This window comes from Saimiri boliviensis, chromosome 9, assembly GCF_048565385.1.
Source record: "Saimiri boliviensis isolate mSaiBol1 chromosome 9, mSaiBol1.pri, whole genome shotgun sequence".
NCBI classification, from domain to species: Eukaryota; Metazoa; Chordata; class Mammalia; order Primates; family Cebidae; genus Saimiri; species Saimiri boliviensis.
The window spans coordinates 13,220,426-13,332,369 of NC_133457.1; the positions used below are offsets into that span (position 1 = coordinate 13,220,426).

At 38.9% G+C, this 111,944-nt stretch overlaps 2 protein-coding genes across 7 annotated transcripts; one reads left to right on the top strand and one right to left on the bottom strand.

Annotated features, from left to right (window-relative positions):
• Positions 1–15,730: 15,730 nt before the first annotated feature.
• Positions 15,731–58,364, top strand: HPS3 (HPS3 biogenesis of lysosomal organelles complex 2 subunit 1). 6 transcript variants are annotated; one of them, XR_005582486.2, is made up of 17 exons: positions 15,731–16,073; positions 26,896–27,387; positions 27,913–28,081; positions 28,474–28,559; positions 31,591–31,783; positions 35,942–36,023; positions 38,397–38,551; positions 40,294–40,402; positions 42,483–42,664; positions 43,618–43,798; positions 45,014–45,247; positions 47,419–47,604; positions 47,956–48,144; positions 49,398–49,505; positions 52,711–52,917; positions 53,568–53,662; positions 57,505–57,592. XR_005582486.2 is itself a non-coding variant. In XM_039480170.2 (17 exons), exons 1-17 carry the CDS (start codon positions 15,857–15,859, stop codon positions 57,630–57,632), a joined length of 3,009 nt encoding a protein of 1,002 aa, XP_039336104.1. In that variant the 5' UTR covers positions 15,732–15,856; the 3' UTR covers positions 57,633–58,364. The 6 variants fall into 6 exon arrangements, 4 of the variants coding, with proteins under 4 accessions (XP_074261581.1, XP_039336104.1, XP_074261579.1 ...); XM_039480170.2 differs by having other exon boundaries at positions 15,732–16,073; positions 53,572–53,662; positions 57,505–58,364; XM_074405479.1 differs by lacking the exon at positions 15,731–16,073 and adding an exon at positions 16,102–16,268 and having other exon boundaries at positions 53,572–53,662; positions 57,505–58,364.
• Positions 57,911–106,593, bottom strand: CP (ceruloplasmin). Its single transcript, XM_039480169.2, has 19 exons — positions 106,398–106,593; positions 95,550–95,797; positions 93,580–93,792; positions 92,627–92,800; positions 90,243–90,497; positions 89,070–89,241; positions 85,390–85,529; positions 83,461–83,613; positions 81,470–81,681; positions 75,335–75,485; positions 73,698–73,910; positions 71,741–71,948; positions 69,831–69,970; positions 68,315–68,443; positions 65,564–65,670; positions 64,432–64,648; positions 63,861–64,000; positions 61,634–61,796; positions 57,911–59,127 (listed from the first exon to the last, which is right to left on the bottom strand). Exons 1-19 carry the CDS (start codon positions 106,541–106,543, stop codon positions 59,108–59,110), a joined length of 3,201 nt encoding a protein of 1,066 aa, XP_039336103.2. The 5' UTR covers positions 106,544–106,593; the 3' UTR covers positions 57,911–59,107.
• Positions 106,594–111,944: the final 5,351 nt, after the last annotated feature.

The following is a 111,944-nucleotide window of genomic DNA, read 5'->3' on the forward strand; positions in this document are numbered from 1 at the left end:
GAATATATGCCTAAATATTTATAGTAAATACCTCTATCTGATTACATTAGGGCATTTTCATTTTCTTCTTTTTACTTATATGTATATAAAATATTTGCTATATTAAATGTGTATTTCTTTTTTCCCATAGTATAATGAGTAATTTATAAAATAAAGAAATGATGAACTATTCAACTTTATTTTTATTTAATTGTAGATGTATAGAAAATTACAAATTTAGTACAAATTGTTGCCTCATCTCCTTTATGCCACTCATTTTAATACCATCCATATAGTACAATGACCAAAATGAGGAAATGAGCATTGATACAATACTATTTCTGAATCACTTTTTAAAATAACCAAAGACAATGCAGTGAAAATGATAGAAAATAAAATATTTTGTGACTTATTAAATTTTCTTATAGTTAATAAGATTTCTCTAGATTTTGGGCAAAATCCAGAGTAAAACCATAGCTGACAGGGCCAAAGTGATACAAAATTAATGCCAAGTAAAAATCATCTTAATTAAATAATATAATGAATATGAATAATGAATGCTCTTATTGTTATAATAGAGTTACTGTCTAATGAGTCCTCTAGCACTCAAGAAATATGGTTGATTAAGGCCTATTTCCTGACTGAGGCTCAATCAGCAGCATTGTTCCTAAATATAAGAATAACATTGCTTCCAGAAGCCAGTCATTTTTCCAGGTGCATGTCCTTGAAGTAGACTGAATTGTTTCATCAAGCACCAGGAGACACTCTAATCTCAACTCCCGCTCTGAGAAATCTATGGTGTTCCAGATTATTCAGCCCTTTCCCAGGAGATAATTGTTCCCTCCTCCTTTAGGCCTTGACTCACTAAATGCTCTTATGTGGCCCAAGCCCAAGGTTGCTAAGGCACCAGGCCGACTGGGGATCTGCCCCCTCCTTTGCTTCCTGCCCAGGGTCCTTTCCCCAGCTTCAGGGAAGTACCACTCTAGGCCCTGGAATGATTTAGGGTTTCTGTCATGCCATGCCAAAGTAATCTTTTTATTTTAATGAATATTGCAAGGATTAGTAAACATTTTTTCTGCCTCCCTTTTTTTTTCTTTTAAGACAGGGTCTTGTTCTGATGCCCAGGCTGGAGTGCAGTGGCACAAACAAGCTCACTGCAGCCTCAACCTTCCGGACTCAATGGATCCTCCTACCTCAGTCTCCCAAGTACCTGGGACTACAGGCACACTTCACCAAGCCCAGCTAATTTTTTTTTTTTTTTTTTTTTTTTTTTTAGAGACAGGGTCTCCCTATGTTGTCCAGGCTGGTCTTGAACTCCTGGGCTCACGTGATCCTTCTACCTTGGCTTCCCAATGTGCTGGGATTACAGGTATAAGCCACATGCCCAGCCTTTCTGCCTCCTTTATGGCTAGAAAATTAAAACCTCAACTCTAAATGAACTTTTGATATAATAAAGAAATACTGTTTTTTTTGACAGTCTTGCTCTGTTGCCCAGACTGAAGTACAGTGGCGTGTGTGGCTCACTACAACCTATGCCACCTAGGTTTAAGCAATTCTCATGCCCTAGCCTCCCTGGTAACTGCGACCATAGGCACACACCGCCACTGGCTAATTTTTATATTTTTTGTAGAGATGAGTTTTTGTCATGTTGCCCAGGCTGGTCTCAAACTCGTGTGCTCAAGCGATCTGCCCACCTCAGCCTCCCAAAGTGCTGGGGTTACAGGCGTGAGCTGCTGACCAGCCTAGAAAGTGAGCAATTATCTTGTAGTAGTAATTTACTGGCTTTCTTTTTTCTTAGAAAGTGGGTTTCACTGTGTTGCCTAAACTAGACTCAACTCAGGCTGTCCTTCCACCTCAGCCTCCCAAGTAGCTGGGACTATAGACATGGGCCATCTCACCTGGCCGTAAATAACTTTTTAAAAATATTATCATCAGTCACCAAACTATTGCATCCTATAGCAATACTTACGCTAACCCTAAAATTAAGGTTTAACTTGTTAACTTGCTATTTCGAACAGCCTTTTAGAAAGTTAAGAAAAAACTGCCAAAAAAAAAAGCAGGGTGCTGTGGCTCAAACTTATAATCCAAGCATTTTGGGAGGCCAAGGTAGGAGGATCACTTGAGCCCAGGAGTTTCAGACCAGCCTGGGTAACACTGCAAGACCTCCATCTCTACCAAAAAAAAAAAACAAACAAACAAAAAACACACACACACACAAATTAGCCAGGCATTGGTGGCACACACCTGTAGTCCCAGCCACTTGGGAGTCTGAGGAGAAAGGATGGCCTGAGCTCAGGAGGTAGAGGCTGCAGTGAACTGTGTTTGTGCCACTGCACTTGGCCTGGATGACACAGCAAGACCCTGTCTCAAAAAAGAAAAAATAAATAAAGCATTCCAATAGATCTTTAGAGGAACTTCATCTGATCCCATAGAATCAGAAATTATAAGCAACTCAAGTTAATGAACTGACAAAGTTTTAGGGTTATGATATCCTGTGGGGGGATTGGGGAGGGCTAACATTAAGGAGAAATACCTAATGGAGATGATGGGGGTATGGATACAGCAAACCACCATGGCACGTGTATACCTATGTAACAAACATGCATGTTTTGCACATGTACCCTAGAACAGAAAGTATAAGAAAATAGATATCCTATTTCTATAATTAATATATATTAACTTAGCAAATACATATTAATTATCTCAACTAATATTGAATTGGTAACTTTGTAACATTTACAAGTAAAATTTCTAGCCGGATGTGATGGCTCATGCCTGTAATCCTAGCACTTTGGGAAACTAAGGTGGGAGGATTGCTTGAGGCCAGGAGTTGAAGGCTGCAGTGGGCTATGACCACTCCACTCCAGCCTTGGCAATGGAGAGACTCTATCACCAATAAATGAATAAATAAACAAATAAATAAATAAAATTTCCATTTATCAAACATTTTTAGGTAAGGCATTGGGTTAAAGAGGAATAAGGTGACATGTCCCCCAAGAGAAACACTGAAGCATCATGACCTAAGTTAATGTATTAAAGTCTGTACAGCTGGTCATAAATATTCAGAAAATTCAGCTTATCAGGAAACATCAATAGTTGGCTAAATTAGAAATCTATGAAAAAAAAGGATAATCAATAGAAGAACAAGACATATTTTTACTCGTAAAATTAGTCAGATTGTCTTTAAGTTCCATAGTGAGAAGAGAGAAAAGAGTAGAACAAGGAGTTCAATCTGTAACTAACTGTGACCAATCAATTGAAATAACTCACTAACTTCAGACCAGCCAACTTTAGATTTTTTTTTTTTTTTTTTTTTTTTTTTGAGACAGTATCTCTCTGTCACCAGGCTGGAGTGCAATGGCGTGATTTCAGCTCACTGCAACCTCCACCTCCCAAGGTTCAAGTGATTCTCCTGCCTCAGCCTCTTGAGTAGCCGGGACTACAGGTGCACGCCACCATGCCCACCTAATTTTTATATTTTTAGTAGAGATGGGCTTTCATCATGTTGGCCAGGGTGGTCTCACCCTCTTGACCTTGTGATCTGCCTGCCTTGGTCTCCCAAAGTGCTGGGATTACAGGCCTGAGCCACCACGCCCAGCCTAGATATTTTAAAAGAATGAGAAACACAGCTAGCCTGTAGTTTAGAAGACTTCTTCAAGATATCTCTGGCAGAAGATAAATGAGTATGCACTTGTTTAAAATTTGCTATTTACTTGAACAAAAATTTGGATTTAGAAAAGAAAGGCAAAATTGGGATGCAATCCAGGTGTGATGGCTCATGCCTGAAATCCTAGCCCTTTGGGCGGTGAGACAGGAAGATCACTTGAGTTCAGGAGCTTGAGACCAGCCTTGGCAACATGGCCCTATATCTACAAAAAATAGAAAAATTAGCCGGGTGTGGTAGCGTGCGCCTGTAGTGTAGCCCCAGCAACTCTCGCACCACTGAGATGGAAAGATAGCTTGAACCTGGCAGGTCCAGGCTGCAGTGACCTATGATCATGCCATTGTACTACAACCTGGGCAACAGAGCAAGATCCTGTCTAAAAAAAAAACCAGAAGCTGGTGCATATTTTTTTTAAAACTAGGTACCAAATAGAATGGTTCCCAATCCTTTCACCAAGTACCCCTTTATTGTAGAAAGATCAACTAAAACTTGATCAGTTTGTCTGGTTTTTAATCAAGACATTTTAAGAGCCAATCAAAGCTTCTAACTAGCACTAGTAAACTTGAAATGATATAATTTTAGTAAAAACAATTTCAAACGCTTTAACCAATATATTCTAATTAATAAGATATATTTAATCATATTTAACATCAAAAATAGGTAATGAATATTTTGTCAGGGGTTCCTGGTCCTAGGCTGGGATTTACAGATGACACTATATACATACACAAACAAAAATACATGGCCATTAAGTATAAAAGGTAAGCAATGAGGCCTGGCATGGTGGCTTACACCTGTAAATACCAGCACTTTTCGAGGCTGAGGTGGGCAGATCACTTGAGGTCCAGAGATCAAAACCAGCCTGGCCAACATGGTGAAACCCCATCTCTATTAAAAATACAAAAATTAGCCGGGTATGGTCGCACACATCTGTAATTCCAGTTATTCAGGAGACTGAGGCAGAAAAATCACTTGAACTCAGGAGGCGGAGGTTGCAGTGAGCCAAACTTGTGCCACTGCACTCCAGCCTGGGCGACAGAGTGAGACTATGTCTCTGAATGAATGAATGAATCAATCAATCAATGAAGCAATGGATGAATAAATGGTAAGAAATGAATCGTCCCTAAATACGCAAAAGGAAATAATGTTTGTCTTTCATGAGCTTATAAAATAGGGGCACAAAAAGAGACAAGAAAAAAATCACTAAACTATAAGAAAGTAACAAAGTGCAGTATAAAGATAAAAAGTATTATGCTCTGGGAACAAGGCAAAGGGTATTTTGAGCTTCAAGGACTAGGTGACAGCTAAGAGAAACCAGGAATGATGAGTGGATTTCAATGCCTGTGTTGCAAATGGGTCTTCAAAGCTAAGTCACAGAGCCCATTGAAAAAATGATGGATGGATGGAGTGTTTATTTTGAGTAGAAGGACATCTAATGAAAGACTATATAAAACAGTGAAATGAAAACTCCAACTAAAGCCAGAAACAGAGCAGTTTTAAATTTCTCAGTATCAATTCAGAATAGGATCTGTGGTGGCTAATGAAAATAAAAAGAGTAAATATTTTCCTAATCAGTAAGGCTTTTTCTTGTGGTTGGTTTGCTGCGTGGCTGTCCTGATGGCTACTACCTACTCCAACAATCAGTATTGCTCATTAGCAAACATCTTGCTTAGAAAATTTATTTCAGCAACAAAATAAACAAAAACAAAACAAAACAGAGAGACTATCACAGCAAGCTTTAACTCCTTATAATTGGCCTATGTCCCCAACATAGTTCTGTTCCTACCATCCCCCAAATCATTAAACATCACCCAAAGAAAAAAATAAAGGTCCACATAAATCTAAGGATCCTACTGTAATACTACTACATAACTAGGATCTTGTTATAACTAGGATCCTTCTACCTATTTACAAAATATCCTCATTCAGAGAGCTAAGGAATCATTACAAATATTGCTGCTTTAGATTTCTATCCTTGAGATAGGTCAAAGCCCTGGAATAAAAACAGTAAAATGACATATTTTTCTATTCTACCACTGAAGAGTAAAGGCTGACCACCAAAATCCTCATTTCCTTACACCCAGGCCAGTAGAATGTTCTTCCTCCAGTCATGCAATTTAATCTAACAACTGAATATGTACATGGAGATTAAAAGTCACACAAAAATCACAAGTTAAATAAAAAGCAAAAGATATTCCACTAAAAAAAATCTGCAAGTGGCACCATACTAACAGATTAAACAAAAGATCCAAAATTTACCTTTTTTTTAAAGCCAAAGCTTCAAAAAGCTTTTTTAAGCCAGATCCAGCCAAAATTTGCAAGTTCTGCTACAGTATATCAGCCAAAAGATGCTAAGCAGCTAAGCAGCTTGCACAAGAACTCACCATGAAGAGGAACAGATCCTGAGATGCATAAACGGAAGAGTGAGGGGGCAAGGACCTAGTTTATGTGTCATTCCAGGTCTAACACAATTTCTGCATTTATGTCTATCAGTGCATTGCATCTTATGTGTGTTCACATGCATATGCTGTGCAAATGGCTGGAAATGTCCTTCAGTTTATTTATTTGAATGAGATAGTTTCTAAATAAGGGTATCCTGTGTAAGAAGAATGGGCAACACGTGTGTGAATTTCTCTATCCAGTGAATAGCACCCACTCTACCCCCAAGGAAGCCCAAAGTAATCTACCATCCCTACCCCAGTCAATGACATTTTTTCTCCCCAGCCTATCGCCTAAATATATCTCATTGCCATAACATCATCTCCTCTCCATCTCCACTGCTCCTAATCTAGCCCAGATCACTATCATTTCTTCACATGAATTCCTGGCCCCAATGTCAGTCATTCCAATCTACCATCCACAATGGAACCGGATTGTTTTAAAATCCAATTTCGAGTAGACAAAACCTTGCCTAGAGCTCTAATGTCTCCATACTGTCCAGGCACACAGTCCAAGTTGCTCAATCTGACTTTGGGTGGTCCTTCTCCCTACTCCCACCTCTCTCTCCATTACCCCTTTACTCTCCCCACCAAAGGTTTAAGTTCTATTAACTCCTCTCTGGTCCCTGGGCCTGTTGATACCTCTCCCAGGCCTGCCTGTACGCCTTGCCAGCTTCCGGCTGACAGGCGCCCCAGATTTCTGCTCAAACTTCAGTTCCTTTGGGAAACTTTCCAACCCACGCGCTTCTGCCCAAGGTAACAATTTTAACACACGATGTTCTGTCGGTTTCCTTATTAGCCCTTTCCAGAATGTGAACTCTGGGTACACTAAGTCCCATGCCACAGTAAAGTCTTAGAGGCAAACAGAAGGGTAACAGTCGCACCCACCGACCTCTGGTGGCACCACGCGGCGCCTCGGCAGATGGCCCCAAGTGCCCACCAAGCGCAAGATCAGGCCTGCCTCCAGCGCAGCGCAGAAGCAGAGCATCCGGAGCGCAGAAAGGTCCTATTCCCAGGGTGCTTCCGAAATCCACCCTCTTCATTCAGCACTACGCCTCCCAGCGCTGGATTAGAAGGCTCTTCTTTCATCCACACTACAGAGGACAGCATTAACCCTTGTCTTTCCCTTTTCTGTGGGAACCAGGGTAGCCTCCGGCTTTCTCCTGGCGAAGGTGTCTGTGAAGCCTCTCTTAGATTGGACAGTTTGGGGCAGCAGCTCATGGTGTCAATAAAAGTTCCAAGAAATTAGACTTTGGAGGGAGTGAAAAGGCTAGGACTCTCCACTGCAGCCGCTGGATTCTCCTGTGTCAAGCAGAGGCAGGTGACTAGAAAGGAATGGAGGACCCTATCTATCCTCCAGATCTTTTTTTGCTCACACTGGCTTGAAAGGTCTCTTGTTCTTCAGGGGTTCCATGCTTAGGCGTCTGCTGCACAAAATGAGGTAGGAGCAGTGCAGCTCTGGCTATTCTCGGTCTGTCTCTAGAAAGGACACCTATATGGGGCGCCAGGCTTCCCTTTTCTCTTGCTCCTGGATCTTCAGTCCTCAAATTCCACTCAGTTCCTGCTTCAGGAACTCATTCCTCCAGTCTAGATTCAATGATCCCTCCCTTCCACCCTAAATCTTTAGCCTCTGCCCTCCCAACTCTGATATCCCAGCTTCTTTCAGACTACTTTTCCTTTGGACTCTGGCAGCATCCGTTATTACTGCATATTGAGAATGCCACACCTCTGGTGCTACAGGTCAGCCAGGGGCTTTCAGAAGCCTACCTGGAAAACACAGTTCTGTATTTGGGGCTTAGTTTTCCCACCTGAGATGAGGCCCCTGGATTCAGGACAGAGATAAGGAATGTGTGGAGATAAGTGGTCTTGACAAATACGTTCATTGGGCCTTAGTCCTCTAATTTGTTAAATGGGAACTGTTATCCTTAACCAGAAAAATCAGCCTATATCTTGCCCCCATCCATCAGATTTTCCTACCTAACAGTGCAACTTTTTCATTCTACCCCAGGGGGAAAATCAAAACCCTAGGGTACAGAGGAGAGGGACCGCCATTACTCTCCAGACACTCTGGCTGAGGTCAGTCACATGGCTGTGTTTGGCAGTTGCAGGTATCAACCAGGGTCATACTTGGGAGGTAGAAAAAGAACATGGAAGCTATTAGTCAATGCTGGTTTTACTCATAATGGGAAGATTAGAGAAGATGAGGCCACTCTCAGGGAGAATGCCCTTGAGAGGAAGGAGAGGTAGGTGGACCAGTCAGGCTCCAGTTCCACAACTATCGATTACTCTCTGTGTCTCTGTTTCCCTTCCGTATAATATCTGCATGTAGGGGAGGGCTGTGTTGGGGGAGGGGATAATTGGCAGCTTTTTCCTGTGTTAGGAGTGGTCCGACACCAAAAAATTATTAGTTTATTTTCTCTTCAGACCGCCAGAGGTCGCTACTGACCAACAGTATTCATCTGAAGCATAATCTAGTTTGACTTGAGGACATACTTTCATGGTTTTATACACATTAGTTAGAAAAATGAAACACCACCTCAGAGTAAGGGCTTCTTTTTATTCAGTGCTCTAAGTACAAGAAAAAAAGGTGTCTATAAACTCAGTGTTTCCTAAACTTTGTTGCATATTAGAATCTATAAAAAAATACTGACTTCTGTGTCCAGGCATTCTGAGAGGGGTTCTGTGTCTAGGATGCAATGAAAGATAGTGGTAGGATATGCGGTTGGGGAGAGACACAGGCCAGATACTGCAGGGCCTCACAGGTCAACCTAAGACATTTTTCTTTTAATCTCAGTATCATGGGAAGCCATTGGAATGTTCTGAGTAGACAAGTGGCACTATCTCTTTTTCCCTCTCTCTCGCATATTAAATTCTTGAACAAATATTTAGTATCTCCTATGTAGTTGAAGTACATATAGTGAGCTTTACCTTTAAGTATCAGTATAATTTGGAATAATTTTCTTAGTCATATGACTTGTGGTCTTTTTTTAAAAAATCCACATATTTTAAGTATATAATGTAATATTTCAACATATGCCTCTCTCTATAAACCCATAATTGAAATCAAGATATTGAACATATCCATCAACCCAAAAGTTTATTTGTGCTCCTTTGTAACCTCTCCCCCTCTCTCACACCCACACTCCCCATTTCAGACCCAGGCAAACTATTGCTTTCTGTCACTATAGTTTATATTTTCTAGAATTTCATATAAATGGAATTATATGGGATGAACTATTTTTTGTCTGGCTTTTTCCACTCAGCATAATTATTTTGTGATCCTTTTATGTTGTTGTGTATATCAATAGTTCATTCCTTTTTATTGCTGAGTAGTATTTCATTGTATGGGTAAAACACAATTTGTTTATCCATTCGTCTGTTGATGGTCATTTGGGTTGTGCTGTATTCAGGAGATCCATCTCATGTACAAAGACACACATAGGCTTAAAATAAAGGGATAGAGAAGGATTTACCAAGCAAATGGAAAGAAAAAAAAAAAAAAAGCAAGCGTTGTAATCCTAGCCTCTGTTTAAACAGACTTTAACCCAACAAAGATCGGCGGGGCATGGTGGCTCAAGCCTGTAATCCCAGCACTTTGGGAGGCCGAGGTGCATGGATCATGAGGTCAAGAAATCGAGACCATCCTGGCCAACCAGGTGAAACCCCGTGTCTACTAAAAATACAAAAATTAGCTGGGCGTGGTGGTGTGCGCCTGTAGTCCCAGCTACTCAGGAGGCTGAGGCAGGAGAATTGCTTGAACCGGGGAGGCGGAGGTTGCAGTGAGCTGAGATTGTGCCACTGCACTCCAGCCTGGCACCTGGCGACAAAATGAGACTCTATCTCAAAAAAAAAAAAAAAAAAAACCAACAAAGATCAAAAGAGACAAAGAAGGTCATTACATAATGACAAAGGGATCAATGCAACCAGATTTTTTCTTTTTAAAATCATCTCCCCCATTCTGGGATCTAGTTTCTTAAGGTAGGAGCTGAGGTCATTAATTTGAACTCATTCATCTTTTATAATACAGGTATTTTTTTTTTTTGTTTTTCTTTTCATTCAGTTCAAAATATTTTTTAATTTTCCATTTGGTTAATTCTTTAACCTATGGCTTCTTTAGAAGTATGCTATTTAGTTCTCACATATTTGGAGATTTTCCAGACATTTTTGTCATTACTTTGTAATTTAATTCATCATAGCATCTTCCTCAAATTGCATTGGTCTGATGTTTTCCTCATGATTAAATTCAGCTTATGCAATTTTAATAGAAATATCTCAGAAATGATGCTGTAGTCTTATTGCTTCCCATCACATGATACACAATTTCGATTTTTCCTGTTATTGACTAATTCTGATTTTCTCCTTTTGGTAATTATACTGTCCTTTCCTTTGATGGCAGTGAGAAATTTGCCTCCCACTCTTAATATACTGTATTTACCAAATAGATCAACCCTCCATGCCAGGCTGCCCCTCCCACATGAGCACCCTCCTCGCCCTGCACTGGCTCTGACATCTCATCCTGGGCTACCCCTTCCCCCTGCAGGTACACTCTGTGCATCCTGCTCAGGCTCTAACACCTCATGTGTAGATGCCTTTCTTGTCTTACATGAGTGCTTTCCTCACTAAACAGGCTCTGACACACTATGGCAATGCCCTCTTCGCCCTTTTTGGGCTCTGACTCCCCACACTAGGCTGTACCACCCAATCATGGATGCCCTTTTTATTCCATTTGGGCTCTGCCTCTTCACTTGCATGGCTTCCTCCTCCTGGTCTTACTTTACCCCACCTAATAGTTTTAAGATGAATTTTTTGGGTGACAGAGAAAAGGAGGAGAGGGAAAAGAAGGTACAGTACTTTTTATAAAGGTCTCTGGCTGCTCTCTGGAGAACACACTAGAGGGGGCAAGAGTACAGCAGAGAAACCAGTTAGAAGGCATTTGCTTAGGTAAGAAATGATGGTGACACGAACTGAGATAGTAGCGGTGATATGGTGAAACATGGTCAGATTCTAAAGGCAGAATGGACAGGACTGGCTGATGGATTGGATGTAGAGTGTGAGAGAAAATGATGGGTCAATGATATTCCTGGGCTTTTGGCCTAAGTGACTAGTGCCAGTTACCTAGGCAGGGAAGGTAAGAGGTGGATGCAGGGTGTGAAGGAATCAGTTTAGTTTGGGACATCTGAAGTCTGAAAATGACTATTAGGCAATCCAGGTGTTAAATTGGTGGCATAGTTTGGATCTGTGTCCCCACCTAAATCTCATGTTGAATTGCAATCTCCAGTGTTGGAGGTGGGGTCTGGTGGGAGGTGCTTGGACCATGGGGGTGGATTTCTCATGCATAGTTTACTACCATCTCCTTGCTACTATCCTCATGATAGGGAGTGAGTTCTTGAGAGAGCCAGCTATTTAAAAGTGTGTGGCCCCTCTCCCCTCTCTTTCATTCCTGCTTTGGCCATGCGATGTGTCTGCTCCCCCTTCACCTTCTGCCATGACTGTAAGTTTCTTGAGGCTTCCCCAGAAGCTGAGCAGATGCCAGCATCATGCTTCCTATACAGCCTGCAAAGCTGTGAGCGAAACTTATTTTCTTTATATGTCACCCAGTCTTGGGTATTTCTTTATAGCAATGTGAGAACAGGCTAACACAATTGGATATTCTAAGTCAAAGCTTAAGGAAACTGAGAGCTGGAGATATAAATTCAGGGGTTCTTAGTATTTAGATAATTTGTAAAGGATTGGTTGATTTCACTGAAAGAGTGAGTATCGATGGAAAGAACATGTCCAAGGACATCCAGTTTTAGAGTTCAGAGAAAGGAGGGTTAGGATCCAGTAAAGAAGACAGAGGAGGAAAATCTGAAGTGAACTATCAGATGCCCAGAGAAGAGAATGATTTAAGAAAAGTGAATGATACAGTGCTGCTGATGGGTCAAGATGAGAGCATTCATTTTGGGAATGTAGGGGATCTTAAAGGCAAATGTGAGATACCCTCTAAATCAGGCACCCCTGAACTTTTTACACAGGGGACCAGTTCACTGTCCCTCAGACCGTTGGAGGGCCGCCACATACTGTGCTCCTCTCACTGACCACCAATGAAAGAGGTGCCCCTTCCTGAAGTGTGGCGGGGGGCCGGATAAATGGCCTCAGGGGGCCGCATGTGGTCCGCGGTCTGTAGTTTGGGGAAGCCTGCTCTAAATGCAGCAAGCCAGGAAAACTATAGAAGTGGCCTGCCTGTGCCACTCTGGCCAAAAAAAAAAAATTAGGAAAGAGAGGAGAGAGGAGGAGGCTAGGGAAGAGAGGAGGGCCATTTGGAGCTGCAGTTTACAGCTCCCTACACCCCACCAGCTGCTCTATCTGAAGGCCAAGGGCTGGACACCTCAGTGCTAGGGCTTGATTTCCCCACGTGCCTTGGGCTTCTCTGACAGTCTTGATGGTGTTGTTTAGAGCTGCGGAAACCACTTCACTCATTGCTCTGAGAGAGTCATATTCTCTTCTTCAGGAAGCATGCTTACACCACCAACCTAATTTTTAAAAAACATCTTCCAGAGGCTCTTTATTTTTTAAGAGGCAAAAACAATGGAGCCACCTATGCAATAGTGATCAGCTACCTTTTGGGAATTCCTATATACTTTCCTTGTTTAATTTTTGTGACTTTTCCAGAAAGAACTTTGAGAACATATAGTAATAAAAAGTGAGAAGTAGATGACATTTTGTGAGTGACTTTCTCAACAAATTCTCTAAGATTAACGTAGATATCCTGAGGTACCTCACAGATGGAATAGGGAATCGGTGCTCCAGAGATCCAGAATCCTTCTTTTCTAGGCTGGTTGTGTAGAGCCCTTTGTCCATGCTGTTGCAGAATCGTTTGTAGCCATCCCTAGCAGTGTTGTCACTCAGAATAAACCAGGGGGAGTGTTTTATCCATATTGTACCCTAAATCTCCCCAGCAAATATAGCTTAAAGAAGTTCTAGGGCCAGATGCAGTGGCTCATGCCTGTAATCCTAGCACTTTTGGAGGCTGTGGGAAGAGTATTGTTTGAGTCCAGGAGTTCAAGATCTGCCTGGGCAATGTAGTCAGACCCTATCTCTACAAAAAAAAAAATTAAAATTAGCCAGGTGTGGTGGTATGCACCTGTAGCCCCTGATAATCTGGAGGCAGAGGTGGGAGGACTGCTTGAGCCTAGGTCAAGGCTACAGGGGAGCAATGATCACACCACTGCACTCCAGCCTGGGTGACAGAGCGAAACCCCATCTCTTTAAAAGAGAAAGAAAAGAAAGAGAGAAAGAGAAGAAGGATGGAAGGAAAGGAAGGAAGGAAAGGAAGGAAGGAATGAAGGAAGTTCTCAAGACAACCCTTTTCAGCAGAGCGCTACCCTAAGTGCATGTGTTGTGAGCTAAATTATGTCTTTCCCCCAAAATTCATATGTTGAAGCCATAACCTCCAGTACCTCAGAATGTGACTGTACATAGAGACAGGTCCTTCAAGAAATAACTAAGGTTGGCTGGGCACAGTGGCTCATGCCTATAATCCCAGCACTTTGAGAGGCTGAGGTGGGCAGATCATGAGGTCAAGAGATCGAGACCATCCTGGCCAATATGGTGAAACCCCATCTCCTAAAAATATAAAAATTAGCTGGCCGTGGTGGTGGGCACCTGTATTCCCAGCTACTCAGGAGGCTGAGGCATGAGAATGGCTTGAACCCAGGAGGCGGAGTTGCAGTGAGTCAAGGTCGCAGTGAGCTGAGATCAGGCCACTGCACTCCAGCCTGGTGACAGAGCGAGATTCGGTTAAAAAGAAAAAAAAAAAGAAAAAAGAAAGAATTAAGGTTAAATAAAATCATAAGAGTGGCCCTATTCTAATATGGCTGGTATCTTTATAAGGAGAGAGAGAGACAACAGGGATGCAGGCACACGGAAGAAAGACCATATGAGCACATAATAAAAAGGTAGTTATCTTCAAGCCAAGGAGAGGGGCTTCAGGAGAAACCAGACCTGCCGATATCTTGATCTTGGACTTCTAGACTCCAGGCCTATGAAAATGAAATGTCTATTGTTTAAACCACCCAGACTGTGGTGGTATGCGCCTGTAGTCCCTGCTAATCTGGAGGCAGCCCTTGCAAACAAATACAACCTCCCATTAGGAATTGATTATGTGCCATTGCTGCCCCTGTATTTGTGACAGGACTACAAGTGGGCAGCTCCTGCTCACAGCTCCTGACAAACATGGAAACCAGATACGTGCCCCACTTTCCATTTCATAGCATATCATTTCCCAAAAAAACTTAGATGAGTCAGATGCAGTGATTATAATAAGGGAAAGACACTATCTCTAGGAAGGACTGGGGTTCCAGACTTGGAGCAAATCTCATTGCTTTCTCCAGAATAGATATTCTTTTTATACAGGTGAAATTACATTAAAGTTAATATCAGTCTTCAGTCTTCATTAGGAGAAAACTGAATTAGGAGAATTCAGTCTTGAAGGAGAAAACCCAAAAAGAATAATATGGCAGATATTTGTGGAAAGAAACCTTTTTTGCAACTGATTATGATATTTGCTCTCAAGTAGTGTATCCAGAACAAATAACTTGTGGACTATTAGTCTGGTTGTTTTCTACGGCGCCTTCTGTGATTTTTCAGCGCTAGTTCCTAACCTGAGCTACCTCCATGTCTACTTCTCTGTCTCACTGACTTTGACGAACCTGTTGTCTCCCATTACTTAGAAGTACTTTATTCATCTGAAGGGCCTAGGAAAGGGAGATAAATTTAACTTCAATCCAATCACACCTAATTTACAAATTCTTGAAATAAAGGGCTCATGAGGGTGACTGAACTGGAAACTGACTGAAGAAAATTTTGCACTTTCATTTATGTCCCTGTGTGCCGAAATAAAACAGCATCCCTCAATCCATGCTAACACATATATTTTCTAGGTGAATTAGAAAAAGTTATACTACTTGTTTCATCTAAATTTGTTTAAAACAAGAGGGAAAGTGTTGCAATTGTGAACTCTACGTTGAGATGTCAGTAATAGATCATTTACTGCATAGTCTTAGGAGCACTAGACTGAGAGTCAGGGGATTTCTCTCCTAGTTCTTCTGTCCTCTGGGGTTCAAACTAATCTTTTGTCAAATGCCTACAAGATGATGTCCACGGATTCTTTCATTCAACAAATAGGGCTTTTTGCCAAGGACGTTCAAGGCTTTGTTCTTTCCAGCCAAACTATTCCAGAATTTCCAGTATTTCTGAGCAACTCTTCGTGTGTAGCCCCGAGTTGCATCCCATTTCAGTTTTTGCAACTCCGTCCTCCAGAAGTTCAGGGGCTACTGAAGAGACAGGAATAACGCTCCTAAAAGTAAGTACGAAATGTTACAAGATAGATGATGAATTGTCAGAACGTACTCAAAAGCCAAAACATCCTGCCTGGCCTGAAGCAGTAAAAGACGAAGGGCAGGACCCAGCAGTCCCCGCACTCACCAAACGCGGAGCGCAGAGAGGTGGTGAGCTCCGGGCGGCGGCGTGGGCAGCGCGGAGACCGAAAACACTGCAGCGCGCGAGCGCGGGCGGGGCGGGGCGGGGCGGGGCGGGCGCCACCGCTTTCCCCGGCCCGCCACGCCCAGCGGCGGCCTCTTTAAGCAGCGGAGCCGCAGGCGGGGCCAGCTGGCGCTCACGTGACTCGGCGCTGCTAGCTCGCTCGCGGAAGTGGTCCTACCTCTGCGGCCGGCGCGGGGTCTCCGGGCGCCCTCCGGGGCGGGCGGACTGGGCCATCCGGCTTCCGGCCGCCGGGATGGTGCAGCTGTACAACCTGCACCCGTTCGGGTCGCAGCAGGTAGTGCCCTGCAAGCTGGAGCCGGAGCGGTTCTGCGGCGGGGGGCGTGACGCGCTTTTCGTGGCCGCGGGCTGCAAGGTGGAGGCGTTCACCGTGGCCGGCCAGGAGCTGTGCCAGCCGCGCTGCGCCTTCTCCACGCTGGGCCGGGTGCTGCGCCTGGCTTACAGCGAGGCGGGTGAGTAAGCGGGAGAGCCGGCGGCCGCCTGGGGCCCGGCTTGGGGCCTCCTCCTAGCGGACCGAGCCTCCGGGCTGCAGTTCTAGCCGGGGATGGGACTTCTTGCTTCCCGGAACGTGCCGGGTGGTCTTCCTGGGTCTGGCTGCTGATGGCTTGAGGTCGCGTTGAGCTCTGCGGTTGTCGCGGCAGGCATAGGTATGAGCTTACTTCTGTGGGGGCGCAGACGCTGGCGTCTCTTCATCTTCCTTTATGGCAGAAAGGCCTCTGGCTGGGTTTCACTCATCTTGGATACTTAAGCAAACAACAACAGAAAACTTCAGTGCAGAAGATTTCAAAGACTTACCAAAAACGTAGGAATAGGGAGACTAGTGCTGTATCCTGAACCTCCAAGTACCCCCAGCTTAAACAATTATCCCAACTCATGGCCAGTCCCTTCACATCTACACCTCCAGCCACTTCCGGTCGGTTTTTGAAAGCTGACATTATGTGTTGATTTTTTTGTTTTATTTATTTTGTTTTATTTGAGACAGAGGCTTGCTCTTGTTGCCCGGGCTGGAGTGCAAGGGCGCGATCTCGGTTTACCGCAACCTTTCACTCCTAGGTTCAAGCGATTCTCCTGTCAGCCTCCGAAGTAGCTGGGATTATAGGCATGCGCCACCACGCCTGCCTAATCCTGTATTTTTAGTAGAGACGGGGTTTCTCCATGTTGGTCAGGCTGGTCTCGAACTCCCGACCTCAGGTGATCTGCCTGCTTCGGCCTCCCAAAGTGTTGGGATTACAGGCGTGAGCCACCGCGCCCGGCCATATATTGATTTTTAAATGTACATAAGTAGAACTCAAGTTTTAGACTGCCCCCTTCTCTTTCCCTAAACAGCTGTAAGAGTAATCATTACTCTTTCCCACCAGAAATGTGAAGCAATACCAACGAAATACCACGTGGGTAAACCGTATTTTAGAAAAATCCAGTATTTAAAACTAGGTGCCTTTCAGATTACAGAAGCATTTACCATAGAATTTCTGTAACTAATACACTTACCTTTGATTCATACTTTATAAGATGGGTGTAAAGTGCAGTATTTACCGTGCAGAAGCTGATGGCTGTGGTATTAATGGAGAGCTTGAACCTGGAAGATTGGAGATGACTCTCTAATTCCTACTTCGCAGCTGGTTCGGTGTGAGTTTATAGAATCCTTGTGGTTTAAGTTTGTGTTTAAAAAAAAAAAAAAAGTTGAATTAATATGTCAGTGATATCCAGATGCTAGGATTTTGTGGATCAATTAAAAACTGTGGGGCAGCCATACATAGATAGTGTCTGTCAAATGAATACATATACAGGCATACCTTGTTTTTTTGCACTGCACTTTGCTGTACTTTGCAGATACTGCGGTTTTTTTTAACAGATAGAAAGTTTGTGGCAACCCATGTGGAGCAAATCTACCAGTTCCATTTTTCACACTGCATGTGCTAATATCTCTGTGTCACATTTCGGTAATTCTTGGCAATAGTCCAAACTTTTTCCTTATTATATCTGTTATGGTGAACAGCAATCTTTGATGTTACTATTGTAATAGTTTTGAGATGCCATGAACTGCACCCATATAAGATTAACTTAATTGATACGTGTTGTATGTGTTCTGACTACTGCTCTGATTGTCTCTGCCTCTCCTGGGGCTTCCCTGTTCCCTGAGACACAACAATATTGAAATCAGGCCAATTAACAACCCTGCAATGTCTTCTAAGTGTTCAAGTGAAACTTGCATGTCTCTCACTTTAAATCAAAAGCTGGAAATGGTTAAGCTTAGTGAGGAAGGAAGGCATGTCGGAAGCTGAGATAGGCCACTCTGTAGGCCTCTTGCACCAAGCACTTAGCCAAGTTGTGACTGCAAAGGAAAAGTTCTTGAAATTAAAAGTGTTACTCCAGTGAACACAAATGATTAGAAAGCCTTATTCCTGATGGGAGAAAACTGGTTCTTGGTAGAAGATCAAACCAGCCATAATGCTCCCTTAAGCCTGTGCTTACTCCAGAGCAAGGCCCTCTCTTCAATTCTGTGAAGGCTGAGCGGTAAGGAAGCTGCAGAAGAAAAGTTTAAAACTAGCAGAGCTCAGCTCATGGTATTTAAGGGAAGAAGCTTTCTCCGTAATATAAAAATGCAAGGTGAAGTAGCAAGTGATGATGTAGAATCTGCAGCAAGTTATCCAGAAGTCTAGAAGATCTAGTTAAGATGATTTGATGGAGGCAGCTATGCTAAGCAACAGATTTTCAATGTAGATAAAACAGTCTTAAATTGGAAGAAGATGTCAGCTAGGTAGGACTTTCTTGGATAGAGAGGAAAAAATAAGTCAGCCTGACTTTAAAGAACAGGCTGACTCTTGTTAGAAGGGTAATGCAGCTGGTGACTAAGTTGAGGCCAGTGCTCATTTACCATTCTGAAAATCATAGGGCCCTTTTAAAAATTATGCTACATCTACTCTGCCTGTGCTTTAGAAGTGAAACAAGCCTGGATGACAGCACAGCTGTTACAGCGTTGTTTACTGAATATTTTAAGCCCACTGTTTTGATCTACTGCTCAGAAAACAAGATTCCTTTCAATTGCTGCACATTGACGATGCACCTAGTTCCCCACAGTCTCTGATGTGGAAGAAGGAGATTCATGTTGTTTTCATACCTGCTAACACAGCATCCATTCTGCAGCCCATGGATCAAGTAGTAATTTTGACTTTCAAGTCTCATTATTAAAGAAGTGCATTTGGTAAGGCTATAACTGCCACAGTAGCGATTCTTCTGATGGATTCGGGCAAAATAAATTGAAAACCATCTGAAAAGATCTCACCCATTCTAGATACCATTAAAACCATTCAGGGTTCATAGAAGGAGGTCAGATACCAACATTAACAGAAACTTGGAAGTAGTCAATTCCACCCCTCATGGATGACTTTGAGGGGTTCAAGACTTCAGTGGATGACATAACAGTAGAGGTAGTAGAAATAGCAAGAAAGCTAGAATTAAAAGTGGACTCTGAAGATGTGTTGGAATTCCTGCAATCTTATGATCAAACTTGAATGAATGAGTTGCTTCTTATGGATGAACAAAGAAAGTGGTTTCTTGAAATGGAATCTGTTTCTGTTCAAGATGCTGTGAACATTGTCGAAATGACAACAAATGATTTAGAATATTCCATAAACTTAGTTGATAGAGCAGTTGACAAGGTCTGAGAAGATTGTCTTTAATTTTGAAGTTCTACTGTAGGTAAAATGCTATCAAATAGCATTGCATGCTACAGAGAAATATTTTGTGAATGGAAGTGTCAGTTGATGGAGCAAACTTCATCGTTGTCTTATTTTAAGGATTTGCCACAGTCATCCCAGCTTCCAGTGACCACCACCCTGATCAGTCAGCAGCCATCAGCATTGGCTGGCGCAAGGCCCTTCACCAGCAAAAAGATTATGTCACTAAAGGTTTGGATGATTGCTAGCATTTTTTAGCAATAAAGTATTTTTAGTTAAGGTACATACATTCTTTTGTTTTTTGTTTTTTTTTTTTTAGATATAATGCAATTTCACACCTAATAGACTATAATCTAGTTCGAATGTAACTTTTATGTGCACTAGGAAACCAAAAAATTTACGTGATTCTTTTTATTGCATTATTTGCTTTATTGCAATGGTCTGAAAGCAATCCTCCAATATCTCTGGGATATGCCTGTGTTTAAAAGAGAAAAAAATGAAAAGCCCTACTATTTACTGTCATCATTTATAAAAGAAAAAGAAAACTTAGCACCAAACACTGGATATCTTTAGCTTTGTGAGCAACTTACTCTGCTGTCATTTTTTTTTTTTTTTTTTTTTTTTTTGCCTAATGACAACGTCGGGGGGCCTGCACTGGGCCACAGACCTATTTCCTTTCAGCAGGAATATTCCAATTTTGGTATTTCTTATAAAATCTGTCTTTAAGAGTCATACCTGTTACAATATTGGTAGTTTTCTCTGTGCTCCCCCTTTTAAGGCAAAAGAGTTCTTACCTTCAAGAGTTCTATTGAGTTGCAGACTCACCAGTTTCAACGTGTGTGTGTGTGTGTGTGTGTGTGTCAGAGAGAGAGAGAGACAGAGAAAGGCAGACAGACAGGCATACACACAGACACAATATGTTTACATGATTTGCCTCATTCTTCCAAGTGGATGTTTATTTTAGAATTTGAAGTGGCAGGTGTTACGTAAACTTCTAACTTTCTCGCCTGTCAGATCCTTGGATGGCCACTACGTATGCATATGAGTTACTTGGGGAGTTTTAAAAAATCCCCATGCCTGGGCCACACCCTCAATACAGTAAGAGTTTCCATGGAGTGAGACCAGCATTGGGGAGAGTGAGTTATTTAGCCAGGATTGAGAACCGCTGACCTGGAGCTGCACTGGCTGCAGGAAGCTGCGAGTAGCGTTGTAACCTCATTAACGAGGCCTTGAAGAATAAAGATGTTTTTATAATCCAGTTGGCTGCCTTACAGCAGGTTCAGGAGTCATGTGAGATGGAATTAGCATCACGGGTCCTGTAGCTTAAGGGAAAGTTTCAGTCCATAGCTTGAACTTCGACCCCTGGGTACAGCTTCAATTAATCGCCCCATAAATGAACATAAATAGGGCTGACTTTGGTTATGCTGATATCCAAATAACTTGTTTTCCACTTCTCAGCTTTTCACTTTTGGCCCCTTCCTTCCATTCACAGTAACTAGGATGTGAGGATTCCTGCTCAGTGCCCAGCGTCCTCCTCTATAGCGAGTCTCCTCATCCAAAATGGAAAGAATCTTACGTCAGCCATCTGTATTTACTCAAAATGCTTTTCAGGTCTCAAGCAGAAAACGTTTTCAGGTTAAAAAAAAATCTCAAATTAGCTGATAGTTGTTTTTAAAATAAAATTGGGGGGGTATTAGGGAGAAAATAGGTAGAAATTTTGAAGGATAGGGGTCCCTGATATTATCAATAAGGGAAAATTACTCTAGGCTTTGTGTGTGATATGGGTTGGCTGTGTCCCTACCTAAAGTGTCATCTTGAATTGTAATCCTCATAATTCCCACGTGTCAAGGGTGGGAACAGGTGGAGGTAATTTGATCATGGGAGCAATTTCCCCTATGCTGTTCTCATGAAGATCTGATGGTTTTTAAGTGTCTGGCATTTCCCCTGCTCACACTCTCTGTCCTGCCACCCTGTGAAGAGGTACCTTCTGCCATGATTATGAGTTTCCTGAGGTCTCCCTAGCCATGTGGAATTGTAAGTCAATTAGACCTTTTTTCTTTATTACCTGATCTCAGGTATTTGCTTATGGTAATAATGTAAAAAGGGACTAATGCAGTGTGTAAAGCAAAGAAGAGGAGAGACATAAAAACAGCCCACTCCTGAAAGAGAAAGACCTGATGGCCAGGGTCAAGTGCTGTGTGGCGACCTTTGGTGGTAGACACTTGCTAATGGGGTATCTAGTGGTGGTGGGACATAGAGGATACAAGACCACAAGGCTGTCATTGCCTGGCCTTTAGCACAAGTATACTAAACCAGCCTCAGCCCATCTACCCTCCCCAAGCCCTAATTTCTCTCAATTTTCCTGAAGTCTTTTTTTTTTTTTTTTTTTTTTGAGACGGAGTTTCGCTCTTGTTACCCAGGCTGGAGTGCAATGGCGCGATCTCGGCTCACCGCAACCTCCGCCTCCTGGGTTCAAGCAATTCTCCTGCCTCAGCCTCCTGAGTAGCTGGGATTATAGGCACGCACCACCATGCCCAGCTCATTTTTTGTATTTTTAGTAGAGACGGGGTTTCACCTTGTTGACCAGGATGGTCTCGATCTCTCAACCTCGTGATCCACCCGCCTCGGCCTCCCAAAGTGCTGGGATTACAGGCTTGAGCCACCGCGCCCGGCCAATTTTCCTGAAGTCTTAAAACATATTTTGATGCCTTATAAATTATTTCTGCCTTCTAATGTCAATTCTGTCATAGCAGTACAACCTTTAATCTGGTATTACCGTTAGCCATGTTTGTGATCTTGCTATAAAAGGGAAAGTTTACTTATTTTAAAAAATCAATCATTCTAAGCTCATGAATAGAAATGGGAATGATTTTTCAGTTTACTTAATAAAGACAGAAGCTGAGCCTAGACTACATGATGAAACCCTGTTTATACATATAAATATATACACACACGTACAAAAATCAGCCAGGTGTGGTGGGTCACACCTGTAGTTCCAGCTACTTGAGAGGCAGACGTAGAAGGAGCACTTAAGCGCCGGAGGTGGAGGTTGCAGTGAGCCAAGACAACGTGGGCAACAGAGCAAGACACTGTCTAAGAAAATTTTTTAAAGGTAAAATGAGGCACTGTACACATAGTGCTTAAAAATATCTAGTTCCCTTCTCTTGTAAAGGGTTATAACTTCCACAGACTGTAGACTTGTTGCTCTCTTCTATCAGTTTGGGAAACAGCATTATTGGGCAAAGAGCATAAACTTTTGAGCTAAACAGATCCAGGTTTGAGTCCTAGTTTCCTAATTTGTTGGTTGCGTTGCCTTAGGCAAGTTATTTTGCTTGTCTGTGCTTCAGATTCCTGATGTATAAAATGAGGAGGGAGATATATATGTATCTTGAAGGTCTGTTGTGAGGATTAGCTGAAGGAACTCTAAAGCTCTGATCATAAGGATTGTCAGGTAGGCACACTTAGCAAGTGCTGGATTATTTAAAGACCAAGTCATTAATCTGGAAAAACACAAGACCACATGGGCATTATCTACAATTTGCAGACTATCAACATTAGTTAATAGATGAATTTTTTTTAGATGAAATTGACATGTATAGGTACATGAATAAAAAGGTTTATTGTAATTAAATATTCTTAGTTTTAAAATTTATTTACTAACTTGAATAATGTACCGAAAGTATAGGCAACAGAAGAAAAATAGGTAAACTGGACTTTATCACAATTAAAGATTTGTATATCAAAAGACTCGTCAACAGATTGAAAAGATAACATGGAATGTGAGAAAATATTTGCAAATTATATAATCTCATAAGGGATTAATGTATAGAATATATAAATAAAGAACTCTTACAACTCAGCAACCACCAAAAAAAAAAAAAAACTTGATTAAAAAATGGGCTAAGGACTTAAATAGACATTTCTCCAAAGAAGAAGATATGTAAATGTCAAAAAACGTATGAAAAGATGCTCAACATCACTATCGTTAGGGAAATGCAAATTCAAACCACAGTGAGATAGCACCTCACACCCATTAGGATGCCTGTTATCAAAAAACAAACAAACAAAAAACAAATTAGCAAGCGTTAGGAAGAATTTGGGGAAATTGGACCCCTTCTACATTGCGGATAGGGATCTCAAATAACACAGCCTCTGTGGAAAACAATATGGCCATTTCTCAAAACGTTAAACGTAGAATTACCATATGATCCAGCAATTCCACTTCTGGGTGTATACCCAAAAGGACTGAAAACAGGGACTTGAATGGATACATGTATACCAATGTTTGTAGCAACTATATTCCCAAGAGCCAAACGGTGGAAACAGTCCAAGGATCCATTGACAGGTTAGTGAGTAAATAAATTGTATAAACTTATGGTAGACTATTATTTGGCTTTTAAAAGCAATGAAATTCTGTTGCATGCCACAACCTGGATAAATCTTGAAGAAATTATTCTAAGTGATATATAAGCCAGACACAAAAAGAAAAATACTATATGGTTCAACTTATATGAAGTACCTGGAGTAGTCAAATTCATAGAGATAGAAAGTACCATGGTGGTCTTGTCCTGGGGAGAGGGAGGAATAGGAAGTTATTGTTTAATGGGTACAGAGTTTTTTAGTAGATGAAAAAGTTACAGAGATGGATGGTAGTGATGGTTACACAGCAATGAGAAGATACCAGTGCCACTGATCTGTAGACTTAAAAATGGTGAAAATAGTACATTTTATGTTTTTTGTATTATACTATAATTTAAAATTTTATAATTTGTTTACTGGGAGAATTTTAGGAAGATGGAGGCCTCAACTTTATCCCGACGCTGTCCAAACTGCTTCTCTGTAAAAGTGAACAAACTTAGGGCACCTGTAGGATCTCTAGGCATTCTACCAAGATTCCAGGGACAGAACAGGTTCAGGCTGCATGTCTGTGGAGAAAGACATGCTACCTCTAGAAGAGAAAGCTCCCTCCAGGAGAAAGCTTGCTACCTCTAGAAGACAGGATCATTTTGGAGGAGCCAGCCTGGTCAGCCCAGTGAATGTCCACAGAAAGGGGCAGCACCTGCTTGCTTGCCTCATAAGTACATGAGAAGTCAATGTAATGGCAGGATTTCAATTTCAATTCATTGGAAAAGGGCCGATTTGCTTAATAGTGTTAATATAATAGAGTCTACATTTGGAAGAATTGAAGTTAGATCCTCTGACTTATCTCCTTCCTTACTCACAAAATTCTAAAGATTAAAAAAATGTGTTTTTTTAAATCCTTAGATTTAATCCACTAAAATAGAAGGAAATGTAGGGGGCATATTTATGTAATTTGGAGGACATGGATAGGAACTCAGAAGGCAAAGAGGAAACGATACTTATAGGACTAAATAAAAATGTTAAGGTAAAAGATGCCATCAGCAAAGTCAAAATCAGACAATAGACTGTGCAAAACTATTTACTATTTATGGATGACAAAAGGTTAACATCCCTTTTAAGCAGAGAGCTACAGTTCCATGATAAGAAAAGCAAATCAGCAGCTTGGTAAAAATTGGACAACATGCAGAAGAGAAACTATACATGGCTGATAAACATAGGAAAAGATGGCCAGCTTTATAAAGAGATCTGGGAAATGCAAATTATAATGACCATGAAAGTCCATGTTTGTCCCATTGTGTAGAGTCAGTCCTAGTAAGAATATGAGGAAGCAGGCATGTGTAAGCAGTCCTGCTGGTGACATGAATTTCTATTATCTAACTGATAGTAATCTGACAATATTGAAATTTACATGTCCTTTGGCCCAACATTCTTGCTTTTGGGAATCTGTACCATTAAAATAAATCCCCCAGTAAATAAATATATAGATACAGGCCTGTGTATTACCATGAAGCATAGTGGCAAAAAAAAAAAAAAAAAGCAAACAAACAAAAATCCTGGACATATATTTGAATGTTAATCAGTAGGGGAATTGTTGAATAAATTATGCCTATGTATATATGGGATGTTGAACATACTGAAAAGGATGTTAGATATCCATGTATCAGCCTAGAGGGAGAGAAAAAAGACAAAATCACACTCTGTGATCTCTGTTTATAAGAGAGAAAGGTGTTCAAAGGCACATACCAGGCTGCATGTTAACATTGGGTCTTCAGAGGGGAGATCATTATGCTTTTCATTTTGCATCTCTTTACCACTTTACCCTTTTTTTAAATTTTATTTTAGGTTTTGGGATACACGTGAAGAACATGCAAGATTGTTGCATAGATACACGCATGGCAGTGAGATTTGCTGCCTTCCTCCCCTTCACCTATATCTGGCATTTCTCCCCATGCTCTCTCTCCCCAACTCCCCACCCCGCACTGTCCCTCCCCTATGTCCCCCCAACAGACCCCAGTGTGTAGTGCTCCCCTCCCTGTGTCCATGTGTTCTCATTGTTCAACACCCGCCTATGAGTGAGAATATGCGGTGTTTGATTTTCTGTTCTTGTGTCAGTTTGCTGAGAATGATGGTTTCCAGGTTCATCCATGTCCCTACAAAGGACACGAACTCATCATTTTTGATGGCTGCATAATATTCCATGGTGTATATGTGCCACATTTTCCCTGTCCAGTCTATCATCGATGGGCATTTGGATTGGTTCCAAGTCTTTGCTATTGTAAACAGTGTTGCAGTGAACATTTGTGTGCATGTGTCCTTATAGTAGAATGATTTATAATCCTTTGGATAGATACCCTTTATACACTTTATCCTTTTGACTTCTCATGACCAATGTATGTTACTTTTATAAGTTAAAACTTACACAATCAGCAATTTAGAGAAAATTAACTTGGATTTGTATTTTGTTTGCATTTCCAACTTTATTGTGTTTCTCAGACTTGTGATTTGTTGGAAGGAGAGGGTTTGAAGTCTAAGTTCAACGCCTGCAAGTTCCTGAATGTATACCTAATTTTAATGTCACAGTAGTAGTGAACTCTGTCAGTTAGAGCTTGGTTGGAACTACAGATTTAGAGCTCCAGTGAACACTTAATATAATGAATAAAATGTTATGTGGACAATTAATGGGATGTCTTAAGACACTAAAATGGGGAGAGATTGCATTTTAGAATCTCAAAGCCTAATGTCAGTATGTCAGCTAAAAATATACCTAAAATTTTGTTACTTAGGGTTTTATTCTATTCAATCTTTTTTTTTTTTTTTTTTTTTTTTTTTGAGCTGGAGTTTCACTCTTATTGCCCAGGCTGGAATGCAGTCATATGATCTCTGCTCACCACAACCTCTGCCTCCTGGTTTCAAGCGATTCTCCTGCCTCAGCCTCCTGAGTAGCTGGCATTACAGGCATATGCCAGTAATCCACACTTGACTAATTTTGTGTTTTTAGTAGAGATGGGGTTTCTCTCTGTTTATCAGCCTGGTCTCAAACTCCCGACCTCAGATGATCTGCCTGCCTTGGCCTCCCAAAGTGTTGGGATTACAGGCGCGAGCCACTGCTCCCGGCCTCTATTCAATTTTTAATTCAACCATTTGTGTTAGAATTCATTAATAGTACTGATGTCAGCAAGGGAGGTGGTTGTATTTCTAATCACAAATTCTAAGTATAATCTTTATTTCTTCTCAGGAGATTATCTGGTAGCAATTGAAGAGAAAAACAAAGCTACATTTCTACGTGCTTATGTGAACTGGAGACATAAAAGAACTGAAAACTCTCGTGTGTGTATCCGAATGATTGGGCATAATGTGGAGGGACCCTTCAGCGGAGCTTTCAGAGACCAGATGTATATTGTTGAAATGCCACTTTCAGAGGCCCCCTTGTGCATTTCCTGTTGCCCTGTGAAAGGAGACCTTCTTGTTGGCTGCAGAAATAAATTAGTCTTATTTAGTTTGAAGTACCAGATCATTGATGAGGAATTCTCACTATTGGACTTTGAGTGTTCTTTAGTTATACACATAGATAATATCACTCCTGTCGAAATTTCTTTTTGTGTTGGATATGTTGCTGTCATGTCAGACTTAGAAGTCTTAATCCTAAAACTGGAGTCAGGCCCTAAAAATGGAGAGAGAGTTCACCACCATCCACGTAAGACCAACGATCAAATGAGACAGGCAGAAGGTAAATAATGAATTTGACTTGCTTTCCTTTTTAGGAATAGGGAAAACCTTCACCTTTGGCAGTCTGAAGGGCAGTGGAATATATTAGGCCTGATCATGTTATTTATAGATTTCATTATTCCTAGTTCGTGGGATTTGGGTTTATGATCTGGCTGTTCATGTCTTACTTTGTGGCATGTAAATATATTTGTCAGTGGAAGTAATGGAACAACCACTGCTAGATGAGGGATTTCTAGTCCTGGTCCTCATATTGACTAGCTGAATGACCTTGGGTTAATTTTACCATCTCTGAGTTTCAATATCCTCATGTGTAAAATGGGGAAGATAATACCTATCCTATTGTACTTTATCAGTTGTTATGGAGATTAAATAAGCAAGCACCAAGACCCATAGTGCCTTGTAAATATTTTAATAATATTTAAATAATTTTATAAATAAAATTACTGTAGATCTATTTAATTGGTGAGAGGATGTTATGAAATCTAATTTTCATTCAAGCAGAACTCTTACATTTTGTTTTTTGAAGGCATCAGTAATGAAATTTCACAGCTTGAGGCAGATTTTGTTATATGCCAGAAGCCCCTGGAACTTCTTGGTGAAAAAAGTGAACAGTCTGGATTATCTGTTACACTGGAGTCTACGGGATTAGCTGATGAAAAAAGAAAATATTCCCACTTTCAGCACCTGCTCTATAGGTATGATAGAGCTTTTTATTTACCAGCATTTAATGTGCTTGTGTGTGTGTGTGTGTGTGTGTGTGTGTGTGTGTGTGTGTCTATATATATATATATATATTCTCACTATTGGACTTTGAGCGTTCTTTAGTTATACACATAGATAATATCACTCCTGTCGAAATTTCTTTTTGTGTTGGATATGTTGCTGTCATGTCAGACTTAGAAGTCTTAATCCTAAAACTGGAGTCAGGCCCTAAAAATGGAGAGAGAGTTATATATATACATATATATATATATATATGTGTATATATATATATATATATATATATATATATATATATATATTATATGCCTGCTTAAAGTACATGGAAGTTACATTTTTCCCTTTCTCTGTCTTTTTAAACTCACAGACGTTTTGCTCCTGATATTTCGTCCTATGTCTTGTCTGATGACATCAAGTTGCATTCCCTCCAGCTGCTGCCCATTTACCAGACTGGTAAGTATGACAGTGCAGGAATGTGACAGTACAGCAAGGTGAAAATGCTCTGTCTGGGCTGGAAGTGGAGACCCATGTGGGTAATATGTTTGTTTGGTTCTTCCACTGAGTCTCCCTGTGGCTCTTGACAAAGTTCTTAGCCAATACCTGTGAGTACTAGAAAGGGAAGTCGTACCTGCTAGGAGAAGCCATGGAGAGGGCATGACAGACTGAACTTAATTCCCTTTTTAAAATGGTCTATGGACCCAAAAAGTTAGAGCAGAGGTATGTCTGGGTTCTAGCTAGGTATTTGGCAAAGCGTCTTATGATGGCCTCGTGAACAAGGTGTGAAAAAGTGGTATGAATGGGAAATAATTTAGAGCAGTGGTTGTCAATCCTGCTACACATTGGACTTACCTGAATGCTTTTAAAAAATATTGATGCTCAGGCTCTACATGCAGGTTATCAGTTACAGGGCCTGGGCATCAGTATTTTTTAAAAGCTCCTGAAGAGTCTAACGAGCACCATGATTGAGAATTACTAATAGGGCCTGCACTCACTTCTGACCTGATTAACGTCTTTAGATGTTATCTAGAGAAAGATACAAATATTATTCTGATTAAATGTCTTTCTAACCCTCATTTTTTTTTTTTTTCTTTTGGTAAATATTTATTGAGTACCTACTATGTTGGGCATTGTGCCGAATACTAGGGAACTAACAGAGAGTGAAGCACTTGCTCTTACTGAGCTAATTGTCTAATGGGGGAAGGGAGACATTTGAATAACGGAAGACTCACAGTTCCACCCTGAAGTGAGTGAGCTGTTGTAAACCTCCCTGTGAGAGCCTATAACAAAAGACCCTGACCTCATCTTGAGGTCAGAGAAGGCTTCCTGAGAAAGAGCATCTGAAGAGTAAATTGGACTGACTTGGGAATAGGGGTTGATGTAGGGAAGGGGAAGAGGGGAAGAGAGCCTTCCAGACAGAAGCAGCAGCAAAAGCTCTGTGGTAGAGGGAGAATCACATTTGAGAAACTTAGAGAAGCAAAACTAAGGGGCGGCAATGCGACAGGGCTAGAGACCAGACAGGGCCAATAGCCGTGTTAGAGGATCAGCTCAAGATCCAGTGAGTTTCCCATAGCACTTGGAATAAAAACTCCAAATCCATTCTGTGACCTACATGACCTTAATTCTGAGCCCATCTTGTCCCAGTCATCCTGCTTATTGTTTTTCATCCATAGTGGCGTTTCCTTCTGCCATAGGTAAGCCACATGCACTCTTATCTAAGACCTATTATTCTCACTTCTTGTGCTTAGAGCGTATTTCCCTCAGATCTTGTGTGACTGGTGCATTTAAGTCGTTCAGTTCACAACTGAAGTGTAACCTCATCATGGAGGACTTCTCTGACCTCTCAATTTAAAATCCCCCTTCTCCTATCACACTGGAGTTTACTTGTTTACATCCCAATCCCCATCACTAGAATGAAGGCTCTGTGAAAGCAGTTACACTATCTTGTACACTGTTGTATCCCTAGAATCTCAAACAGCACCACTTAGTAGACACCTAATGAATATTGACTGAATAGACTAATGAATGGATGGGTGGTATGTATTTGAGCTGGACCCTAATGAATGAGTAGAATTTTAAGAAGATGGAGATTTCTGTAGGATATTACATAATGGGAACCAATATTACATGAGTGTAAAATTATCATGTGTATTTGGAGATTAGTGAACAGTTCTCTTTGACCATGGCACAGATGTGTGGGAAAAAAAAGAATAAGAAAAAACTGGACATTTGGCTTTTAGCCAAATATGGAGAGTTCAGAATTGGACTTCTGCTGTTAATTGGTATCCTTGAAGGGTGTCAGTCAGCGTACTTGTTAAACAACTTTGGTTATGAAAAACTACACCTATATATAGATAGAAAATAGTGCAGTGAACCCCCATGTACCCATTGAACAGCTTCAGTAGTGTTGTTGTATGCTGCATTATTCTGATGCACATCCCAGAGTTCATATCATTTCATCCATAAAATATTTCAACATATGTCTCTATATACTCTTTTACTTAAACCTAGAATGCTATTTTCCATAAAAAAAAATTTGTTGATACCAATAGACATTCAGTAAGGGTTTACATTTCTCTGCTTGACGAAAAAACTACACAATTCATTTGTTTGAATCATATTCCAAATAAAGTTCATACATTGCAATTGATTGCTATGTCTTTTATGCTCTTTTAATATATAGGCTTTCCCTCCTCTCTCTTTTCTTTGCATCTTATTTAACAAGAAATTAGACTCTTTACTGTAAAATTTCCCACAATCTGAATTTTACTAATTGAATCCTTGCAGTGTCATTTAACATGTTTCTGTATCCACTGTATTTCCATGTGAGTTGGTAGATGGAAATCTGTGCTGTCCAGTATGGTAGCCATTGGTCACATGCTGCTATTGAGCACTTGAAATGTGACTAGTCTGAATTGAGATATGGCATAAGTATAAAATGCGCATTTGATTTCGAAGACTTAGTACAAAAATACATACAGTATCTTTAATTTTTTTGTTTATTTCTTCTTGAAATGGTAATATTTTTGGTATGCTGGGTTAATACAGTATAATTAAAATGTTGCCTGTTTTTTACTATTTAAAATGTGATTACTAGAAATCTTTAAATTACAGATGTGGCTCACATATTTCTACCGACCTTGCTGGTCTATACTCAGGCTTGCTCAGATTATTTATTATTATTGTTATTTTTTTTTTGAAACACAAGTAGTGTTGAGCTCTGCCAGTGGATTCTTTTTGTGATGTTAACAGCCATTGTTGATCATTACATAGATCTGTTAATTTAGTAGGGTTGCACAATGATGATATTCTAATTATATTACTCCTTTTTTTATTTCTTATCAGCATTCTTCTGTAAAGAGCAACTTCCCCTTTGCAACTCTTTGGTTACCCGCTGATAAGAGGTTGCATAGCAAAGTCAAGATATGATTATTTCCCATTATTTACTGGTTTCATGGTGTTTTATTTCTTTCATTTTTGCATGCAGGTCCTCTTACTTCTGATGGAAAAAATCTGTCTCAGGAAAAAGAATTGCTGAGTCTCTTTTGCTTTTTCTCATTACCTCATGTGGGCTATCTCTACATGGTTGTGAAATCTGTTGAATTGATGTCGGTCTACCAGTATCCTGAGAAGTCTCAGCAGGCAGTACTCACGCCACAATTTTTGCATGTCATTACAAGGTACTGTTACAGGATCACTTGCTGGCCTGTGAGTTGCTTATTTTTCTGTAAATTTTTGAGGTGCTGCCTAAATCTTTGAGAATTGTGTGAACTAGCATAGAGTACTATAAATTCATGAGTTACATGTCATTGTAAGTCCATCTTTTGATGACGCATAACTACCTTTTCAATGTCAAAATTTAGACGCTGGTTTTGTCTTTGCTTTGTTTCCTTAGACTGGATGGGGATCCCTGTAAGGAAGTATAAGGTTCTTTATAAAGGAAGACTTTTATAGAGAATCTTAATGAAAAGTTAATGGGGCCAGTCAGAGCATCTCTTTAAGTTTCTTTTTAAATTTCCTAATTTTTTTCTTACTGCTACCATATTTTTCCACTATAAATTGAGTTATATTATAATGGTTTAGAACTGTGAAGGGACCAGAGAGATGATCTGATTCTCTCCTTGATTAGCACAGATGGGGAAGTAGTTACAGAGAGGTTAGAATTGGCCAAAGCCATGTGCTAATTGATGGCAGATGTGTTGAGTTGCCTTCCCTTATTATGCTGGCATGTAAACTGGGTTCATAAGCAGTAGCTTGATCTCATTTCCTTTTAATCTCAATAGCACATGATGGTTTTGGTTTTATTTCCTCTTTTTTGAGCTTAGATTTGTTCAGGGCACTGCCTTGTGCCCTCTGACCAAGCAACTGTGAATAAGATACACTAATCACTTTCTAAAGCAATAATATAAGAGAAGGTCAGAGAGACGTACAAGGGTCAAAGACACTAGGAGATTTGTGAAAAATGCCTTAAAACCTCATGAAAGTGCAGTAGGCACTGGGAGGAGGGAAATTACTTCTGGCTAACTTGTATGGGGAAGTTGTGGATAGCTGACTGTGTTTGAAGTGAAGCATGAAAGTTAGCTAGAATTTTGGTAGATGAAGATTGAAAGAGATGTGAATTACAGATTGAAGGAAGACTATAAGCAAAAACTGTATCAAGTTTTTAGCAACATCCAAAAATTAATTGCACAGGACAGAGATTCCCCCCCACCACTGAGTGGTGGTATCAGAATCTCTAGCAGGTGCTGGAGTTCATTTCAAACTGCATAGAACCCATCTGGAGATTCTGATGTCCACTCTTAGTGGTTGTGCTCCCCTCTCCACCTGATTTCTGGCTTAAGGAGAGATGCTGCTGATGGGATTGTGTTTCATAAGTGAACAATGTGGAGGTAGCTAGTCTTTCCAATTTCCAAAGTGTTGTGTAGTGATGTTCTTTAAATATAAAGAAGCTGAAAAGTAGAGAGGTGGTGAAAATAGTGCTTGAGAGAGAGCCCAAGAATTTGAAAATTAAGGGCTTTTTTAAAGTTTTGACCAGAAAAAATGATGTGATCAGAACATTGCTTTAGGAAAATTAATGGTGGCTGCTGTGGAAGATGGATTGAACACAGAAAAATAAGGTATTGGAATAGTTCAGGCAAGGATATTAAGGGGTGATATTCAGGCAGTGTAGTGGTAATAAAAGGAGAAGGGAGGATGCATAGGAGAGGCTTCAGCGGGAAAGTTAAAAGACTGGTCTGATGGGATAATGGGTATGTAGGAGGCATGAAAAATTCCACCAAGGTTTTGAGTCTGCTTTTATGAAAGAATGGAGGCTGGTGAAATGTAAGGCAAAAGAAATGTTTGGTTTAGACATTTGAGATTGAGATGCTTATAGATTATCGAGATAATGCTAAGTAGGCTTTTGGACACATGCAACTGTAGATTAAGGTAAAGAGGAAAGCCTAGAAGTTTTATTACCATAAAAAAAAAAAGTTAATTATTAAAGTAGTGAACCTGGCCCCAGGAGTGTATAGACAGCGAAAAGTTAAAGAACTAACTCCGGTGAAGGTCTTGTTCAGTAAGCAAGAAGAGAAAGATCTTCAAGGATGCAGAAGAGTCTAGGAAAATATGCCATCTCAGAAACTAAGGAAAAAGAGAGGGAGAAGGAAGGAATAAAAATACTAATTTCTGTCCCATCATATAGATATAAAAGACTATCCATCTTTTTCCCATCTTACTGCACATATGTGAAGTACACTGAGAATTTAGTGAGTAGACCCACTAAATCTATTGCCCCATCTCTCATATATAAGTTATGAACAAATTTGGAGTGTAGAGTCCTGAAAGCATTATATTATGAGTTTGAATGGACTTTTATTTCATGGGTTTTGACTACCTCCAGATAGGAAATTTTTGAGCTTTTCTTATTATCAGCCCTAAAGGAGACTGACATCATTAACTTGACTGTGAAATCATTGGACATTAGAATAGCAATTGCTTTATGTAAATTCAGATTCTTAATAAGAATCTACACTCCTGTGTTTTAAATCTTAACATTCTTACATCGTTGAACTCATTTTTACATCATTTATTTATTTATTTTTTTAAGACAGAGTTTTGGTCTTGTTGCCCAGGCTGGAGTGCCATGGTGTGGTCTTGGCTCACTGCAACCTCTGCCTCCCAGGTTCAAGTGATTTCCTGCCTCCGCCTCCCAAGTAGCTGGGATTACAGGCACCTGCCATCATGCCTGGCTAATGTTTTTGTATTTGTAGTAGAGACAGTTTCACCATGTTGGCCAGGCTGGTCTCCAACTCCTGACCTCAGGTGATCTGCCCGCCTTGGCCTCCCAAAGTGTTGGGATTACAGGTATGAGCCACTGTGCCCTGCCCATCTTTTTTATTTTACCCAGTAGATTAACGTTTTAAAAATATCTTACCCTATAAGGTGGTCTCTGAAAGTTTCTTGAAGATTGATGTATTTATACACCTAAAGAAAGCAATAGGGTTTTTGGTTTGTTTTTTTTTAAGAAGCAAAGAACAAAATAAAATCATGTAAAATGCCAACTTTATGGAAATGTATTAGTTAGGAAAGCCCCCCCCCCACCCACCGCCGCCACGAAATCCTTTTCTTCTAGAGTTAACCACATCAAGACTTTTTTTTTTTTTTTTACAATGCCTTATTTTTTTACAGAAATTGATCATACTCTGTCCACTGTTCAGCAACTTGCTGTTTTATATAGCAGTGTATTGTGGACATCTTTCCATGCCAGCACATTTCAGTTTACTTCATTGTTTCTCTTGTATATACTTCTGCCTTGAATTCCAACAGTAGCCAACAGGCTGGATTCCTATAGGTAGAGGAAAGTCAGGGAACGCTGCCTTTTTATCTCTAGAATCTTAAGGTCATTTGTTTTTGTGGTCATAGCTATTTCCAGCTGTCCTTTTGGTCCCACTGCAGGTGTTTTTTTTGCCTCCGTCTCTCAGTTTACTTCCCAAAGTTGCTAACTCGACTCCAGATTTGTAAGTGGTGGTGCTCCTGTCCCAGTTATTGTCAGGACTCCGAAGATCATTTTCTAGAAGTTTTCAGAAATAGAGATGGCAGTGGGCTGCCATCCAGGCATCTGTCGTGCACTTCCTGTGGAGTCCCTAGATCCTTTTTGTATGCAGAAGCAACCTGGAGTTGTGGAAAGAGGTAGAAGAGTGTGAGGAGTCAGGAGACCTGGGATCTAATTGGCTCTGCTCTCCAGAGAGGTGGTGGACCAGTCATGAACCTTTCATGCCCCAGTCTTTAAAACGAATTGCTGGACTAGGTAATTCTGAAGATGCCTTCAGATGGTCTCTCATTTTCAATTTGACCACTGAATTTGAGTTTGCCTAGTCTGCATTGTCCAGCATAATCCAGGATGGATTTCATCATGAGGTGGGTGAGGAAAAACAGCAGTTAAGAAATGGGTTTTAATCCTGGTTTTGATAGAAACCCTTCTGTACCTTGGGCAGGTACTAGGGGCATCATTTGTCTGTAAAATGAAGATACTGACCCAGATCCATGGTTCCTAACTAGGGATGCACATCAGAGTCACTTAGGGAGTTTTGCAGAAATATATACTTCTAGATTCAGCCCCTAGAGATTGTGATTCACTAAGGGTGTTATGGGGACTAGTTATATATTTTAAAAAACACACCACAGGGATTCTGAGGCATTCCTCTTTTTGAGAAGCAGATTAACTTAGCAACATTTGACAAATACTTGAGTCTTCTGCCACCCCTGCCATTGCCCTCTTTGCCTATGAAGCCCTCTCTACTGTGGGCATGTTGGTTCTTGGCCTCACTTTGCTCAGCAGCCTGTGTCTTCCTCCTCAGTAACAACCTGCAGTGTTTCACTGTGCGGTGCAGTGCGGCAGCAGCTCGTGAGGAGGACCCGTACATGGATACCACCCTGAAGGTAAAACTGGCTTATGAAGACAGTGAAACCTTAAGATCACAAAGGAGCACATGTATGCTCGTAGATTTGCCCTCAGTCCTAAGCTAGGCAAGAACAAAAGATCTTAAGGTTGTCTAATGTATTGAATTAGAACTTTTGGATATAAACTAGAATAGTGATTCGTGGCTTAGTTGATAGTTTTTAAGATTGCTTTGCGAACATTTCATTCCAAATTGATTTAGTGCATAGTTTTTAAAGTTTGGTAAAGAATATAAAAAGTGTGAACTGAGAGCAGTTCATGACTATAGTATGCTATAATTTTATTTATTTTTTTTATTTTAACTTTTAATATTTTTGAGGCAGGGTCTTGCTCTGTCACCCAGGCTGGAGTGCAGTGGCACAATCATGGCTCTCTCTAGCCTTGAACTCTTGGGCTCAATGATCCTCCCACCTCAGCCCCTCAAGTAGCTGGGACTACAGGTGTGCACCACCATGCCCAGATATTTATTTATCTATCTATTTTTAGTGAGAAGTAATGTGCTTAGTCCCTTAAAAAACTTTTGACCACAAAATAAATATAGACATTATTATGTTGAGATTCTGTATTTTCTGACTTTAAACTTCTGTTCTCAGAAATGTACTGATTATTTGCCTTATATTCATCTATGTTATTTTACTTCTGAAGTATAAGCTATTTGAATTGGATGTTCGTTAGGAATATACATGCTGCAAGAAGCTCCTAAATCATGATACTCTGTATTTCAAAACTTGGTTTATATCTGCCTGGATCCTGGAATACCTGTTTTCAAAAAAAATAAGCCTTCAATAATGATGGTTGTCTTAACAAGCCAGTCCTGACCTAGAGCCTAATGTGTCTGAGGTACTCTTTCACGGTCACTGTTGCCCAGGTTGTGTTATATGATAGTGTTTTATGGAAAGCATGGCCTCTGAGTTCCTGGTGACCCTTTTTAATGGCCTCCCTGTGGTTTTCTGTTGTTGACCAGGCTTACGGCCCGCTCTTAGCCTCTTGGGAAACCACAACCACAGATTTCCTGTGCCTTTGTTTGTGTAAGATATACACATGGCCTTTCCAGAGATTATTTTAAAATCAGGATTATTTCCTTTGTAAAAATAGAAAGATAACAGATTAAAAATATAAAACTTCCTTCTTTGTCCTCTTCTTTCCTTGCCTTGCCTTTTCCAACCTCAGAAAGACATAGGCTTATATAGGGGTGATGGTGCAATTTGAAGTACCTAATAGATTGAAGTAGGATCAATATGCATTTCGAAAGAAAAAAAAATCCATGTATTTTCAGAGTCTTATAAAAGCAGAGGGAAGGAACAAGGAAGAGACAAAGGGGAGGGATAAGGAGAGGTGGGCATCTGTTGGGGGTGTGCCCCCCTTGAGGCCAGTGGAGGTAGGAGGGGGAGGGATAATCACACCTCATGATTCCTCCTTTCTTGTGACTTCACCAGTTCTGAAGCCCTAGATGCCGGTTAACCAAGTGCACATTTAGCCCACTTGCTGACTCAAGCTTTAGAGCTGTGATGTCTGAAAAAAGTTTCACAACCTGAGAGTCTGGTTGAAAGTGCATGTGGTCTGTCTGCTTTTCCTCTGAGAGTCTGGCTCCTCAGCACTAGCCAAACCACCTTAACTATTTTTACATGGAGGTAACAATGAATGTGACCTCAGAATCAAAACAGCATGCATGGACAAGAAGGCAGGGTCCTGGAAGCAGCTCCCAGAATAGAGTTCTATTAGTTTTCTTATCCATTCTGCTTGAATTAATGGTCCTTTACAAGAGCAGCAGGCTGGCTCCTCTAGTTTATCTACATGCCCCAGCCTGTCAGCCATTCCAGGTACTGTTCATACCTAAGAGGCTAATAGGGGTCGTTGGAACATACAAGCATTTCTTTCACACACACACATCCACAAAGAAACCATTTTATTTACTCTATGAGCAGAAGAATGTCCTTTCATAGTGTCTGCTTTTGCCTAAAACCCATTTGGGCATACCCCTAACCATCCTGCTACTAATGGGGGTTTCCCTCGGTGGCTGGGTACCAGCTTCCTCTCCTGGAGGTATCTGTGGAGCCACTCTGTAGGGCACACACAGAAGTTCCTGCAGCTATGGGACCCTCTTTCTGCATTTATTCAATCAATAAATAACTGAGTTTATTGGCTGAGTAGCTCTATAGAATACATATTGGTTATATAGGTTACATTCCTCTATTAAGAGTAGGAATTTGGCTTGGTTGTTTTTGTTGTTGTTATTTTTTTTCGGGAGGGGTGGCTAGGGGATGGTGGGAGCAGAAGAGATTTTATCAATAAACTGATTTTTGAAGTGCATGTACCTTTATTCCTTGCTTAAATTTGTGATTTTCCTTTACTAGGCTTGCCCACCTGTTAGTATGGATGTCTGTGCTTTAAGAATACAGCTTTTCATAGGCTTGAAAGCCATCTGTCACTTTAAAAACCACATCATACTTTTGACTAAAGCAGACCCTGAGACGATTCCAGAGAGAAGAGGGTCACCCAAGAGGCTTCTGTAAGCATCCCCTTGCCCCAGGCATTTCTGCCAGTTTCTGGAATGAATTGTAACTGGTATATTTTGTGTTTACCTTTTTTTAAATCATAACTTGTAATGATCAAATGGCTTTTTGTTTGTTTTTTCAAATGGCGAAAAAGAAAAAAAAGGTTCTAACAGTCTTTGTAATGTACTTTATAACTGACCTGGAAACTTTTAGGAGAAAATGGATTATAAAATAGTTTCAGTAAAATGTTTGAGATTAGTGAAAGGACATACTCTTCTGTATAATTAATGGGATCGACTGAGCCTATAATACTAATTTAAACTACAGGACTTTTTGCTGTCTTTCTTCTTTGACCCTTTCAGTAGTTACATTTGTATCCAAAAATTCTTTTCTGATACTATGAAAGAAATTAATAATGTATGTCTTACCTTAAAGCACATTTATGATCTATAGATATGTGCTGATCTATCTGAAAATAAAGTTGAATTTTGATAACATTCATCTCTTGTTATCTGTTAGGTTTTCTGCTTTCCCATTGTTTAGAATAGAATGTTTAATTCCAGACTAATTATGCTTCTATTTGATGTTTTCTTACTTAGTGGTAGAGAATGCAATCCATTTCTCTAAGGAAAATTTAATCAAGAAAGAAGTCTCTTCAGGGAGAGAAGCATATACTGTATTTCAAATCCAACATAGGTTTTTTTTTTTTTTTGAGATGGAATCTTGCTCTGTAGCCCAGGCTGGAATGCATGGCTCGATCTTGGCTCACTGCAACTTCCACCTCCCGGGTTCCAGTTCAAGCAATTCTCCTACCTCAGCCTCCCAAGTAGCTGGGATTACAGGCATGAGCTACCATGCCCAGCTAATTTTTGTATTTTTTAGTGGAGATGGGGTTTCACCACGTTGGCCAGTCTGGTCTTGAACTCCTGACCTTGTGATCCACCCACCTCGGCCTCCCAAAGTGCTGGGATTACAGATGTGAGCCACTGCACCTGGCCCAACATAGGTTATTTTTAACATAAATTTTTACTTTTTCAAATTGTTAGTGGCTGTGCTCTGTTGCATGAACAGGAATCAGAGGTTGACTTTGGTAACTGATTGCTTTGAGTGTATACAGAGTGGTCTGGGGCTGAGTGATCCTAAAAGCTTTCTGGCAAGAGGAAAAGCAGTTTGTAGTCTTGCACATTTGACATTCTAATAGTATAATTTTTAAATGATCTTTTAAAATTTCTAATTCATTTGATAAACAATTTTAACAGAATGTACACTAAAGAAAATGCACCACATAGTGAAAGTAAGAGATACGATGGTGCTTTAAGCAGACTTCACAGTTTTATGTGTCTTCAGCATATTCTCAGCAGCCATGATGTTGCCTCTGCTTAGATTTGTGGCTTAGGGCATGCTAGACACATGAAGGCCAAGTGCAGAAAAGAGCCTGGGCATAGGCGTTTTCGCAGCCAAGGATCTTTTCTTTTTGATGGGACTTGCGTGTTCTTTGCACTTCTTGCTCGTTTTAGAATACTTTTGGAGTGAATTGGAAGGAATTGGTTTATCATTACATGATAATTACAGAATGTTAAATGCAGTAAGCCTATGTAGTACTGTATTATGAATAAAAGTGGAGTGTCCAGTTAATCACTGAAGAAAATAGTAAATGAAAATGATTTCAGTTATTTTATATCCAATATTTACCATTTACAACTACCATTTATTAATCATGTCATTTTAAAATTCTTGTCCTTTGTTTTGCTTTTAGTTCTAGAAAAGATACCAGTGTTAAGATCAAAATACCTCCTGTAGCTGAGGCTGGGTGGAATTTGTATATTGTGAATACGATCTCACCAGTGCAACTATACAAAGAGATGGTACTCTTCAAACTTCTGATTCTTATTCATAGATATTTAGAGTGAAATTATGATCAGAAAATGATTACAATTATCATACATTCAGGATGACAAAGCCCTTCAGCTTCCTGGCCTTGTGTGACAGTGGAGTGTGTATCTTTCTCTGCCTCTTTATTTTTACAGCTTCTGACATCCAAGGAACAAGTAAGACTCACTTATTCATACTCACTCTCCTAAGAGGATCGATTGGCCAATCTAAACATAGTCTTTGACCTTAATTTTGAATCCTAGCAAAGACAGCTAAGAAATGTGACCAAAAAAAAAAAAATCTAGTATAATTTATCCCTGTCCCACTCTTCTTACTTAGAACTACTAGCAGATTGTCCCAGGGCATTACAGCTACTTCAGCATTGTCCTGTGGGGAGGGACCCAGAGTGAGCATCCTCATTCCTGATCTAAGCAGTGATAGCTTCCTACTCATCCCGGGCAATTATTTTAACCCTTTATTTTGAAACAATTTCAAACTCACAGAAAAGCTGCAAGAATAAGTGTATTCTTCCCAGCACTTTAGGAGGCTGAGGCAGGTGGATTGCTTAAGGCCAGGAGTTTGAGACTAGCCTTGGTAACACAGTGAGATCCCATCTGTACAAAAAATAAAAAAATTAGCAAGTTGTGGTGGCACATACCTGTAGTCCTACTTGGGAAGCTAAGATGGGAAGATCACTTGAGCCCAGGAGTTTAAGGCTACAAAGAGCTATGATTGTACCACTGGACTCCAGCTTGGGTGACACAGCAAGATCTTTACTCTTTCGACTCTTCTTTTAAAAAGAAGAATATTCTGTATATTCCCATTCCCCACACAGATTTCCCCGCAATCAACGTTTTACCTTATTTGCTTCTCTCCTTTTCTCTTTTATGCATTCTGTGCTTTCTGTACACATATATACACTGTTTTCTGATTCTTTGGAAGGTAAACTGCATACTTCACAGTCTTTTGCCCCTAAGTACTTCAGTATATATTTTCTAAGAATCAGGATACTCTCTTGCCACTACTACAGACCTCAATTAGTTTAACATTGACACAGTGCTTTATCTGATTTATGATTCATAGTCTAATTCTGTCAACTGACCCACTGGTTTAATAGCATTTCCCCTCTTCCAGTTCAAAACCTGGTCTAGGATCAGGTAGTGTGTTTAGCTAGGATGTCTCTTTAGCCTCCTTAAATCTAGAATATTTCTATAGCCTTTCATTATATTTTATGACATGGGCATTTTTGAAAAATATAATTTTCTCTTCTCCTTTTATTTTGAGAGTATTCCTTATTTAGGGTTTGATATTTTTTTTAATGGTTAGATTCAGGATTATGCATTTTCAGCCAGAATATTGCATTGGTGATTTTTCTGTTAAGGGCATCACATCTGGAGGTACATACTGTTCATCTACCCCTCTTTGGTGATACTAATTTTGATCATCAGGTCAAGGTGTTGCCTGATTTGTCCCTGCCAGTAATTTAATGCCAATTATTATATCAGCTGTGCCCTGTCTTTTCAGTGTTGCTTAACTGAAAGTCTTCATTTAGATGATTTGACTACTAGTGTCTGAATATATTGATTGAGTCAGATTAGCTCGAGATAATTTTTACAAGCCCTCTGTGAGTTGTGGAAATAGATGTAGTAGAACGTGAACTTACCAACTGAAACTAAAATAAGGGAAGAATATTCAGGCTAAAGAATTAAATCACAACTTTTTAAACTATTTTAAATATTAATATGTTCACTAGTCTTATTGAGATCAAATTGTTGCTAAGTTAACAGTATTACTAGTATTACAGTATGATTTGGACCTCTCTGATGATTAGAGCTGTTTAATAACAGGGTAGTCTTTATAATCCTATATGTATTCAACTGGCTTATAGATGGTAGGGAAAAAAGCCCTTCGGTTAAGCCCTTGTCAGAATGGGAAATAACCACTTTGTTTACTTTTAGGGTTCAATATGTCCAAATGTTAACTTTACTAACAAAATATATAAATGTTATTAAGAACTGAGGAACTTTTGGGAGTCTCTCTTCAGCAACATTAGTGTTATCTTTTTTGTTTTAGATAGACTATAGCAATACCTATAAAACTGCCAAAACCCAGAGCTGCATTCACCTTCTCAGCGAGGCTCATCTGTTAGTGCGAGCTGCCCTGATGGATGCCAGTCAACTGGAACCTGGAGAGAAAGCAGAGCTTTTGGAAGCATTTAAGGAAAGCTGTGGACACCTTGGGGACTGTTACAGCAGGTGGGTGACACCTCTTGCAACCTTGCTACAGAAGCCATCTTGAACTTTGGGTGCACTTGTTTGCTTTTCCATCTCTGATAAATGGAGGAATGCATGAGGTGAGGTAGTTCATTTATTCACTTCTTCCACAAGCATTTATTGAGCACATATGCTGTTAGGTACTGTGCTAGGCTTCCATACAAAAATGAATGCGACCCGTTTCCTGCTTTTAGAGAGTCACAGTTTAGAAGATGAGCAGTAAGTCTCAAGTTTGTGATTTTCCCACCACTTAACTTAGGACTTTGACATTTTTCTCAGGCTTTGAAAATCCCTGATATAGCTGTGCGACTAGTCTATTGTCCGTTAGCTTAAGGGAAAGGTGCCAGTTAGACAGTTTGTGATTTTAATCTTAGTAGTCAGTGCTTTTATGATATCAGAAAGGGACACTAGTATGAATAGTGTTTTTATTTTTGAGAGTAACGTTTACAAATTTTTTGGCATATGATTGTTTTCAGACTTACTGGATCCACATGAATGATTAAAAATTAATAAAACAGACTTTTCCTCCTATAAACACCATTATTTTAGAGTCTGATCATGAATATTAGAAATTGTTGTTTTCATTTCTATCGTAAGCAGGCAAAAAGAAACTGCATGAATTAGCACTTTGTAAAATAAAACTTAGGAGTTCGTTTCAGTTACTAATGGCAGTAGAAAAGCATTTTGGAATTTATATCTTCTGGAAAGCCTGATATATTCTATTATAGAATGTGGTAGATATCCAGGTTTGAAAATTACAAATTTGACTATGCGTGGTGGCTCTCACCTGGAATCCCAGCACTTTGGGAGGCTGAGATAGGATGGTCACTTGAGGTCAGGAGTTTGAGACCAGTCTGGGCAACATAATGAGACCCTGTTTGTTTTTTTTAAAAAAAATGACAAATTTGAGATTTTAAAAATTTTCTTTCCTTTAGGCTTGACTCCCAGCATTCTCATCTCACCTTGCCATACTATAAGATGTCTGGTTTGTCTATGGCTGAAGTTCTGGGCCGCATGGACTGGACAGTAGAAGATGGCTTACAGAAATATGAGAAGGGATTAATCTTTTATATTAATCATTCACTTTATGAAAACCTGGATGAAGAATTAAGTGAAGTGATTATGGTTTTCTATTTTATATCTAGTATTTTTAACTTCTCATTTTAGCGATTTATTTTATTGAGTACTGTTTATAAATCAGGTTCCAAATATTTTTCTTCTTTGACATTATTCTTTTCCTAAAAAAGAAATGCACCCTTTTCTACATTAATGAAGATGGTAGTACAGCTTGGAAAAGAACTTACGGGTAACCTTCTCATGCTTTCTCATTATACAGACAGGGACATACGGTCTGTTGTAGTCTCAACACCTGCCCAGTGACAGCAGCACGTCCTCAGAAGAGCTACACAGAACGTGGGCCTTGCCTTCCATCTTCTCATCTGTAGTCCTTCCCGAAACCCTAGTTGTCCCTTACTCCAAGCGTCCAAAACTTCACTTACAAAACTCTGGCCTTAGCCCAGTGAACTTAAGACATTATTAAGGATTGTTTTTAGAACTGGGCACAGTAGCTAATATCTGTAATTCCAGATATTAGGAATTAGGGAGGTCGAGGTGGGAGGACCACTTGAGGTCAGAAATTTGAAACAAGCCTAGGCAATATAGCAAGACCCTATCTCTACAGAAAATTAAAAAATTAGTTGGGCTTAATGGCACGCACCTGTAGTTCCACTACTCAGGAGGCTGAGGCAGGAGGATTGTTTGAGCCCAGGAGTTTGAGGCTGCAGGGAGCCACAGTTACACCACTGCATTCCATCCTGGGCAATACAGAAAAGTCCTGTCTTAGAGAGAAAAGAAAAGATTAATTCTAACCCCTCATGTGTTTTAAACATCTTCGGATGCAAATATGCCAAATTGGAAATTGTGGTGTCAAATGTTATAAGGTTTTGAGAGAAATAAAGTTTTCTCATATAAATTACTTAATTGGGTATATTTTGAACTAAGTAGTTTCTGTGATGAATTTTTGTTGTAAATTAATCAGATATTTATTTTCTTCTGAAGTGTTAAAATTAGAAATGCTGGTCATAACCTGGTACATATTTTTATTGCTTTTTCTTCATTATAATCAGCAAAGGAGATCACTTCAGGTTATCTCAGGCCTCTCATGTATCAGTATCAGTTTTGCCTTTTTAAAATTAAAACATAATCCTATAATTTTATCTTACTTGGAATGTTTGTATCTTGGCTCTTTGCACATATATGTTTTGTTGATTTTGTTGCTTTCTTCTGGCTGACTGACCTTTTATTCCTTTTATTTCTTCATGCTCACCAAAGGAATTAGCAGCAAAAGTGGTTCAGATGTTTTATGTGGCCGAGCCAAAGCAAGTGCCCCATATTCTCTGTAGTCCTTCTATGAAGAATATTAATCCTTTAACTGCCATGAGCTATCTAAGGAAGCTGGATACTTCTGGGTTTTCATCAATCTTAGTGACATTGACCAAGGCAGCAGTGGCTCTGAAAATGGGAGATCTTGACATGCACAGAAATGAAATGAAAAGCCATTCAGAGGTATGGTGCCCTGCCCAGTGTTAACAGAAGGCTGAAATAGGACCTGATAATCCTGACATGTTTAGCTGTCTTCTGGCTTCTTTCTAGCTCATATGTTCTTAGTTGTAATGGAAAATAGACAGTATTAGAAACAAAGTGATCCAAGTGGGACTTTGGATCTGGCAAAATAAAAAGAAATAAGATTGATAAATGGCAGCAGTGGATATCCAAGTACTTCAGCTTAGTGTCAGGTGTGTTCAGAGCACTGAGCTTGGTACTGAAGAACAGGCTCTGCTCCAAAGGGATAATGTGATCTGGCATGAGGGTTATGGTGTGTGTACTGAAAAAGAACCAAGAAATATATATTTAAGTACAGAAAAGGGGATATTAGCCATGAGCTTTAGGAGTCTAGTAGTTGCAGAAATAGTCCCCACTTCAGAAAATCACATGATTTTATGGAGCATTGGACATTTGAATGCTGTACCAAAAAAGACAGGCTTTCCCTGGGAAAAGAGGTCATTTAGGGGCACTACCAAAGGTGTTCATCATTTAGGGGAAGAAAATAAGAGGTAGTGTAATTGAACACTTATTATTTACCAGGGCTATGCTAAGCTCCTTGCATATATTGTTTAATTCTTAACAATGATGCTACAAGGTGGAAGTCATTATACAGATGAGACACAGAGAGGTTAAGGAACTCATCAGGATCACACAGCTGGTGAGTGGTACAGCCAGAATTGAACCAGGCAGGCTGACTTCAGAACCTGTGCTCCTGCACTTTTTTGTTGCCAGATTGTGCCAAAGCCCACAGTATGACTTGGGTTGCTAAAAAAGGAAGAACGTAAGTGCTTTATCGCCGAACAAATGACATGGACAGACATTGTTATGATGAGAGCAAATCAGCATTGGGATGTCTTCTGTTTTGAAGATTAGAATTCTAGAAAAATGAATTTTCTCTTCATAATTTTGAAAATAACTTAAGATATATTAATCATCGCTCAAAATCTGTGGGAGATTGGTTTCAGAACTCTCTACAGATACCAAAATCCACAGAAACTCAAGTTCCTTATAAGAAGTGGCATGGTATTTGCATATTACCTATTTACCTTCTCCTATATACTTCAGATCATTTCTACATTACTTATAATACCTAATATAATGTCAACTGCTGTGAACATAGTTGTTAATACTACATTGTTTAGGGAATAATAAAAAAAAAATCTGTACATGTTCAGAACAGAAGCAGTTTTTTTGTTTGTTTGTTTGTTTGTTTGTTTGTTTTTGACACAGAGCCTCATTCTGTGGCCCAGGCTGGAGCGCAGTGACATGATCTCAGCTCACTGCAACCTCCGCCTCCTGGGTTCAAGCGATTCTCCTGCCTCAGCCTCCCAAGTAGCTGTGATTACAGGCACGCACCACCATGCCTGGCTAATTTTTGTGTTTTTCATAGAGACAGGGTTTCACCATATTGGCCAGGCTGGTCTTGAACTCCTGACCTCAAGTGATCTGCCTGCCTCAGCCTCCCAAAATGCTGAGATTACAGACATGAGCTACTGTGCCCAGCCATCCTGAATATTTTTGATCTGTGGTTGGTCGACTCCATGGATGTGGAACCCACGGATACAGAAGATTGACTCTATTTTCAAATCAACTAGACATAAATATAAAGCTCTCTACAAAAAATAGGACATCTTGAGTCTTAAATATTAGTAACTTTTTCCCTTTTTTTTTGAGATGGAGTTTTGCTCTTGTTGCCCAGACTGGAGTACAATGGTATGATCTCAGCTCCTCACAACCTCTGCCTCCTGGGTTCAAGCAATTCTCCTGCCTCAGCCTCCTGAGTAGCTGGGATTACAGGCATGTGCCACCACACCTGGCTAATTTTGTATTTTTAGTAGAGACGGAGTTTCTTCATGTTGGTCAGGCTGGTCTCGAGCTCCTGACCTTAGGTGATCCACCTGATTTGGGATTACAGGCATGAGCCACTGCACCTGACCAGTACCTTCTATAAGACAGTCAGTGGTGTCTTTGCATAAGAACTAGCCTTTAGTCAAAGGCTAAAGAAAAAATTGTGATTAAATTATTAATAGCTTAACCATGCATTGTGAATGCACTAGCATGTTTGGTATTTCTAAGATGGACAGTCTAAATGTAATGTACCTTTTGTTTCTAAATTTCTTTTTTATCTGAAGATGAAGTTTGTATGTGGCTTCATTCTGGAACCTCGGCTGTTGATTCAACAGAAAAAGGGACAGATTGTTCCAACTGAGCTTGCACTTTACCTAAAGGAGACTCAGCCTGGGTTGCTTGTGGCTTCAGTTCTGGGCTTGCAGAAGAACAACAAAATTGGAATTGAAGAAGCAGATTCCTTTTTTAAGGTTTGTCACTTTGAAAATGTGATTTTGCTTTATTGCCTCATAAAATTGGTGGTGGAGAGGGACAGAATAAGAGAAGTGAGTTTTCATTTGTTTGTTTATTGAAAAAAAACAAATACATAATCAGTTCATAAGATAAAAGTACAAATTAAAAGACTGTATCTGGAGAAACTTTATTTGTACAACCTAGAATCTGTTTCCTTTTAAAATGTCTAAATTTGCCTTTGTCATGGCACTAATGCTAATGGTAAATTATTAATTACATGGCCCATGTGATGATATGATATTCAGCCCAGCTGTTGCTTTATCAGTGCTATATTTATCTGTAATACATAGGCTTTTACTGTTTTCAAGGTGCTTTGTGCTAAGGATGAAGATACAATTCCTCAGCTCTTGGTAGACTTTTGGGAAGCTCAGATAGTGGCATGTCTCCCAGATGTGTTGCTTCAGGAACTCTTTTTCAAGCTCACATCACAGTACATCTGGAGATTGTCTAAGAGGCAGTCTCCTGACACCACACCATTAAGAACATCAGAGGATCTGGTAAGATAATGGAATAATACCTTAAATTTAACTCATACATTACCCATTACAAAAACGTACCTTCTTATTTTTAATAATTCATTATATAAAGTCTAACCTGGTTTTCTATTACCAGGTATCTTATTTACGCAGGAGTTAAAAATACATGTAAAATTTGTCGATGACTAAAGTGACCTACATTTTAAATAATGTTGTACCCTAAAGAATGTCAGCCAGGTGCTATGGCTCATGCCTGTAATCCCAGCACTTTGGGAGGCGAGGCAGGTGGATTACCTGAGGTCAGGAGTTTGAGACCAGCCTGGCCGACATGGTGAAACGTAAAAATATAAAAAATTAACTGGGTAGGGTGGCATGCGTTTGTAGTCCCAGCTGCTCAGGAGTTGAGGCATGAAAATTGCTTGAACCCAGGAGGTGATTTTGGTGAGCCAAAATTGCGCACTGCAATCCAGCCTGGGTGACAGAGTGAGACCCTGTCTCAAATAAAAAAGAAAAAAAGAATGTCCCCTACTTATTAATGTCCCTCACTTACTTGCAGTGGTAGCTCAGTTGCTAAAGCATGGAGGAAGGGATTTCTTCCAGAACATCACCACATCTGTATCCTTCCTCAGCAGAGGATAATTAAGTAGTACATAAGAGAGAAGACATCTGCAGACCTCCTCGGTAGGAGAGGAACTGCAGAATGCTGTGGGAGGGAGACTTCCTTAGTAGGCCTCCATTTCCTGTCAGTTGCACATACGGCAGCTGTTCTGTGGCACGAGGCAGCTAGTAACAACTCTTTGTACCCTTCTTTCTACCCTTCTCGCTCCCAGCCCATTTCTCTCCCAGCTTGTTAGCCATGACTAATAAGGATTAAGAGGAAAAGTTACCAGCTTTTTGAATGAGAGGGGCTTCTTGGGAATTGTCTTGAGAATTTATGGAAGATATTTTGCCTTCTAAAGAAAGTAGTATTAATAAAAATTATTTCCAATATTCTTTTTAGGTATAACTGGCTTAAATGCAGTATTGCCGTTTTTGCTGGGAAGTGCCTCTTTGGAGTATTTAAATTTTAGTATTTAGTGTAAAAGCAAGCAAGACTGAAATATTTTCCAGGGAAATACATTCTAAAAAAAAAAAACTTTCCTTTCCATTCCCAGGGAAGTGTGTACCTAATTCTATGACATGGCAGAGAATGAATGATTGCTTGCTCTTTGTGAAATGGATAAGCAAGCTTTTGTTGCTATATTTTGTTTATGAGAAATTCTTTTATGTTTTAGATAAATGCCTGTAGTCATTATGGCTTAATTTATCCATGGGTTCATGTCTTAATATCATCTGATTCATTAGCTGATAAAAATTACACAGAAGATCTTTCAAAACTACAGGTAAGTAAAAGTACCTATTTTTCTTGTGAAAATGCATATTACAATATAGTGTAAGATTTAAATTTGGTGAGAACCCAGGTGTCCTGTTAATCTGGAATGTAGAATCTTGGGGGACAAAATTTATAGTTAGGATTACTCAGGAGACTTGGAGGGAATTCCTGCCTCTTCCTGAAACTGATGATGGATGGGGCACCTATGCTGAGCGGTGTTTTCGTTGCAGGTGGATGGATGAACTTCACCAAGTCTCCTGGCTGCTTTCCTCATTTTCAGGATGTACTTGAAAACACTTTGTGAAATGAAAGTGTGGCAGATGTTTAGTAGTGTTTTTATTGCTGTAGTTTGTTTTTGTTAGTGTTAACTTACACATTTTAGGCCTATAACCCAAGCCAGGCACTACTATGTCTCTTATAAGAAACAGGTCAAAGTCGTCCATTAATCTAGTTCCTGAAAAGAATTTTTCAAAAATGAATGGGATGATTAGAAAATGTGGATCACCCTTTAATAATTCTGACTGCAACAGTATTTTGGCTGGCAGTGAGAAATGAAGTCCACATTTGACTTGGTGGATCAGGCTGGGCTACATGAGCATATGATTTTATTTAACATACTTCCGTGGCCCAAAGACTGAATGTAATTCCCACATCTGTTTTCTTTGGTCTTCCCAGTGTAGTTGCTAACATACAAAAATTAAGAGTTGGGGAGAGATGGCAGGGGGAGAAATGCCAGATATAGGTGAGGGGGAGGAAGGTAGCAAATCACACTGCTATGTGTGTACCTATGCAACAATCTTGCATGTTCTTCACATATACCCCAAAACCTAAAATGCAATTTAAAAAATAAAGAAATAAAAGATTTCCTATTAAGAATTCTGAGTTTCAAGTCACTCTTGAAAAATTCAGCAGAACCGTTAACCCGAGGCCCTCATTGCTCTACCTGAGGGTTGGGGCTGACCTGCAGCCCCTCCTTGGGCAGTGCTCACACTGTCCTCCCCAACAGTTACCATCTTTGTGGCATCCTGACCCAAATGCTGGGTGTCTGTTTTCCTTATCACAGCTGCCCTCATGCATCTCATCAGTTAATTGGCCTCTTTAGGCTTTTGAATTTGCACTGCCTCATTTACACTATGGGAACTGGTATAAGCGTGGTTGTTACTTAATGTCAAATTGGGAAGGGGACTTAGAATATGGAAGCTGAAGAGGCCATATTGCTTAGACTCAGCCTTCAGGTGGGGCTGTGGTGTTCCCAGAGATGACATTTTTTATGTGCTTCTTTAAAAAAATAACCAAAGAAGACTCTTGTCTCTTGTCTCTAGTGCCATTGTGATACAAAGGATTCTGAGGGCCTAGCCTCAGATTTTGCTTATTTCACAAATATTGCTTGAGCATCTTCTATAGATGTTATGGGCAGCATTAGGCAAGACAGGTGGAGCCTTCCTAGAACATATACACTAATTACATATTTAAAATTGTAATTGGAATAAGTGCTATTAAATTTTCCCTCATAAAGCTTTAAAGCATATTTCTGATTTCTTGAAAATGTATAATTCAGTGATCTTTTAAAATTTATTTTAAAAAATTCTAAAAGGGTGCATTCTTTCTGGGAATCTTTGCTATTAAAGGAGAAACATAGTCTGCCTAAATTTTTATAATTTTTTTTTTAAGAGACAGAGTCTCACTCTATTGCCCAGACTGGAGTGCTGTGGCAATCACGGCTCACTGTAACCTTGAACTCCTGGGTTCAAGCAGTCGTCCCACCTTGGCTTCCCAAAGTTCTGGGATTACAGGTGTGATCCACTGCAGCTGGCCTTATTTTCAAACTTCTTGATTACTTGGATAAAACTAAGTAAAAGTTCATGGGTAGTAGAAGTTATGACTAGTTTCATTTTAGTCATGATTTGGTACACATCCCTTGCTCCTTCCTATTGCCCCTGCTCCCTCCCCCATTATCTGGATTAGTGAAGAGTTAAATATAGAGACAATCTCTTTTCTTCCATGTTGGGAGAGCCTTTGAGTGAGAGATTATCACCTAATTTCATTTCTGCCATCTGATTGTCAGGAAGTCATTCACATGAATAATTTATTAAACTTGCAGGAAGAAAAGGGACCAACCTTATTCTCCTGGTCATTCCTTGGTAGATATTTGGAATAAAATAATCACACTGACTGTGATTGGATAGATAACATTCCACATTCTCCTGTGAGTCTCAGAAGATGCTATAGCAGAAAGGATACAGGGAAAAGAAAATTAGGACATGACCATCTCATCTTTATCCTGGAGAAAGGGAAAGTGGAGATGATTTTGGTGGTAGAATCAAAAGTAGTATATATAGTTTAATTGCTTAAAGTAAATATTGGTAAAGTTGTAAATGCTGAGATAATACTGCTCCCTGTCATTCATCTTATGACAAAGTGGTATCGATACAAATGATTAGTTCTAAACAATCACTTCAGTTTTCTTAAGTGTTAAATTTTATTTTTGGATATATATGTAGCACATGCTTATTATAGAAAATTTGGAAAATACAGGGACAGGTGTAAAGAAAACAAAGAATGGGCTTTGTTGGCCCATCCAGTTTGCTGTTTCAAATGGCTGTGCTCGTCCAATAGGATTTTGGTATGTGCATTTACCCATGTAGATTTTATAAAACCAGTCCTGTTCAGAATATAATTTTGTATTGAATTTTTTTTAACTTATTTTATCATAAGCATTTTTTCATTAACTAGCCTTTGAAAATAGTTTTGATGGCTGTGTAATGTTCCATTATGTGAGTATGCCATAATGTATTTACTCATCCTTTATTAACATGTAGATTACTTCTAAATTTTCAGTATTGTGAATACTCTTGTGGTAAACATCATTGAACGTGAATCTTTCACCGCAATATTGATTATTTCCTTAGGAGATAGTCCTAAAGAATTCCCATTGGTTTTAATTTGCAGTACACACAAAGCAAATAAAATCATGTTATTTAAAAATGTTTACTTTCTATTAAATAGATCTTCAAACTAGAGGTAGTTTCAAGATGATATTATACTTTATTCTACTTAGTTTTATTAAATAAGGAGCACATGCATGTGCTCTGATACTGCATTCTTTCTATTTTATTTTTGGGAAGTGAAGTTTAGTCTTTCTTAAGAAATTGAATTCTGTATGTTTTAGTTTTTGGGGTGCCTCATTTCATAACATTTCACTTTTCTGTTCATAGTCTCTTATATGTGGTCCTTCATTTGACATAGCTTCCATTATTCCATTCTTGGAGCCACTTTCAGAAGACACTATTGCTGGCCTCAGTGTCCATGTTCTGTGTCGTACACGCTTGAAAGAGTATGAACAGTGCATAGACATATTGTTAGAGAGATGTCCAGAGGCAGTCATTCCATATGCTAACCATGAACTGAAAGAAGAGAACCGGGTATGCTTTTCAGATTATGTTTTTAGGCTTGATCAGTGATAATCAGATTTGATAACCTCATTTCCTTTCCTGCAAAATGGTTATAATTTATGCTAGTCCAACTTCATAGGGCAGTGTGGGTCCAGTGAGCATATATATTTACTATGTTATGTGTTTTGAATACTATTAAATGCTGTTAAAATATATGGAGATGGTGTATTACCATCATTAAAAATCTCTTGTTTGGAGATGAAGTAGTTGATTACCTGAAGATTTGGGAAACAGTGTGTGAGGGGAAAATATTTTCTCTGCCATATGGTTTTTAGTTTAGAAATTAGAAGAATTTTGGACCTTAGTTCTTTTTTTTTCTTCATGCCTTCTCTCTTGCCACATAAGAGATGGTAATGGGATATGTCTGTTACTTCTTGAAAATAGCCAGGTACATATGTACAATATATGTATTATTGGGTTTTCAAGTTACAAACCTGATTTTTACGTTATCGTTAAGGCAGAAGACTGGCTGCTGATATAACTTGTGTTATAACAAAATTAGTTGCCTTAACCAAAATGGTATATTTTTGCTCTGTGCTTTCCTGCACAATCCTCTTATTCTCCTTTGAAATCTGAGAATAAAATGCATCAAAATCAAATTTATTCTTTTTTTTTCTAAGATAGACTCTGTGGTGGAAAAAACTGCTGCCTGAACTTTGTCAGAGAATAAAATGTGGTGGAGAGAAATATCAACTCTATTTGTCATCATTAAAAGGTAAAATGATTATTTTTAGTTGATTATAAACTTAAGAGTCTCCGTTTTAAATTTAGTGAAGCCTTCTTTCTCTAGTATTTTCATGTGATTCTCAAGTGAGAGAGAGGACCTTGCAGAACCGTCTCAGGAGCTTATTTTCAGCATTCACATACCCTCCCCTTGACATTTGATTGATATTCATTTATTTCCTAGTCACAGAACTGATGTTCTTTTAACTTAATCCTTTCAAACACTTAATAAATTATCACAGTCATAGAAAATGACAGCATCAATGCTTTAAAATTGTGAGTAATCATTAAGGCAATTACATCTTTTATTAATGATCAGAGTACTTAATTTACTTCATGTAGGAAGTTAAGATCATTACTATTAAACATAATTATAAGCAAGTATTGACGAACATCAACCTCAAGGATTTAAAAGTTGAGTATCTAAATTGTACAATATTTTACAGCATAGTAATTTGAATTTTCATCATCATAAGTCTTGATAGATATGTAATCCATTTCTATACTGCTATCTGTTAATATAATTAGTTAACTGTTGTCCTGATGACAAAGGGTATGGGTATATCGATTGCAGAGCACATAAAATATTAGAAATTGACAGTGTTGAAATTGTGCTTTCCAGCCAAGACAGTTGATTTTTAAAATAAAAGGCAGAGCCAGTGGCCATTGGAGATTATTTTTCTGAAGATCCCCCTTTAATTACAGCTGTATGCTTGCGATTGGGAAGGGAAAGGGATGACTTTATTCTTTTTCCTCCCCATCTCCCTGATTGCTTTTGGTTTTCAGAAGAAGGAAGTGTCAGGTGTCTGATTGCTTTGCCACACTTAGATACACTTTACATAATTTATCATTGACTGTTTGTGTTGGTGGAGCACTTTCTAGTGCAGGCATCCCGCATCTTTGCACCTCAGCATCGTCATTATCTTAATCAGAAGACTTTCTTCCTCTTTTTCTGATCCACATCCACACACACTCCAACTCACCAACAATCATTCCTCCAAATGTTGTATTTTTCTCTGTCTTGGAAATATATTTGTGTGCATACGTGTGTGTGTGTGTGTGTGTGTGTGTGTGTGTGTGTGTGCATGTGTGGCTAATGGGACTAAGTGCCATGTGTGATTTACCTTTATTAGACTGTAATACCTCAAGAGCTGGCATAGTGTTTTATTCATTTTTCACGTTAACACCTTCCTCACCAGCAATATGCCTCTCCTATAAGAAGCATCCTGTAACTGTTCATTGAGTAGAAAGGAAGACAGCTGAAGAACTTTAGGTTCGTTTCACAGGAGGGCTTTTTCTTGATAGTTGTACACTGAGAAGAGCCCTGGATTGGGATCTGGAGAATTGGTACTGAGTTCCAGGTCTGCTGCCTCCTAAGTGACCTAGAGCAAGCCAGTTTTCTAATGTCACGAGACTAATGAGAAGTTCAGGACTAAATCAAAAGTTAAATGTTAGGCAAAATTGCAAGAAGGTAAGGTTGGAGATGGAGTTCAGGGACTTATATGTTTAGGAGCTTGGATTTCTTCTCTCTCTAATGCAGCATTTCTCAACCTTGGCACTGTTGACATTTTGGACCATATAATGATCTGTGTGCATGGGAGCTTCCCCTGTGCATTTTAGTGTATTAAACAGTATCCCTGGTCTCTACTCATTAGATGCCAATAGTACTACCCCAGTTATAACAAACAAAATTGTCTCCAGATTTTGCCAGATGTCTACTTTGGGACAAAATTGTCCTGGTTGACAACTGCCACACTAAGACAGAACCATTAAAACAGGGATTAGTGGATGGGTTGTTTGTTTAAGGAAATAAATATTCAGTACTGTTTTTGTAATGACCCATGCTTATTTTTAAAAATTCTAGTACTGTAGTAAATTATAAAAATAAAGTTTAAAAATCATTTAAAATCCCACCATCCAGAAATAACTATTTTCAACCTTTGACCAATATTTTTTAGACGTGCTGGAGGATTTTAATTGTACAGATTTACATTTAGATAGATCATTTATACGTTACTTGTAGACTTGGGTAACTAGCGAGTGGAGTAAAGCAAGTAATTTTAACCTTAGCCTCAATTTTTCCAACTCTAAATCAGGCGTAATACTGGGATGCGGCTTGGATTGAATAAATAAAAACCTCAAAGGATACTAGAAGGAATTAAAGAGAAGTTATATATGAAAGCACTATATTAATTTTTAAAGTACTCTATGAATTTAAGATATTGAACTTGTTCTTGGAGTGATAACCTGTATTAGCCCCTCCTTATTTGGGAGAAGAGCAGAATTGGGAAGTGGTGAGATTTTTGTTAACTCTGTAACAACTCTACACTAGCTCTCCAATAATTTTTTTTGTTTCTAAGATACTACTTAAAGGCTCCACATTTAGGTAAGTACACTGGTTTGATAGGAAAACATCAGTAATACATATTTTTCACATAGATTTTGCAAACTAGTTAGTAGTTGCTTTGATTAAGGTCTGATTTTATGTCAGCTGTGCATTATTATATTTTAGCTTTTGAATTAAAAGCTGGAACTAAAAGGAACTGTGGAAGCTAGCAGACAGTACTACTACATTATAGATGAGGAACCTAGGATTTCAGAGGTTAGGTGACTTGCTTTTTTTTGAGACAGAATCTCACTGTCTCCAGGCTGGAGTGCAGTGGTGCAATCTCGGCATACTGCAACTTCTGCCTCCTGGATTCAAGACATTTTCCTTCCTCAGCCTCCTGAGTAGCTGGGATTACAGGTGCACACCACCACACCCAACTAATTATTGTATTTTTAGTAGAGACGGGGTTTCACCATGTTGCCCAGGATTGTCTCGATCTCTTGACCTCATGATCTGCCCGCCTCAGCCTCCCAAAGTGCTGGGATTACAGACATGAGCCACCACGCCCAGCAAGGTGACTCTCTTAAAGTCACTGAGTAGGTGGAAAAGTCTGGATCTCTTCCCAAGTGTGTCTGGATTCCAGAACTAGGAATATTTTCTATGAGCCATTGCTGCTGCATTCATTAACTCTTCAGCAACAAAGGCCAGTCATTCTTTTGTGTAAAGAAAGATTTTGATTGCTGCATATTGGACAGATGACTTTGAGTGGATCTTATTTTTCACTTACTCTGCAAATAGAATAAGTGATGGGCATGCAAATATCACACAGGGAATGGCACTGACACGTGGATAGAGATGTAAGACCAAGTGGATGTTTATTGGGACATTGTTCATAGCTGTCACTCTTCTATCCCAGGAGAGGGCAGCATGTATCTGTTAAAAAGCACTAGAATCATAAAATTGCGTGGTTATTTATTTTTTTTAATGTATGTTAAATTCCTTAATATTAAAAATGTTCATTAGAACACCTTCAGACTTTGGGGTAAAAAGAAGTAAATGGTCATGAAAACAGATTTGTGCTTGTTAACATGAAATATTATAAAAAGAAACTAATTTGGGAAAACATTGGTGTTTCTTATCCTATCAAACAATCTTTATGAATTAGTGTTATACTGTCTTAGAATTAAAAAAAAAAAGTATTCAAATGATTGGACTTTTCTTTAGAGGATAGTAGAAGCTGATTGCAAAATAATACAGTAATTGAGTAATGAAATGATAAATCCAAATTTCATGTGGCTGATATAAAATAAACTTCAAAGGATTCTAGTAAGGAAAAATAAGTTAAAATCATAAAGAAGCCTATGGATTTAAAAGATTGACTTTTTTTCTTTGTAGTTATAACATTTTGTTACCTGAACTGGCTTTTAATTGTTTGGTTAAGCAAGAAGAGATTGAATATAAGACAGACTTTCAGTTCTAACTCAGATACTCTTTTCTACAAACAGAAACATTGTCAATTGTTGCTGTGGAACTAGAACTGAAGGATTTCATGAATGTTCTCCCAGACGATGGTACTGCAGCATTTTTCTTGCCATACCTTCTCTATTGCAGTCGAAAGAAATCATTGACTTAAAGGTATCATTTGAAAAATACCATAATGGCATTTGAGACTGAATTTCCAAAAATTGAATGCCAAAGTACAAGTAGAGGCATTTTGATTACACACGTATGTACATGTAATCATATATATATAACATATATATCACACATGTATGATGCAGGTGCTTTTGGGCTGCTTACCTTACCATATAGTGGTAACTATTCATTTCTTAATTTATGACCTCAATCAGTTTAATTGTCTAGAATGTAAAAAGTCTTCAAGACATAAGAATTCCTCAGAGAAACCATATATTTTTTTAAGGTAGAAATTGACTTTTATTCTAAGGAACAACATCAGTTCACTGTTACTGAAGACATGACCATCGTTTTCGTCCCAAGAACACTTTAAGGAAATGTTTTGCAAGTATGCTTGAAAGAATGTCACTAACTGGTACAGAATTTTATCTTCTTGATTTTTCCAGTTTTCTCTATGCTTTTGAGAAAGATGTTAATGTTTTGCCATGGTAAATGTCAAATCTCATTTTTTTGGTTACTTTTCTTGTTACCTTAAGAAAACTTGTGCTGTTTCTTTTTGAATCAAATGAAGCAAACCTTTACAAAGCTAACTTTCTTCTTGTCTAGCTATTAACATGATTTGTCGAATGCATGCTTTTTTCAGCCAAAGCTTTGTTTCCATTTTTTGCTGATGTGTACTCTTACTCTTTTAGCTACAGTGTATGTGAAAATAAAGAAATATATCATTGTATTCACAACCATGTATCTTCTTTTTTAACTTGTTTAAAAAATTTTTAGTTCAAGTTCAGGTCATTGATGTTATCCTTTGAATGCAGTTAAGGCTGGGCAGAAATTCTACTCCTGTGACGTCTGCCACAGGTGTATTTTGAAGCTTTTCTTCTAATGGTGATGTTTATCCTTAACAGGATTTAAGCTATAGAATTGTCTCTCAACTCTGCTTTTCTCCAATTCTAGATAACATCCTTTAGACCATCTCTTCAAGGCTTCACAAAACTGATTTGCGTCATCCTATTTTATGTGTATTTCCTTCCCTCATACCTTGCGTTCCCATTCCCTCTGAATATTAGGTGTGATGTCAACAGCATGTTAGTTAGAAGGATCGATGGGAAGGCAATGATTGAAAACATTTCAATGAACCTTAATAGTGCTCCTTTGAGAACCACCCAGGAGAATATCTGGTCATAGATCTTTTTTAAAATGCAGTTTTAGAAAACCCTAATAGTGGTGATATGATGAGACCGTCTGAATCAATTTTATTACCTAGTATACAAGTGTCAGTCATATATCGATATATAGTCTGTTGATCTTTCCATTTGCAAAAAGTTAAGAGTATTCCCCCACAAATGCACAAAGTTGTATGTTTTCAGTCTTTTTTTAATGTTTGTAGTCATTCCAAAGTAACATTCTATTTTATACTTTCACATTGTTTTGAATCATTGGTTTTTCTCTTTTTCCATTTATCACCAATTTATTTCATCCAGCCATACTGGTCTCTATAGAAAAAGAAATTTTAAGACCATTATGAAAAATAATATATGGTTTAAAAATTAGTAGATGGTTCTCTAAATGTATTCCAATTTTTTACTGTTACTTTATTCCTGATTCATTTTTATTTTTCTACTTTTTATATGTTTAAAAATTTCTCATTCTATTACTGCTTTATTTAAAGAAAGATTACTTTCCTTCCTACAAGATCGTTATTAATTGTAAAGGGAACATGAATAAATTTACAGTGGAGAAACTTGGCAGACACCACCTTAACCAAAGTTAACGTAACCATTAATGGAACCAATTACTATCTTGTGCCTCCTGACATGGTGTACTAAGAAAAACACAACACCATGCCATGATAGTCTTCAAAAGTGCAGAACCTAAATCTAATCATGAGGAAACATTAGACAAACTCAAATGGAAGGACATTCTACAAAGTGACTGCCCCGTATTAAGGAACCATTCAGAGTAACGGAGACTTAAAAGACACGATAACAATGCAGTACGTGATCCGAGATTTTCTTCTTCTATAAAGAACATGATTAGGATTATTGGTGAAATTTGAAAAAGATCTTTTGTTTTTTTAAATCATTGTTAATTTTCTGATTTTGATCATTGTATTGTCATGTACAAGAATATTCTTGTTTTTAGGAAAGATAGTTGTATGTATCTATACATGTCTGCGTGTGTACTTACAGAGGGTGAACATGAGAGGGAGATAGGAAAAAGACTGAGAAAGCCAGTGTGGCTACGCAAATCATTAACATTTGGGGAATCTGGGTGAAAGGTATGTGGGAATCTGAAGTTATGGCAAAAAATTACAAAAGTTTCTCTTCATTGAATTAATACATTGTCATATATTCAGTAAGCAAACTATTGTACTGGATTTGGGTACTTAGCTACAAATACAGAATACAGAACATATAGTCCCTGCCTGTAAGAAATTTAAAGTTAAGGAGGCTTTTCTAAGACTCCTAATTAATGTAAACTTGCTCAAAGCTTTATTGGACTTATGTAAAGAGAATTCAGACTGATAAACATGGCTACTGATTTTATGGGCCAAAGAGAGTTCAAACTATCTTTTTTTATTCATTACTGCTTCTTACAGTCTCATGCAATACCTTTTCTCTTTGCAAAAGTTAAGTTTCTCTTTAATTTTTTGTCCAGTGTCGATTTTCCCTTCATATTTGCTGTTTGTTTAAAAACTCTCTCCCCTTTCTTAACCAAGCAGTAATCTCCCTCTTCTTTCATGGTTGTTACACAGGAGGAATCTAATCTGTGGCTGTGTGTGTACGGTTGTCCTGTAGCGTCACACTGCACATGCCAGGCATTTGCACACATGCATTCCCCAGATGCCTCCATGTTCCCTTACTCGCCATTATTTTTTAGCAGGACCATCCTTGTGTGTGGTTTACATGCAACCACATGTAACCACATGGTTGACTAGTGTTAAAGTTTTCTTTCTCATCATATTTGGCTCTTTTCACCTTGTTTAAGTTATTGGCATTGAATTTAGTGGCTTGTCTGTGAGCCTTTGATATTCTGTTGTTACCAGTGACTGCTCTAATAAAAAGGGCATTAATGGAAATAGTTTTTCATGATATAAGTTGTTTGTGTAAGACCCAGGAGCAGAAATTAAAACTTTTCATTTGCACTGAAGGTTAACCTTTCAGGACTTCTTAATCTTGAAATATATTTACATTTATATTTTCTTCATTTATATGTTTCCTTTTCCCCCCATTTTGGGGAGGAAAGACATAGATTGGTTTTCTTTACAGAATTTCCTCCTGTTGGGTTTGCCATTTCCAATTACAACAATTCTCAACTCAAAAGACCCGGGAAAGACCAAAGCCTGCAGCCACAGTGCAGGAATCTTAGAATAATAACAATAATAATAAACTGTTCATTTTTCTTCAAGTGTATGTGTGTGTATCTACACATGGGGAAGGTTATTGCAGGGGTTGGGGAGCAGTACATTTAAATTTTGTTTCTTCCCTGGATCTTTCACAAACAATAATCAATAAGGTCTCTCCTCCTTCTTGGATGCACAGAAAGACACTGCCTATTTGAAACTATATTATTTGGGGTTGTCTTGGGCTTCTCTTACACAGAGGCACCACCTAGAAAAAAATTCTTTTTGTTAAGAAATTAGATTCTAAATGTGTCTTATGTAAATAATGGTTTGCTTCTTGGTAAATAACTAACATGACTCCTCCCTTATATCAGCTTTAGGTATAATTACACTGCATCAAATGGGCGTCAATTTGTATTAGCTTAAAAATGACAGGTGCTGTTAAAAAGTACTGGCTATCAGGAAATTGGCCGTATCCCTCACCATTTAGCAGTTAAAAAAAAAAAATCCTTTTTGGAGGTAGAGAAGAAATCAGATCAGCAGATTCACAGATGCTTCATATTGATGCTTCGTGTTGGGGGAAGTATTTAGGCAAAGTAGTTCCTTTGATTATATTTATTATATATGGCTTCTAGAATTAGCACCCGGATATTCACCTTTATTTTGTAGAACGGTGTAAGTTGTTTCCATTCCAGCATGAATGTGGTCGGTCACATGGCAGTGGAGTAACCAGATTCCAGGTGTTCTTGGAAACATTTCTAGGGTTTGGTATGTTCCAGGGAAAATGTCAAAGACATCAGAACTATAAATGCCCCTGTGCTTAATTAGAAAAATGACAAATAATGTATAATATTATATCCAAGAGTTCACTCATGTCATTTGTTATTGGTCAGTTCAGGGATATTGAAAGGATGGATAAATCTGTTTAAAATAATTGAGCTAATTTCTGTGTTTAATACAAACGGTAAAATGTGGTTTTCGTATTCCTACTAAGTTCTTGGTATCCACATCAAGTGGGTGTGAAAGGAAGATGTGATGAGAATGAATTCATCAATCAGGACTACCCACAAACCTCCTGTACCTCAATTCTGGTTTCCTGTTTGTCATAGCACTTAAGCTACACAAAAGGAACTCAGCTGTGGTCCCATTTCAGCCCTGCCTCTCTTTTGCCTGAATCTATCCTAGCTTGTTTGTGAAGCTTTAAGTCAAAAAATAAAGGAAGTAGCCGGGCACAGTGCCTCATGCCTGTAATCCCACCACTTTGGGAGGCCAAGGTGGAAGGATCAGAAGGTCAGGAGTTCGAGACCAGCCTGGCCAATATGGTGAAATCCCATCACTACTAAAAATACAAAAATTAGCCGGGCATGGTGGCGTATGCCTGTAGTCCCAGCTACTCGGGAGGCTGAGGCAGGAGGATTACCTGAACCTAGGAGACGGAGGTTGTAGTGAGGCAAGATCGCACCACTACACTCCAGCCTGGGTGACAGAGTGAGACTCAGTCTCAGATAGATAGATAGATAAATAAATAAATAAATAAATGAAGGAAGGAAGGAAGCAGAAAAGGAGGCTGATGAAAAAGACAAAAACCAGAGGCACTTCAGGCAGTGCCTGAAGTAGGTAACAACAGTCTATTTCTACAAGGTTAGAATTAAAAGTCCTGTAAGAATACAATATACCTATGTAAAACAAAATGGAGATAAAAAACAGGCTTTCTGCAGTATGCTTTTTGATAACTTCTGCATTTTCTAAATTAGCCTAAAGAATAAGGCAAAAGCGTTTCCAGGACGGCCATTAACTTCTGCTGAAATCAGCACCGAGAAAGAATAGAAGTAGGATTGAGATATATGGACCAATTGCTTGTCACCTAACTGATCTTGCTCATCTCGGGCCATTTGAGGTACAGAACTTAGAACACACAGGGCAAAGGTTATGATAAAGTCTTGGGGTCTCTACTCTTATCCATCATTATGTAAACACTCCTACCCTCTTTGTTAGCAATTCCATTCAGTTTCCTTACTCGGGAATGTGTGAGCAGAACTCCATGAAAATTCAGTTAAAAATGCAAATCCCAGGAAGAGCTCAAGGTGTAACAAAGGCTGGTGTGTCAGTTGTAATCGTTGTGCCCTATGACAATCATCTCTCAGTATCTATTGGGGATCGGTTTCAGGAATGCCCCCATACTGAAATCCATGGATGCTCAAGTCCCTTAAGTAAAATGATGTATTTCCATATAACTTATGCATATCCTTCCATATACTTTAAATCATATCTAGATTATTATAATACCTAATACAGTGCCTACGTATCTCTTCATTTGCATGGATTCAGTATAGTACTCAGTACTGCAAATCCAAATTTTTCTTTTTGGAACTTTGTGGAAATTTTTTTCCTGTATATATTTCTTTTTTTTTTTTTTTAAGATGGAGTTTTGCTCGTCACCCAGGCTAGAGTGTAATGGCACAATCTTGCCTCACTGCAACCTCCTTCTCCTGGGTTCAAAATCAAGCAATTCTCCTGCCTCAACCTCCCGAGTAGCTGGGATTAACACATGCCCACCACCATGCCTGGCTAATTTTTGTATTTTTAGTAGAAACAGAGTTTCACCATGTTGGCCAGGCTGGTCTTGAACTCCTGACCTCAGATGATCCACCTGCCTCAGCCTCCCAGAGTGCTGGGATTGCAGGCGTGAGCCACTGCGCTTGACCTTCCTGTATATTTTTAATCCGTGATTGAATCCTGGATGGGGAATCCATAGATACGAAGGGCCAGCTGTAGTCTTTGCAGCTTTCAATTCTTCATAAGTCTCTCTGAGGAAATATTTCCTTCACTTGTATTAAAACATTTTCAAGTAGAGCAAGAGTAATTGCCATGGTTGGCTCTTACCTTGTATTGGAAGATATGGCCATGAAAATGTACAGTGTGTAAGTCTATTTCATTGCCCATTCCCATAAGATACCAGTTGACCTCATCTCCCACATGCATTGTGAGGCCTTGTAGGTTTCCAAACATTCTTCCATTAATAGCTAGGGAAAGCATATGGTTTTATATTAGTTTTCAGGATATTTTAAACCAATAGCTCTTTCAAAGAAAATATGATTATTAAGTTAATGTAAAGAATCTTTTTGATGTAATACAATTTATTTGACTACAAATGAGGAAAATGGATACTTTAAAGTCAATAATATCACACACTGCTTTTCTAGCACTTTGCACCAAAAGCCTTAATCTTAACTGTGGATTATTTAAAAGGAAATGAGATTTTGGGATTGGAAAATAAATTAGCAAATGATTTTGGACATAGTCCCCTTTTTGTTTTGAACAGAATTCTACCTCACGTGCAAACTGAGGCAGAAGTGGTTTAAGACAAGACAAATGAGTAGTATCCAATATTATTTTATTTGAAAGAGAAACAGATAAAAAAGTAGAAAAATGGTTTTAGAATCATGTGACATACCATGCATTTTATTGCTTTCTATGAATTCCTCATCATCTTTGTTTACTTTCTCAGGGTGATCAGAGTATGTTTTGATGTTGTCATCTAAGTACCAAGATTCATTCTCATCAAAAACTAGAAACAGAAGGACAAATTCCAGTTTCTTCCTGGGATTGAACACTTTCAAGTAATGTTTTCGACAGACAATCAGTGGGCCAATTAATCCACTGTAGAGATCCTAGAAACAAGGAAAATCTTCAGTAACCCTTGGGATGTAGGTCAAGATTTCAGAGAACTGAAACTTTACACCCATGGCCTCAGGAATTCTGGAGTGACCAACTGAAGTAGTGGACTTTGCCCAGTGTGGTACTGCCAATTTAGTAACTTTTCACTTGAAGTAGTTAAATTGGAGCAATGTTGAATAGTAGGTGGGTCATGTGAGTGATGCTGACATAACAAATGTCTGCAGAGGCAAAATTTAACTCAGCTAATGAACAGTGATTTTAGAAGAATCCCGGATGAACAGTGTTGGTTTGTTCTGTAAAGTTACGAACTCTTGAATGTGAGCCAAGCACTATGGCAGTCCCTAAAAATCCATAGATGAATGAAATGTATAATAACAACACCACAAATAGCAGATTTACTCATTTGTTTGAGACAGAACTCTGAATTATCAAGGAGCTACTTCCCCCTGGCTCACTCAGACAGTTCACCCACCTATCTATAACTCATTCCATTTCTTTTCTCCCTCCACACAGTAGAGGTCCTTGACACGTATTACAACGGCCTTTCAGCCCCCAGTCTCTTCCCGCTCCAAGCCTTTCATCATTCCACCAGAATGAATGATCTGAAATGCAAATTATACTGCCGTTCTTTGTCAATTTTTCAGTGCCTTCCTATGACCCACAGGACAAAATCTAAACTTCCCAAATATGATCTTGAAAGACCTTTGAGTTGTATCTTATTAGGAAATTTCAGGTTTTTGTCTTGTGTGTCATAGATAGCAGTGTATTTACTGAAGTGGATTACACAGCAGCTATTTTCCTAGGGTTTTATCACAGAATTAGACCACAGGAAAACGCTAACCTCATCTTCCTTCAATTGTGTGTCTGTTATGGAAAGTGCCACAAAACATAAGTGATTTACATTTTACCTTAACCTGATCCACAGTTGAATAGTAAGCCCATGGAATACAGGCAGAATCCTCTTCTCCAGCTCCAGATCTTTCTGGGATTTTCCATACATAAGTTCGAGTTTCACCTAAATTCATCAAGTGTTAATGGATAACGGATCTGGTTGTATTTGGTTTACAACACACACACACACACACACACACACACACACACACCCTTAATAACTAGGACCCAGGAACTGGAAATGTCAGTGTAATTAGTTTTTTAGTTTTAAAAAATTGTGGTACTCACAAATTTTCAAGAATTGAGTTTTAAGACAAATGGTAAGACAAAATTTTGTCATTTTTTTAGGTTAATTATAAATTAACTTTAACCCACTTACCATGCCACAAAGCTAGGAGGCGCACTTCCAGTATTAAAATTTGAAGAAACTTGGCAACCAATCTTTTCTTAGCTTGAAGTATGTTCTCCTAATATATTTTGTTCTCTTCAGCTATCAAGCGATTTTTTCCCCCAGTGGCTGGCACCTTTCCCGTAACCTTCTCAGTGTGTATCTGGACTATTTGGTGCAATTCTCTTAGCTTCAGCATGGCCTTCCTTTCCTCGTCCTCTCTCATGATCATCCTTAGTGAGCTCATGATTCCTGGCGAGGAGCCATTAGACCTCATGATCTCATGAGTCACTGACTTGCCACAGTTCTGTTTACCTCCCCTCCGGTCCATCTCATTCTATCACACCGTGTGCTGTTTTGTCACTACTCCCACGTACAGGACATAACCACACCCTGGGCCTTGGCACTTTGCAGACGACCCGTTGCTTCACCCTCCTACTTTGCCAATGCTCTGACCCTCTTACTATGTGCTCTGGGCTTTTCTCCAGTCCGATCTGCATTTCCAGTCACCTCAGGACTGCCTGTGCAACTGCTCACCAGACCGCAACTTTTGACCACGCCCTCGCACCAATCCCAACCACACTCACTGTCCATCCCATTTATTCAGACCACACCATTACATATGCATGCTGTCATACTGATCTGCCAGAGGCCAACAGACATTTACTAGGGAATTAAGCAAGACAAGAGAGATGGTCCCAAGTGATGTAGATATCTTACTTTTTCTTCAAGCCTCAAGCTGAGCTGTTCCATGTCCTCACCCTTTTTCTAAGCAGAAAATTTCACTGGAATATAAAATATGGATTCACCACCTGCACATATGACTGTCTTGCCATCACTGCTTTTACTTATTCTCATCAGCTGCAAAACAACATTTACTTCTCTTTTCCACAGCCCTTTACAACCCTCCCTTTCACCAGCAGTCAGTGCCCAAAACCTTAGGGTCATGCTTGATTGCTCTCTTCCCCAACACTCCCTAGTGCCCATTTTCCAGCAGGCCCTTTTGGCATCACCTTTAAAACAGAACCAGAATATGATAACATCTCACCACTTCAGCTGCTTCCCCCATGTTCCAAATCTCGATGCTTATTATTTTTTTACCCAGATTGTTGCAATGGTCCTTAACTGACCCCAGATTCTGTCCTTGCCTCTGGATGGTCACTTAACCACACATCAGCCAGAACAGCCCCTTAAAAAGTATCCATCAGAACATCAGTCTTAAATCTCGAGTCTGAAGTCCTCCGTACTCCATCTGGCCCCTGTTCTCCCTGGATCTCACCTCTAGCATTCTATGCTCTCAATCTAGCCTCTGGCTGCCTTGGCACTGCTCAAACACACCAGGCATGCTCTTGTCTTTGGGGCCTAGAATTTCTTCCTGCACAATTACCTGGATTTCATTACTTCTCAACCTTTAGGTGTTTTCAACAATGCCACCTCCTCAAGGAAGCCCTCCTGACTACTCTGCCTAAAATAGCACACTTGCTACTTAACTCCCTGCTAGGTTATTGAGAAATAGTCTTTTCCTGGAAGCCATCTTTACAACTAATGGAAGAAAAATATGGTTCTTAGTAAAGAAAATGTTCACTTGTGTATATAATCTGTTTAAAATTTTACTCTGTGTTTATTAAAGAAACATTTGATGACCTCCTAATACATGCCAGATACTGGACTAGATAGGGGGAATTTAGAGTTCCACATGGCAGCCTCTGGCTCTTAGAACCATGTGTGCTGGAGGCAGACGTGGGAACATCATCCACATGCGGTGTGGTAGATGTAATCTTAGCTGTGTTCTAGCTGAGCAAGGAGACAGCATCTCTCTGAGTCACCCTTGAGTATTCATAAATGTCCATTACCTTCAGGTTTTTCTCTTAAGTTCTCCTGTGGACTTTTTTTTGTATGAACATATGAGCATGTGTGTACTTGGATACACCTCCTGGCATACCCTCTTTACAACTACCCTTTTCTTTCTTTCTTTTTTTTTTTTTTTTTTTTTTGAGACGGAGTCTTGCTCTGTTACCAGGCTGGAGTGCAGTGGTGCGATCTTGGCTCACTGCAACCTCCTCTTTCTGGGTTCAAGTTATTCTCCTGCCTCAGCCTCCCGAATAGCTGGGACTACAGGCATATGCCACCACACCCAGCTAATTTTTGTATTTTTAGTAGAGACGGGTTTTCACCATGTTGGCCAGGATGGTCTCGATGTTGTGACCTCATGATCCACCCACCTTGGCCTCCCAAAGTGCTGGGATTACAGGCGTGAGCCACTGCGCCTGGCCACAACTATCTCCCTTTTCACTTTCTCGGTCCAGACTCTCTATGATGAGAGCAATTTGTGGAAAGGCTGTGCAGCCTGTTAAAATGCTTCCCCTGCCACCACGAGTACCTGGTAATGTTGGAATAACTGTAGAACTCTCCGTTTGTACCCCATGGGCATGTATTGAGTAGGGTCTCGTGGCCATGTTTTTAAAGATAATGTTGACTTTGTCTCTAACATCTGCATGAAGTTGTGGACCTGGCAAAAGTGAAAAGAAAGAGTGACTTGTATACCTGTCCAATTGGAAGGTCTCACTTAGTAATAAAAGCAAAATCAGCAAAGATAACTTGTTTATCTCCCCATGGGCTTATGCTATAATCCTCTTGAATGGGTATACTGGGTCCCAGGGAATTTGGGATCAAGACACTGGAAATAAAGATGGAGACCATTTGTTTATCTCTTAAGAGTTCTAGGGGTGGTTTGGCTTGAAAGTCCTTTGCAGAGTACTGGTCTAATTATGGTGGGTTGGATGTCTGGCCAGGAGTCATTTTGCAGCCCTTGCTGTAAGGATACCCCTCCCATTTATACCCTTTATACAATCTTGGCTTGACTCCTGTAAGATTTTTGTGCTCCAGCAACAATCCCATTTTGCCTTCGTGTCTTAGTCTAGGGGTTGAGGATAACCAAGCCTCAGGGGAACTCTGACAGTATGGGAACATAGTGGGGTTGGGATGGGAGTGGGGGTCTCTACACGTGATAGTTTTAAAGAAATGTCTCAATAACAGTGTTGCTCAAGTTTTAGACATTCTGTCTTAAAGTGAGTCCTAAAAAATTGAAGGCAACTTTTCCCCTGCTTTGTGCATGGCACAATTTTTTCTTTTCTTTCTTACCTGTTGTAATTAATTTCCTTTTATATATTTCTTATTGTTAATCATTTGTATTTTAATTTTAAAAGTAAATAGCTATAATTTGGCGGGAATGGGTAGGATAATGGGGAGAATTTGGTTAAGAATTTTATTAGGGCCAGATGTGGTGCCTCACACCTGCAATCCTAGCAGTTTGGGAAGCTGAGGTGGGCGGATCACTTGAGGCCAGGAGTTTGAGACCAGCCTGGCCAACATGGCAAAAGCTTGTCTCTACTAAAAATACAAAAATTAGCTGGGCATGGTGGGTCATGCTGTAGTCCCAGCTACTCGGGAGGCTGAAGTGTGAGACTCACTTGGGCCCAGGCGGCGGGGGTGGTTGCAGTGAGCCAAGACTGCGCCACTGTACTCCAACCTGGGTGACAGAGTGAGACTCTGTCTCAAAAGACACAGTGTCATTAGAAAATAGTTTCTGGGAACTTCACTAAAATTAAAAGCATCGATTTGATACAAACCAAATAGATATACATCAGTATATGGGATAATACATTGTTTCCAAGAGAAGTAATATTTTACTATGCCATATTATTTAGTAAACATAAGTCTTATTTTATAAGATAACTAATTTTTAAATTTTTAGTTGAATAACTTTGATATATGAACCAAGAAAATGAAACCCATAAACATGAATTGACTGTTACTGCAGGTAGGATCACATCTTGATGCTACCTGCAGTAACAGTCACTTCTACCACATGTGACAAACTGGAGCTAGTAACATACCTAGAATTCCCAGATGTTCTTCTTCTGCTTTTCTCTCCACTGGAACACTGAACGTACTATCGGTATACTGTCGATACACAACTTTCTTGTACTTTGAGCCTATGTAAAACTCTTCCTTATCTAAAAATGCATTTGAAACACTTAAAAAGAAAAACTAAGGTTAGTATTTGTCTTAATGAAAATGGAATTTAAGTTTTAAACTTTAAATTTTAAATAACATAGTTTTTATTAGAGTAATTATAGTAGTTTTTAATCATCACTCTCCTATCCAAGTAAGAAAGAATAATAAGACTTAAAAGTCTGTGTGGGAGAAAGCACACTTAGCCATTTGAGTGTAGCCACGTGAGTCCTGGCCTCTATCCTGCCACTAGCGAAAATTTCCTCTAGCTAGTCACTGCCTGTTGGAACCTTAGTTTTTTCATCCCTAAAATGAGATATTTGAATAGATCATCTCTAAGATTTCTTTATAGCTGTAAAATTTGATGAGTCCAATATTTCTGATTATAGAAACTGAAATGTACATCTTTTCCGAGGCATTCCCTTTTCCTGAAGTTTTCACTTACTTCTAATGGCACCTGGAGACTTTTAACCATTTTACCCCAATTATAAAATAGACTTTTACTCCTTCACACTGCAAATCATACTCAGTACTGCTGTCAAACTAACCAGGCAGCCACTTCCTAGCCACAGGTCACCAGTTGTGCTGTGCACCCTGGATCTGAACACCTGCCCATCCCAATCCCTCAGATCATCTCCATGTGGTCAGTGCACGATGTAAGTGAGATGATGAAGAGGAAAGTGCTTGGAAAAGTATGAAAAAAGGACTAACTAGAAGTAATGAGTGATGCTGTTCTAAGCTAATGTTTCTGAAGCTCTAATAGTTACTTAACATCTATTCATACAGAATTTATTTTGTACTTTTTCATAATGCACGTTACTGGTAATTTTGTGCCATTTTTTCCTGTAAGTTCTTAGAGGGAGAGAACCATATCTGCTACATCACCTTCAAGCATTTAAAATATTCCACACATAACAGTTTTAAGCATGTGAAATGACTGATTGTTAGACTAACAATGAAATCTTTGAAGAAAAAATAACAACGGTAAGGGGAGTAACATTTCTTCTCTGAATTTGGTCATTAATTTTTGTTAAGTTTGAAAATAAATGGCGGCCGGGCGCGGTGGCTCAAGCCTGTAATCCCAGCACTTTGGGAGGCCGAGGCGGGTGGATCACGAGGTCAAGAGATCGAGACCATCCTGGTCAACATGGTGAAACCCCGTCTCTACTAAAAACACAAAAAATTGGGCCGGGCGCGGTGGCTCACGCCTGTAATCCCAGCACTTTGGGAGGCCGAGGCGGGTGGATCATGAGGTCAAGAGATCGAGACCATCCTGGTCAACATGGTGAAACCCCGTCTCTACTAAAAATACAAACATTGGCTGGGCATGGTGGCGTGTGCCTGTAATCCCAGCTACTCAGGAGGCTGAGGCAGGAGAATTGCCTGAACCCAGGAGGCGGAGGTTGCGGTGAGCCGAGATCGCGCCATTGCACTCCAGCCTGGGCAAGAAGAGCGAAACTCCGTCTCAAAAAAAAAAAAAAAAAAAAAAAAAAAAAGAAAATAAATGGCAACAAGAGGGCACATGAATGTGAGAAGACACTCTAATAGAAAAGAAAGCGAGACTCCAAAGAATCAAAGGGGATACATGGAAATTTTCCCTTGAGGAAATTGAGAGAAGCAAAAATGAAGGAGGACAAGTTCCTAGGAAGTGTTTTGTCGTCATTTTGGTTGTTATTGTTTAATGCAACTGTTTTTTTTTTCTTTTTTTAGAAAATTTGGTGTAATTCTTACTTCTCTGAAAAGGAGACTTAAAATTACAACAGAAATCGGGAATCAGAGTCTGGAGAATTACTTTTGCTCTTGTAAATGATGCAGCTCCTCTTCCCACTTCCTTTGTGGGGAGTAATCCCATTCCACCTCCACTGCTGCGATATAGTATGTCCTCTCTCCCAGGTAGAAGGTAGGATCCTCAGACTGCTGTCTGCATTTTTTCACAGTATATGTTTGCTTCATGCCGCCTGTGTAGTGATCAGTTGTAAGGCATTCAACATTAAAAGTCCCTGGAGTGGTAAATAAGAAAACATGTCACTTCTTCGCTAGTGCCCTCTGGGGCTCCCCACCTTCCTTAGAATTAATACTGAAGTCTTTATTGTGGCCTCAGTTAGATGATCTAGCCTTTCCACACCACTGGTTACATCCCCTCCTGCTCACCCTGCTCCATCCACATAGGCCTTTTGCTGTTCTTAGAACAGGTCAGGTGTGTGCCTGCCTCGGGACTTTTGCCCTTGCTGTTTCCTCTGCCTGAACCACTTCTCCCCAAAATATCCTCATGGTTCATGCCCTCATTTTATTCTGGTCTCTCCTCCTGAGAGAATCTTGACCCTTTCCCCTCTAAGTCACCATCTCTTATTTTCTTATTTTTCTTTATGTGCTTATAATATTCCCCTGCCTTATTTTTCTTTATGTACTTATAATCACTTGACATATATGTATTAAAATACTTGCTGTTGTTTGTCTCCCTGCATTAGAATTGCAGCAGCATGAGGCATCTTATCTCTCCTGTTCATTGTTATATTTACATTTGTTGAAGGAAAAAAAGAGTGACACTGGATTGATCTTAAGTTTCAGTGGCATATAATAAACCAAATAAAGCCTGAAACAAGTTAGCATATTTTCACATTTTGATTAAAATTCTTTCTCTTATGTTTTAGTTTGTTTTACTCATTTAGAGCTAGGTCTGTAGATGTCTCCAAATTCACATGGCTACAATTCTAGAATAGAATATTCACTTGCAACTGACAAGCCAACACTACATCTAGGCTACAGAGACATGATAAAAAGTTTAGGTGCAGAATATTTAGAGAGTCATTCCCCTTCTAGACTGATTTTCCAGCTATCTTTGAAAGGATCGTAATTTAAAAAGGGATCATCTTGGTCAGGTGTGATGGCTCACGCCTGTAATCCCAGTTCTTTGGGAGGCCGAGGCGGGAGGATCACGTGGTCAGGAGATCAAGACCATTCAGGCCAACATGGTGAAACCCCGTCTCTACTAAAAATATAAAAAAATTAGCTGGACGAGGCGATGCACGCCTGTAGTCCCAGCTACTCAGGAGGCTGAGGCAGGAGAATTGCTTGAACCCAGGAAGCACAGATTGCAGTGAGCCAAGATCACACCCCAGCATTACAGCCTGGGCAACAGTGCTAGACTCTGTCTCAATAAATAAATAAATAAATAAATAAATAAAAGTTGAGGGGATCATCTTGAGGAGCCTAGGGTGGAAACAGAGAAAACCACAGCCTGTCACTTTCTTACTCCACATTCCCCTCAATAACTAGGAAACAGCGGCCCAGACTTGCTCTTTATTCCTGTTTGTTTTTTTTTTTTTTTTTTGAGACAGAATCTCATTCTGTTACCCAGGCTGGAGTGCAATGACGTGATCTCAGCTCACTGCAACCTCAATATCCCAGGTTCAAGCGATTCTCCTGCCTCAGCCTCATGGGTAGCTGGGACTATAGGTGTGTGACACCATACCCAGCTAATTTTTGTATTTTTAGTAGAGACGGGGTTTCACTATGTTGGCCAGGCTGGTCTCAAACTCCCGACCTCGTGATCTGTCCACCGCGGCCTCTCAAAGTGCTGGGATTACAGGTGTGAGCCACTGCCCTCGGCCTTCCTCTTTCCACGATAGGAAGAGCACTGGGAGGCTTGGGGAAGGGATACGTTTATCACCTAAAACATTCTGCTACAGGATTTTAAACCAAAACTACACAAATCCGTCCAATAGAGACTTGGCTTTAAATAAATATACCCTCTGTGTCAGGCCACATGAGGAGCGTAAGACTTGTTTGAGGGAAGAGGTTTGCTGTGTCTCTCCGTTCTCCTCTCCACAGATATGTGTTTCCTGAAAAGTATATCCCATGGACGTCGGCCTCATTTCCAGCGCTGAATAAGTACCACACGACTGAATCTCCTTTGCACATACTGAGACCAGGCTGATTCCCATACATGAATCCATTCACGGCTGTAAAAGTTGGAAAATAACATTTTGGAAGTGGTTTAGGTTCTACATGACAACCTCTGAGACTTTCCAGACCAACTTTGTTTTTATTTAATATTGAATTTATGACCTAGGGAAATAACATTTTGGAAGTGGCTTAGGTTCTGCTACGTGACAACCGCCGAGAATTTCCAGACCAACTTTGTTTTTTTTTTTTAATTTTTAATATAAGACCTATTCAGGCATGCCTACGCTTTATGTGTCAGGAGTGTCTCTGGAACTCCTTGCTGTTCCTGGCACTTTCTGAGCGGCCCCTGGCTGAAAGGAGCAGAGCTGAACGCATAGTTCTTGAAGTTCTATGCTAGTGTCCCTAGCAACCTGGGGATCTCACTGTTCTTTCTGGCTAAAACAGTGATTCTGTTATTTCCAGTTATTTAAGTGGTTATATTTGTGAACACCCAAATCTGTGAATAGTAACAGCTTTTCCTGGGCACCGTATGCTGGAAGTATGTTGCTGTTCCAGGTGAAAAAGTCTCTGATTCATCTTGAATAACAGGGAAGGTCATATGTGGGAAGTTTTTTCCTTGCTTACCTTGCATATTTAATTATTTCCAAAGAATAATATTCTCATACAAAAATGCAGAACCAAAAGAAGTATTTTAAAGATTGTCAGTAGCTTGACTAGTACTGGTCTAACTTTAAAAAATCAGTTTGTAACACAACTTTACATGTTTTCCTTCTACTAGCTACAATAACTTGTACTGTTGTCCATTAGTGGGGTAGGCCTTTTGAATGATGAGCTCACTGTCTCACTGTCTCTGAGCTCTAACCACTTTTAAGAAATACAATAGATATTTTTAAAAATCTAATGTTAGATTTAAATAAAAATCTCTGGGGGTACTCCAGGGCACTGGTCATTTTTTAAAAGCTCCCGGGTGATTCTAACGTGCAGTCAAGGGTTAGAATCATTGAGGGCTGAGATTATATCTTTCTTCATATTGAATAATCAAATGAGCCTGTCATCACTGAGCCACAGATGAGAAAAGCATTTAATCCAGTAGTGTTCAAACTGTGGTGTTCATCAGGATCACCTGCAGAGTTTGTTTAAAACAGATGGCCGGGATCCATCTCCGTTTCTGATTTTGTAGGTCAGGGTGGGGATCCAAGAATTTGCATCTCTAATAAGTCCCTCAGTGATGCTGAGGCTGCTGATCTAGGGACCACACTTTAAAGACCATTCATATAATTGACATATCTTGAATTAAGTGAAATAATGAGTAATTGACTGACACATCAAATAACCAATGATATTACCTTCAGGGCACTATCGTAATTATTTGTTGAAAAATAATCAATGAGCAAAGCTATTCACATTCTGGTTTCGCTAAAAGCATTACATATGTAGTGCTAAAATAACTTGGTAGGTTAATGGATGATGCAGTACTTACAGTGCATCTTATTAGATTCTTGAAAATCTTCGTCTTCCTTATCCACCTGATCAGGTGCAGTTGTAAACATTCTAATGTTATCCTCCAGGAGTAAACTCTCATTCTCATCAAATACTGTAGGAAACAAATAGAACTCCTTGTCTACATCTTTCTGTAAATCAAAACAAAATGAGATGGAGACAGAATGAGTAAAGCAGAAGACTTCCATGTGCACAATACTGTTTGTGCACACACACGCCTAAGGGAAGGAATGAGAACAGAAGTTTCTGTTGCTCTTTGTGAACTAGAGTTTGTGAAATACCTCAGATCACCAACAGAGCTCGCTTTGGTATCTGTTTAGTGCGTTTATGGTTCAATATGGTAATCTGAGCCTCTCTCTGCATCTAAAATTTCTAACTCTACCCTCCTGCCCATGTTGCGCATACCAGTTGAATCCACATTCATGAAAACTGGAAGGATTCCTGTAAGGCAGAGCAGGATGGAAGCAGATTGAGGAAGAAATCATCCTAGATGAATTTGAACAGAGGTTCATACAATCTCCACCCAGCTGTATAAACATTCTCACCTCCTCCCACTTCTCCCAGTGGAAAAAAAGGAAGCAGAAATGCTATCTGGTCTATGAAATAATTCAGTAGTTCAGAAGAAGGCAGTCAAAGAAATCAAAGCAAATGAGCCCCTCCCTGAGAATAAGTGACTCTCAAAGGAGAGAGTAGAGATTATTGCCTGTCTTTCCCTTGAGATCAGTCCTTCAGATACATGATAAGGTGATTATCAAATTAAAAAAAAAAAAAAAAATCGAACTAAAACAAAGACCTGAAGGTTAAACCCTGCAGAGAACTGAATCAATGATAAAAGTGATCTAAAGAAAGCTCCCATAAATCAGAGGAGAGCATTCCAAGATGAAAAATACACACATGGTAATAGTTTTAGGAAGAAGTTATAAAGGAAGGAGGCACAAACACGAGAAATACTAGTGAAAGTATATGCCACCACAAAGGGAAAAGACCAGAGGATTCAGATTCAAAAGTTTCACTGAAAACAAGACAAAATTAGTAATAGAGATCAACACCTAAAAATGTCCTGGGAAATTGTTTTAAAAAATGTTATCATGAAACAAAAAATAAGGTTGACATTGAGATTATCAAGTCCAATAAACGACAGAAGAAGGTGAAGTAGCATTTATCTTTTTGAGAAGAAACTATGCTACAAAAATGTAATACCAGGTAAAGAACAACAAATGTCATTTTCAGATATCTAAGCATTCCAGCAGGGACTGGTACCATCACTAATATACTGATCGACAGAGAAAACTTCAATGAAATGTTTTCAGGTCATATTTTCTGATCATAATGCAATAAAATTAAAAATTACTAGTCAAAGACAAAAGGTAAAAAAAAAAAGTATGTCAGTTTTGATCAAAATAACTCAAAGAAGAAATAAAAATGAAATACTGAGATTTGGTAAGTAATTTATGTGAGAACACTGTAAAGAAAAATGTATGAAATAAAACTAAACATATAAACTAAGAACTGAAAAGCTTTTTGTCTTAAACAAAACCAAATGAAAATAAATATCTGAAAATTTTTAAAAATCAGTTATGGAGAAAAATTAATAAAGACAAAAGCATAAATTAACAAATTTAACACAGGTAAAATAATTAAACCCAAAACTATATTATTTGAAAAGACCAGAGAAATATACAAATCTCTGGCAAGTCTAGTTTTAAAAATGGAGAGAACCAAAAAATACCACATTAGAAATGAGAAAAGAATATAACCACATATACAGGGGGTGAAAAATTCAAATCATTATATGCAATAAATGTGATCAACTGACTTAGAAAGAAGTGCCTGACTAGACCAGTACTCATAAATGAAATAAAACAGTGATTAAAAACAAACAGGCTGGGCATGGTGGGTCACACCTGTAGTCCCAGCAATTTGGGAGGCCGAGGTAGGCAGATCACTTGAGGTCAGGATTTTGTGACCAGCCTGGCCAACATGGCAAAACCACGTCTCTACTAAAAATACAAAAATTAGCAGGGTGTGGTGGCGCATGCCTGTAATCCCAGCTACTCTGGAGGCTGAAGCAGGAAAATCGCTTGAACCCAGGAGTCGGAGGTTTCAGTGAGCTGAGATCGTGCCACTACACTCCAGCCTGGGTGACAGAGCAAGACTCAAATCTCAAAAAAAACAGAATCCAAAAGTAGAAAACCTTTTTTATTTCAGTTACATATCTCTTTGTTGCCCACGCTATAGTGCAGTGGTGCAGTCTCAGCTCATATCAACCTCCACCTTCTGGTTTCAAGCAATTCTCATGCTCCAACCTCCTGAGTAGCTGGGATTACAGACATGGGCCACCACACCCAGCTAATTTTTGTAATGTTAGCAGAGATGAGGTTTTACCGTGTTGGCCAGTCTGGTCTGAACCCTTGACCTCAGGTGATCCACTGGCCTCCCTCTCCTAAACTGCTGATATAGGTGTGAACCACTGCACCCGGCCACATATTTAAAATTTTAAATAATGGTGTTACCATTTACAAAGGACAAATAAAAATAAAATATCTTGGCATAATCTTAAAAAAATATCCAAGATCCATGTAAGAGGAACTATACTCTTGAAAAACACAAAAGTAGACTTGAACAAATGGAGAGAGACCGGTTCTTATGTAGGATGACTCAACTTCATAGTTATGTCTGTTTTCTCTAGTTTAACTTACACAGTTGAGACAATCCCAGTAAAACACTATCAAGTCTTTTTTCCAGATCTAGATAAATTTTCCAAGATTCAGTAGAAAGAATAAGCAAAAATAGCCATTAGAATGATGGAAAAGAAGAGCAATGAGACATAGCTACTAGCCATTAAACATATTAAAGGGCTCTCTAGTTAAAGCAGTACGTTATTGGTTCGTGAATAAAGACCAGCAGAACAGCATAGAAAATCTAGAAATAGACTCACTTACGTATAAATATTTTAGTAGATGATAAAAGTAGCATTTCAATTAATGCGGGAAAGTTTAGCTTTTTTGTGAATAATGTTGAAATAACTGATAGCCACATAGAAAAAGATAAATTTGATCCACTCCTCAACTGTACCATTTATTTCCTATCAGATTGGTAAAAATCCCCAAATTTGACAATATAGTTTGTAATAATGCTGTGGAAACACAGATAATCTCACATATACCTTCTGAAAATGCAAACTGGCACAAATACAGACGGGGATTTGGCAATATTTCATAAAACTGTTTAAGCATTTACCTTTTGTCCCAACAATACAACTTATAGGCATTTATCACAAAGGTACGCCAGCAAAAATACAGAGAGATATGAACAAGGCTAACAAGGCTGTACATTGTTTTTTATTTGTGTACATTGTTTTGTATTTCTAGTAATGACTAGAAACAACCCAAACACTTATCAAATGAGGGACTGATTGTATAAACTGTAGTATGTCCACACATCGGAGTAATATATACTATGCAAAGAAATGAGGAATGAGCAATATTTCCATACATTAGTATGAAGAGATGTTCAGATTCTATTGTGAAGTGAAAAAAGCAAAGATATGAATACACAAATTGTTTATTTAAAATTGGAAGAATAAACTATAAAGTGAAAAAAAAGGTTACTATAGTTAGGAGGCAGAGAATAGGTGGGAGGGGAGAGGGATGGAAGCTAGACTTATTTGAATATATCCTTTTTATAGATTTGGTGTTAATGCCATATGAATATTTTACATAAAATAATACTACAGTTTTCAAAGCAATTTCTTTAAAAAGATAAGTAAAATGAATTCAATAAATCTGCATATCCAATGGTGGCGAAACTATGTAGAGAAGAACTATCCCAAGTGACTTTAAATATGTAATTTGGCTAAAAATCTCTAGTAGGATCTACTCTAAGGACAAAGTGACAAACAAATCTTAAACTGTTTTCAGTTATTATATTGTTGATTGTAGTATTGTAATTGGGATTCTGAGACTGTTGTGTGTATATTATGGGGTGAATCAAGTGAATGTGTTGTTATAAAAAAAAAGATTTTTCAGTGCAGTTTAAAGCAGAAACAAATATAAGATTGATGCAGTCAATAACAAAAAAATCTGTAGAATGAAATTCAGAAAGAACTAGTATGAAATCGTGATGAATTTATCTGAAAAGTTTTTTCTCATTTTTTTCCACGGCAAAGGCTCAGAAATAATGGTTTCCCCAACAGCAACCAGCACTTCTAGTGCCCACGTTGTGGTTCTAGAAATGATTCCTCACCAAAAGAAAAACAAAAAACCAAAAAACAAAAAATGGCTTTTGGGAACAAATGGCTAGTTCCAGTTCTGGCTCAGAAAACAAAATGAGGCTGATGTCTCATTATACTAGAAAGCAGAGAATCTTCAAAGACTATGGTGATGTAAAAATAAGGGAGTCAACTTGAATTAAGTCCTTTAGTGTCAAAAAGGATACTTTGAACATCAGTAGGGATAATGGCAGTGAATTGTAACACACCAAATATGCTTAAATCCATGAATGCACAATGCTACTTAAAAGGAAAAAAAATATTGAGAAGTGTTTGAAGAATGCTAGAGGAGAGTAATTAATTTGAAAACTGGTAAATACAGGGAATGAATCAAGTATTTGCCATACCCTTTCTATATACTGTGTACCTCAGGGTAACCAAATAATTCATTAAGAAGTTTCTGTTTGTAGAGAAGTATGCCAGCTAATAAAGAAAGGAAGATGGAATTAGAATAGTACTATTATGCAACCCTGATTAGTATATGAATCTAGGAAACCATTATCAGTAGCTGATAACATCCCCAATTAAGGGACAACTATAAATTAAGTACTCCCTGATAGAAGTGCTCAGTACCATATTTGAAGTAGTCTTGAAAGAAAAAAAAATCTGGCTGGGCACGGTGGCTCAAGCCTGTAATCCCAGCACTTTGGGAGGCCAAGGCGGGTGGATCACGAGGTTGAGAGATCGAAACCATCCTGGTCAACATAGTGAAACCCCGTCTCTACTAAAAATACAAAAAAATTAGCTGGGCATGGTGGCGCGTGCCTGTAATCCCAGCTAATCAGGAGGCTGAGGCAGGAGAATCGCCTGAACCCAGGAGGCGGAGGTTGCGGTGAGCCGAGATCGCGCCATTGCACTCCAGCCTGGGTAACAAGAGTGAAACTCCGTCTCAAAAAAAAAAAAAAAAGAAAAGAAAAGAAAAGAAAAAAGAAAAAATCTGAATTAGATCAAACTTTTAGATCCAAATACTAGTTACGGGAAATAGAAGCAGAGAGAAAGAAACATGTTTTAGCAATCCCCAACATTTTTGGCACCAAGGACCAGTTTCTTGGAAATAATTTTTCTACAAAAATCGCTGGGAGATAGGGAGGTTTCTGGATGAAACTATTCTACCTCAGATCATCAGGCATAGATTCTGATAAGGAACGTGCAACCTAGATCCTTCACACTCACAGTTCACACTAAGGTTTGCACTCCTATGACAATCTAATGCTGCCACTGATTTGACAGGAGGTGAGCTCAGGTGATAATGCCTGCTGCTGACTTCCTGCTGTGTGGCCCTGTTCCTAACAGAACATCTAACAGGCTCACCTCCTGCTGTGTGGCCCTGTTCCTAACAGAACATCTAACAGGCTCACCTCCTGCTGTGTGGCCCACAGCTGTGTGTGGGGGTGTGTGTGTGGGGGGGTGGTTGGGGACCCCTGTGTTAAATGATACTGCAGGAATAAAATAAGTAAAATCAGGACATAGGAAACTTCTACAGGACTGATGACTCTAGCAACAGAAAAATTTCAAGTAAACAATCTTAGGAAACATAAATTCATTGTAATATGTGTAATTGTTCGGATACTGATTCAAACAACAGACTTAATAAATCAGTTGGGGAAATGTGTACGTTGAGTGGCTATTTGATAACTTTAAGGAGTTATGATGTGTGTGGTTATTATTTTAAGGTGTGGTAATTATGGGCATTTTTAAAGATATCCTTATCTTTTAAAGGTGTATACTAAAGTATTTTTGGAGATAGTGATAAGGTTAGATATTTCTATTTCTATGTCAAATGATCATTTTCAAAGAGACTAAACAATTGTTCATCTCATGTGTTTTTTCCCCAGTTGGACTTACCTGTCTCCCATTTGCATGTAAACTTCCTTTCTTGCATATTTTCATTGGCCCAATAAGCCCAGTGAATATATCTTTAGTGGGATCCACAGCAGAATAATACATCTTAGCTAGACATACAGGATCTGCGTAAGTGGGTCCTACTTCTTCAGGGACAGTCCATTCATAGGTGAATGTTCCTGTGGGTGCCACATGGGAGGCTGAAGAAGGCACACCTGAGAAAGGTCACATTAGAGAGGTTAAGTGTGCTTTCTAATGTGGTCATTTCAGCTACAAAGTAGACTAAGTTCAGTCTAGAATAGCCCACTTCTGAGTTCTTAGTTAAAAATTAGAATGAAATCCCACTTATGCTCTAGTGTCAGATAACAGACCCATGTGATTGCATCCAGATAGACTCCTTTTTTTTTTTTTTTTTTTTTTTTTTTTTTTTTTTTTTTTTTTGAGATGGAGTCTCACTCTGTCGCTGAGCTAAAGGACAGTGACTCAATCTCGGCTTACTGCAATCTCTGTCTCGCAGGTTCAATCAATTCTTCTGTCTCAGCCTCCCAAGCAGCTGGGACTATAGGCATGCTCCAGCACACACAGTAAATTTTTGTATTTTTAGTAGAGACAGGGTTTCACCATGTTGGCTAGAATGGTCTTGATCTCTTGACCTCGTGATCTGCCCACCTCTGCCTCCCAAAGTACTGGGATTACAGGCGTGAGACACTGCACCAGGCTCCAGATAGACTCTTCTAAACCTTCTGGGATTGGTTTCCCTCTTGGTGCTCACACATCTTCCAGCAATGTCCCTAGCACCTTTCATGTTATGTTGTGTGTATTTCTCTTGAATAGAACTTAACTTTCTTGAAGGCAAGCACTGTATCTATATTTCTATCAATTAGAAGAACAATGCCTGGCAATACATTGTAATCGATGCATTTCCTATTGAATAAAATGGAACTGAAAATAATTGTAGAATTGAAAGGAACTTTGCAGATGATCCTATTTAAATCTCTCAAATTTACGCCTGAGAGAACTGAGGCCAAAAAGATTGAGTAACCTGCCCACAGTCATACTGCAGGTCACTAGTCTTCAATCCTTGATATGTAAAAATAGTCAAAAACATCCACATGATGAAATATTTTATATCATTAAAATTATGTTTATAAAACCCTTATAATGCTAAGGGGACAAACTGATTATGAAATTAAAATAACATGCGCTATGATATCAACCACATTTAAAAATATATACGTATACAGATGAAAGTGGAAGAATTATATAAAAATATAATAGTAATTATAGAACTATGGAAAATTAATATTTTGGCTACACTTTTCTATATTTTCAAATATTCTAAAGTGAACATCGAACATTCTTTTTTTTTTTTTTTTTTTTTTTTTTTTTTTTTTTTTTTTGAGGCGGAGTTTCGCTCTCGTTACCCAGGCTGGAGTGCAATGGCGCGATCTCGGCTCACCGCAACCTCCGCCTCCTGGGTTCAGGCAATTCTCCTGCCTCAGCCTCCTGAGTAGCTGGGATTACAGGCACACGCCACCATGCCCAGCTGATTTTTTGTATTTTTAGTAGAGACGGGGTTTCACCATGTCGACCAGGATGGTCTCGATCTCTTGACCTCGTGATCCACCCGCCTCAGCCTCCCAAAGTGCTGGGATTACAGGCTTGAGCCACCGCGCCCGGCGAACATCGAACATTCTTATACGAACTTTTTTAAAAATTAAAATCACCCAGAATACTCCAGAAATGTAAAATCGATACAACCCAACTAAATTACTGTCAGCATTGTCAATAACCATCCAATTAAGGCAGGACAAAATTCCATAAACCAATTGGAGGTAGGAGAAGGGGCTTATTGTTTCCTGGCATGATGCCTAGAAATGATATATGAGCATTTTCCTTGGGAGGTCCTGCCTTCAGTTTTTGCGTGACACTGTAAGTGACCAGTACAGTGGGTTATTAAATGTTGTTGATTGGTTACAGAGGGGCATACTCACTTCCACTCTGGGTACTGTAATGTGAGGAATAGTAAGTGCCCTCGTTGCTCTTACTGAATCTCACCCCAATTGGCTCAATACTCAGGGGATATGCCCCTTTGTTATGGAAGGTTACTCTGATCGTGTCTCCCACCTCTGCCCAAATGACAGGACCTGGGAACAAAGAGAGAATTATTATCTTTCCTTGGTATATAACAGGCAGAACGAATAAAACAGTTATCTTCTTTGACTGTGTCATCTGGCAAGAACTACTAGGAGCAACATGCCTATCTGTGGTGAATGGAAAGCTTGGTTTTTGAAAAGTCCATAATCAATCTGATACGTTGAGGTTTGAAGGAGGGAAGGGCTTTTTAGTCCAACTTCAGATTAATGAAATCAATGATCATTTTTGTACAAGTCAATTAGTAAGCTTTTTACATCTACGAAAACGATCCAGAATGTTGACCCTCCTCAGCCTAATCTTCTGTTGGCTAGAGGTGAGTCCTTTGTCCCAAAAGTTAGGTACTATAAACTTTGATCACCCAAAGCAGGTAAGTTGAATTATTTTGGATGTGAAGGATAACACTGTTTTGGATTTTCCATGACAAAAATTAATGATTACCAATTATAGAATAAAAACATATATTTTACATAAATATTTTATGTAATATACAAAATGACATTTATCGAGAGCTTCCTATCTGTTCTTCTGAGTGTTTATATGTATTAATTCATTTAATCCCTATACCAACTTTAGTAACTATTGTTCCCATTTTACAGAAGGGAACAGACACAGATAATGAATAATTCTCTTTCTTTCTTTCTTTCTTTTTTTGTTTTTCTTTGAGTCTCACTCTTTTGCCCAAGCTGGAGTGCAGTGGTGCGATCTCAGCTCACTGCAACCTCTGCCTCCTGGGTTCAAGCAATTCTCCTGCCTCAGCCTCCCGAGTAGCTGGGATTATGCGCCCAGCTAATTTTTGTTTGTTTTTTTTTAAGTAGAGACGGAGTTTTGTCATGTTGGCCAGGCTGGTCTCAAACTCCTGACCTAAGTGATCTGCCTGCCTCAGCCTCCCAAAGTGCTGGGAATACAGGCATGAGCCACTGCGCTCGGCCAAGTTGAGTAACTTTCAAAAGTCACACAGCTAATGTATGCATTTCATACTCACAAAAAAACCGCTTTCTAAAAGAGCCTCCAATTCTTGTAATACCTTGTTGAAAAGTATTATACCTCTGAATCACCGCCAGGAAAAAAAAAGTGAAGAGCCAGGACAATCTGAATCCATACTCTACTCACCCACTAGGCTATTCTGCCTGAGTGCCTCAGAAAGAACAGGTCTCTGGACTCTGCTGGGGGCAGCCTGCAGAGGGCTCTAGGATAACTGGGCTGGTCTCATTAATGGCCTGGGTTTTCTTGCTTTGTTTATTTATTTATTTATTTATTTATTTATTTATTTATTTATTTTAGATAGAGTCTTGCTCTCTCATTAGGCTAGAGTGCAGTGGTGTGATCTCAGCTCACTGTAACCTCCACCTCCTGGGTTCAAGCAATTCTTCTGCCTCAGCCTCCCGAGTAGCTGGGATTACAGGTGCCTGCCATCATGCCCTGCTAATTTTTGTATTTTTAGTAAAGATGGGGTTTCACTGTGTTGGCCAGGCTGGTCTCAAACTCCTGACCTCAAGTGATGCACCTGCCTTGGCTCCCCAAAGTGCTGGGATTACAGGTGTGACCCACCACTCCCCGCCGTCAGTGTGGCTTTTAATGATGAAAATTTACTATTGATAATTTACATTTGGAAAAGTAATTAGCTGCTGCATTTTATTGTTTTATCTTCCACACACCTACTTTACACATAGAAATCATGCAGTAGGTCCTGAAGTTACTATTCTTTCTGAGGTCGGTGTAGACCGTGGGAAGAGTACACCAGCCATATATATTCTGCATGGACTCACCCAGGATGCCAAGATGCTCTTCTTCAGGGCCTCTCACCTTTCGATTTGTGAAGGAGGCATCTGTGTACTCACGATAAACCAGCTTTTTGTAAGAGCCTCCAATTCTTGTGGGACCTTGTTCAAAAAACACCTTTGAGTCACTGCCAGGGGGGAAAAAGTGTTTAATGCTGGGCTTGAAATAGAACAGAAAACAGATATTCACATAGGGTAAATGAAGAGAAAAATTCTGACCCGTGCTTAGAGATGAATATTATCCATGATTTATAGCAATCATATCAGTTACTCAAACAGAGCAGGCAGTTCCAGGCCACTCATACAGGGATGGCAAGTTAAGAAGTAGAGAATCATGGAGGATGTTTATATTTTCAGGTGAAGACAAAATTTTCAGGCAGGCCCTTGTCAATCAATCCCTTGGCAAAGGGTTCTACCATAGAATTTTTTTTTTTTCTTTGAGATGAAGTCTGGTTCTGTCACCCAGGTTTTTGGAGTGCAGTGGCATGATCTTGGCTCACTGCAACCTCCGCCTCCTGGGTTCAAGTAATCCTCTGCCTCAGACTCCCAAGTAGGTGGGATTACAGGTGCCTACCACCACACCTGGCTAATTTTTGCATTTTTAGTAGAGATGGGGGTTTCACCATCTTAGCCAGGCTGGTCTTGAACTCCTTACCTTGTGATCCACCGTGCCTGGCCAGAATCTTTTTATCAAATTGTGAAATGTTTAAAACACAATGGCTATTCTTTATTATGTATTAGTACTGGCCAGCTACTCAGGAGCATTGATTGATTGATTGATTGATTGTTTTTTGAGACAGAGTCTCACTCTGCTGCCCAAGCTGGAGAGCAGTGGTGCAACCTTGGCCCACTGCAACCTCTGCCTCCCTGGTTCAAGTGATTCTCATTCCTCAGCCTCCCAAACAACTGAAATTACAGGCTGCACCACCATGCCCAGCTAATTTTTTTCTGTCTTTAGTAGAGATGGGGCTTCACTACGTTGGCCGGGCTGATCTTGCATCCTGGCCCCAAGTGATCCACCTGCTTTGGCATCCCAAAGTTCTGGGATTACAGGCATGAGCCACTGCGCCTGGCCAGGAGCTTTTATTTATTAGCTGAAATTCACATGACACTGCAACAAAGTCAGTACTATTCTCCATATTTTGCAAATGACAAAAATAAATTTCAGAAAGATATTTATTCGACTTGCACAATGCCACCTCATTCATCATTTCTTTCATTTGACAAATGTATTGAACACCTGCTCTTTGCTGAGAATCGTGGTATGTGTTGATGACTTAACCACAAGCAAAGTGGACTCATCCCTGTCCACATGGACCTTACATCTGGCAGAGAAGACAGGCCATGAGCCCATCAATATAATATAGTATAATAAGCACAGGGTGTTATGGAGCATTTCTTTGAGGTTGGGGAAAGTGCAGGGAAGAAGCCACAAAGGTGTTCCAGAGGAAGTAATTACTTAAAGCTAAAGGGGAAGTAGAGTTAGAAGGATGAAGTGTGTGTGTAGCGGGAAGACGGGGGTAGGTGTATACAAAGAGAAAACCGCCTGCGAGAAGCCTGAGAGAAAAGAGCGAGCATGCCATATTCAAGATAATATTCTAGATAATATGGCATAAGCATATTTTCTAGAAGGATAGCATGCAGGGCAGGGCAGAGGAGTGATGAATGAGGCTTAGATAGATGGAAGATAAGTAGGAGGACCTAGCTGAGGTTTCAGTCTTCCATCCCAGGGCAGTGAGAAGCATTTGGAAGACTTAAGCATTCAGGATTGGCGTTTTAGGAGGATCCCTGTGGCAGCTGTTGGGAGAACGTGTTGGAAAACACAAGACTGCAGTAGGGAGACCAGTCAGGAGCGTGCTTTTCCAATTTCAGTGAGAGGTAGAGATGATTTCATATGTATTGGGAAAGAAGATGGAGAGAAGCAGATAGCTTTCAGAGAAAGTTACTATAAAATGAGGCAGTGCTTGATGAGGAGGGAAGTGTGAACAGCCTCATCCAAGAAGGGATGTCACTGAGAAGTTTGAAATGCAAATCTGAAATTCACAAGAGCCTTCTGAGTTGGAGATGCAGCTTTGGGAGTAACCACATTTAGGTTGTCAGTATAGCCTGTGACTTACATCTCTGCTTCAGGAGTCACAGGTCTGGGCTGAGCAAGGCCTAGCTATTCATTTACTGTCTGAAGTTGAATGAATTACTTAACCTTTCCAAGGAGGGTATTTTTAATATGGATGGCAAACAGGCCTTCTCTGAGGAAGTGATATATGAGTAAAGACTTGGGGCAGGGGAGTGGCATCATCTCATTGACATTTTTGAAAGATCACAGTACTGCTTTGTAAAAAATTGATAGTAGGAAAGGAAGACAAACAGATGGCTAGGAGGCTGTGCAAGTCATTCAGACATGTACAAAGAGTCACTTCTGTACATCAAAGGACACTATTGAGAGTGAAAGACAACCTATAGAATGCCAGAAACTATTTGTAAGTATTTGATAAGGAATTAACATCCTAAATATATAAAGAACTCTTACAAGTCCACAACAACAAAAACCCTGCTTCAAAAATGGCTGAAGGACTTAAATAGACATTTTTCTGACGAAGAGACACAAATGACCAAAAAGTATTTGAAAAGATCCTCAACATTACTAGTCATTAAGAAAATGCAAATCAAAACCACTATGAAACATGATCTCATGCTCATTAGAATGGTCATTATTAAAAAGAAAGAAAGAAAGAAACAGAAAATAACAAGTGTAGATGAAAATGTGAAGAAATTGGAACCCCTGTACATTGCTTATGAGCCTATAAAATGGTGCAGTTGCTATGAAAAACAGTAATATGATTCCTAAGATAATTAAAACTAGAATTACCATATGATCCAGTGATTCCACTTCTAGCTGCATATACAAAAGAATTAACAGCATAGACTTGAACAGTGTTATTTGTATAAAAATTGTTTATAAAATTATTCGCAATAGCCAAAAGGTGGAAACAACCCAAATGTCTGTGAAAAGATGAATGAATAAAGAAAATGTGGTACATATATACAATGAAGTATTATTCAATCTTAAAGAGGAGTGGAATTTGGATGCATGCTACAACATGAACAAATCTTAAAACATTATGCTAAGTGATATAAAAGGCACAAAAGGACCAATATTGTATGGTTCCCCTTGTATGAGTTGCCTAGAACAGGAAAACTCATAGAGACAGAAAGTAGAATTGAGTTTATCAGAGGCGGAGACAGAGTGGAAGAAAGTGGTTATTCTTTAAAGGGTTCAGAGTTTCTATTTGGAGTGATACAAAAAAAAAGTTCTGGAAATGGATAGAGGTGATGGCTATACACACTGAAAATGTACTTAATGCTGCTGAATTGTACAATGCTACGTTTTCTAAATGAAAAGCATATTAATTGATTTATCTAATTGTATTCAATATTTTCTCAGGACTTTGTCAAGCATTTGATAACTTTTGAACCCATCTTTTTTCATGAACTGAAAACTCATAGTTCTCAAGCTCAGACTCTTACATCAAATACCTTAATAAATATTTAGCAGTCTAAATACTAAATTTCAGATACCAATTAAAATTTTAATTGCTGAAATAGGCTTTTGTGGTTCTTTTGTGTGGGAAAGAGCATATTTTGAAATAGTACTCTTTTTTGTGAATTACCTTCCGGGTGCTGTTAAGTTTTCTTTGGTGAAGATGTCTATACCAGAGGGAGCATAGTTCCAGATGATTTCCTCAGCGGCAATGTAGTAGTGTCTAACATGGTTCCCATGGGTATTATCCTTTGATGAAGACTTGTTACACTCCTGGACCTGGAAAAAGGCTTGCAAACCAGCTGAAATGAAACAGAAAGAGGCATCGATTAATGGAGCCAATGTTTCTCTCTCCTATTGCCCTGTAAACACTGCTCATGAGATGACAAGTGGAAATTGGAGAAATAGAAACAGTACTATAAACTAGGGCAAACAGCTGTAAATAAATTAGTGATGGAAAACCCAAATTTAAAACAGACATACTTTGTTTTTTATGTACATATAGCACAGAGATACTAAGCATATGTGTTTTCAAAATATGGTACCAGTTTCTGTGGGGTTTCACTTGGTAGTTCTTTTGAGAGATAAAGAACAAATTTATAGATAAGCAGAGAAGAGAGGCTTTGACATATTTTAAAGGGTTGCATTGGGTGGAGAAGGAGGAACCAGATGAGCATGTATTATTGCTCTCTTGCACAAGATGATTGCACATCTGCTGTGCAGGGCCTTCTGTGGCCCAGAGCGTATTTGACAAAAGCAATTATATTTGCTTTTATCAAAGTAAAATATCCAAACTCCTATGTTAAGCTTAATTTCCTTCAGTCGACCAATATTAAAAACTAATATTTTTCAAGCACAAGGAATGTTTTTATTGCCTAAGTTAAAGAGATAAAGGAAGGATTTATTGAATTAAACTAAAAGATGGCCAGGCTCAAATAAAGAACAAAGTTGGTTATACTTGATGGAAATAAGTTGAAAAACAGGGCACTTTCCAGTGCAACATACAGTTTTTCTGGATTTTACAATACTGTATATTTTACAAAGCTGAGTAAACATATACAGTATTATACTTTCAGGGCCAGTTGTTCTTTTCCAAAACCTAATTTATTTTCAGATCTCATTACTTTATAATATTGCTGTCTTACAGTCTTTTTTATTACATTATTATGTACACCATCATAGGAATAAAACTAAGATGCCAGTTCAAGCCTCAGATTATTTCAAAGATATTTAGCTTTTAGATTCTGATTCCCAGTCGTCGCCATTTTCAGTTGACAGCTAACTTCAGGTAAAGATGTCCTACCTTTCAGATGGTTTAGATTCTGACAGCTGAGCATCCATTCTCCAGGGTTCTGAGCCACCATAAAAGCATCAAACAGGGTAGCAGGAAAGAGGTTGATTGTGTCAATACGGTAGTTTTTGTTGGTCAGTGCTTGCCCATGAAAGAAAGCTGCATGCACGTCGACTTCATTACCCATACCAAAAAGGTACCATTTCACTCTGTCTTCAACGCACATGGAGAGTCCTGGGAGACTTCCAAAAGTGTATCCATTCACAGCTGTTTAAGCCAAGAGCAGAGTTTGTGAGTAATAGTCATTAATGCTTGAGATAGTGAGAGTTACCTCCATGTAAATAGAATCCATTTGGAATGGAAAATAGGTTGCACACATGCTGGTGTTCCTCTCTCCCATACTCATGTCAGACATTGCTAATCAATCACAGCAGTCTTTCATTCTGAAACTGAATCAGCCTGAGGATTCTCACCAATACCATATTAACAGCTGAACACAATACTGGAGATAAAACCTATTTGATGTCTTTGCTATAAACTGTACACATTGTGTGTGTGTGTGTAAATACAGATGTTGCATATATATACACAAATAAACAAAACACATATGTAGAGTTAATAGAAAAAAGATTGAAGATTATTTAGTATTCAGTTATTAATCATGTTGGTAGTAGTAGTATGGCTATTTTATATATATATTTTTTGCTTATCAGAAATTTTCCAATTTTCTACCATAAATTTCTTTTGTAAAAAGAACATAAGAATAGCTTTTTCTAAAGATTGCAAGACAAAATTTTTAAGATTGGAAAAGATACAAAGGAGGGAAAAAATGTAGGACAGCAGGAACAGAGCCACCAAGACCTAAAAGTTCATGTGCAAAGCGGCCTGAAACCCTTGGAAGAAACCTGCAATCATTGGCCAGGTGCAGTGGCTCACACCTGCAATCCCAGCATTTTGGGAGGCCGAGGCGGGTGGATCGCAAGGTTAGGAGGTTGAGACCAGCCTGGCCAACATGGCGAAACCCCATCTCTACTAAAAATAGAAAAAACTTAGCTGGGCATGGTGGCAGATGCCTGTAATCCCAGCTACTTGGGAGGCTGAGACAGAAGAATTGCTTGAACCCAGGAGGCAGATGTTGCGGTGAGCAGAGATTGTGCCATTGCACTCCAGCCTGGGTGACAGAGCAAGACTCCATCTTAAAAAAAAAAAAAAAAAAAAAAAGGAAAGAAAGAAAAAAAGAAAAGAAACTTACTGTCGTTGTTCAAACTGAGTGGGCCTAAACATTTCCCAGGTGGAAATTAGTTCTGGGAAGAATCCTGAGTGCACCATATGTGACACTGGAACCAAACCAAACCTACTCAGGCTGGAATTTGACTATGTTTTTATAACATCTATTTTTGCTAGTATACAATAAAGGAATAAAGTATGGAAAGACGACTTCCCACCCAGATATAAATAAAAGTTGGAAACAACATCTGTACTTTGCTCATTGGTTTGTGACTTTGGTAGTATAGTTATTTTTGTGCTCTCAGTTTCTGAGTGCAGGTTATTTTGAAGAAGTTAAACACAAACAAATAAAAAATCTCTACTTATTGGTTTAGTTGTTGTTAAGGGATTCTGTTTCTCATGCAAATTATGAAATAGATAATCTTACTAAGCTCATTATTTCCTGTCTGAGAATTAAGAAAAAGTCTAATCTGTAAAAAAGGCATTTCCAGAAAAGTAAAGTGAACTGAAATGTAGAAAAGAATGATGCTGACGAGGGGGCCCAGTGAGGCAACAGAGTATGTAAAATGAATACCTTTCAGAACTCGTGGTTTGAACTAGTTTCTTAAATATAGTTAGTTTAAAATATAAGTAGAGTCCCAGCTACTCAGGAGGCTGAGGCAGGAGAATTGCCTGAACCCAGGAGGCGGAGGTTGCGATGAGCCGAGATCGCGCCATTGCACTCCAGCCTGGGTAACAAGGGCGAAACTCCGTCTCAAAAAAAAAAAAAAAAAAAATATATATATATATATATATATATATATATATATATATATATATATAAGTAGAGTTTTAAGCATTTAGTTTAATAATTTTAGGCTGCCTCAAATAATTTTTGGAATGAGTCTAGTGGATAAATAAATATATAAATTTCACATACATATACATTAAACCATAATTGCTGGTTTATCCTTACCAGTTTGGGAACAAGTTTGGTGTATCTGGATTTACCTGGCTGAGAGTTTTTAGTTTGACTTATTTAGCTAAATATCAAATTGTACATCCAATATGCTTTGTTATAAGGACCACAGACTAATACACACTCCTTACTTATGTGAGGGAATAAGCTTAGCAGAATTAATGGATCAAGGGAAAAAAAAGTAAAGTTAACATGTCTTCTGTAATCTTACAATACATTCTGTTACTCTCCTGGAAGTCTTCATTGTCTTTGTCAACTTTCTCTGGTTCTAAGCAGTAGGTTTTAATGTTGTCTTCTAGGTACCAGCTGAGATTTTCATCCACCACAGAAAACATCACCACAAATTCTCGGTCAATATTTTTTTCTTTTTCTTCGTCTAGAGAATCTGGAGTTAAAATTACTATTTAGTAGGACTAAATTTTTAGCATGCATTTTGATTTGTGTTTTCAGGTGATTTATAGTTTTAAAAAATTTTAGTATTTATTTTTTTTAATAAACCACAAGTCTGGACCAGTTACTCCTGTTTTATAGACAGAAACACTCAGGGAATTATATGTTCAGTGTCTAGTGCTTGGAAGACAATCCTGAATCTGGATATTGACTTACCACATAACTGTTAAATGCTTTTTGGCAAATGGGAAGATTGGAATTCAAAGTTGTGTGTCTATTTTCTGGTGCATATAGCCACATGCTGAGACAAGTCTTTACAGGTAAGTATTGTTCAAGTTGGAATTACATTTCAGGCTCTCGAGACACGTTGTCTTTTTCACAATGTTAGCAATAAATAATATGATGTTATATTTACCGATATAATTCGAGTAACTACAGATCTAACTCAATGGAGTGCCTTTTTAGGAGTCACATTTGGTAAAGTCATATTTTCCTTAGCACCACTGTTGGAAGTTAGATACAGCAAACTGATGTCAGGGGAGAATATATTTCTTTCAGCTTAGCTTCATTGGCATTTTCCCCATATGAATGTTTGTTCCATTTATCCCTTCTTCTCTTAGTCCTGCCTGCTCTTCCCTTCCCGTTTTTCTACTCACCACCTCTCTACCTTACCTACTTGATCTCAACACAGAAGACTTGACTTATTTTTAAAAGACAAACTGCCCTGCCCCTGTCTTTTGGTAGTACAGTGAGTGCAACAGTGAGAAAATGTACCTTTTTTACAGATTATTAAAGGTCCGATGAGTCCTGAGGCAATATCCTTAGGAGCATCAATGTGGGAATGGTAAATCCTAGTCACGCAATTGCCATCTCCCTCACCAGGACTTTGTTCTTCAGTGGCAAGCAACATGTACGTATACTGCTCTCCTGGAAATACTTTGTCGTCTGCTCTTTGAAAATCTGTGGTGTTATCAGGGTAGATGGCCCCTAGGAAGCAACATGCAATGAAGGTGCAAAGTGAATGTGTTTGAACTTAAATGAGAGAAAGATAGTCCATTAATTCATTCAGCAAACACTTATTAAACATCTACTATGTGATCCTTGGGGAGACGATATCCTATTTGGACACAGGCAAATGAGAGACTAATGGTTAGGGTGTTTAGAAGCTTCACAGACATTTTTATGAATTTTTATATTTGATTGGGTTTTCATAGAGCCGAATGACTTTATTTGCAATGTAAAGAACTTGGGTCATGGTATGGAAGTCTGAGCAAAATGTCTACCCTCTTCTCAATTCAAAACTTCTTGTATGATCTCAGATTTTTGTCCATGAAGTAACCATAGAATTTAAAAAATGTCTACTCTTAATTTTGGAAATTTCCAAACATACACAAAGGTTGAGAGAAGAATATGCTGAACCTCCATGTACCTATCAAACCAGCTTTAACAATGATCGACTGAAGGCCAATCTTGTTTCACCTGTACCCCCCCACACAATTATCCCCAGTACCATCAAACTATTTTAAAGCAAATCTCGGGCATCATATTCCGTTGATAAATACTTGAGTATGTATCTCTATAAGTTAGGAACTCTTTTTTTCTTTTAACAAAACCACGGTACCATTACCATGCCTTTATAATGAATGCTAATTCCCTAATCAGCTATGAAATTATTAAAAAGAAAGGGATGGCAGTCAGCCTTTTATGCCATGAATGTAATTTAACCCTAAACAACAGCAACAAAAAAGTCAACACATTCACCTTCTAAAACAATCTCTTTTAAAAAGACAGCTAATAATCAATCAAATCTAATTTTAAATTATTTTCTCTGCTTGATCATTACAATTTCAGTGAACTGTAGCATGACTCCAGCATTTTTGTTTATGATAACAGCTGTTATTTATTGAGCTGTTACTATGTATTCTCATTGTCTCTATTTTATACATGAGGAAACTGAAGCTGAACTAATTTAAATAATTTGTCCAAGCTCACTCTACCAGTAAAAGGCAAGGCTGGGGCTCAGAACTTGGTCTATTAATTTCAAAGTCACTGCTTTTCATCACTACAAAATACCACCTGTTTCATCATCATTGTTAAGGATTAAGAATGAGATCACAGGCACCAAACCTTATCTTTGCTTTTCAGGTACTATTTTCAAGGCTTCCAAGTCCCATATTCAAATGACTTTTTCAGTTAATTGTGTCTCATTAACTGTGTCTCATTGTGACTTGAATCATTCAGGCACATGTACAACTTGACTGACATGAGAGACTACTTATGCCACCTTGGCTGGGGCAGAGTTTGTCTGAAGTTAGGATGGGAGGTAACAACAGCCATAGTATGTTTACTTCTGGGAACGTCAAAGATAAGGCAGTCCACATCTTGAGTCCTTCTTTCTCTTCCCTCTGAATTTTTGCCTCTTCTAGGCTTTAATGCACATTGTCCATTTCTCTTATTCTGACTATTTGGCCAGAAAGGATTGGGTGCTGGGCAAGAAGCTCCAGCTCTCCCTGACTCTCACTGAGTCCACCTAGAAATCTACCACATTCACACTTTCCATAAACCAGCACAACCAAGAAAAACATGCCATTATTATGTGGCAACAAAGTACCTATTAATAAAACAGTTTAGAGCTAAATGGCAGTTATAGGTCTTATCCAGAAGAGAAGTCTACAATTTTAGAAGCTAAAAGGCTCTTCTACTGACAAGTAGGAGGAAATTCCAGCTACATGAGCTGAACTTACCCTCATGTTCCTTATAGTAAGTGATTCCATGTGAATGAAAGGTGTAGGGCCTAGAGGCAAGGTTTTTTAAGTGTACATAAACTTTATCTCCAGTTTCAGTTTTGATAATAGGACCTAAAAACCCGAGCCAGAGCGGTTTTTCTACGGTCGTCCTAAAGGTTTCATCTGTGTACTGAAGATAAATGGCCTTCTTATATACTTTCCCAATTCTATCTGGGCCGTTTTGAAGATAGATACTGGAATGTTCCCTGCAAAGAAAAAGAAGACAACTCTATCAGAAGCCATCATTTCTAGGGATGACATTATAATTATAATTATAATTTAATGACATTGTAATTAGAGAAATTAATGACCACATCATATTAAGTGTTTGCCTGTTGTAGGGATGCCTCCATATTTGAAGTGGAGAGCTGGCAGTTAGCCCTGTTATTTTAATTATGTGAAGCTTTCCATATCAGGCATATGTCAGACTGTAAAGTCATCATAGAAATATAGTGTGTCTTACTGAAGTATTTTGTCCATGATTTTTATGTTTAAACTCAGAGATATTATGTAATGGAATAGAATATAAAATTAAGCTGAAATATTACGATAAATCAGCTAATTAAGACATTTTTTCACTTATACCTTTCAGCTACTGGAAAAATTTGAGCTTACAATTAATCAATCTTGATATTTGAGACTTCAAAGTATGTGTGTGTGTGTGCGTGTGTGTGTGTGTGTGCGTGTGTATATAAAATTTTTTTCCTTAAAGTAAAATTAATGAAGCTAAATTAATTCTTTTAAATTTCTTTTAACAGCACTAATCAAAGCTAGAGTTATTGATGCATGCAGTGTGTATGGTTTTTAAATTACTTTTGAATTTTAATTATCCCTGGGTTTTTTTAATCCTGCCCTAGTATAAACACTTAACATTGAATGTTTGTATTCTAGTGAATGCCAATTAATAGTTGCTTAAAACTTTCTTTAAAATGTCAGTGAAGTAAAGAGTAACCTGGAAAAGAAAAGATGGAAAGAAAGTAAATTTGGTTTGAACCAATTTCTTGTGTTATCAACCTTAACTGAAGGCTGCGTATAGCTCAGTGGGATCTGTTTGTGGGCAGTATCATGTAGCCATTTGGCAGGACCCACTTAAATTCTGGCCTTTGGCAAGACCCTTCACAACCAAGGTCTCTTCCATTTGAATAAAAACTGCTCATCATCGTGTGTGTGTGTGTGTGTGTGTGTGTGTGTGTGTGTGTGTGTACTTTGCCTCCTTTCTTCTTAGTTATCTTTGATACTTCACTGTTTTCTACTCAACATTTGTGAGGTTTAGTAACCTGACTGAGGAATAAATTTTTTCTTGTTACCTCAGCTCATTGGTAAAAGTGAGATATATGTTTTTTTCCCTTCTTCAAGACAAGAGCAGAGCTTATCCGAGAACTCTGGACTTTCACTGCTACAGAATTTAAAGATGTGGTTTTTCAAAAGGCCTGGTGTTTCTTAAGTTTGAATATGCACAGGAATCTACTGATGAACTTAGTGAAATGCAAATTCCTGGGGCACAACTCCACTGATTCTGATTCTGTGGGTCTGGGGCAGGACTCAGGCATCTGTATTATTAACCAACACACTGGTGTGTTTCAATGAGACAGGCTGCTCTGGGCCCCTGGGTAACCTGTGTTGAAGAGGCTTCAAGGTTGAGGATTAAGAGAGCGGCCCAATCCCAGAGGCAGTGGGATTCCTAATACCATGAGATAGCAAGGTAGAGACCTCTGTTTCCAGGTCACAACTGGTGATGGCAGGACTTTTGCTGGTAGTGGCTATATAGATTAAGCCTGAGTGCTGGAGGCCAGGTAGCATGGCTGGTTGGCAATGGTCCTGGTGGCTGAGTTTGGGCAGAGTGAACAGGTGCTGGAAATAAGAGTCACCATTCTCTGCATTGATCAAGGATTTTCTAGGATGAGTATTTCCTCCTAGTCACTACCATACACCAATACCTGTGGATGCCAATTTTCCTGGATTGTATAAAAATGGATTCCCCGGCCGGGCGCGGTGGCTCAAGCCTGTAATCCCAGCACTTTGGGAGGCCGAGGCGGGTAGATCACGAGGTCAAGAGATCGAGACCATCCTGGTCAACATGGTGAAACCCCGTCTCTACTAAAAATACAAAAAATTAGCTGGGCATGGTGGCACGTGCCTGTAATCCCAGCTACTCAGGAGGCTGAGGCAGGAGAATTGCCTGAACCCAGGAGGCGGAGGTTGCAGTGAGCCGAGATCGCGCCATTGCACTCCAGCCTGGGTAACAAGAGCGAAACTCCGTCTCAAAAAAAAAAAAAAAAAAAAAGGATTCCCAAAGAAGATAAAATTATTCACTAAAAAAATGACTGAGTTTATGTTTCCTTGCCTGTCCACCAACCTGGTGGGAGGGCTAAGCTAGAAGTTAGGAAAATAAAGTGTCACTATCTGCAGCCTATGTGGAGCAGCAAAACCATGGGTATACCCTCATTTTTCCTGTTTGTGTTTATCTTCTAATTGTTTATTACCATTTCCCAATTTGTTAAAGCAAAATAGGAAAAGATTGGGAAGACTAAGAGAGGCTTCATGGGCACAGGTAGGCATGGGAAAAGGGCAAAACACAAGTATGAACTCTGCCTCTAAACCCATAGCAAGGAGTGCACAGAAAGGGTCTTAATAAATATATGCCTTAACAACAGCAAAATTGTTGCATCGAAGACCACCGAGATTAAAAGCAGAGTCATTCACTCCATATGACTGAGAGGAGGTCAACAAGAGTGCTATTTCAGTTAGGTACACAACTGTAGCTGCAAAGACTATAGTACAAAGGTACGATTCCGCTCTGGTCTCACCAGAACCCTGGAACGATCAATCTCACAGAGACTTATCTAAGCCCAGGGTAAATTTTATTAAGGGTCTGGACATACTTTTATTTCCGAGAGATAAATTTGATAATATTTGGAGATTTTTACTCTGTGCTTTACCATGTCCTATTGACACACATCTTACATAGGCCAAAGTTAAAAGTTAGCCCTCAAATTCTTAAAGCTTAATTTAAATAAAATGTGTATTTATATTTTCTGAATGTACATACACTTTGGCATACCTCACATCCTATTTTGATAAGCAGGCTTTGTCAAAATGCTTTTATTGCATTGAAATGCTCCTGTATCAATCATTTCCTAAAATAGGAAGAGCATTGCCATAAACCAATACCAGATAAAGACCAAGACCTACATTGTCTAGGCTTTGTAACTAATTTTGCTAGGCAAAGATGTTTTTGGGGGGTAAGAAGTGCTTTTAAAATTATTAATCTGAAGGTAAAACATATATAGGTGTTTTAACATTTGAAATTCCTTTTATACACATTGCAATATACGAACTTTTTTGCATCTTACCTTTTATCGTGGAAAAAAACTGTCTTAACCAAACTGAAAAATATTTTACACTGTGGGACGCTTTGGGAGAAGTCTGTTTGTTTATGCTTTGTCTCCAAATAAACATTAAAAGGTCATTAGGGACTGTCTATTTAATGTCGACAGCGCAGGTTGGGGACAAAGGGCCAGTTACTGGAAGCTTGCAGGAAGTTTGCCAGTCAGCTAGTCAGCCACAAGAATCTATTATAGCTGTTCTTTGAACCAAATAATTCACATTTAATTGTAGTCCTTCCTGTTGACAATTGTAATATGTTCCTTTCTACTCATTACAGTAGACATAGCTCCCCTCCAGTAATCACATTCCCTCTTTTTAAGCCCCTTATTTTAAAAAAGGGGCTTAAAAAAAAGAAAAGCCGGCTCCTATAATTTCTGGTAGTCTTAGACCCAGAAATGAGTTTTCAATAGTAGGATAATTAATTTTTAATATTGCTTTATTAAGATAGTAATAATACTCTTCACTCCCTTAAATTTAGAATTCACTCAAGTGATCTTGGTTTATGTTTAGACATGGTTCCCAAAACTTGGATATTATGGGTGAAAAATTTCTGGATTTTTGACTTCATTAATTGAGACATAACATATTAGGTTTTTTTTGCTGCATAACAAATTATCACCAAGTAGGTTAAAATAGCACCCATTTACAATCTCACAATTCTATGGGTCAGAATTGTGGCTGGGTTCTCTGCTCCACGGTGTGATTCGGTTCTCTGCTCCAGGCATCACCAAGCTGAAATCAAGCTGGACTGAGTACTTGTTTGAGGCTCTGTGGAGTAATCTGCCTAGCTCATTTGGGTTATTGCCAGAATTCAGTTCAATGGGGTCATAGGATTAAAATCCCTGTTTGCTTGCTGGCTATGGGCCAGGAGCCTCTCCCAGTTTCTTAAGGTCACCTTTATGCTTTCTTAGGTGGCCCCTTTCATCGTCAAGTCAGCTTCAGTGTGTGGAATCTCCAGATAATCTCCTTGACTAAAACATAAACCATTTGAGTGTCTCTTCCTGTTCACAGGTTTTGGAGATTTAGGATAGGATATCTTCTGGGGGCCACTTTAGAAATGCTGCCTACCTTAAACAAAAGTCATAAGGAAAACAATCAAAAATTAACTGGTGCAAGAAGTTGGCAGAGACTCAATCTAGGTATATGTAACACAAATTCGAGTGATTTGACGGTTCTAACTAGCCTTCCTCCACTGGCACAACATGAATGCAGTACTTAGTGATGAATTTTCTTTCGTTTGTGTTCTCAGGAGAAATAGAAACCGTGACAATAAATGGAGCTTGGTAAATGTGAAATGTTAGTCACTTAATTAGCCCTTTCATACAAGCTGTCTTGTGTGAAATGTTTGTACTGCACTAGCTATTGCTTGCTATTATTATTTTATTTTTTTTGAGACAGAATCTTGCTCTGTTGCCCTGCCTAGAATGCACTGGCATGATCTTGACTCATTACAACCTCTGCCTCCCAAATTCAAGTAACTCTTCTGCCTCAGCCTCCCAAGTAACTGGGACTACTGGCTCATGCCACCACGCCGAACTAATATTTTTCTTTTTTTTTTGGAGACGGAATCTCACTCTGTTGCCAGGCTGGAACAGTGGCGTGATCTCTGCTCACTGCAACCTCTGCCTCCATGTTCAAGTGATTCTCCTGCCTCAGCTTCCTAAGTAGCTGGGATTACAGGTGCACACCACCATGACCTACTTTTTTTTTTTTTTTTTTTTTTTTTTTTTTTTTTGTATTTTAGTAGAGATGGAGTTTCACCAAGTTGGCCAGGATGATCTCGATCTCTTGACCTCGTGATCTGCATGCCTCAGCTTCCCAAAGTGCTGGGATTATAGGCACGAGCCACCACACCCAGGCTTATTGCTTGCTATTGTTTTATTTGCAACCTTGGAGAATGAGTCATATAAAGTAAACTTTCAAGAAAATTTTAGCTAGTAATTGTATCTATTTAAGAATCATTAAACAATTCAAAAATCATTATTGAAGGAATGTTAATAAATTGGGAGGCTATTAGGCCAAGTGCCTTGGGTTCCTACCTAAGCAAACCAAAACCCAATTCAATGTAATAAACCATGAAATGAAACTTCTGATCTGTAACTAGAGACTTTATCCATCAGAAGCCATCAACTAACCTCTAACTAGGGAGTCTCCACTTTAACTAGTTTAACATCTATTTCTTAGTCTTTCTTCTGAAATACCTTATAAAAATTTCCTCCTTACCCAGAGGAGCACTGACTGAACTGCTTGTTGTCCTAGGGCACCCAACTGATGTGGCCGAAGGCTTGAATAAACTTGTTAAAATGTCAATATGCCCAAGTTTATCTTCTAATAGGGGTAAAAGGAATGCCTTTAGTGCAAGATTTTTCTTTAAAAATATTTTATTTGCTTCCCTGTTTTTCTAAACAAAGGATATCCTGGAAAAAAGGGCAACTTTTTGATAATAATAGTGAAATGAATACTTATTGAATACTTATTATATCCTGATCACTCAAGATCATAATTATAATAACTATGATTACCACAGGGTGGAATGTTCTTTGTTGGCTAGATTTTGGTCAGGATTTGAGCTGTTATTTCTTCTTGGTCATTGGGCCTGTTTATAGTGACATCTCTCCTGTACCATTTGTTTCGGAAACCTATAATGGAATGCAATCCCAGTAACAATGTAAGAGTTTTGTGATGTCTGTTCTTATGCTTTAAAATTTTTTCACCTATTTCCAGCTTTCTAGAGGTCTTGAGCAAAAAAAGTAATCTGAAGATAACAGAAGTATATAATTTTTGCTATTATATAGTCAATTAATTCAATAAATAATTAATTAATGCCTACTATGGGCCCAGAACATGCTATTGTGTTTACTATTGTTTTTATATGTATGTCATTTATTTTTATTTGAATATATATAACTTAGGATCAGGAATTATATCTTATAAAGTCTTTAACTATTTATTGATGTGTTGAAGTGACAGATAAGGCACTAACCCAAGTAAATGGCAGTACTGAGTATAAGAAAATTATTTTCCACTTCACCCTTTTAGAAATAAAGATTATTGGCATTAATACCAGAGAAATAAACTCTATTTTCCTAGTACCCCCCAAAACCTATACATTTTTCTCTTTTAATATCTGCCAATGTTTTCAGTTGCACTAGCCCTGCATATAATCCTCTAAAGTGACTTTTCTATTTTATTCTGTTGCCTGATTAGTTCTATAGCATGAATCTCTCCACATAGGGAGCAAGAAAAAGTTTTTACAATACAGTCTATGATTTCTTCTATCTTCCTATGCATCTTTTGTTTAATTTAAACTTATTCACAAAATTACAGAGTAAGCAGTCCCACCTAGAGTTTGAACAACTGTAGCATATTGTTGAAGCCAATGGAGATGTTAAAGCCACAAAACAATGACAAAAAGAGAGGTGGACTTTGCAACTAGAAGATGCTCCATTTTTCCTTTTAAGGATCCTTAAGTATCACTATTAAGTATACCTTTAAGTAGCTGATACGGTTTGGTTGTATTCCCATCCAAATCTCACCTTGAATTGTAATAATCCCTACATGTCAAGGGCGGGGCCAGGTGGAGGTAATTGAATCATGGGCTTGGTTTCCCCCATAATGGTCTCATGGTAGTGAATAAGTCTCATGATATCTGATGGTTTTATAAATGAGAGTTCCCCTGCACAAGCGCTCTCTTGCCTGCTGCCATATAAGATGTACCTTTGCCCCTCCTTTGCCTTCTGCCATGATTATGAGGCCTTTCCAGCCATGTGGAACTGTGAGTCCATTAAACCTCTTTGTCTTTAAAAATTACCCAGTCTTGAGTGCGTTTTTATTAGCAGCATAAGAACAGACTAATATAGTAAATTGGTACCTGGAGTGGGAACTACTGTAAACGTACCTGAAAATATGAAAGTAATTTTGGAATTGGATAGCAGGCAGAGGTTGGAATCGTTTGGAGGGCTCAGAAGAAGATAGGAAAATTTGGGAAAGTTTGGAACTTCCTAGAGACTTGGAGGGCACAGAAGACAGGAAGATGTGGGAAAATTTGGAACTTCCTAGAGACGTGTTGAATGGCTTTGACCAAAATGCTGATAGTGATATGGACAATAAAGTCCAGGCTAAGGTGTTCTCAGAGGGAGATGAAGAATTTGTTGGGAACTGGAGCAAAGGTGACTCTTGCTGTGCTTTAGCAAAGAGACTGGCAGCTTTTTGCCCCTGCCCTAGAGATATGTAAAACCTTGAACTTGAGAGAGATGATTTGGGCTATCTGGCAGAAGAAATTTCTAAGTGGCAAAGCATTCATAGAAGTTTGGAAAATTCGCAGCCTGATGATGTGATAGGGAAAAAAAAGAAATATTTTCTGGAGAGAAATTCAAGCTGTCTAAAGAAATTTGCATAAGTAACAAGGAGCAGAATGTTAATCACCAAGACAATGGGGAAAATGTCTCCTGGTCATGTTAGAGACTTTTCAAGGTAACCCCTCCTGTCACAGGCCTGGAGGCTTAAGAGGAAAAAATGGTCTTCTGGGCTGGACCCAGTCACCCCCTGCTCTATGCAGCCTAGGGACTTGGTGCCCTGTGTGCCAGATGCTCCAGCCATGGCTAAAAGGGGCCAAGGTGCAACATGAGCCATAGCTTCAGAGAGTGCAAGCCCCAAGCCATGGCAGTTTCCATGTGGTGTTGAGCCTGTGGGTGCACAGAAGTCAAGAATTAAAGTTTGAGAACCTCCACCTAGATTTCAGAGGATGTATGGAAACACCTGGACGTCCAGGCAGAAGTTTGCTGCCAGGGCAGGGCCCTCATGGAGAACCTCTGCTAGGGCCGTGCAGAATGGAAATGTGAGATTGGAGTCTCCACATAGAATCCCCACTAGGACACTGCCTAGTGGAGCTATGAGAAGAGGGCCACCATCCTCCAGACTTCAGAATGGTAGATCCACTGATAGCTTGCACTGTGCACCTAGAAAAGCCACAGACACTAAGACTACCCCATGAAAGCAGCTGGGAGTGGGGCTGTACTCTGCAAAGCCACAGGGCAGAGCTGCCCAAGGCTCTGGGAGCCCACCTTTTGCATCAGTGTGTCCTGGACATGAGACATGAAGTCCAAGGAGATAATTTTGGAACTTTAAGATTTGACTGCCCCATTGGATTTAGGACTTGCATGGCTATAGCCTCTTTGTTTTGGCCAATTTCTCCAATTTGGAACAGTTGTATTTACCCAATGCCTATACCCCATTGTATCTAGGAAGTAACTAACTTGCTTTTAATTTTACAGGCTCATAGGTGGAAGGGACTTGCCTTGTCTCAGATGAGACTTTGGACTGTGGACTTTTGAGTTAATGCTGAAATGAGTTAAGACTTTAGGGAACTGTTGGGAAAGCATTATTGGTTTTCAAATGTGAGAACATGAAATTTGAGAGGGTCCAGGGGTGGAATGATACGGTTTCTCTGTGTCCCCACCCAAATCTCACCTTGAATTATAATAATCCCCACATATCAAGTGTGGGGCTAGGTGGAAATAATTGAATCATGGAGGCAGTTTCCCCCATCATGTTCTTTTGGTAGTGAGTAAATCTCATGAGACCTGATGGCTTTTTAAAGGGGAGTTCCCCTGCGCAAGCTCTCTCTTGCCTGCTGGAATGTAAGACGTGCCTTTGCTCCTCCTTTGCCTTTTACCATGATTGTGAGGCCTCCCCAGCCATGTGGAACTGTGAATTCATTAAACCTCTTTTTCTTTGTAAATTACCTAGTCTAGGTTATGTCTCTATTAGAAGCATAAAAAGAGACTAATACAGTCACAATGGGGTAAACAAGCTTATACTCATTGTATAGCTTCCCTGGCCCAGACAGGCCATGGGAGTAATAAAAAACAAAGGATATTTCCTCTGCCTCCAGTCATCAAATTCGAAACAAGCTCTTCACTCTTCTACTCCCTGATTTCTGGGATTAAAGATTTTTTTTATTTTTTATTTTTTATTGAAGCATAGTCAGGGCAATGTCTTGCACTTAGTTTATGCCTGATAAAGCTGATCTGATTTTTGACCATAAACAATGGCAGAATAGTGGTGGGTGGGGGCATGGAGAAACATAGTATTTTTATTTTTTTAATGTGTCTTTTTCCTTGGAAATAAAAACCACGTATAATTTATATTATATTTAATCAAGAAAATACTGAATCCATGCAAAATAATGTTTCTGGTGAAGCTGTAAAAATACGTCATATTCCTAAGAAGATAATACCATATTAAAAGCAGGTTAAAAAATAAATAATTGCAAGATATACTAGTTTTACTTACAACCAGTTATCTTCAGGTCAGAAACTTTCCTTACTGTATATTATTAAATTAACAATATAATAATTGGATATTATTATCAGTTACATATTTATTTTTATGGTGAAAAATTTCAACTTTACATAACATTAAAGACAATAGTATATATTCATCAATAAGATCCAAAAATTATAAACTTTGGCATCCTTATTTAGCTATTTTTTAAAAATACAATCTTAGCAGCTAATGGTCATTGGGCTTGTTTGTGTTTTATTTCCACTGAAATACATTTTAATGTAGTGAATATTGATTTTGAATTCCAAGTTCCCATTTGGTGGTTAATGTTTAATTAACATTATTAAAGGTGAAGATCTCAGTATAGATAAACTTCCATAACAAAATACTTCATGGACAAGTAATTTTTTTTTGTTTTTCTGTGCAGTGAATATTGCTTTCAATAGGGGATTTTACAACTAAAATATGAAGACATTTAAGTTACATGGAGGTTTTTGAGGACCATCATAATAAGTGTCTGACATTTCTGTGTGCTTGTGTGCCAAGCATTGTCCTAAGAGCTTTACATGCACCCACTCTTTAAACAACCCTATGAGCTATGCTAATTATCCTCATTTTACAAATTAGAACTCTGAAGCTGTGAAAGGTTAACCTACTTAACTGTCCAAAGTCTCTAAATAAATATCAGGCAGAATCATATTTGCTAAAATTGTATTTTATTTCTATAAGTGATGTTTTTGAAAAATTTTAAAAATTTTTATCTCTATCATGAATAACCATTAAATGGTGTAATAAATGTATCATTTTATACAGTCATTGTTTAAATTAAAGAACTTCTGCATAAACAGACAAAAAGACTGAATCCTAATCAGAGATGCAGTAATGACCGTGGGAGGTAATAAGAGATGAACACAGAACCCCAGGAACAACGGGAAAGAAGCAGGGCAGTTCCCCAAATAAAAAATATACAGGAATATAAGGAGATTGATTTAAGTGTCCTGGGTTCCTGGGTTTCAAACCTACATTTTGCTGTTCCTGCATATAAAAAATTTTAAAAATATTTCAGCTTATTGGATCTATTTTTAAAAAATAATTTTAAATTTTGGTCTGTAAACAATAAAAATAGTGACTTACGTGTCAACAGAAATAAGTTTCTTTTCTCCGTGGTCAGAAGCATAATTCCAAGCCGTTTCAATAATTCCAATGTAATAGTGCTTTTCTTTCGCCCAGGCTGGGGTACTATATAAAAACAAAAAAATGCCGAGTATCAAAATCTTCATTTTTCTTCTCCCTTCTTGGAGCCTGAGAAGCAATGAAGTAAAATCAGGAGCAGGCAATTTTATAAATAAGACTTTCTTCCTTATTTGCTTGATTGACACAATTTAGTGTTGCACAAGAGTAAATTGTTTCATTAAAGCAAATATTTTCCAATTCACTTAAGTTCTTGTAAACCACCAAAAAACCAGTTCTTGGTTGCCAGGCTTCTCTGACTGAAAATAAAAAGTCAACAGTTATTGTTGGAGGCCTTAGTGTGTGCATTACTCTGCATCTTTTTCCATTCATCTTGTAAATTCCAGGAGGGCAGAGAACATGTCTAAATGCTCCCTTTGTTCCTCTGACAATATGCCACAGCACAGTATCCTGCAAACAGCGCACTTCCATTAAATCAGGATAAGGATTATATAAAATGAATCAAAACATGTAGCTTTTTAGTACAGTCATTCTTAATGCAGGGATACATTCTGAGAAATGCGTTGTTAGGCTATTTCATCATTGTGTGACTATTATAGAGTGTCCTTACACAAACCTAGATAATACAGCCTACTATACATTTAGGCTATATGGTATAACCTATTGCTCTTAGCCTACAAACCTGTACAGTATATAACTATGCTGAATACTGTAGGCAATTGTAACACAGTGGTATTTGTGTATCTATACATATATAAACATAGGAAAGGTACAGTAAAAATATGGTGATTATAATCTTATGGGACCACCATCACATACGCAGTTTGTCATTGACCGAAACATTATTATGTGGTACCTGACTATTTCTAAAAGTCTAACAAATGATTAATTGCAGCTTTATGATATGAAACATGATATCTAGCATACAAAATTTAAGTAAACAAAAATAAGAATTTTATTTGGAAGAATTTATCTATTTTATGATCTTGGACCACAACTGCATAAAAACTTTACCAGATCATTCTGTATTGCTATATGCAAATAATTAGCAGAGCCTAGCAGGGGCTGATAATTTTGTTTTAGTCATTAAAGAACCAATCATAACTAAACCTGTCTTCTGAGGCAAAGATTGGTCTTAGTAAATAGAGAGCACACCAGTTTATTATTAGACTGAGATTTGTCTCTTTGAAGTGGACATGAATTTAAGGTGGGAGGCTTCTTATTAAAACCCTGTTTTTAGTTAGGAAGTATGTATCTAAAGGTATGAAGTGGCTTTTTTTAGCTGAAGAAAATCCTAGTAACAGATGACACTTTGTGTTAGCACAATGTTTTTCTCTCAAATATCTCCAAATATTGTGTATTTGCTAAAAAGCCACTTGTTGAAATAGGCTGGTATAGAATAAAGCATCCTTATATTTGAACAATTCATTCATTTAGAAAATAATATCAAACGAGCCTCACTGTGTGCCAAGTTCTGTTCTAGGCACTGGGAATACAGCAATAAATAAAATACCTACCATCATGGAACTTACTTTCTACTTGGGGGAAACTGACAGTATAAAAATGGAAAATGAAATACACAATATTAGTGGTAAGTGTCATGGAGAAAAATAAATCAGAGAAGGAGAATAATGAGTACCAGGGAAAACAGCAGGATGAAGATCAAACTCTGATGCTACCACATGACCTCAATTAAGATGCTTCAGCTCAGCCTCAGTTTCCTCATCCAAAAATCTCGGGTTAGTTGAAATGATCCGCGTTAAGGCAGACAGTGGAGGAGCTTCTCTTACCAGCTGGTAATAACCTTAACTAAATGACCTGATATAGAAAACTGAATCATGGTGCCCGGGATGCTTCAAGGCCTTCTTCTAGGACTGCCTTGAACAATTGTGCACTCATGTCGACTAGGGGACCAGCAAGGGACTAAAATCTTGCCCAGATGCCACTGGCCAAACCCTGTGTCTTGCAAGAAACTGCTTTTCCCCTAATGGTCTACACAGATGGGGTGGGGGGATCTTTCAGCCATTTATTCTCCCCAGGGTATAGGGAAGGGGGACAGTTTTTTTTCTAATTGGTATGAAGCCACTATGTGAACTTGCAACTGTCCCAGCCATTTGCTTTTCATTTTTCACTAAGTGCTCAAACTCAGCTTCAGTCTTGTGGATGGAAGGACAGTGATCAGAGCACAATAACCTTGCCCAAAGTCACTTGTTTCAGCAAATTGTACCAACCAACCACCCAACAAACAAACCTGTTCAAATAGTTGCTGAGGGTTCCAGAATGTCTGCATAGCACACCCCTCATATTGGTGGTGAAATGAAATGGTTTAAACAGTAACACTGTGACCAGTGCCCTTATGAACATTTTATGGTGTAATGCAAGAAAGGTCATGCAGTCCATATGTCTGTTCTGTTTTGTGGTAGTTACTCCTCTCATCAAAAGGCATGTGGCATGTGGCAGGAAGTAGGGAGAATTCTCTGAGCCTCAGGGACTATTTAAGTCAGAGGGAAAAGCCACTGGGAACTAATAAACTCCACCATTGGCAGAGTCATTTTGCACTGCACACCTCATTACAGTGATTTCAGAGGTAGTACTTAAAAATGAACTTTGGGTAATGTTGCAGTTGAGAGTTTTCTGCACTCAAGAAATGCACCACAACAGCACACACTGGGGTAAGACAAGAAGGAGCAGATGAGCCCCACAAGAAGCCTAGGAAACTCAGAGCATTGCAAGAAAGAGAGAAAACTAGACTGCCAAACAGCCTGTCTTCCTAGTTGTGCTTGTCAAAAGGTTTTTACTTCAGAATCCCAGGGTATATCTTCGTTGTAAACAACTAGCATATGTCTAAGTTAACAGCTTAGTAACCTGAATACAGTTACTTAGCAGAAGTTTTAATCATTTTCCACTTTTTTGTTGTTGTTGTCTTAAGGATTTCTGGACTGGGTGGATCTTGTCTGCATTTAGCAATCACAATTCTGGGTCTGAGGATGGCTAACGTCAAGGAAGTAGCCTCCTTTACAGAATATCCCTTCTGTTTATTTCTGTCTAGCAGGATGCAATCACTCTTTACTGAAACTATTCCTGTATGTATCTTCTAGTGTCATTTTTTGTTGACCCATGAGAACTGGCTCCTAACCTCTACTCCATGCCAACGGAATTATCGGGAAACCATCAAGAGCTGTCCTTCAGTTTGTGACAGCAGGAGACTCTAAGTATAAAATAGCAGGTCATTCTGACTATGACCGATCGGTTGGAAAACCATGCTGCTTTCTTTTTCACAGGAAATTGTGTAACTCTGGAATTTTAGAGGTGAGTGAGGTCACGTACAGACTTTGCTAATGAGTACACTGACTTGCCCTAACACAGTGTGAATAGTGCTGATCCTATTCTCCCCTATCAGTCAGGTCATGACTGTTTAGGTAATGATCTCTCAGATAGGTCTTCAGTTATGCCATCATCCCCCTTGGGCTGCCCATTAACAGGTCATGGCCCTACTCATCAGCTCCTGGGATGTAAAGTGGTTCTAGCCAAGAGAAGAGAGAAAGCCCAGACTCTAACATACCAAAAGCCTTAACATACAATCGTACTATGGGAAAGAGGCTTTAAAAAAATGGCATTAGAATTTTGATTAATCCTTCATTCTTGTTCTCTCATTACCTTGACTGTTACAGAAATCAAAGCATATGATTTATCAAAAATGAAATAGAACTACAATAATATAATTACATATTTTTAAAAAGGTTGAAAAACATCTCTTTTTAAAGGAATAACTTAATTGACTACTTTGACTACATAGAACTTTAATGCATGACTTTTTTGAAACGTTCTCCTCCGAAAACACCTCTGGCCCATTTTCTGTTGCTTTGACAGCAGGTGAGGGTTATGTACATTGCATAGCTCTTAACACTCTGATTTATGTCTGGGTCTTAATTTACAAAAGGTGAATTTCCCGTGATTAAATAGTACTATGCAAAAAAAAAAAAAAAAAAAAAAAAAAGAAAATTTACAAAAGGTGACTGAGTGACAATTCTGAGAGGCCAATGCCATTGAGAGAACAGCTTACTGCTACTGATGGCCCCCAGAAGCAGGATACACACCATGCCATAGAAGGCCATGTGAGAAAGCACTGAAGTATCTCCAGGCAGGGCTTCCCAGTCTCTCTGCACTCTGAGAGGCATTTGCCTGGGTTCTGGTTGTCACTTGGTAGATTCCAAAACTTCATTTTGTCAGTTTACTTATAGGTGACTGGGTTTAAAGTGGCTGATTGATTGTAAATAACTTGGAGAATAAATCATTCATTCATAAAGTTAAATAATTCATGTAAAATTAAAGGGTAATGGGCGTAATTTATATTATCGGTCTTTTTTCAATTTACGGGCATTCCCTCTTTGTTTATAGATCTACTCAGAAAATTGTATTATGGAACACAGTTTTCTTTGTAAGTATAGAATTTGAGCAGAAGGGTAGATATTCTCTTTTTACAAATAATGTTTAGTTTTATTTTAAGTTCCAGGTACATGTGCAGGATGTGCAGGTTTGTTACATAGACGAACATGTACCTTGGTGGTTTGTTGTACCTATCAACCCATCATCTAGGTATTAAGCCCAGCGTGCATTAGCTGTTTTTCCCAATGCTCTTCCTTCTCCCTGCCCCACCCTTGTCCCAGCCCCAGTGTGTGGCGTTCTCCTCCCTGTGCCCATGTATTTTCATCGTTCAGCTCCCACTCATAAGTGAGAACATGCAGTGTTTGGTTTTCTGTTCCTGTGTTAGTTTGCTGAGGATGATGGCTTCCAGCTCCATCCATGTCCCTGCAAAGAATGTGATCTCGTTTGCAAAAGGGTAGATACTCTTAAAGCGTATTTCTTTTGTTTTTTTTCTTTGACATTTCAAAACAGTAACAATTTCTCTCTAAATACTGGATACTTATTATTAGAATAAGAGTACCTTCCAACAGCTGTGCAGATGACACATTCCAGGGACATATTCTTAGTCTTTGACTCTCTCCTGTTAAGAATTCATACAGATTACTATTCTTCCATTCAACTCTGTTTACTAAATCATACTTCACCCAACTGTTAAGTCAAAGTTTGGAACTGTGTTCTTAAATGAATAAATGAATTAGTTAATTAAGCATTATTCTTGGTGAAATTTGGTTAATATCTTTTGCAATTTCTTAAAGAATGTTCTAGTTTTATCAGGACCTTTAAAAGTCTCAGACTTGAATGTTTCTATGGAGGGAGCTAGTTGCACACATATTTTATAAGTTGTTAATAGTTTTAATATCAAATAATGAGGTATTATTGTGAATTTTGTCTGATGTTATAATAGCATTATTACTATATTACTTGTGTTTATTTATTTATTTTTGAGATGGAGTCTTGCTCTATCACCAGGCTAGAGTGCAGTGGTGTGATCTCAGCTCACTGCAACCTCTGCCTCCTGAGTTCAAGTGATTCTCCTGACTCAGCCTCCTGAGTAGCTGGGACTAC

Coding starts and splice junctions, on each gene's coding strand:
- HPS3 (XM_039480170.2), top strand. CDS start 15,857: ATGGTGCAGCTGTACAACCTGCACCCGTTCGGGTCGCAGCAGGTAGTG. Junction 16,074..26,895: donor CCTGGCTTACAGCGAGGCGG/GTGAGTAAGCGG, acceptor ATTTCTTCTCAG/GAGATTATCTGGTAGCAATT. Junction 42,665..43,617: donor CTTGGGGACTGTTACAGCAG/GTGGGTGACACC, acceptor TCTTTCCTTTAG/GCTTGACTCCCAGCATTCTC.
- CP (XM_039480169.2), bottom strand. CDS start 106,543: ATGAAGATTTTGATACTCGGCATTTTTTTGTTTTTATATAGTACCCCA. Junction 89,242..90,242: donor GAATCTAAACCATCTGAAAG/GTAGGACATCTT, acceptor GTTTCATTTCAG/CTGGTTTGCAAGCCTTTTTC. Junction 64,001..64,431: donor AGAAAGCAATAAAATGCATG/GTATGTCACATG, acceptor TGCTTTCCCTAG/CTATTAATGGAAGAATGTTT.